Source organism: Arachis hypogaea, chromosome 14 (assembly GCF_003086295.3).
Source record: "Arachis hypogaea cultivar Tifrunner chromosome 14, arahy.Tifrunner.gnm2.J5K5, whole genome shotgun sequence".
NCBI lineage: Eukaryota > Viridiplantae > Streptophyta > Magnoliopsida > Fabales > Fabaceae > Arachis > Arachis hypogaea.
The window spans coordinates 112,666,784-112,810,962 of record NC_092049.1 but is presented as its reverse complement, the minus strand read 5'-3'; the positions used below and the strand labels follow the sequence as shown (position 1 = coordinate 112,810,962).

General features: G+C 34.2%; 3 protein-coding genes, 1 long non-coding RNA gene, 3 other non-coding genes and 1 pseudogene across 9 annotated transcripts; 5 read left to right on the top strand and 3 right to left on the bottom strand.

Annotated features, from left to right (window-relative positions):
• The first annotated feature begins 19,285 nt into the window (after nt 1-19,285).
• Nucleotides 19,286-19,393, top strand: LOC112745972 (small nucleolar RNA R71). The gene has a single exon (XR_003173875.1). It is a non-coding gene; the product is annotated as a small nucleolar RNA R71 (small nucleolar RNA).
• A 9,349-nt stretch (nt 19,394-28,742) lies between these two features.
• On the top strand, nt 28,743-28,850 carry LOC112745729 (small nucleolar RNA R71). The gene has a single exon (XR_003173642.1). It is a non-coding gene; the product is annotated as a small nucleolar RNA R71 (small nucleolar RNA).
• A 33,529-nt stretch (nt 28,851-62,379) lies between these two features.
• Nucleotides 62,380-66,294, top strand: LOC112743724 (uncharacterized). The gene is made up of 2 exons (XR_011871091.1): nt 62,380-62,580; nt 62,665-66,294. It is a non-coding gene; the product is annotated as an uncharacterized protein (transcript).
• Nucleotides 66,295-66,720: 426 nt separating this feature from the next.
• LOC112743723 (uncharacterized) lies at nt 66,721-92,664 on the bottom strand. The gene is made up of 4 exons (XR_003172235.2): nt 92,464-92,664; nt 92,130-92,379; nt 67,917-67,995; nt 66,721-67,620 (listed from the first exon to the last, which is right to left on the bottom strand). It is a non-coding gene; the product is annotated as an uncharacterized lncRNA (long non-coding RNA).
• On the top strand, nt 90,115-92,644 carry LOC112743722 (thermospermine synthase ACAULIS5-like). Its single transcript, XM_025793035.3, has 6 exons — nt 90,115-90,565; nt 91,046-91,112; nt 91,188-91,282; nt 91,365-91,467; nt 91,560-91,648; nt 91,788-92,644. The coding sequence occupies exons 1-6, from the start codon at nt 90,450-90,452 to the stop codon at nt 91,948-91,950; spliced, it is 633 nt and encodes a 210-aa protein (XP_025648820.1). The 5' UTR covers nt 90,115-90,449; the 3' UTR covers nt 91,951-92,644.
• A 14,839-nt stretch (nt 92,665-107,503) lies between the features above and the next one.
• Nucleotides 107,504-109,685, top strand: LOC112743721 (dehydration-responsive element-binding protein 2A-like). Of its 3 annotated transcripts, XM_025793034.3 has the most exons (3): nt 107,516-107,735; nt 107,992-108,695; nt 108,794-109,319. In XM_025793034.3, the coding sequence occupies exons 1-3, from the start codon at nt 107,713-107,715 to the stop codon at nt 108,811-108,813; spliced, it is 747 nt and encodes a 248-aa protein (XP_025648819.1). In that variant the 5' UTR covers nt 107,516-107,712; the 3' UTR covers nt 108,814-109,319. The 3 variants fall into 3 exon arrangements, with proteins under 3 accessions (XP_025648817.1, XP_025648818.1, XP_025648819.1); XM_025793032.3 differs by having other exon boundaries at nt 107,504-107,735; nt 107,992-109,685; XM_025793033.3 differs by having other exon boundaries at nt 107,509-107,735; nt 107,995-109,685.
• Nucleotides 109,686-109,755: 70 nt separating this feature from the next.
• Nucleotides 109,756-115,291, bottom strand: LOC112742946 (protein DETOXIFICATION 44, chloroplastic-like; annotated as a pseudogene).
• Nucleotides 115,292-116,498: 1,207 nt separating this feature from the next.
• On the bottom strand, nt 116,499-122,017 carry LOC112743720 (receptor protein kinase-like protein ZAR1). Its single transcript, XM_025793030.3, has 2 exons — nt 120,089-122,017; nt 116,499-117,679 (listed from the first exon to the last, which is right to left on the bottom strand). The coding sequence occupies exons 1-2, from the start codon at nt 121,611-121,613 to the stop codon at nt 117,045-117,047; spliced, it is 2,160 nt and encodes a 719-aa protein (XP_025648815.1). The 5' UTR covers nt 121,614-122,017; the 3' UTR covers nt 116,499-117,044.
• Between the last annotated feature and the right edge of the window lie 22,162 nt (nt 122,018-144,179).

Below are 144,179 nucleotides of genomic sequence, written 5' to 3'. Positions count from 1 at the left end.
TTCTAAGAAATAATTCATCCAAACAGGTAGAAATTGAGCAGATTTGGTTAACCAATCCACAATTACCCAAATTGCATCGAATCCTACCCACGTCCTTGGTACACCCGTTACAAAATCCATAATGATGCCTTCTCATTTTCACTGCGGGACTTCTATTGGTTGTAACATGCCAGATGGCTTTTAATGTTCAATTTTCACCTTCTGACATTTCAAACATTTAGCCACATGTGCTACTACATCATTCTTCATTCTGAGCCACCAAAATATCTTCTTCAAGTCGTGATACATCTTAATAACTCCAAGATGAATTGAGAATCCACTCTTATGAGCTTCAGATAGTACCTCACTTCGCAAATTTTCCACACTTGGGATGCAAATTCTTTCTTTATACCTCTAAATTTGGTTTCTCTTAACATTCTCATACCGTCTCTTTATATGAAAAGAAAATGATCCCTTATTGACATAAACTCTTATGCAATGTATGAAATTTACTTTAACTTTTTTAAATATTTTATTTGTCAGGAGTTTCAAAGCTTGGGGAGATAAAGAACAATGAACACAACTCAGATCAACTATGAACACATGAAAGAAAGGAGAATTGAAGAATCTAAAATAAGATAGATTATACATACATACACATATATATATATATATATATATATATATATATATATATATACACACACACACACATACACACAGACACACACTACAGAGAGAGTTTCTTAACACACACACATACCAGAGAAAGAGTGCTAAACACACTCTAAAAAATATAATAGAAATTAACTAACTAACTTTCACTCTTTTCTATTTCTCCTATATTTATTACACTATCTTTAACGACCTCCTCAAATTTAGTGATGATTTCGATCCTAATATAAGTTTGATTTTAAACTTATCAAAGAGGAGGACTGAGACGGGTTTAGTAAACAAATCTGCAGCTTGATCTAAGGCAGAAATGTGAACTATATACAACTACTTACTGTTAACAAGGTCACGAATAAAATGTAAGTCCATTTTCAAGTACTTACACCTGTTGTGTATAACTGGATTCGCAGTAAGCAGACACGTGATATTGTTATCACAATAGACTATCGGTGCTATGAATTGAGGAATTTCAAGTTCACCAAGTAATTGCTATATGTTCATTATTTTAGTTTGAGCAGAAGCAAGTTTTCTGTACTCTGCTTTCGTTGTGGAGCAACTAATTTTGGTTTGTTTGCTACACTTCCAAGCAACTAGTTTTGTTGTTTACCCAAAAGAGCCAGGTTTTGAGTTGAGATCTTTAAAACCAAGTCTGCCTTCTTGCTTAGGCCGAGTCATTTTATCTCAGCTAATTCTCATCATTCACCTTTCAGTATCTTGTTGTCTCCACCAGAACTGGATTATTACTATGAATTTTATTTAGCAAGTTGTCTAGAAATTTAAAATATAATAAGGTGTAGATTAGTATGACTTCACAAACTGCTCGGAGTAATACCTATCTTCTTCCATTACACAACAAATACCTTTTTTATCTTTATGTCCTTTTGAGAATCTTATTTTTGGTTAAGTTAAAGCTTTATATATTATTATTTATCAAATTAAATTTTGAGATAAATAATCTTATAATATAATATTAATATTTTAATGATTAAAATATTTAAAGTTTGATTTTTTTAAAAATTACAACATAATAATATTTTTTATTTTTATAAATCATTGACACATAAATCAAGTATTAGATGGAAAAAGAAAAATAAATAAATGAGATATAATAAATATTTTTTTATTATGTACACAAAAAAAAAAAAAAATATAAAAAGAGGCATGCAAAGTCATACATGACTGCTGTTCCGGTATCCCCGCTTTCTAAAAGAGGTAGAAATTCATAAAACTGTACGAAGAGAGAAAAAGACAAAATCTTAATTTTTAACTTGGTTGTTATTAAGTTATCATCACAAAACACTGAAACAAATCCAATGTATTATTCCTTTGATCTTGGATGTGTACTATTGTCTAGGAATACCACTTCTACTATTTATGATTAGTTGTCGGCATCTTCATAAACTATTTTTGTTTTTATTTTTGGTGACTGAAATAAATTAAACAAAGAAAAAAAAATAAACAAAACAAGGAACTGCCTAAATAGAGGGACAGTCCCGTTTAAGACTACTCTTAAACTCCTCCCAAGGTGAAAGAAGCTCCACATGTGAAAGTTGTAACTTCATCGCCATCTTTGCCATAGTATCTGTCACCGTGTTTGCATCTCTCATAATCAAACGAAAGTCAACCCGCCAATTCCAATGCATGATATCTCTTATTTTGAGCACCAGTGGATCAATAAACCCAAAACCATCTTGAGTAACAAGATTAAATGCTTCCACACAATCCGTCTCACAAATAACATCTCGTTGACCCACATCCCAAGCTAAGAGATATCCTCTCCAAATAGCAAACAATTCTCCTTGAAGAATACTATTACTCTCAATCATTCCCAAACACCCCCTTTGCCAGCTCCCATTACAATCTCTAATAACACAAGCAAAACCAACACTATCACCCGAATCAAAATAACTAGCATCACAATTAATCTTAAAAGTACCAATGGATGGGGATTCCAAAAACCATTTAGAGTAGAAGGAAGGGACATACGTTGTAATTCAAAGATATTCCTAAGCTCCTTTTCTGAAGTTAATGCCAGACAAATCACTTTTTTCGGAGGCCAAGTTTCATCGGGATTAAATTATTCCTTGCTCGCCATATCCACCAAAGTCCCGAAAAGAACTTGAACGGATGCTCTCTGCTATAATACAAGAACCAGTTCTTCAAATCCAAAGGATGACAAGAAATATCCAACCTATGCCAGACAAGCTGAGCTTTGGGACAATCCCGAATACAATGTAAAACCGATTCCTGGCTAGAAAGACATCTTGGACACTTATCCGATGACGACATCCCTCTTCTAAAGCGAAAACTTGCAGTAGGAAGAGCCTCCTTAAGACACAACCAAGCCAAAAATTTATGCTTTTCCGGAACAAGCTGGCGCCAAAGCCAAAGCCAATTCTCCCGCTCCTCCCAACCAAACAGCTGCTTACACAACCACAAGTAACCATTGCGAGAGTTATAGACTTTGGCATCAGACCCACTCCAATACCAACCCACTTCCGGACCTGCTTGTTCATCTGGATTGTAAGAAAGAATATTATCTTTCAGATTTTGAGATAAAGGAGAATAAAGAGTATCCAAATGCCACCTACCAACCGACCAAATATCCTGTATCCGGAGATTCGAATCAGAAATGTGAACATAATCGATCTCATTAGATAACCGTCCTTCTTTCTTCCAGCTAGAAAACCAAAAATTCTGGTTCAAATCTCCAATACACCAAGCAAACCCATCCTTCAACACTTCCCAAGCCTTGCAAAGACACCTCCAAATGGGAGAGTCCTTGTTCTTAGGATAACTAAAACAGTCATATAGAGATGATCGGTATTTGGCATCCAACAATTGGACCCATAGCTTGTTTGGCTGCTGGAAGAAAGTCCAAACTAGCTTCCCAAGAAGAGCAATATTTACACAATAAGGATCTCTAATCCCTAAACCTCCATATTTTTTTGGAGTAACCAGTACCTTCCAACTAACAAGATTCAATCCTCTTCCATAAACTTGTCCTTTCCAAAGAAAATTCCTCATCATAGACTCCAATTTACTAATGATTCCTTTGGGAAAAATAGAGACCTGCATCTGGTACGTGGGAATAGCAGCGACAACAGAATTAACTAAGCAAAGTCTACCAGCCCGATTGAGTAAACTTCCTTTCCAGCTTGCTAGCCTACTCCGAATCTTATCCAGGACACCATTGAAAGCTGAACGAGTCACCCTAGAATGGCTAAGGGTAACTCCAAGATACTTGCCCAAGTCCTGGACAAATCTGATAGAGGAGACCCCAGTGAAAACCTCTTTCCTTGTTGCAGAGACATTCTTGGAGCAAAGCGCTTTAGACTTCTCCACATTAATCTTCATCCCAGATGCTTTGCAAAAAGTCTCTAAAACCAACATCACATTTTGCACTTGTCTCTTTGTAGCTTTACAGAATAGAAGCAAGTCATCCGCAAACATTAAGTGGGATATTCTTGGTCCTTCTCTAGAAATAGCAACCGGTTCCCACAATCCCAAATCAACCTGATGACTAATAAAGCATGCCAATCGCTCCATACACAACACAAAAAGATAGGGTGACATAGGGTCTCCTTGTCTAAGACCTCGGCTAGGAGTAAAGCCATTCAGACGACTCCCATTCCAAAGAATAGATAAGGAAGAAGCAGTGACACAATTCATAATCAAATTAAGTGTAGGAATAGGAAAACCAAAGCTTTTAAGGGTATGAGCTAAAAACCTCCAGTCAACTCTGTCATAAGCTTTCTCCAGATCAATCTTAAATGCCAGTGTGCCTTTCTTTGATTTAGTCTTCTTCATAAAGTGGAGGACTTCTTGGGCAATAATGATGTTGTCAGGAGTTCCTTGTCCCGGAATAAATCCTCCTTGAAGCGGGCCAACAATCTCCGCAAGATGAGGACGAAGCCTATTAACAAGGACCTTCGTGATGATCTTGTAAACTACATTGCAGAGACTAATCGGCCTGAAATCTTTCATAGATACCGGTGATTCAACCTTTGGAATGAGAACTAGTAAAGTCTCCAACATTCTTGGATCAAGAGGAACACCGGAGAATGCCTGCTTAACCATCTTCCAAACATCAAGACCAATGATCTCCCAATATTCTTTGAAGAAGAAAGCTTGAAACCCATCAGGACCCGGAGCTTTAAAAGAGTTCATGTGAAAAACCGCTGCTTTGACTTCCTCCATAGTAACTGGTGCCGTAAGGTTATTGCAAGCTTCCTCATTTAGAGAAGGAAGAGGCACATCACCAAGGCAACCCAAATCAACATCATCCAAATGACAGAATAAGCTTTTATAGAAAGACTCTGCTTCTTGACTCAGAACCTCTGGATCAATTTCCCACACTCCATCCTTGAGAAAAAGGCCATGAATCTTATTATGCTTCCTTCGCGCAAGAGTTTGAATATGAAAGAATCTTGTATTCCTATCCCCGAACCTTACCCACTGCTCTCTGGACTTTTGGAACCATAGGAGCTCTTCTTGCACTAGGGTATTATTATAATCATCAAGCAACTGTTGCTCTTTCTGACGCAAATAAATACTATCCACCACTTCCAAACGCTTTTGTAAATAATTAATCTGCTGCTCTAATTCACATTTCTTAACAAAAATGTTACCAAATACCTTCGAGTTAAACTCTAGTGAATTCTTCTGTACTTCCGAAAGCTTGCCATGAATTCCTCTATTACCAGACCACCATGACTGGTTCACAATATCCCTATACCCAGGATGAGTAGCCCAAGCAGCAACAAATCGGAAAGGTCGATTCCCTTTAGGCTGAGGACGACCTTTACAACGCACCAGAATAGGGCAATGATCAGAATGAAGCCTATTTAAAACTTCTGCATAAGCCTCTGGAAAGATAGATAACCAACTATTATTTATACAGACTCGATCAAGCTTTTTTGCCACGTCAACATAATTTTTCACCCTCCTATACCAAGAAAACTGCCTCCCAATAGTCTTCAGATCAAACAAACCACTATCCCCTAATGAAGTAGCAAATATGTCTGCTCTTTGATGAGAAAACTGACAGCCCTTAGATTCATGAGAAAATTTGACTTCATTAAAATCACCAAGAACAATCCAAGGTCCTTGAAAAACCATGGATTGTGCAACAAGATAATCCCAAAGGAGAACCCTTTTATTAAATTGAGGACTGCCATAAATACCACTACACCTCCAAATTAAATTATCAAAGTGAACCTCAACAGTAACACCCTGATCAAAAGCATCAATGAACTTACAACAAACACCCTTCATAGAGGATAGAAACCAAATACCTCCCTTATGCCCCTCTGCTTCTACTATACCAACAGAGTGATACCCCAATCTTTCCCAGAATAATTTTAAATGCTGAAAAGGGGAGTGAGTTTCAACCACAATAAAGAAAACAGGTCTAAATTTCCTAACAAGTTCCTTGCAATGCACACGGGCTAACTTATTAGAAGCACCCCTAATATTCCAAACAATCATATTTAAACTATCCATAAATAATAGGGACAGAATAAATAAGAACATAAAACTCTAAACAGAATCACCAACCTCAATAGGTGGTTTGTCCTGCGGTACTGGCACACTCTGATCCTCAATTATTGCCACCTTCGGACCTCCTGACACTGCACCTGCCATGCTTCCATCTACTAAGGTTTCCTCCATTGTGCCACCATTTTTATCAACTGGCGAGTTCTGCAAGGAGGAAGGCCGAGGACGCTTCCGTAGAGAAATTCCACGACGTGCAGGAGTTCTGCGTGATGGAGATGGCGCAATTTCATGTTTTTCCCGCTTGTCCATCCTAATGCCAATTGATTTACCTCCATCACCATGCAAATTGGGTCTTGGAACCCTTCTCGAACCAAACTTGTGCTGCTTTCCATCTTGGTCCTTCAAACCTGATGACTGGCCCATTGTGAATTTTCCCTTACGGAGCACTTGTTGCCAGCCCTCTCCATCATCCATGCATGCCTCATTAACATGACCATCAGGCACGTGAGGATCCAATGATTTCGTAACCATATCTTTCCCTTTAACAACTTCTAATTTCTCACCCAAATTACGAGGATTCTCACCCAAAACACGAGCTTCTGATTCAGCCTCTTGTTGAATCTCATGATTGTTGTGTGGCACTAGTGTCGGGGCTTCATTATTTTTTTCATCACCAAAGGAATTCCCGTTTCCTTCCAAGGACTCCTTCTCCATGCACAACGATTTATCATGCCCATATCGTGCACAAGTAGCACAAATCAACGGTAAACTCTCGTACTCCACTTCATAAGTCACACCCTCCACTATAATATGTTTGATTACAAGCAACTCAAGATTAATTTGAACACAAGCTCGAGCATATTTTCCTCTTTCTGCAAGCTTAGTAGCCAAATCTACTTTCACCGGAATCCCTATTGCAGAAGCAATTCGCAGCATTGCTTGTTCCTGGTAGCACCAAATTGGAAGTCCCGAGACTCGAATCCATACCAGCGTTGATCCAAAGGATTTTTCGCATGGCCTAAAATCCACATCCCATGGCTTTACTGCAACATAGTGACCGTCTATCAACCACGGGCCACCAAGAATGACTTTCTCACGATCCGCAGCAATATCAAATTTAACCAAAAAATACCCAAACCCCACATCCAACAAATCAAACCCTCCTTTGATGCGCCATACTATCCGAAGCTTATGCATGAGAGCCGTGTAGCCATAATGCTTATCCAGCACCTTGATCACGATGGCTTCCTTATAAGGTTCAGCTAGACAACTCTTTGCCTCCTTAGTAAAATTGACACTTGGTGGACGAGAATCACCCTGCTTACCTGTCACCGTCGCGATACCATCCCCAGATAAAGACCCTACTAATGCAAAGGCCTTAGACTTTTCTGCACCAATGACTTTATCTCTAAAAGAGACCTTGGATGGCTTTTCTAACCCCTCTCAAGAAGAACCCTCCTTAACACCGGATACACACCCACCCACGCTCTCCCCCTTATCTCTTCCGATGGCATGGCCATCTTCCTCACTGTGTTTCACCCTCAACTGTTTGCCCCCGTTCTCTCCTCTCATTCTCCTTGAGTACGGAGTACGTACTCTTTCTCTACTAGGATTTTTGTTTTTATAAATATAAATTAAGTAATACAATTTGTGTTGGTACTTAATATTGAACCATTGATAATCCTCCCTCTTCTTCATCAATGTAAATTGATCAACATGAATGAGTAAATAAAAATGTTATTTGTATCTTAAAATTAATTACTATAATTAAATATTATATATTTATGTATAAATAATATTTTATTTAATTTATTTTTAATATGTATCTTTTATTCTAAAAAATATTTTATAATAATAATTAATTTTAATATATACCTAACATTATTATTGATGTGTATAATATGTACATAGTTTATGCAACTACCAGAATTTTATTTTTCAAATACATTTTTATAACAATAAAAATATTTTTAAAATATTATAAAATACGATAAAAATAATTAAAAAGAATATTATTTTTTTGAGTAGCAAACGGCAATTTTTATATTTACTAAACCACTTATACATTTGATTTAAAATTTCATAAGAATATTTGAATAATTATTTAAAAAATGTATACAAAAAATTGAATATAAATTTTATTTTTATATTTTTTATTTTTTAAAAGTAATTTTAGTCATTCACAATAAAAACTGCAAAACAAATCGACTTAACTAGAAATACCAAATTTTAAAGATAAAACTATCTCTTTTTTTTTATCTTATAAAAAAATCTCAAAAACCAATCTTCAAAACCTTTTAGAGAATATATATATCTAATGTTTGACATTTTTGTCATATTTTAAAATAATTTAAAGATATTTTTGTGATTAATAAAAATAAAAAATATTTTTATTAAAATTTTAAAAAATAAGAGGTGATTTTGATAATTTATCTATATTTATATATTTTCTCTTATAAATTTAAATATTTAAAACATAATTTTATGACATAGTACTAAAATTTTTATTACAAAAAAAATTCATGAGACCAAAAGACAATAGCGTATTTAAAATATAAATAATAATATTATCTTTTTTATTTTTACTAATAGTACTCCACAATTTTTTTTGGTATTTATGTTTGAATAAATCTATCATGGAAGAGTTGTATTCTTGACAATTAAAATGTAGTGCTTTGACATTAAAATTAAGTAATATGGACAAAAAAAATAATAATAAAAAATAATAATAAAGCCAATTTTTTTTAAGAAAAAAATAAATTAAAATAAAACATATTTATAGAAATTAAACATATACTTAAATCTTATTATTATGAAATGTGATATCTGACATCACATATGATGTAAATTAACTCTAAACAGTGAGCCTATTTAAAAAAAAATTATTTATTATATGTTGACATATAAAAGAGTTAGAATGAAAAAGAATGGTACAAAAATATTAATTAATTACACTTGAGTAACAGGTAAATTTATATCAGATATCGTTACCTTACAATATATTTGATAGAGCATATCTAATGTATTCTATTAATATATTATATGAAAATTTATGTCTTCAAAAGGAGTATATAATACAACAGTTTTTTTAAGCTAACATGACTTACTATTTTATAATTATTTAATTTATTTTAAATTATATATTTTAAATTATAAATTCTTAATGTTAAAATTTTAATTATAAATTTTAAAATAAAATTAAATAATTAAAAATATATTTTTTATATTTTTTTAAATATTTTTCAATCATTTTAAGTGAATAATCAAAACGATAATAATTGATATTATATATTTATTAAAATTAATTATTAAATTAATTATTATATATTTTATTTTTAAAATTTTAATATATATTTTATATTTTTAATATATATATATATATATATATGTAATTAGTTTGATAATTGAATTTTTTATATACTTAATATGGTTAAAAACTAACACCAATTTTGTTATTGTTATAAATGAAAAATTATTCAAGAGAAAACTTATAAACAGAAAAATAAATGAAATTTAGGAGTAGTTAGAATGCAATACAATGCAAGAAGCGGCTAGTACTAAAGAAGTACTGCTAGTACTTAGTAATGAAGTATTTTAAAGTGAAGAAAGGTCCTTAATCCATAAGTGACTACTGCAAGCACCTATTATTTGTTATACTATGATACTTATTATTACCATCTGTCTCTCGTTAAGTTAAAGATTTATAGATTGTTATTTATTAGATTAAATTTTAAGATAAATAATTTTATAATATAATATTAATATTTTAATGATTAAAATATTTAAAATTTGATTTTTTAAAAATTACAGTATAATAATATTTTTTACTTTTATAAATCATAGACACATAAATCAAGTATTAGATGGAAAAAGGAAAAAATAAATAAATGAGATATAATAAATATTTTTTTATTACATACACTAAAAGAAAAAAAAGGATAAATATAAAAGGAGGCATGTAAAATCATACATGACTGTTTTGATATTCCTGCTTTTTAAAAGAAGTTGAAATACATAAAAGTGTAGGATGAGAGAAAGAGACAAAATTTTAATTGTTAACTTGGTTGTTATCAAATTATCATAAAAAAAACACTGAAATTAATGCAATGTATTGTTTTTTGTATCTTAGATTTGTACTATTGTGTAAAAATACCACTTCTACTATTTCTTGTTAGTTGTCGGTATCTTTGTAAACTATTCTTGTTTTTATAAATATAAATTAAATAATACAATTTGTATTGGTACTTAATATTCAATCATTGATAATTCCCTCTTCCTCGTCAATGTAAATTGATCAATATAAATGATTAAACAAAAATATTATTTATATCTTAAAATCAATTACTATTATTATTTTAAGTAGCAAACGACGATTTTTATATTTACTAAACCACTTATATTTGATTTAAAATTTTATAAAAATATTTAAATAATTATTTAAAAAATATATACAAAAATTTGATTATAAATTTTATTTTTATATTTTTCATTTTTTAAAAGTAATTTTAGTCATTGACAATAAAAACTGCAAAACAAATCGGCCTAACTTGAAATACCAAACTTTAAAGAAAAAATTATCTTTTTTTTTTCTGATAAAAAATCTCAAAAATCAATCTTTAAAATATTTTTATAGAATATATATCTAATGTTTGACATTTTTGTCATATTTTAAAATGTTTTGAAGATATTTTGGTGATTAATAAAAGTGAAAAATATTTTTATTAACATTTTCAAAAATAGAGGTGATTTTGATAGTTTATCTTTATTTATATATTTTTTTTTATAAATTTAAATATTTAAAACATAATTTTATGACATAGTGTTAAAATTTTTATTACAAAAAAAATTCGTGAGTCCAGAAGACAATAGACAATAGCGTATTTAAAATATAAGTAAATAATATTATCATTTTTATTTTTAGTAATAGTACTCCACAATTTTTTGTATTTATGTTTGAATAAATCTATAATGGAAGAGTGGCATTCTTTGTAAAACCCGAGAAATTAATAAATAATTAGCCAACATTTTTTATAAAACGTACGTCAACGCATACGCATGGCCCGAGGGTTTTGCGTACGCAAACATGGTCATACGCGACCACGCGTTTTGACCTGGCACGCACGCGTATGCATGTAGGGAGTTCGTAAAGGGAAATGGTCCAAGGTGCACGCCTACGCGTATGCGTGATTTATGCGTACGCGTGACCCCTATTTTCAGCAAATGAGATTTTTGTGTTTTGAACATGATTTTAAACCTCTAATCCTCTACTTTCATTTCTTTGACCCTAGATCTTCTTAGTATGCCTAGTAATAGGAGGAAATTAGAAAATGATGGTAACTTGGAGATGAAGAAAGATTTTTAAAAAGGTAATATGGGGCTGGAGAGGGTGGTGTTTGATTGGATAAAGATGATGAAAGTGGTGTACGAGGCAATTAAGAGAGTAATGTATAATTGAGAATGATGTATGAGAGAATTGATGATGTTAGTTAATTGAGAATAACAAAGTGAGTCCCGCTAGGGAGACAATGAAATATGTATATGGTGCACAGAAATCGTGATCGTTCATTCCTTGGTAACGGCGTCAAAAACTTTATACGCACGTTCATAATCTTAATTCTTTGTCACAACTTCGCACAACTAACCAGCAAGTGCACTGGGTCGTCCAAGTAATAAACCTTACGTGAGTAAAGGTCGATCCCACGGAGATTGTCGGCTTGAAGCAAGCTATGGTCACCTTGTAAATCTCAGTCAGGCAGATTCATATGGTTATGGATATTTGATAATTAAAATATAATTAAAACATAAAATAAAGATAGAGATACTTATGTAATTCATTGGTGAGAATTTTAGATAAGCGTATGGAGATGCTTTTGTTCCTTCTGAACCTCTGCTTTCCTGCTGTCTTCATCCAATCATTCCTACTCCTTTCCATGGCAGGCTTTATGTAGGGCATCACCGTTGTCAATGGCTACTTCCCGTCCTCTCAGTGAAAATGGTCCAAGATGCGCTGTCACCGCACGGCTATTCATCTGTCGGTTCTCGATCATGCTGGAATAGGATTCAGTAATCCTTTTGCGTCTATCACTACGCCCAGCACTCACAAGTTTAAAGCTCGTCACAGCCATCCCTTCCCAGATCCAACTCAGAATACCACAGACAAGGTTTAGACTTTCCGGATCTCAAGAATGGCCGCCAATAATTCTAGCCTATACCACGAAGACTCTGATCTCATGGAATGGAAGGCTCGGTTGTCAAGCGAGGCAACCATGTGTCATGAACCAGGAGGCTAAGAGATATGCACTCAAGCTATTGCAAGTAGAATGGAAGTGGTTGTCAGGCACGCATTCATAGGTGAGAATGATGATGAGTGTCACGGATCATCACCTTCCTCAGGTTGAAGAACAAGTGTATATCTTAGATAAAAAATAGGCTTGAGTTGAATAGAAAAATAATAGTACTTTGCATTAATTCATGAGGAACAACAGAGCTCCACACCTTAATCTATGGTGTGTAGAAACTCTACCGTTGAAAATACATAAGAACAAGGTCCAGGCATGGCCGAATGGCCAGCCTCCATGATCTAAGACTAAACGTCTAAAGATGAACAAAGGATAATCCAAAGATATAAATACAATAGTAAAAAGTCCTATTTATACTAAACTAGTTACTAGGGTTTACAGAAATGAGTAAATGATACAGAAATTAGATTCCGGGGCCCACTTGGTGTGTGCTTGGGTTGAGCATTGAAGCTTTCACGTGTAGAGGTCTTTCTTGGAGTTAAACGCCAGTTTGTAACATGTTTCTGGCGTTTAACTTTGCTTTGCAACCTGTTTATGGCGTTTAACACTCCAGAATAGGGCAGAGAGCTGGCGTTGAATGCCAGTTTGCGTCATCTAAACTCAGGAAAAGTATGGACTATTATATATTTCTGGAAAGCCCTGGATGTCTACTTTCCAACGCAATTAAAGGCGCACCATTTGAACTCCTGTAGCTCCAGAAAATCCACTTTGAGTGCGGGAAGGTCAGAATCTAGCAGCATCTGCAGTCCTTCTTCAGCCTCTGAATCAGATTTTTGCTCAAGTCCCTCAATTTCAGCCAGAAAATAAATAAAATCACAGAAAAACACACAAACTCATAGTAAAGTCTAGAAATGTGAATTTTATTTAAAAACTAATAAAAATATACTAAAAACTAACTAAATCATACTAAAAACTATGTAAAAATAATGCCAAAAAGCGTATAAATTATCCGCTCATCACAACACCAAACTTAAATTGTTGCTTGTCCCCAAGTGGTGCACGAAATTGTGATCTCAGGCAACGGCGCCAAAAACTTTGTGCGCACGTCTTAATAAATTGTTTTTCATTCACAACATCGATACAACTAACCAGCAAGTGCACTGGGTCGTCCAAGTAATAAACCTTACGTGAGTAAGGGTCGATCCCACGGAGATTGTTGGTATGAAGCAAGCTATGGTCACCTTGTAGATCTCAGTCAGGCGGATATAAAATAGTTATGGAGTTTTCGAAAATAAATAATAAACTAAGGATAGAAATACTTATGTAAATCATTGGTGAGAATTTCAAATAAGCGCATAGAGATGCTTTCGTTCCTCTGAACCTCTGCTTTCCTGCTGTCTTCATCCAATCAGTCTTACTCCTTTCTATGGCTGGCTTTATGTAAGGACATCACCGTTGTCAATGGCTACTTTTTATCCTCTCTGGAAAATGGTCCGATGCGCTGTCACTGCATGGCTAATCGTCTGGAGGCATCACCCTTGTCAATGGCTGCATCCCATCCTCTTGTGAAAATGGTCCAAATGCTCTGTCACAGCACGGCTAATCATCTGAGGTTCTCGATCATACTGGAATAGGATTCACCCTCCTTTTGCGTCTGTCACTACGCCCAGCAATCGCGAGTTTGAAGTTCATCACAGTCATTCAATCCCAGAGTCCTACTCGGAATACCACAGACAAGGTTTAGACTTTTCGGACTCTCATGAATGCCGCCATCAATCTAGCTTATACCACGAAGATTCTGATTAAGAGATCCAAGAGATACTCATTCAATCTAAGGTAGAACGGAAGTAGTTGTCAGGCACGCGTTCATAGGGAATGATGATGATTGTCACGTTCATCACATTCAGGTTGAAGTGCGAATGAATATCTTAAAATCGGAATAAGTTGAATTGAGTAGAAAAACAGTAGTACGTTGCATTAATCTTTGAGGAACAGCAGAGCTCCACACCTTAATCTATGGAGTGTAGAAACTCTACCGTTAAAAATACATAAGTGAAAGGTCCAGGCATGGCCGAGAGGCCAGCCCCCATGATCTAAGAACCAGACGTCCCAAGATGTCTAATACAATAGTAAAAAGTCCTATTTATAATAAACTAGCTACTAGGGTTTACAGAAGTAAGTAATTGATGCATAAATCCACTTCTAGGGCCCACTTGGTGTGTGCTTGGGCTGAGCTTGAATGTTACACGTGCAGAGGCTCTTTCTGGAGTTGAACGCCATGTTGTAACGTATTTCTGGCGTTCAACTCTGGTTTGTGACTTGTTTGTGGCGTTTAACTCCAGACAGCAGCGTAGAACTGGCGTTCAACGCCCTTTTACGTCGTCTAAACTCGGCCAAAGTATGGACTATTATACATTGCTGGAAAGCCCTGAATGTCTACTTTCCAACGCAATTAAAATCGCGCCATTTTGAGTTCTGTAGCTCCATAAAATTCACTTTGAGTGCAGGGAGGTCAGAATCCAACAACATCAGCAGTCCTTCTTCAACCTCTGAATCTGATTTTTGCTCAAGTCCCTCAATTTCAGCCAGAAAATACCTGAAATCACAGAAAAACACACAAACTCATAGTAAAGTCCAGAAATGTGAATTTAACATAAAAACTAATGAAAACATCCCTAAAAGTAACTAGATTCTACTAAAAACATACTAAAAACAATGCCAAAAAGCGTATAAATTATCCGCTCATCACAACACCAAACTTAAATCGTTGCTTGTCCCCAAGCAACTGAAAATCAAATAGGATAAAAAGAAGAGAATATACTATAAATTCCAAACTATCAATGAAACATAGCTCCAATTAAATGAGCGGGACTTGTAGCTTTTTGCCTCTTGAATAGTTTTGGCATCTCACTTTATCCATTGAGGTTCAGAATGATTGGCATCTATAGGAACTCAGAGTTCAGATAGTGTTATTGATTCTCCTAGTTCAGTATGATGATTCTTGAACACAGCTATTTTATGAGTCTTGGTCGTGGCCCTAAGCACTTTGTTTTCCAGTATTACCACCGGATACATAAATGCCACAGACACATAATTGGGTGAACCTTTTCATATTGTGACTCAGCTTTGCTAAAGTCCCCAATTAGAGGTGTCCAGGGTTCTTAAGCACACTCTTTTTTTTTTGCTTTGCACCTTGACTTCAACCGCTCAGTCTCAAGTTTTCACTTGACACCTACACGCCACAAGCACATGGTTAGGGACAGCTTGGTTTAGCCGCTTAGGCCAGGATTTTATTCCTTTAGGCCCTCCTATCCACTGATGCTCAAAGCCTTGGGATCCTTTTTTATTTACCCTTGCCTTTTGGTTTTAAGGGTTATTGGCTTTTTGCTCTTGCCTCTTGGTTTTAAGAGCTTTTGGCTTTTTCTGCTTGCTTTTTCACTTTTTTTTTCTTTCTATTTTTTCGCTATTTTTTTCTGCAAGCTTTGTTCTTTGCTGCTTTTTCTTGCTTCAAGAATCATTTTTATGATTTTTCAGATTATCAAATAACATGTCTCCTTATCATCATTCTTTCAAGAGCCAACATATTTAACATTCTTAAACAACAACTTCAAAAGACATATGCACTGTTCAAGCATTCATTCAGAAAACAAGAAGCATTGTCACCACATCAATATAATTAAACTAAGTTCAAGGATAAATTCGAAACTCATGTACTTCTTGTTCTTTTGAATTAAAACAGTTTCCATTTAAGAGAGGTGATGGATTCATAGGACATTCATAACTTTAAGACAAAGTTACTAAATACTAATGATCATGTAATGAAGACACAAACATGGATAAGCACTTAACATAGAGAAAATGAAAAATAGAGAATAAGAACAAGGAATGAGTCCACCTTAGTGATGGTGGCGTTTCCTTCTTGAGGAACCAATGATGTCCTTGAGCTCTTCTATGTCTCTTCCTTGTCTTTGTTGCTCCTCCCTCATTGCTTTTTGATCTTCTCTTATTTCATGAAAGATGATGAAGTGCTCTTGATGTTCCACCCTTAGTTGTCCCATGTTGGAACTTAATTCTCCTAGGGAGGTGTTGATTTGCTCCCAAAAATTCTGTGGAGGAAAGTGCATCCCTTGAGGTATCTCAGGGGTTTCTTGATGATGAGCTTCTTCATGTGACTGTTGAGATCCATGAATGTGCTCTCTTGTTTGCTCCATCCTTTTCTTAGTGATGGGCTTGTGAGATGAATCTTTCCATCTCCCATGGCTCAGAGGTGGAAGCAATTGTCTTCCCTTTCCTCTTCTTGAGGTTTCTCTGGCCTTAGGTGTCATTAATGGTAATGGAAAAACAAAAAGCTTATGCTTTTACCACACCAAACTTAGAATATTGCTCGCCCTCGAGCAAGAGAAGAAAGAATAGATGAAGAAGAAGAAGATATGGAGGAGATGGAGGGATGTGTGTATTCGGTCATATGGGTGGGATTGGGTGGGAAAGAGATTTTGAATTTTTAAGGTAGGTGGGGTGTATGGATGTGAGTGGTAAAGTAGTGATAGGGAAGAGAGATTGAGGTGATTGGTGAAGAGTTTTGGGGAAGAGTGTTTATGGGATGGTGTGAAAGAGGGGGGTGAGAAGAAGTGAGTGGAGGTAGATGGGGATCCTGTGGGGTCCACAGATCTTGAGGTGATCCTGTGGGGTCCACAGATCCTGAGGTGTTCAAGGATTTACAACCTTGCACCAAATTAGGCATGCAAAATGCCCTTGCACACAACTCTGGGCGTTCAGCGCCCGATTGGTGCTTGTTCTGGGCGTTGAACGCCCATTTGTTGCCCATTTCTGGCGTTGAATGCCAGAACCATGCTTGTTCTGGGCGTTCAGCGCCAGCTCTTCTCCAGGGTGCAATTCTGGCGTTCAAACGCCCAGATGCTGCTCATTTTGGGCGTTCAGCGCCAGAACCATGCTCTGTTCTGGCATTGAACGCCAGCCAGATGCTTCTTACTGGCGTTTAAACGCCAGTAAGGTCTTCCTCCAGGGTGTGATTTTTCTTCTGCTGTTTTTGATTCCGTTTTCAATTTTTTTATTTATTTTGTGACTCCACATGATCATGTACCTACAAAGACATATAACTAATAAAAATATAATTAAATAAAAATTGGGTTGCCTCCCAACAAGCGCTTCTTTAATGTCAATAGCTTGACAGTGGGCTCTCATGGAGCCTCACAGATGTTCAGAGCATTGTTGAGACTTCCCAACACCAAACTTAGAGTTTGGATATGGAAGTTCAACACCAAACTTAGAGTTTGGTTGTGGCCTCCCAACACCAAACTTAGAGTTTGACTGTGGGGGCTCTGGTTGACTCTGTTTTGAGAGAAGCTTTTCATGCTTCCTTTCCATGTTTACAGAAGGATGTCCTTGAGTTTTAAACTCAAGGGAGTCCTCATTCAATTGAAGGACTAGTTCACCTCTGTCAACATCAATTACAGCTCTTGCTGTGGCTAGGAAGGGTCTTCCAAGGATGATGAATTCATCCTCATCCTTCCCGGTATCTAGGACTATGAAATCAGCAGGGATGTAAAGGCCTTCAACCTTTACTAACACGTCCTCTACTTGTCCATAAGCCTGTTTTCTTGAATTGTCTGCCATCTCTAATGAGATTTTAGCAGCTTGCACCCCATAGATTCTCAGTTTCTCTATTACAGAGAGGGGCATGAGGTTTATCCCTGAACCAAGGTCACACAGAGCTTTTTCAAAGATCATGGTGCCTATGGTACAAGGTATTATGAACTTTCTAGGATCCTGTTTCTTCTGAGGCAATCTCAGTTGATCCAGATCACTTAGTTCATTGGTGAACAAGGGAGGTTCATCTTCCCAAGTCTCAATACCAAATAAATTGGCATTCAGCTTCATGATTGCACCAAGAAACTTGGCAGCTTGCTCTTCAGTAACATCCTCATTCTCTTCAGAAGAGGAATACTCATCAGAGCTCATGAATGGCATAAGGAGGTTCAATGGAATCTCTATGGTCTCTAGATGAGTCTCAGATTCCTTTGGTTCCTCAGAGGGAGACTCCTTATTGATCACTGGACGTCCCAGGAGGTCTTCCTCCTTGGGATTCACGTCCTCTCCTTCCCTTACAGGTTCGGCCATGGTAATTAATTCAATGGCCTTGCACTCTCCTTTTGGATTCTCTTCTGTATTGCTTGGGAGAGTACTAGGAGGGATTTCAGTGATCCTTTTACTCAGCTGGCCCACTTGTGCCTCCAAATTTCTAATGGATAACTTTGTTTCATTCATGAAACTCACAGTGGCCTTAGATAGATCAAAGACTAAGTTTGCTAAATTAGAGGTATTTTGTTCAGAGTTCTCTGTCTGTTGCTGAGTGGATGATGGAAAAGGTTATTGTTAAACCTATTTCTTTCACCATTATTAAAGCCTTGTTGAGGCTTTTGTTGATCCTTCCATGAGAGATTTAGGTGATTTCTCCATGATGGATTATATGTGTTTCCATATGGTTCACCCATATAATTTACCTCTGCTATTACAGGGTTTTCAGGATCATAAGCTTCTTCTTCAGAAGATGCCTCTTGAGTACTGTTGGATGCAGCTTGCATTCCATTCAGACTCTGAGAAATCATATAGACTTGCTGAGTCAATATTTTATTCTGAGCCAGTATGGCATTCAGAGTATCAATTTCAAGAACTCCTTTCTTCATAGGCGTCCCATTACTCACAGGATTCCTCTCAGAAGTGTACATGAACTGGTTATTAGCAACCATGTCAATGAGTTCTTGAGCTTCTGCAGGCATTTTCTTTAGGTGAATGGATCCACCTGCAGAGGTGTCCAATGACATTTTAGCTAATTCAGACAGACCATCATAGAATATGTCCAGGATGGTCCATTCTGAAAGCATGTCAGAAGGACACTTTTTGGTCAGTTGCTTGTATCTTTCCCAAGCTTCATAGAGGGATTCACCTTCTTTCTGTCTGAAGGTTTGAACATCCACTCTAAGCTTGCTCAGCTTTTGAAGAGGAAAGAACTTGGCTAAGAAAGCCGTGACCAGCTTGTCCTAAGAGTTCAGGCTATCTCTTGGTTGAGAGTCCAACCACACTCTAGCTCTGTCTCTTACAGCAAAAGGGAAAAGCATGAGCCTGTAGACTTCAGGATCTACTCCATTAGTCTTAACAGTATCACATATCTGCAAGAATTCAGTTAAGAACTGAAAAGGATCTTCAGATGGAAGTCCATGAAACTTGCAGTTCTGTTGCATCAGAGAAACTAATTGAGGTTTCAGCTCAAAGTTGTTTGCTCCAATGACAGGAATGGAGATGCTTCTTCCATGTAAATTGGAATTTGGTGCAGTAAAGTCACCAAGCATTCTTCTTGCATTATTGTTGTTGGGTTCGGCTGCCATCTCCTTTACTTGTTCGAAATTTTCAATAAGGTTGTCTCTGGATTGTTGTAATTTAGCTTCTCTTAGTTTTCTCTTCAGAGTCCTTTCAGGTTCTGGATCAACTTCAACAAGAATGCCTTTTTCCTTGTTCTTGCTCATAAGAAAGAGAAGAGAACAAGAAAAGAAGAGGAATCCTCTATGTCACAGTAAAGAGGTTCCTTATTGTTAGTAGAAGAAGAAAAGGAATAGGGGTGAAGAAGAATGAAGAATCCAAACACAAGGGTAAGGATAGGAGCAGTGATGTGAGATAAAGAGAAGTGTTAGTAGATGAATAAATAATTAGAAGGAGATGAGGGAGAAGGATTTTCGAAAATTATTTTTGAAAAAGGGTTAGTGATTTTTGAAAATAGTTTTTGAAAAAGGTTAGTAATTTTCGAAATTTTAAAATCAAAAGTTAAAATAATTAGTTAATTTAAAAAGAAATTTTGAAAAAGAGGAGAGATATTTTCGAAAATTAGAGAGAGTTAGTTAGGTAGTTTTGAAAAAGATAAGAAATAAACAAAAAGTTAGTTAGTTAGTTGAAACAAATTTTGAAAAGATAAGAAGTTAGGAAGTTAGAAAAGATATTTTGAAATCAAATTTTTGAAAAAGATAAGATAAGAAGATATTTTTGAAAAGATATGATTGAGATTAGTTTTTGAAAAAGATTTGATTTTTTTTTTAAATCACAATTAATGACTTGATTCACAAGAAATCACAAGATATGATTCTAGAACTCAAAGTTTGAATCTTTCTTAACAAGCAAGTAACAAACTTGAAATTTTTGAATCAAAACATTAATTGATGATGTTATTTTCGAAAATTATGAGGTAAAGATAAGAAAAAGATTTTTGAAAAATATTTTTAAAATTTTCGAAAATAACTAAGAAAAATGAAAAAGATTTGATTTTTGAAAAATATTTTGAAAAAGATAGGATTTTTAAATTGAAAATTTTGATTTGACTCATAAAAACAACTAGATTTTAAAAAGTTTTGAAAAAGTCAACTCAAATTTTCGAAATTTATGAGTGAAAAAGGGAAAGATATTTTTTTTATTTTTGAATTTTTTATGATGAGAGAGAAAAACAACAAAATGATGCAATGCATGAAAATTTTTTAGATCAAAACAATGAATGCATGCAAGAATGCTATGAATGTTAAGATGAACACCAAGAACACTTTGAATGTCAAGATGAACACCAAGAACATATTTTGAAAATTTTTATATGCAAAGAAAACATGCAAGACACCAAACTTAGAAATCTTTCATGTTTAGACTCTATGGATGCAAGAATGCATATGAAAAACAAGAAAAGATGCAAAACAAGAAAACATCAAGATCAAACAAGAAGAATTACCAAGAACAACTTGAAGATCATGAAGAACACTATGAATGCATGAATTTTCGAAAAATGCAAGATGAATATGCAATTGACACCAAACTTATAACATGACACATGACTCAAACAAGAAACACAAAAAATATTTTTTTGATTTTTATGATTTTCTAAATTTTTTTTTTGAAAATTGATTGAAAAAGAAAAATAAGGATTCCAAAATTTTTAATATGAATTCCAGGAATCTTATGCTCTTTAGTCTAAAGCTCCAATCAAAGGGTCAAGCATGGCTTAATAGCCAGCCAAGCTTTAGCATGAATATGAGTGTAATTCATTCAATTTTAGGCCAAAACCTCAGTCCAAAAGAATTTAGACATGGCTTTATAGCCAACCATGCTTCATGAAACACTAGAATTCATTCTTAAAAATTCTGAAGAAAAATATATTTTTGAAAACACATTTTTTTTTAAATTTTTTTCGAAAAAGGAGAAAAATTTTTTTGAAAGATTTTTGAAAAATTTTTGAAAACAAAACAAAAAGAAAATCACCTAATCTGAGCAACAAGATGAACCGTCAGTTGTCCAAACTCGAACAATCCCCGGCAACGGCACCAAAAACTTGGTGCACGAAATTGTGATCTCAGGCAACGGCGCCAAAAACTTTGTGCGCACGTCTTAATAAATTGTTTTTCATTCACAACTTCGATACAACTAACCAGCAAGTGCACTGGGTCGTCCAAGTAATAAACCTTACGTGAGTAAGGGTCGATCCCACGGAGATTGTTAGTATGAAGCAAGCTATGGTCACCTTGTAGATCTCAGTCAGGCGGATATAAAATAGTTATGGAGTTTTCGAAAATAAATAATAAACTAAGGATAGAAATACTTATGTAAATCATTAGTGAGAATTTCAGATAAGCGCATAGAGATGCTTTCGTTCCTCTGAACCTCTGCTTTCTTGCTGTCTTCATCCAATCAGTCTTACTCCTTTCTATGGCTGGCTTTATGTAAGGACATCACCGTTGTCAATGGCTACTTTTTATCCTCTCTGGAAAATGGTCCGATGTGCTGTCACTGCATGGCTAATCGTCTGGAGGCATCACCCTTGTCAATGGCTGCATCCCATCCTCTTGTGAAAATGGTCCAAATGCTCTGTCACAGCACGGCTAATCATCTGAGGTTCTCGATCATACTGGAATAGGATTCACCCTCCTTTTGCGTCTGTCACTACGCGCAGCAATCGCGAGTTTGAAGTTCGTCACAGTCATTCAATCCCAGAGTCCTACTCGGAATACCACAGACAAGGTTTAGACTTTCCGGACTCTCATGAATGCCGCCATCAATCTAGCTTATACCACGAAGATTCTGATTAAGAGATCCAAGAGATACTCATTCAATCTAAGGTAGAACGGAAGTGGTTGTCAGGCACGCGTTCATAGGGAATGATGATGATTGTCACGTTCATCACATTCAGGTTGAAGTGCGAATGAATATCTTAAAATCGGAATAAGTTGAATTGAGTAGAAAAACAGTAGTACTTTGCATTAATCTTTGAGGAACAGCAGAGCTCCACACCTTAATCTATGGAGTGTAGAAACTCTACCGTTAAAAATACATAAGTGAAAGGTCCAGGCATGGCCGAGAGGCCAGCCCCCATGATCTAAGAACCAGACGTCCCAAGATGTCTAATACAATAGTAAAAAGTCCTATTTATAATAAACTAGCTACTAGGGTTTACAGAAGTAAGTAATTGATGCATAAATCCACTTCTAGGGCCCACTTGGTGTGTGCTTGGGCTATAAGGGTTGCAATGGGTAAGGTAGGGTAGGGTTTGGAGTCAACCCTAATCCTACCCGCGGGTTGAGATTTTTATATAAACTCAACCCTATCCTACCCGCGGGTTGAGAATATCTCAACCCTAACCCTACCCGCTCTTAACCCGCGGGTACCCGACCCTACCCGCGGGTTACAAAAAAAATGCAACGTTATTATATAATTTGATGATAATTTAAAATAGGACTGACTTTTATGTAAAAAAAAGTTTATTAAATTATCAATTAATGATCTTCTTTTAATGACTAAGGATCTTTTGTATTTAGTGGGAAGTCTTTAGTTCAATATCCACTTAAAATATATTTTTATATAAGTACATAACATATACATATATAGGGTGCGGGTTGGTCGGGTAGGGTTGAGGCTCAACCCGCATCCTACCCGACCCGCATGAAAACCCTACCCGCTGCGGATCGGGTTGGCAACCCTACTCGACCGGGTGGGGTCGGGTTGGATACCCGCGGGTAGGGTACATATTGCCACCCCTATTGGGCTGAGCTTGAATGTTACACGTGCAGAGGCTCTTTCTGGAGTTGAACGCCAGGTTGTAACGTATTTCTGGCATTCAACTCTGGTTTGTGACTTGTTTCTGGCGTTTAACTCTAGACAGCAGCGTAGAACTGGCGTTCAACGCCCTTTTATGTCGTCTAAACTCGGCCAAAGTATGGACTATTATACATTTCTGGAAAGCCCTGAATGTCTACTTTCCAACTCAATTGGAATCGCTCCATTTTGAGTTTTGTAGCTTCAGAAAATCCACTTTGAGTGCAGGGAGGTCAGAATCCAACAGCATCAGCAGTCCTTCTTCAACCTCTGAATCTGATTTTTGCTCAAGTCCCTCAATTTCAGTCAGAAAATACCTGAAATCACAGAAAAACACACAAACTCATAGTAAAGTCCAGAAATGTGAATTTAACATAAAAACTAATGAAAACATCCCTAAAAGTAACTAGATTCTACTAAAAACATACTAAAAACAATGCCAAAAAGCGTATAAATTATCCGCTCATCTCCAAGCAACTGAAAATCAAATAGGATAAAAAGAAGAGAATATACTATAAATTCCAAAATATCAATGAAACTTAGCTCCAATCAGATGAGCGGGACTAGTAGCTTTTTGCCTCTTGAATAGTTTTGGCATCTCACTTTATCCATTGAAGTTCAGAATGATTGGCATCTATAGGAACTTAGAATTTAGATAGTGTTATTGATTCTCCTAGTTCATTATGTTGATTCTTGAACACAGCTACTTTATGAGTCTTGGCCGTGGCCCTAAGCACTTTGTTTTCCAATATTACCACCGGATACATAAATGCCACAGACACATAACTGGGTGAACATTTTCTAATTGTGACTCAGCTTTGCTAGAGTCCCCAATTAGAGGTGTCCAGGGTTCTTAAGCACACTCTTTTTTTTGCTTTTGACCTTGACTTTAACCGCTCAGTCTCAAGTTTTCACTTGACACATTCACGTCACAAGCACATGGTTAGGGACAGCTTGGTTTAGCCGCTTAGGCCAGGATTTTATTCCTTTAGGACCTCCTATCCACTGATGCTCAAAGCCTTGGATCCTTTTTATTACCCTTGCCTTTTGGTTTTAAGAGCTTTTGGCTTTTTCTGCTTGCTTTTTCTTTCTCTTTCTCTTTTTTTCGCTATTTTTTTTTCTTTTCTTTTTTTTTCTGCAAGCTTTTGTATTCACTGCTTTTTCTTGCTTCAACAATCATTTTTATGATTTTTCAGATTATCAATAACATTCTCCTTTTTTCATCATTCTTTCAAGAGCCAACATATTTAACATTCATAAACCACAATATCAAAAGACATATGCACTCTTCAAGCATTCATTCAGAAAAACAAAAAGTATTGCCACCACATCAAAATAATTAAACTAGTTTCAAGGATGAATTCGAAATCATGTACTTCTTGTTCTTTTGTTTTTGGAACAGTTTTCATTTAAGAGAGGTGATGGATTCATAGGACATTCACAGCTTTAAGACATAGATATTTAGACACTAATGATCACATAGTAAAGACACAAACATAAATAAAACATAAAGTATAGTAAACAAAAAACAGGAAAATAAGAACAAGGAGATTAAGGAACAGGTCCACCTTAGTGAGGGTGGCGTCTTCCTCTTCTTGAAGAACCAATGGTGCTCTTGAGCTCCTCTATGTCTCTTCCTTGTCTTTGTTGCTCCTCCCTCATAGCTCTTTGATCTTCTCTAATCTCATGGAGGATGATGGAGTGCTCTTGGTGATTCATCCTTAGTTTTCCCATGTTGGAACTTAATTCTCCTAGGGAGGTGTTGATTTGCTCCCAATAGTTTTGTGGAGGGAAGTGCATCCCTTGAGGCATCTCAGGGATTTCATGGTGAGGAATTTCCTCATGCTCTTGTTGAGGTCCATGATCTTTTGTTTGCTCCATCTTTTTCTTAGTGATGGGCTTGTCCTCTTCAATGAGGATGTCTCCCTCTATGTCAATTCCAGCCGAATTGCAGAGGTGGCAAATGAGGTGGGAAAAGGCTAACCTTGCCAAAGTGGATGACTTGTTAGCCACCTTATAGAGTTCTTGAGGTATAATCTCATGAACTTCCACTTCCTCCCCAATCATGATACTATGGATCATGATGGCCCGGTCTATAGTAACTTCAGACCGGTTGCTAGTAGGAATAATTGAGCGTTGAATGAACTTCAACCATCCTCTAGCTACAGGCTTAAGGTCCAGTCTTCTCAATTGAACCGGCTTGCCTCTTGAGTCAACTTTCCGTTGAGCTCCTTCTACACATATGTCCATGAGGACTTGGTCTAACCTTTGATCAAAGTTGACCCTTCTAGTGTAGGGGCGTGCGTTTTCTTGCATCATTGGCAAGTTGAACGCCTGCCTTACATTTTCCGGACTAAAATCTAAGTATTTCCCCCGAATCATTGTAAGCCAATGCTTTAGATTCGGGTTCACACTTTGATCATGGTTCCTAGTGATCCATGCGTTTGCATAGAACTCTTGAACCATTAAGATTCCGACTTGTTGAATGGGGTTAGTGAGAACTTCTCAACCTCTTCTTTGGATCTCAAGTTGGATCTCCGGATACTCATTCTTTTTTAGCTTGAAAGGAACCTCAGGGATCACTTTCTTCTTGGCCACAACTTCATATAAGTGGTCTTGATGGACCTTTGAGATGAATCTCTCCATCTCTCATGGCTCAGAGGTGAAAACAATTAACTTCCCTTTCCTCTTTCTTGAGGTTTCTCAGGCCTTAGGTGCCATTAATGGTTATGGAAAAATAAAAAGCAATGCTTTTACCACACCAAACTTAAAATGTTTGCTCCTCCCCGAGAAAAAGAAGAAAGAAAGAAGGAGAAGAAGAAGAAAAATGGAGGAGAGGGAGAGATGTGTGTATTTGGCCAAGGGGAAGAAGAAAGGGTTATGTTGTGTGAAAATGAAGGAGTGATGAGGGGTTTATATAGGAGTGGGGGGAGGTTTAGGGTTCGGCCATTAGGGTTAGGTTTGGGAGGGAAAAGAATTTGAATTTTGGAGGTAGGTGAGGGTTATGGGGAAGAGTGGTTGAGGTGATTGGTGAAGGGTATTTGGGGAAGAGAGTTATGAAAAGGTGTGAAGGGGAGAGAAGAAGAGATGGGGATCCTGTGGGGTCCACAGATCCAGTGGGGTCAAGGACTTAACATCCCTGCTCCAATTAGGCGTGTAAAACGCCCTTAGCATGCATGTCTGGCGTTAAACGCCAGCTTGCTGCTTGTTTTGGCATTTAACGCCATCTCCATGCTCTGTTCTGGTGTTAAACGTCAGTATGGTGCTTGTTTCTAGCGTTTAACACCAGCTTGATGCTTCTTTCTGGCGTTAAATGCCAGTTTGATGCTTCTTACTGGCGTTTAAATGCCAATAAGTTCTTCCTCCAGGGTGAGCTGTTTTTAAAGCTATTTTTCATTCTGTTTTTGATTTTTCAGTAGTTTATGTGACTCTACATGATCATCAACCTAATAAAACACGAAATAACAATAAAAAAAATAGATATAATTAAATAACATTGGGTTGCCTCCCAACAAGCGCTTCTTTAAAGTCAATAGCTTGACAGTGAGCTCTCATGGAGCCTCACAGATAATCAAAGCATTATTGGGACGTCCCAACACCAAACTTAGAGTTTGATTGTGGCCTCCCAACACCAAACTTAGAGTTTGACTGTGGGGGCTTCGGTTGACTCTGCAGTGAGAGAAGCTTTTCATGCTTCCTCTCCATGGTTACAGAAGGAGATCCTTGAGTTTTAAATGCAAGGTTGTCCTCATTCAGTTGAAGGACCAACTCTCCTCTGTCCACATCAATCACAGCTTTTGTTGTGGCTAAGAAGGGTCTTCCAAGGATGATGGATTCATCCTCATCCTTCCCCGTGTCTAGGATTATAAAATCAGCAGGGATGTAAAGGCCTTCAACCTTTACTAACACGTCCTCTACTTGTCCATAAGCCTGTTTTCTTGAGTTGTCTGCCATCTCTAATGAGATTCTGCCAGCTTGCACCTCAAAGATTCCAAGTTTCTCCATTACAGAGAGTGTCATTAAGTTTATTCCTGACCCCAGGTCACACAGAGCCTTCTCAAAGGTCATGGTGCCTATGGTACAGGGTATTAGGAATTTACCAGGATCCTATTTCTTTTGAGGTAATTTCTGCCTATCCAATGCATTCAGTTCATTGGTGAGCAAGGGAGGTTCATCTTCCCAAGTCTCATTACCAAATAATTTGGCATTCAGCTTCATGATTGCACCAAGGTACTTAGCAACTTGCTCTTCAGTAGTGTCTTCATTCTCTTCAGAAGAAAAATACTCATCAGAGCTCATGAAGTGCAGAAGGAGGTTCAATGGAATCTCTATGGTCTCTGGATGAGCCTCAGATTCCTTTGGTTCCTCAAAGGAAAACTCCTTATTGGTCACTGAACGTCCCAGGAGGTCTTCCTCACTAGGATTCACATCCTTCTCCTCCTCTCTGGGTTCGGCCACACCATGTAGGGTTATGGCCTTGCACTCTCTTTTTGGATTCTCTTCTGTATTGCTTGGGAGAGTACTAGGAGGAGTTTCAGTGACTCTTTTACTCAGTTGGCCCACTTGTGCTTCCAAATTTCTAATGGAGGACCTTGTTTCATTCATGAAACTTAGAGTGGCCTTAGATAGATCAGAGACTATATTTGCTAAGCTAGATAGATTCTGCTTAGAATTCTCTGTCTATTGCTGAGTGGATGATGGAAAAGGCTTGCTATTGCTAAACTTATTTCTTCCACCATTATTAAAGCCTTGTTGAGGCTTTTGTTGATCTTTCCATGAGAAATTTGGATGATTTCTCCATGATGGATTATAGGTGTTTCCATAGGGTTCACCCATGTAATTCACCTCTGCTATTACAGGGTTCTCAGGATCATAAGCTTCTTCTTCAGAAGATGCCTCTTGAGTACTGTTGGATGCAGCTTGCAATCTATTCAGACTCTGAGAAATCATATTGACTTGCTGAGTCAATATTTTGTTCTGAGCCAATATGGCATTCAGAGCATCAATTTCAAGAACTCCCTTTCTCTGAGGCGTCCCATTACTCACAGGATTCCTTTCAGAAGTGTACATGAACTGGTTATTTACAACCATGTCAATAAGTTCCTGAGCTTCTGCAGGCGTTTTCTTTAGGTGAATGGATCCACCTGCAGAATGGTCCAATGATATTTTTGATAATTCAGACAGACCATCATAGAATATATCTAGGATGGTCCATTCTGAAAGCATGTCAGAAGGACACTTTTTGGTCAGTTGCTTGTATCTCTCCCAAGCTTCATAGAGGGATTCACCTTCTTTTTGTCTGAAGGTTTGAACATCCACTCTAAGCTTACTAAGCTTTTGAGGAGGAAAGAACTTGGCTAAGAAAGTCGTGACCAGCTTATCCCAAGAGTTCAGGCTATCTTTAGGTTGAGAGTCCAACCATATTCTAGCTCTGTCTCTTACAGCAAACGGGAAAAGCATAAGCCTGTAGACCTCGGGATCAACCCCATTGGTCTTAACAGTATCACAGATCTGCAAGAATTCAGTTAAGAACTGAAAAGGATCTTCTAATGGAAGTCCATGAAACTTGCAATTCTGTTGCATCAGAAAAACTAATTGAGGCTTTAGCTCAAAATTGTTTGCTCCAATGGCAGGGATTGAGATGCTTCTTCCATGTAAATTGGAATTTAATGCAGTAAAGTCACCAAGCATCTTCCTTGCATTTCCAGCATTGTTATTATTTTCGGCCATGTCTCCTTCTTTTTCGAAAATTTCTGTCAGATTTTCTCCAGAGAGTTGTGCTTTAGCTTCCCTTAGCTTCCTCTTCAGAGTCCTTTCAGGTTCAGGATCAGCTTCAACAAGAATGTTCTTATCCTTGTTCCTGCTCATATGAAAAAGAAGAAAACAAAAAAGAAGAGGAATCCTCTATGTCACAGTATAGATATTCCTTTATGTGAGTAGAAGAAGAAAAGAAATTCGAACACAGAAAGAGGGAGAGGGTTCGAATTTTTAAGAAGAAGAGAAATGTTAGTAGATAAATAAATAATTAGAAGGAGGTGAGAGAGAAGAATTTTCGAAAATAATTGAAAAGAAAAGAAAAATATTTTTGTTTTTATTTTAAATTAAAGTTAGAATTCGAAAATCAAGAGAAGAAATAAAATTAAAATTAAAATTTGAAACAATTAGTTAATTAAAAGAATTTTGAAAAAGAGGAAGGTGATTTTCGAAAATTAGAGAGAGAGAATTAGTTGGGTGGTTTTGAAAAAGATAAGAATCAAAACAAAAAGATAAGATTAATTGAAAAAGATTTGAAAATCAATTTTGAAAAGATAAGAAGTTAGAAAAGATTTTGAAAAAAATGTGATTGAAACTTATTTTGAAAAAGATTTGAAAAAAAAAATTAAAAAGATTTGATTTTGAAAATTAAAGTTGATTACTTGACTAACAAAAAACTAAAAGATATGATTTTGAAATTTAAAGATTGAACCTTTCTTACTAGGCAAGTAACAAACTTAAAATTTTTTAATCAATCACATTAATTGTTAGCATTAATTTCGAAAATATGAAATAGAAATAAGAAAAATATTTTGAAAATAAATTTTGAAAATTTCGAAATTATGAAAGAAAAAAATGAAAAAGATTCGATTTTTGAAAAAGATTTGAAAAAGATAGAATTTTTAAATTGAAAATTTGATTTGACTCATAAGAAACAACTAGATTTTAAAAAGTTTTGAAAAAGTCAACTCAATTTTCGAAAATTATGAGTGAAAAAGGAAAAGATATTTTTTTGATTTTTGAATTTTAATGATGAGAGAGAAAAACATCAAAAAGACTCAATGCATGAAAATTTTGGATCAAAACAAATTATGCATGCAAGAACACTATGAATGTCAAGATGAACACCAAGAACACTTTGAATGTCAAGATGAATGCCAATAACTTATTTTTGAAAATTTTTAGGAAAAGAGACACATGCAAGACACCAAACTTAAAAATTGACACAAGACTTAAACAAGAAACATCAAAATTTTTTTGGTTTTTATGATTTTACTAAATTTTTTTGGTATTTTTCGAAAATTAATTGGAAAAAGAAAAAAAAATAAGGATTTCAAAATTTTTAATGAGAATTCCAGGAATCATGCAATGTTAGTCTAAAGCTCCAGTCCAGGAATTTAGACATGGCATACTAGCCAGCGAAGCTTTCAGTGAAAGCTCCGGTCCAAAACACTAGACATGGCCAATGGCCAGCCAAGCTTTAGCAAATCATTACATACAATAGCTAAATTGTTGAGGAAGATAAAGAAGCTCTTCTCTTAAGGATAAGTGAAACCTCGGTCCAAAAGATTAGACATGGCTTAACAGCCAGCCAAAATTCAACATATCACAATGAAACTTTAGAATTTATTCTTAAAAATTCTGAAGTCATAGAATAATTTATTTTTTTGAAGAATTTTTTTTGTACTTTTCGAAAATAAGAAATAAAAAGCTTAAAATTAAAATAAAATTACCTAATCTGAGCAACAAGATGAACCGTCTGTTGTCCGAACTCGAACAATCCCCGGCAACGGCGCCAAAAACTTGGTGTGCAGAAATCGTGATCGTTCATTCCTTGGTAACGACGTCAAAAACTTTATATTCATGTTCATAATCTTAATTCTTTGTCACAACTTCGCACAACTAACCAGCAAGTGCACTGGGTCGTCCAAGTAATAAACCTTACGTGAGTAAGGGTCGATCCCACGGAGATTGTCGGCTTGAAGCAAGCTATGGTCACCTTGTAAATCTCAGTCAAGCAGATTCATATGATTATGGATATTTGATAATTAAAATATAATTAAAACATAAAATGAAGATAGAGATACTTATGTAATTCATTGGTGAGAATTTTAGATAAGCGTATGGAGATGCTTTTGTTCCTTCTGAACCTCTGCTTTCCTGCTGTCTTCATCCAATCATTCCTACTCCTTTCCATGGCAGGCTTTATGTAGGGCATCACCGTTGTCAATGGCTACTTCCCGTCCTCTCAGTGAAAATGGTCCAAGATGCGCTGTCACCGCACGGCTATTCATCTGTCGGTTCTCGATCATGCTGGAATAGGATTCAGTAATCCTTTTGCGTCTATCACTACGCCCAGCACTCACAAGTTTAAAGCTCATCACAGCCATCCCTTCCCAGATCCTACTCGGAATACCACAGATAAGGTTTAGACTTTTCGGATCTCAAGAATGGCCGCCAATAATTCTAGCCTATACCACGAAGACTCTGATATCATGGAATCGAAGGCTCGGTTGTCAGGCGAGGCAACCATGCGTCATGAACCAGGAGGCTAAGAGATATGCACTCAAGATATTGCAAGTAGAACGGAAGTGGTTGTCAGGCACGCGTTCATAGGTGAGAATGATGATGAGTGTCACGGATCATCACCTTCCTTAGGTTGAAGAACAAGTGTATATCTTGGATAAGAAATAGGCTTGAGTTTAATAGAAAAATAATAGTACTTTGCATTAATTCATGAGGAACAGCAGAGCTTCACACCTTAATCTATGGTGTGTAGAAACTCTACCGTTGAAAATACATAAGAACAAGGTCCAGGCATGGCCAAATGGCCAGCCTCCATGATCTAAGACTAAACGTCCAAAGATGAACAAAGGATAATCCAAAGATGTAAATACAATAGTAAAAAGTCCTATTTATACTAAACTAGTTACTAGGATTTACAAAAATGAGTAAATGATGCAGAAATCCACTTCCGGGGCCCACTTGGTGTGTGCTTGGGCTGAGCATTGAAGCTTTCATATGTAGAGGTCTTTCTTGGAGTTAAACGCCAGTTTGTAACATGTTTCTGGCGTTTAACTCTGCTTTGCAACCTGTTTCTGGCGTTTAACTCCAGAATAGGGCAGAGAGCTGGCGTTGAACGCCAGTTTGCGTCATCTAAACTCGGGCAAAGTATGGACTATTATATATTTTTGGAAAGCCCTGAATGTCTACTTTCTAACGCAATTGAGAGCACGCCATTTGAACTTCTGTAGCTCCAGAAAATCCACTTTGAGTGCAGGGAGGTCAGAATCCAACAGCATCTGCAATCCTTCTTCAGCCTCTGAATCAGATTTTTGCTCAAGTCCCTCAATTTCAGCCAGAAAATAACTGAAATCACAGAAAAACACACAAACTCATAGTAAAGTCCAGAAATGTGAATTTTATTTAAAAACTAATAAAAATATACTAAAAACTAACTAAATCATACTAAAAACTATGTAAAAACAATGCCAAAAAGCGTATAAATTATCCGCTCATCAGTATACAATGCCTACAATGGGCCCTTTATTAGGCCCAATTGAAATTAAAGGAGAAAATTAGCCCTAATCCTATTATGGCTGTTTACTTTAACACACCACTAAATTTTTGCTATTTCCACTTTTTTCCCAAATCCCCAATCCCTTTTGTTTCGCCGTTTCTCCTCTCCCCCACCGAAACCCTCCCAATTCGTTGCAGAGACCCGTGATGGTGCTAGAACCCTGAGCCCCACAACCTGCAACCGAGGAAGTTTGCAGGTGAATGCAAGCGACCTGTTCGTTGCCCTCAAGTACGGCGCCGTCGCTGAACATCCGGGCGTCGCTGCAACCGAGCCACTGGGCGAGACGCCGCCGACCAGAACTGCCGCAAGGGAGATCACACTGCCGAACCAAGCATCTACAGAGTACTCCGCATGCGGGCTCTGTTGTCTCCGAGCAGCGGAGCAGCCGACATTGAAGAAATAGCCACCTGCTAGTCAACGGTTCACCTGAAACACAACGAACATCATGACCGGAAGAATCCTAACCATCCAAGGCAAGTGGGTGAAGTTGTTCATTTTTCGATTGGTAATCACTGTTGCATGTTTGATTGTAGATAGTTTTTGTTGATCAAATGCGTGATTAACCATGGTGAAATAGCAGTAGGAGCCATTTTTGTAGTTAGTTTAGGTTGTTGCAGTTTATGATGATTTTATTATAGCGCGGGAAAGGTTGGAAAAGTTTGGGATCGTGTTTATATATGAGATGAATTTGAAAATTTTTTGTCTGTTCCCGTGTGGACCATGTGCATGCAACGTGACATATACTGGTTGACCATTGATGAACGAATTTTTGCTAGTAAAGAATTCACAATAAATTCTCGTTGCAAGTATAGTTTCTAAACTAACAATAATCCTTTCATACAAAAATTTGGTTGTCACTTAAGCAAACCCAATAAAAATAAACCGAAGTTTTTAAAGCTCGGGTCGTCTCTCAAGAAATTGCAGGGAAGTGTGTTATTATTGGTTATGGGTTTTTCAGAGAATTTTTAGAGTTGGAGAATGGGAAAATAAATGATTATAAATTAAAGCAATGAAAATAAACAAGAGATTTATGTAATTAAATTAAAAAGCCTTGACTAGGAGAAGATTAATTGGAAGTTCTATCCTTGTTGGATTTTTCAAGGTTAATAGTAAGAGGTTGTTGTCTCTACTTAGTTATCCTTTACTAAATAAAGGAAAGTTAAGTTGGGAGCCAACTTCTATTCACAAGTCCTAATCCTCTCCCTTGGGAAAGATTAGCATTGGTGGCTCTAGAGCCAATCACAAATTAACTCTTGAGTCTTCCAACTCAAGGCTCTCCAAATAATAATCAACTCCAAAGCCAAGTTGGAAAAATCTAACTTAAATTGAAAGCATCAATATTATAAATTGAAGAAAGCAATCATAAATCTGAAATACCTCAAATTGCATTAAATAGAAAATCAAATTAAACAAACTAAATTAGAAAAATAAATAAACTGGAGTACTAGAACAAATAAAAGTAGAAGAGCAACTAAATTAAAGGAACGTTGAACCTGGAAATTGAAAGAAGAAATCCTAAATCCTAAAACCTAAGAGAGAGGAGAGAGCCTCTGTCTCTAGAAACTACATCTAAAACCTAAAATTATGAATTATGAAAAGTATCTTGAGTCTCTACTGTCCCCTGGCTTTAGTCTGCATTTCTGGGCTGAAAACTGGGTCCAAACTCACCCCGAAATCGCCCCCAGCATTTTCTGTGATTTTTGCAGATCGCGTATGTCACGCATACGTGTCAATCATGCATACGCGTCACTGGCCATCTTCGCGTGTCACGCATACGTGTCAGGTACACGCACGCGTCGCTGTGCAAACTTGCTTCCACGCGTACGTGTTAGGTACGCGAACGCGTCACTGTGCAAAACTCCAATTCGCACGCACACGTGAGCCATGCGTGCGCGTCGCTTCTCGCTGGTTGTCTCCTTTATTTCTTGTGTTCCTTCCATTTTTGCAAGCTTCCTTTCCATCCTCTAAGCCATTCCTGCCATATAAAGCCTGAAAATACTGAACACACAGATCACAGCATCGAATGGTATAAAGGGGAATTAAAATACATGAATTAAAGGCTTAGGAAGCAAGTTTTCAATCATAAAACATAATTAGGAAGGAATTGTAAAATCATGCAAATAGTATGAATAAGTGAGTAAAGAGTTGATAAAAACCACTCAAATTAGCATAAGATAAACCATGAAATAGTGGTTTATCAAACTCCCCACACTTAAACATTAGCATGTCCTCATGCTAAGCTCAAGGAGACAAAAAAAATGAATAGGGGAAAGTAAGACTCATGTAATGCAATGCAATGCAACCTATGTATAAATGCAACTATATGCTAAGATGCTTCTGTCCACTTGGTTAAAAATAAACAAGTTCTCCAAGACAAATATAAATCAAATTCCATTAATTCAAATCATACAATAAAAGACAAGTAAACTTGTAAGAAGATAGCTCATGAAAGTAGGGAACATAGAATCAAGCATTGAACCCTCACTGGTAATGTATATTACTCTAACTCTCAAGTGTCTAGGGTTAATCGCTCTACTCTTCTCTAGCCATGCTTTCTAAACTTTATTCTTCATCTAACCAATCAACAAATATCTAGTATACCAATGCAAATATCATGAGGTCTTTTCAAGGTTGTGATGGGGCTAAGGTAAGGGTGAGGATATATGTATGGCCAAGTGAGCTGTAAATTGAATCTTTGAATAACCTAAGCTATCACCTAACATACATACACTCTATATAACTCTAGAATCATGCCTAGCTACCCAGTATTCCCACTTTTGTATCACATACTCATGTACCAAATTTTCTTTAATTTTATCACATATGCATTGATCTTAAATTTAACATTGGGGTAATTTTGTCCCCTTATTCACTTATTTACTTACTTATTTGAATATTTTTGGTTTTTCTCTTTTTTTTTTTAAAGTAAAAGTAAACATAACATATCAATACACATGGATTTTTTTTAATTTTTCTGGTCTCATATGAGTATGCACCCAAATTTCCAATATTTTGTCAATGAAACAGTACCATTTCATCAACCCAAGTTCTTACAGTTCCCCACACTTAATTTATACACAATCTCTAACTTAAGCTAACCAAAGATTCATTTGGGATAATTAATTATTTTTCCGCTTAAGGCTAGTGATGTGGTAAAATATAGAACAAACGGGGATTAAAAGACTCAAGGTGGCTAACAAAGGTGATTGAAAGGGTAGGCTATTTGGGATAAGTGAGCTACAACAAATGATGGCCTCAGTCATATGCAAGCATGTAAATACACTAAACAATGGACATATAGAATGGAACAAAGCAAAGATTGCAATCATAGAGAAGAGAACACACAAAATTAAAATATTATGGTTAAATAATGTAACCATCTGAATAAGCTCAAAATCTCACAGTTTGTGTGTTCTTTGCTATAATTCATGTTCCAATTTACAGTCTTCAAACAAATTAAACACAAAATTTTAATTCGAATTAGTGAATTTTTTTTTCAACCAAGTGGAACATGCATGCAAACACTTATTATTATGCAATCTATCCTATATGACAAAAGAAAAACTAGAAATTTTGGTGTTAAAAGCTAAAGAAGTTACCTCCGGAAGTCAAGGACTGACCTTCCCACACTTAAAGCTTGGCACCGTCCTCGGTGCCATCAGTCAGGACAAAGGGGGGCTGGTAACAGCATCTCCACAGTCGGGATCGTCATGGCTCCCGGTGCTGGTGGGTGAGGTGGAGTCCGGAGTGTCTGGATCTTCTTCCGGTGGGTGGTTGCCAGCAATCAGCTCCTTGAGGTATGTAAATCGGCACCTGTTACGCCGCTCCATTCGCTTTGCCTGCCGGTCTAGCCGGTCCAACCTCTGAAGTAACTGAGGGAGCAGCTGATTTGTTGAAGGTGCTTGTGCTTTTTGTTCCTCTCCTCGTCGGTGGCTTGTTAGAGGCTTTCTCTGTATCCTTCCTGGTGGCCATCCTGAAAAGGGAGAAGAGAAAGGGGCATAAATTCAAAGGGATAGAGCAAGGAAGAGGGCAGTACGAGTGATAATCATGTAAAGGTAAAGAACAATGTCGTTAACACATGGTCGCGACTCCATGCAATTAGGACATCAATGGAAATATAGCATGATAAATTGAGGCAATTAAATGCAAGATGTTTATTAGCATGCCGGCAAAGGCATGAGTAGCATAGATCAAGCATTAAAAGCCAAAATGTATTATCACTCGTAACAAACTAACAATAACGTTTGTATTGACAATTATATTTAATTAATAAAATATTGGAAGGATTTTGTGAAAAACAGGCATTAGAATAGAAGGATAGAATAATTAAGAATTCACAATGCCATACGGGCTTTTCACAAACACTTGGTATGCATGTAAAATATGTTAGGGAAGGCAGGAATTTCAACATGCATGCAATCCAAAAATTAATATTAATTGTCAAATCACTCTTGATGATATCCACAAGCTCAAGTATAATAATATAAGACCCAAATAAAGCTCCAACACTAACATAAAAATGCATGAAGAAAAAGAAAAGAATAAAAAAGAAACCATAAATAACTAAGCATGAAAGAGAAAAATTGTTGAAGAAAGAAAAGTAATTAAATGTAATAAGAAGAATGAAGGAAGAAAGGAGAAGGGGATGAAAATTTGGGATGCGACGCGCGCGCGCAAGGCACGCGTGCGCGTGAGAACTGTATTCACCATGCAATGCGTTCGCGTCGTCCACGCGTACGCGTGGGTGGTCTTGGAAGCAAAAGGACACGCACGCGTCAGGGACGCATACGCGTGGATGACCTTGTGCCTCTAGCACAGTTCCAGCGTGGGGGCAGCACAACTTTCTATCCAACATGGTATTTACGCCGATTTTACTATCCACGCGTGCGCGTGCTTGACGCGTACGCGTGGCTTTCCTTGTGGAAAATGACGCGCACCGTCGTAGACGCGTGCGCGTGGGTCAAATTGTACGCAGAGCACACCAGCCGTACGATTCCATCACAACTTTCTATTCGTTGAATGGGGGGCGAAGTTGCCATCGACGCCCACGCGTGGCCTGCGCGCACGCGTGGTTTGCCTTTTTTTTATGCAGTATGAAGAATGCAAAATGGAGATGCTAATGCAGACATTATGAATGAACACTAAGAAAAACAGAATAGAATAAAACTAAGAATAAAGCTAAGACTGAAAAAGAACGATCATACCATGGTGGGTTGTCTCCCACCCAGCACTTTTAGTTAAAGTCCTTAAGTTGGACATTTGGTGAGCTCCTTGTCATGGTGGCTTGTGCTTGAACTCATCCCGAAACTGCCACCAGCGCTTGGACTTCCAATAATCTTCTTCACCATTCTCAAGTGAATTTGCCAAGCCTTGAGGTAGTTCTTCACAAGCTTTGAGCTCCCAAAGTTGATTCTCATGTATGTCCAAATCCCAAATCTTGTATCTACACCTGTCTTGAAGTGGATCACCATTGTCTTAACTGGGTGGCAAGCAGTCTGAATTCTCTACGGAGTACCAAACTCTTCTTTTAGATCTAACCAAATTATCACCAGTTGAGCCCTTACATCTAGCTCTTGAAATATCAACCTTGATGAGCCTTGATTTGTAACTCCAACCACTAAACAGTCTTCTCTTACGCTTTATGCCACAAAGCTTTCTGAGTTGGATGTCCGTTTCAAGAATACCATACTCAAGTGGGATAGGAAGACGAACAGAGATAAGTTTTACCCACTCAAGTGAAGGAGTAGACGGAAATCTAGGTGGAGAGGTCTCCAACGACCTTAACAAAGCATTTCCAACTCCTGTCCAACCTTTCTGAAGGACTTCCAGTCCCACATCATTCTCAGATTCAATCGAAGAAGGATCTTCATATTCAGTGAGTTCATGTGGGGATGTGGGTTCATCACTAGGAAGACTTGGTTCATGATCATCTTCACCAAGGGGACTCGCTTCTTAATCTATTCCATCTAATTCTTCATAGGAAATACACCATGGAGGTTGTGCACTAGCCTCCTTGACATTAATTTCAATCTTCTTGGAGGAATACTCTACAATTCTTGATTCCCATGGAGGTTCAGCATCTCCTAAATCTTCAACCACTTCTTCCTCTGCAACTATTATGGCTTCCTCCACTTGTTCCAATACAAAGCCACGTTCCTCATTGTCTACCGTCTCCTTCATGCTACGCTCTTCTTTAGATTCTCCACATGTAGCCATGGGAGTACTTTGAGTATTCAAATGTTGGGAAGCTAATCGGTTTACTACCTCAGTCAAGGCAGCCGCGAACTCTAGTACTCCCCGTTCCATCGCTCTTTGCCCTTGAAGAAGAACACCAAGAGTGTCACGCATTGAAGATTGAAGTGGAAGTGAGGGCTCATTACTTGGGAGGAAAGGTTCATGATAAGAAGGTGGTTCATCATAATAAGGATGTGGTGGTTCAACACTCTCCATCTTTTCCGCTTGTTGCACAGCACACTTCAATTACTTGTTCTCAAGTTGAGATTCTTTAGCCATGAAAGCTTCGGGTGCTACTTGGTTTACCGCTCGGTCCAATTGACGCAGGGTTGCTTGAAATTGATCCACTATTTCCTTGAGATAATCCCTTGGCTCTTGTTTTGCTTAGATATCATAAGTAGGACCATAAGGCTCTTGGATTGATGGATATGGATGTGGTGTATATGGAGGTGGTGGTCCTTGGGAGTAACTAGGTTGGAATTAGGGTGGATCTATGTATGGCTCATATGGCTCATAGGGTGGTTGATATGGTGGATAAGGGTTAGGATTAGATAAGGGTGTTTGGTAGTAGGGGGCTTGTGAGTTTGGTGGTTCAAAGCTATGTTGAGAAGGGGGTCATAGGCATATGGTGGGGCTTGTTGGTAACTACAAGGGGTCCACCATATCTATCATCTTGGTACGCACCTCGGAATGGCTCTTGACCATAGTAATTTGGTGGAGGTTGGTTGTCACGAAAAGGTCCACCATAACTATTGTCTTGGTATGCATCATAAAATGGTTGTTAGTTAGAGCGCATTGGAGGGGTTGTTGCCAAGAGGGTTGATCAAATCCTTGTGGCTCCTCCCATCTTTGATTCTTCCAACCTTGATGCATGTTCTCATTATAGCTTCCATTCTTTACAACAACATTGGAACCAAACTTAAAGCCAGAGGGGTGAGAATTCATAGTAGCAGGTAAAAGCAAAAACTAATAAAAATTAATGAAAATAAACTCCTAAAACTAGAAACACTAACAAAAGAATGAAAAAAATAAATATTTACAATAACCAATAATAAGGCACACATTTGCAATTCCCCGACAACGGCGCCATTTTGACGAACGGATTTTTGCTAGTAAAGAATTCACAATAAATTCTCGTTGCAAGTATAGTTTCTAAACTAACAATAATCCTTTCATACAAAAATTTGGTTGTCACTTAAGCAAACCCAATAAAAATAAACCGAAGTATTTAAACCTCGGGTCGTCTCTCAAGAAATTGCAGGAAAGTGTGTTATTATTGGTTATGGGTTTTTCAGAGAATTTTTAGAGTTGGAGAATGGGAAAATAAATGATATAAATTAAAGCAATGAAAATAAACAAGAGGTTTTATGTAATTAAATTAAAAAGCCTTGGCTAGGAGAAGATTAATTGGAAGTTCTATCCTTGTTGGATTTCTCAAGGTTAATAGTAATAGGTTGTTGTCTCTACTTAGTTATCCTTTACTAAATAAAGGAAAGTTAAGTTGGGAGCCAACTTCTATTCACAAGTCCTAATCCTCTCCCTTGGGAAGGATTAGCATTGGTGGCTAGAGAGCCAATCACAAATTAACTCTTGAGTCTTCCAACTCAAGGGTCTCCAAATAATAATCAACTCCAAAGCCAAGTTGGAAAAATCTAACTTAAATTAAAAGCATCAATATTATAAATTGAAGAAAGCAATCATAAATCTGAAATACCTCAAATTCCATTAAATAGAAAATCAAATTAAATATGGAAATTCATAAACTAAATTAGGAAAATAAATAAACTGGAGTACTAGAACAAATAAAAGTAGAAGAGAAACTAAATTAAAGGAATATTGAACCTGGAAATTGAAAGAAGAAATCCTAAATCCTAAAACCTAAGAGAGAGGAGAGAGCCTCTCTCTCTAGAAACTACATCTAAAACCTAAAATTATGAATTATGAAAAGTATCTTGAGTCTCTGCTTGTCCCCTGGCTTTAGTCTGCATTTCTGGGCCGAAAACTGGGTCCAAACTCAGCCCGAAATCGCCTCCAGCGTTTTCTGTGATTTCTGTAGATTGCGCATGTCATGCGTACGCGTCAGTCACGCATACGCGTCGCTGGCCATCTTCGCGTGTCACGCGTATGCGTCAGGTACGCGCACGCATCGCTGTGCAAACTCGCTTCCACGTGTACGCGTCAGGTACTGGTGCGGAATTTATAGTCCACAAACTAACCGGCAAGTGCACTGAGTCGTACCAAGTAATACCTCAGGTGAGTGAGGGTCAATCCCACGAGGATTGATGGATCAAGCAACAATTATTGAGTGATAGGCTTAGTCAGGCAAACAGAAAATAATGTTTGAGTGTTCAAAGAGCATTAAACAATTGTTCAGAAATTAAAATCGTAAAGTAAATAAGTTGGGAATAAAATATGGAGAAAGCAGTTAAGGTTTCAGAGTTATCTATTTTTTTGGATTAACTTTTCTTACTAACTATTTTAATCATGCAGGATTTAATTTATGGCAAACTATATGTGACTAGACTCTAATTCCTTAGACCTTTCTAGTCTCCTCTAATTTTCATCAATTGCCAATTCCTTGGTCAATTAATTCCAATTAGAGGGTGAAGTTTAATTCCAGTAATTATGCCACAAAAACTCTAATTACCTAAATATAAAAGGATTATATGTCACGTATCCCGTTAAGTCCAGATAATTAGAAGTTTAGGAGAAATTGTTTTCAAGCTGTTGTTCAAGTAAAGAGCTTTTCCAAGTTATACAAGAACTCAAGTAGAAAGAGAGTCATACTTCCGTTCCACCCAAATTCATAAGATAAAGAGCGAAAACAATTCTTAAATTGTAAATCCATACATGAATTAAAATAGAAAAAGCAATAAAATCAATCCATACAAATAGATAGAGCTCCTAACCTTAACAATGGAGGATTAGTTTCTCATGGTGAAGAGAAGAAAATAAGGATTCTGATAAAATGTATTTTGGTAGTCTGGAATGGTATATCCTTAGGGAAGAAAAGTTTCTTCCTTTTATATCTAATCCTAATAAATTTAAAATCTAATTTCTAAAATTAAAAATAATATCTTTTCCTAAAAATCATATTTGAATTTAAATAAGAATTAATTAAATAATCTGCAAGTCTTCAGTTGATGGATGGGGACCACTTGTTTCGTCCATTCTGCAGCTTCTAATCTGTGTTTTCTGGGCTGGAAACTGGGTCAAAACAGCCCAGAAATCGCCCCCAGCATTTTTCTGCATTTTTTGCACGTGGCGCATGTCACACGTACGTGTCAGTCACGCGTACGCGTCGATGGTCTTCTTCGTGTGTCACGCGTACGCGTCAGGTACGCGCATGCGTTGCTGTGCAGCTTCGCTTTTCACACGTACACGTTAGTCACGCGCACGCGTCGCCATCGAAAGCTCCAAATCACGCGCACGCGTCAGGTACGTGTACGCGTTGCTCTTCGCTGGTCATCTCCTTTAATTCTTGTGCTGCAGAAACTCCATCAAATCCAGTTGAATGCTACCTAAAATAAACAGAATTGCACAAGACTCAAAGTAGCATCCATAGTGGCTAAAATATAATTAATTCTTGATTAAACTCAACAAATTAAATGCAAATTCACTAGGAAAAGATAGGAAAGATGCTCACGCATCACAACACCAAACTTGAATTGTTGCTTGTCCTCAAGCAACCAAAACTAATAGTTTTGGGTGTGAATTTGCATGAGAATGAGAGTTCAATTAAGCTCAGGTATCTTCTTATAGTGGGGTTTACAACTGCAATCCTGAATAGTTTTAGCATCTCACTCTCCTTTGAATCAAAAGGATGTCACTGTCATTCGGAATTGGAATCCGGATAATATTATGAATTCTCTTATCTTTTGTAACTACATTTAACCCTTGAACACATCAATTTTTCTTAGATTCTTTTTTTTCTTTGGTGCTTTGCACCTTGAGCCTAGCCGTGACTTTAAATGTTTTGTCTCAAGCTTCACTTGACACAGAAATACCACAAGTACTTAACTGGGGAACTCTCTTTAAGTTCTAAAATTTAAATTTTTTTTAAAGTTACTACCAGACAGTGGTGCTCAAAGTCTTTGGCGTACTTTGTTAAATGCAATTGATCTCGACTCTAAATGTTTTGTCTCAAGGACTACTTGACACAAGAATACCACAAGCATGTGACTAGGGAAACAACTCTTTGAGCTTTTAATCATGTCTGACCTCCCTAGTCATTGATGCTCAGAGCCTTGAACCTTGCTTTTATTTTTCTTTTACTGTTTCTTTTACTGTTTCTTTTGCTTCAAGGATTAAACTTTCATTAAATTCATAGAAATCATAATAGTTCTCTAAATTCCTATTTCTTATACATCAACATCCTTTTATTCAAATTCAACTATGCACTGTTCATATCATGCATTCAGAATTACAATTAATACCACCACATTTAAGTAAATAAGACTACTCTTAAAATTAAACTCAATTTCTCATGCACTACATCCCCTTTTCTTTTTTTTTCTTTTTGATTTCAAGCTTAGTGGGCAATACATGAGGCATCTTTCAGAATTAAAGCAATTAACTAAAAACTAAAATAGAACCTAGGAATCTAACTAATAAAGGATCATGCAATAAACAAAGCAAAATAGTAGAAAATCGAAACATAACATAGTAAAAGTGGGAAGGAATAAAAAATGAAAGGAACTCAACCACCTTAGTTATCCTAGCAGTCGTTTTATTCTTCAAGTTGTGCTCCTTCGTGAAGATGATTCGCCTCCCTTAGTGCCATAAAAATAAACAGAAAACCCATAAGCGAAGCGTCAACACCAAACTTAAAAGTTTGCTTGTCCTTAAGCAAAGAAGAACTGAAAACAAAAAGAAACAAATATTATGATGAAAAAAGAATAAAAGGAAAAAAGAATAAGAGAGAATTAGGATTTGGGATGTGGATGATTTGAAATCAGGCACTGATTTGGTTTAATTGGGCGTCGCATGCGACGCGTACGCGTAAGGCACGCGGATCGCGCGAATTTCAAGCGACGCGCGTACGCCTAGACGGCTAGGATGGGAAAACAACGCGCACGCGTGAGGGACGCATACGCATGATGGGGCTTGTGCGCCCAGCATAGTTCCAGCCCCACACCAGCATAACTCTCTGGCCAAACACCTTTTACGCTGATTTTACTCATCCACGCGTGCGCGTGCTTGACGCGTACGCCTGGAGTGCCAAAATCGCAAATGACGCGCACGCATCATGGACGCGTACACGTGTGCATGTTGTGCGCAAGACACACTTCCTGCGCCACTCCCGCGCAACTCTCTGTTCACTTTTATTTTTTTTCACGCACACACATATGACGTGTACGCGTCAGCGACGCTTGCGCGTCGTGTGCACTTTTTTTTTTTAAATTATCCGGTTCCTGTTCTAAAATAGCTGCATGATCAGAAAAATAGTAAAAACTCAATAACAATCAAATAAGTAAGAAAACTACTACTACAAAAAATAACTAAGGATACGAAATTATTGGGTTGCCTCCCGACAAGCGCTTCTTTATCGTCACTAGCTTGACGGTCAGCTCCTCTAAGGAGGAGGATCATAGGGGCTCAGCTCTTCACCCCTTACTTTGAACTTCTTTCTTATGTCTCCATAAATTAGCTCAATATGCTCCAGAGAGAGCATTATGTTTACTGTATAAGTCCATACTGGATTCTTAGTCAACACCACCTTCATTCATGGGGAGAAACCTTCAGTGGGGATCTTTTTGTTTCTCCATTCCCTGGGTATTTTCTTCTTTTTGGGAACTTCCTCCTTAGTGGATGATGCATTCTCAACACCAAACTTAGGTTTGATGTCAGGAGGAATTTTATTGATTTTCACCAAAGGAGGTTTGAGCTACAACTTTTGTTGTGCATCATCGGAGGGTTCTTGAAGGTTTGGATCAATAAGCTCAGTCTGTATGCACCTCTCTTCTTCACCTGTTGCATGTACATCTTTGAAGACATGAAAGACTAGTTGCTCATCATGCACTCTAAGCATTAATTCACCCACTTCTACATCAATCAGAGCTCTTCCAGTGGCTAGGAATGGTCTTCCTAGAATTATAGAGGCATTCTCATCCTCCCCTGTGTCAAGAATTACAAAATCTACTGGGAGGAACTTACCCACTTCGATCAAGATATTCTCTACTAATCCGTATGCAGGCTTCATAGATTTGTCTGCTATTTGTAATGCTATCTTTGTGGGTTGTGCCTCTTGGATTTTCAGCTGCTTCATCATAAATAAGGGCATTAGATTTATGCTTGCCCCCAGATCACATAGAGCTTTCTCAAAGGTTGTGCTCCCAATGGTGCATGGAATTTGAAAGCTCCCTGGATCTAGCATCTTCTTTGGTAAGTTATTCTGAATGATGGCACTGCATTCTTTAGTCAGGACCACTGTCTCATCCCCCTTTAAAGGCTTCTTCTTTGACAACAGCTCCTTCATAAACTTGACATAGATAGGCATTTGCTCCAAAACCTCAGCAAAAGGAATATTGATTTGCAACTTTCTGAAGACTTCCAAGAACTTTGAAAACTGCTTGTTCTTGGTCTCCTTTTCAAGTCTCTGAGGATATGGCATTTTAGGCTTGTACTCAAGAGTCTTTGGCAGTGTAGGATAAGTGTCAAGAGAGTCTGGGAATGGGTTGTCCGCACGCTTTGGAGGGGCGTGCTCTACTTCTTCTTTCTTCTCCTCTGGAGCTTCTTTTTCCACTAACTCTCCATTGACCTTGGTCTCAGAGCCAACTACTTTACCACTTCTCAATTGAATAACCTTGCAATCTTCTTTTTCAACTGGCTCCTCATTAATTTGTGCTTTAATACTTGCCACTTGTACATCTATCAAGGTGATAGCCTTGCATTCCTCTCTTGGATTTGGAATTGTTACCAGGAAGGCTATTAGTGGTCCTCTGATCAATTTCATTAACTCTTGTGGCTATTTGACCCATATGAATCTCCAAATTCTTGATTGATGCTCTGGTTTCCTGCACAAAACTTTTCATCATCTCCCAATTAGAATCTTCTTGGGATTTAGAGTTTGCCTGTGGAGGTGGTTGTTGTTGATGAGATTGAAATTGGTGGTTATTGCGATTGTTCTGTTGGAAGCCGCCCTGAGAGTTATTGTTGAAATTCTGAGGTCTCTGAGGTTGGTCTCTCCACCCAAAATTTGGGTGATTTCTCCACCCCAATAGGGATCATTATTGGGATATCTATGAGCACTCCCCATGTAATTGACCTATTCAGAAGAGGATTGAGCATAATCATAATTATCATTTTGCACAAAGTTACCTGCTATGTCATAGGAGACCTCTTGAGGTGGATTTTGGGTGTTGATAGCTGAGACTTGCATGCCACCCATCTATTGAGTAAGTAAATTTATTTGCTGAGACATAAGCTTGTTCTGAGCAAGAAGAGCATTAACAGCTTCTACTTCCAACACGCCTCTCTTATGAGAGGTCTTAGAGTTCACAGGATTCCTGTCAGATGAGTATAAATATTGGTTACTAGCAACCAATTCAATAAGCTCAATAGTCAACTTTGGTGTCTTCTTCTTGTGCAATGAACCGCCTGCAGAAGTATCTAAGCTCATCTTGGACATCTCACCCAAGCCTTCATAAAAGATATCTAGTTGGGTCCATTTGGAGAACATATCCGGAGGGCATTGCCTAGTCAGTAGCTTGTACCTCTCCCAAGCTTCATACAGAGTTTCACCATCCTTCTGCCTGAAGGTCTGAACCTCCAACCTAAGCTTAGTCAGCTTCTTTGGTGGGAAAAATTTACTAAGAAACTCAGTAACAATCTTTTCCCAAGTATCCAAACTCTCCTTGGGTTGGGAATCTAGCCATAGCTTTGCTTTGTCCCTCAGAGCAAACGGGAAGAGCATGAGTCTGTACACCTCAGAATTCACTCCATTTGTCTTCACAATATCACAGATCTGTAGAAAATTAGATATAAATTGATTTGGATCTTCATGAGCAAGACCATGATACTGGCAGTTTTGTTGCACTAGGGTGACTAATTGTGGCTTCAACTCAAAGTTGTTCGCAGCTATAGGAGGCACCACAATGCTCTTTCCATAAAGATCTGCAGTAGGGACAGGATAAGAGCCAAGCACTCTCCTTTGTTGCTCATCCCCATTCGGATTTGCCACATTGGCATTAACAGCATTATTATTATCCATAGTGGACTCTGCAGCCTTGTAAAGTTTTGCTTGTTGTAAACGTCACTTACAAGACCTTTCAGGTTCAGAATCAAAGTCTAACAGAGGTTCCTTGTCCCTGTTCCTGCTCATAAACAGACAGAAGACAAGAAAAGATGGGATTCTCTACGTCAGAGTGCAGAAAACTCCTAGTGAGGTAACCTATGTAAAATAATAAAAAATAAAAATACTAAATAAATAAATAAATCCAAAAATAATAACTGAAATTAGAAAAAAAAATTTGAAAATCAACAGGAAAAATAAACAGGAAAAATCTCGCTGGTTGTCTCCTTTATTTCTTGTGTTCCTTCCATTTTTGCAAGCTTCCTTTCCATCCTCTAATCCATTCCTGCCCTATAAAGCCTGAAAACACTAAATACACGGATCACGACATCGAATGGTATAAAGGGGAATTAAAATACATGAATTAAAGGCTTAGGAAGCAAGTTTTCAATCATAGAACATAATTAGGAAGGAATTGTAAAATCATGCAAATAGTATGAATAAGTGAGTAAAGAGTTAATAAAAACCACTCAAATTAGCACAAGATAAACCATGAAATAGTAGTCTATCAACCATCATTGAAAATTGGTTGATATTTGTTGGATGGTTACTTTAGTAGGATATTGGATGGTTAGTTTTGCAAATTTTCTCAAGTTTGAACAATTTCTAATTCCTGCTATGTTGCTCTTGTCACTACAGCCAAAGAATTACCTGAACTTGTTGTTATTGATTTGTAATAAATTTAAAATAATTTTCATCTCAGGCCAGGACCGTTAGGATTTTAAACCCAGACAGCAAAATTGCATTTAGGAAAAAAAATATTTGTGATGAATGATACAAATTGTCTCTATTGATTAGATGGTATTGCTTATGTCATTGGCCATATAAATGAATGTTAATGTGTGAGATTTTTATTAATTTTATTTTAGAGTACAAGTAAATTCTTAACTTATTACTTTTAAAATGAGTGTGATAGTGTTAAAATTCCGATATTAAAGTCCAAGAAGATGTGCAAATTTCCATTGGGAAGAAGGCCTTCCGGCTACTCAATTCTCCTCGGTGCAGGTCTGGGTTGCTGCGCTAGTGCGAAGACCCTGCAAACCACCTGGACGCAGTTCGAACGATAGGGCGGTGGGAAGAGAGGCAGACGACGGTCAGTTATCTTGCAGGGCTAAAGCGGCGAGTTTCTCCGATTAATCCAAAGAATGGAGGTCACGCCGTCTTGACGAAGGAAGTTCCTTTTTCTGATTCTATAACTGACGGGAATCCTAATTTGTTTCAAAATTCAAATTAGAAGGAAATCAAATTTAATTAATTACCTATAATTTAATTTTAATTTCAATTAAACCCCCATTGTATGTATTGTATAAGAAGGATATTGTCTCCTCATACTTTTCCTAACAAAATATATGATTAATGATTAAGTGATTATGATTTATTGAGGAAGCGCGGTAATGTTGCGAGTGTGCCAAAGATGCATATGTGAGCTAATGATTGAATATTATTGAGCTTGGGGTGTTGTCTCCCCCCATGTAGGCTTGGGATTCGTCCCATAGATAATATTGAGCTTGGGGTGGGATTCGTCCCATAGATAATATTGAGCTTGGGGTGTTGTTTCTCCCATGTCAACTTGGAATTCTTTCCATGGTTAATTTCTGAGATTGGGGCGGCACGTATAGAGGAACTGTCCACGGTTAGCTACTAGGACATGTCGGGCTGGCTACGTAACCGACAGTTGATATCAACAGCCATAGGACAATCATACATCATATTCATATTGTTTGAATTGCTTGCTTGTACATTAATTGGGATTTCCTAAGTGATTATAATATGCTATTTGTTATACTTGCTATTTGTATTACTTGTATTCTAAATGTGTTTGCCATTGTCTACTTGTTTGTCTTTGTCATTTCATTAGAGATGGAGGAACGGAGGAAAGATGGAAAGACTTAGGGTTCTAGTTAAGTTTTAGTTAGATTTAAGGAGTTGGTTAAGTTTATAAAGCTTTAGAAAACCACCCTGATTTTTGGTTTCTGTTTTAGTTCTTTAAGTTTTATAATTTGAGTGTCGGCATTCTAGGATTGCCTCTGCCATTCCCAGGACCTTATATCTTATGTGCGTGGCACCTTTACCATGCTGAGAACTCCCGGTTCTCATTCCATACTATGTTGTTGTTTTTTTCAGATGCAGGTCGAGAGGCACCTCGCTAGGCGTCTAGAGTTTTTGTAATGAAGTGGATACATTTTGGTGTTTTACTTTTGGTCCCTTGCTATATGTGTATAGACTCTCCTTATATATATACTTGTTTTATTTTGTAACTCCTAGAGTTTTATGGAGAACTAGGGTAGTATATATGTATTTTTGGATATCGGGTCATGTATATATATGTGTATAAATATTCTCCGGCCAACCTTAGTTTTATAGGCTGAGTTAGGAGCTTGTTAGTTTGTACCTTTTGGCTATCTATTCCTAGTTTCTGTTAACTTATGCTTGTTAACCTTAGTTTCTTCTTACGCAAGTAATCCTGTTTCTAGAGCATTGCGCTTTTTATTTTACGATTTTTGCTTTATCCATTTTTCAAGGCTCCTCGTATACTGTATGTTTTTCAATATTATTATATATATTTTTATTTTAGATGTCGTAATACCACGCTACCTCTGTTTTACATCCTAGGAGTAAAGCTCTATGTAATAGGGTGTTACATTATGGTATCAGAGCAGTTCGTTCCTATAGAGCCTGAAGGACGGACTGACTATGCTTCTGTGCATTCTCTGTGTATGTGTCTATGTGCTATTAGGATATCTAAGTGATATATGTGGTATAAACGTTCATCAGCATGCATTTGGGACTTGAAGCACTAGACTTGCGATATTGATATTGATTAACTTGATATCACTTGTTTAGTGTGTATAGGAACCAGATGTCGACTCGCGTACGTGGTCGTGGGCGATGCAGAGGTAGAATAGGCGATGCTATACCTGAACCGACAGGGAATAACCCTGTAGATTTAATGGCTGCCCTGGAAAACATGGTTGCGGCTATACAGGCGACAGCTGAAGCACTGGAAAACCAGATGAACAATGAAGAACAATGGGAATAATGGCGATGAGGGTCCAATGACGCTTGCTTCTTTCCTGAAGGTTCACCCTCTAACCTTCCAGGGAACCTCAAACTCCACTGAGGCAGATAATTAGATTCAGGCGATGGAGCGGGCACTACAGCTCAACAGGTTCCTGAGGAGCAATGGGTTGAATTTGAAACTTATCAGCTGCAAGGCAAGGCTCGATACTGGTGGCAGGGTACTCGACGTATCCTGCAGCCAAATAGTTTTGTAATCTCTTGGGAAGTGTTCCACACAGAATTTTACAAAAAGTATTTCTCCAGTTTGGTTAGAAACACCAAAGAACTTGAATTATTGCTTCAATTAAAATAAGGCCAGATGACTGTTACTGAGTATACTAATAAGTTTGAAGAGCTATGCCAATTCTCCTGCATCTGTCAAGGTGCTCCTGAAGATTTTGCTAAGTGGAAGTGTATCAATTATGAGGGAGGTCTTAGGAGCGATATTATGAGCTCTGTTGCGCCGATGGAGATCAGAGTATTTTCTAAACTTGTGAATAAGGGTAGGGTGACTGAGGAATGTGTGAGAAAGGCGGCATTATATAAGGGTGATCATAGAGCCTTTGCTACGGGAGATCAAGGAAGAACTTTTGCACCTAGAGGTCAAGAGTTCAAGCGAGGCAGTAATATTCCACAGCAACATCAAGGTCAGACTAGCTTCCGGAGGTTCAATAATAACAACAACCAAGGAAGAGGACAAGGAAAGCAAGCTCAGTTTCCGCAAGATGATTTGACTTGTAGGAGGTGTAAAAGATACCACCCGAACACTCCGTGTAGAGCCGGTTGGGATGTATGTTACTACTGTGGGGAAGCTGAGCATGTGTCCTGGAATTGTCCGGAGAAAAAGAGTCAAGAAGCTAGAAGGGCTCCGCAGGCGAGACACATGTACACCATGGCGGCGGATGGTACTGAGGCCACAAATGCTCCAATTAGAGGTACTTGTAAACTAATTGTTGAAGTTTTGAATGCCTTGCATGATAACGACATGTAGTACACATTTTAACGCATTACCAAATGTTGGGAAATTGTGAATTTCCAAGTAAACGATTGATTGATAGCTTCCGATGGGTGAGACAGAACGACGTTTGGTTGGCTTAGATGGAGTGACTAGGTTCTTGGAGAATAATAACTAAAGTTATGTAATAGAAGAGGATTGAAAAAGTAAGCATACAGCTTGAGTCATAGGTTAGGGACTGGGAATTTTAAGAGTGGCGCGACGATACTATTAGAATCGGTAGAACTTAGGGGTTTGAGGGAGTGTGAGATAGAAGACGGAATCCATTCAACCAAGTGTTCCCGGTAGGAAGCACCAGTTATGTCGAATGGAAAAGAAGATAACAACAGGATGAATTATACGTGAGGGAGTGCGTTAGCAAATCTCGGCGAGTCAACCTAGTTTTTCCTTTGGTGACTTACACTGGGAGTCCATCTTAAATTTCTTCTTGAGTAATGAACTGATCAACTTTCCAATCCTATTTTCCTACTCGCGTGAATCTTGTTTCTCTCGAAAGGAGCTTGAGGTTGTCTTGGAGTAATTGTGTAAATCCTTAAATCTTGGGGACTACTGTGAGTGGAATTGATCTATTTAGCGAACTTACATTCCGTTGACATCAGCTAAGATTTATTTAACTTGATGGACTTCATTCCCTCTCCATCAAGCTTGGACTTCAATCCTCTCTTTGGAGTGCACCTTAACTTCTCCTTATGCATTTTTACTAATCTCTAATGCTTGCTGCAACTACCACATAAGATATCCTTTTATCTTCTAATGAATACCGTTTGAGTAGTTCAACCACTTTTGGGCTTAATATCTTTTAAAAATCAACTTAAGTTTGGTTTAACATCATGTATGACTCCTAAGCATAACCATCAGGATGCCGATTCCTTGAAAGAAAAGAGTGACCTCTGTACCAAAATTCATGACACCTGAACCTAATGGAACTATTCGAAAATCCTACACATGCACTATCCAAGGGCCTAGAAGGTGAACGGATGCAACATCATGACAACGTGACAACACCTTAATGGAAGGACTCTGAAAAATGATCAAAAGATTTAATGTACAATAAGAAATAGTAAGGTTACACGGTACACTAATTACTTTAGTATTGAGATGACCCCGGAGGACTAGAGAGCCAAAACAACGGAAAGAGTAGATGAATTTGAGTTGAGACTCTAGCTGCGCAGAGCCAACTAAAGAGTTGTGCGGATAAGAGAAGAGAATACCTAAATCATTCAAGAAGGAGTTTATGCGTACTCAACAGTTACTTCAACAGATTGGGATTAGTAAGCAAGTAAGATTAAGGAATTACACCCGAGGTGTATTAGACCAATTGTAATAATAAGACGGATTATAATAATAGGGATGGAAGGACACACCTAAGAACTTGTACCCAACAGGAGGAACGACTACTACACCTATCTCAGATAACTGAACTTGAATTTTAGGGGCAAAATTCCTAATTAGGTGGCTAGGATGTAAAACCCAAGAAATTAATAAGTAATTAGCCAAAAAATTTTATAAAACGTATACCCACGCATACGCGTGACCCGAGGGTTTTGCGTACGCGAACATGGTCATACGCGACCATGCGTTTCGGCCTAGCGTGCGTGCATACGCATGTAGGGGGTTGCATACGCGAAATGGTCCAAGGTACACGTCCACGCGTAGGCGTGATTTATGCGTACGCGTGACCCCTGTTTTTAGCAAATGAGATTTTTGTGTTTTGAACATGATTTTAAACCTCTAAACCTCTACTTTCATTCCTTTGACCCTAGATCTTGTTAGTAAGCCTAGTAATAGGAGGAAATTAGAAAATGGTGGTAACTTAGAGATGAAGAAAGATTTTTACAAAGGTAATATGGGGTTGGAGAAGGTGGAGTTTGATTCGATAAAGATGATGAAAGTGGTGTACAAGGCAATTAAGAGAGTAATGTATAATTGAGAATGATGTATGAGAGAATTGATGATGTTAGTTAATTGAGAATAACAAAATATATGATTAATGATTAAGTGATTACGATTTATTGAGGAAGTGCGATAATGTTGCGAGTGTGTCGGAGATGCATATGTGAGCTAATGATTGAATATTATTGAACTTGGGGTGTTGTCTCTCCCATGTCAGCTTGGGATTCGTCTCATGGTTATCATTGAGCTTGGGTTGTTGTTTCCCCCATGTCAGCTTGGAATTCTTTCATTGGTTAATTTCTTAGATTGGGGTTATCATTATGTGCGTGGCACCTTTACCATGCTGAGAATCCCCGATTCTCATTCCATACTATGTTGTTATTTTTTTTTCAAATGCAGGTCGAGAGGCACCTCGTTAGGTGTCTGGAGTTTTCACAGCGAAGTGGATACATTTTGGGATTTTACTTTTGGTTCCTTACTATATGTGTGTAGACTCTCCTTATATATATACTTGTTTTATTTTGTACCTCCTAGAGGTTTATGGAGAACTAGGGTAGTATATATGTATTTTTGGATATCGGGTCATGTATATATATGTGTATAAATATTCTCCGGCCAACCTTAGCTTTGCAGGCTGAGTTAGGAGCTTGTTACTTTGTACCTTTTGGCTATCTATTCCTAGTTTCTGTTAACTTATGCTTGTTAACCTTAGTTTCTTCTTACGCAAGTAATCTTGTTTCCGGAGCATTGCACTCTTTATTTTACGATTTTTGCTTTATCCCTTTTTCAAGACTCCTCGTATAGGGTAACTTTTTCAATATTATTATATATATTTTTATTTTAGAGGTCGTAATACCACATCATCTCTATTTTACATCCTAGATGTAAAGCTCTGTGTGGTAGGGTGTTACATTCTTGACAATTAAAATGTGATGCTTTGACATTAAAATTAAGTAATATGGACAAAAAATTAATAATAAAAGAATAATAATAAAGCCAATTTTTTTTAAGAAAAACATAAATTGAAATGAAACATATTTATAGAAATTAAACACATACTTAAATTTTATTATTATATGAGATGTGATATCTGAATATCCATCGTATATGATGTAAATTAACTCTTAATAATGGGTCTATTTACAAAAAAATTATTTATTATATTTTGACATATAAAAGAGTTAGAATGAAAAAAAATGGTACAAAAACATTAATTAATTGCACTTGAGTACCTGATAAATTTATATCAGATATCGTTACCTTACAATATATTTGATAGAGCATAGCTAATGTATTCTATAAACATATTGTCATATTATATAAAAATTTATATATTCAAAAGGAGTATATAATACAACAGTTTTTTTTAAGCTAACATAACCTACTATTTTACAATTATTTAATTTATTTTAAATTATACATTTTAAATTATAAATTCTTAACGTTAGAATTTTAATTATAAATTTTAAAACAAAATTAAATAATTAAAAATTTTCAATCATTTTAAGTAAATAATCGAAACAAGAATAACTGATATTATATATTTATTAAAATTAATTATTAAATTAATTATTATATATTATTTTTAGAATTTTAATATATTTTTTATATTTTTAATATATATTATATATATATGTAATTAATTTGATTATTGAATTTTTAATATACTTAATATGGTTAAAAATTAACACTAATTTTGTTATTGTTATAAATGAAAAATTGTTCAAGAAAAAATTTATGAACAAAAAAATAAATAAAATTTAGTAGTAGTTGCAATGCAATACAATGCAAGAAGAGCAGTTAGTACTGAAAAAATACTGTTATTACTTAGTAATGAAATACTTTAAAATGAAGAAAGGTCCTGAACCCATAAATGATCATTGCAAGCACCTGTCATTTGTCACGCTATGAAATCTACTATTGTCATGTGTCTCCATCCACCTGACCAGTGACAAGTGAAACCTATTATTGCATGTGTCATAAACTGTTAAAATTAGTTACATAAATGACCTTATCCAAATCTTGACAGTATCTTTTGAGCCTTTGTCCTTCCCTCCTTTAAAAAATTAATTAGAATAATGTTTCATATGTTATATAAACTTGATCTGTTTTTACTTCTAAGATCCAGACATGAAAACAAAGATAATGATAAAAATATCTCAGTTTAAAAAATATAAAATAATATGTATCAAGACCAATTTTGTAAAAAATTATTTTATTTTTGTATTTATGTTTTGAATTTTGTTGTGAAACTAAATTTTAGTATTTTTAGTGTGTATTTTGATTAAAATTTATAAATAGAAGTTAGTATCAATTGATTTTACAAACTTAATTTATATTTAGAGTGAGTAAGTATTACTATTATTTATGTTTGATAATTTTATATTAAATTAAATTATAATAAAATAATTATTATTAGAATTATATTATATAAAATCATATTTAGATTAAAAAAATATAAATTTATATTACTTAAAATCATTTGTTAACTTTTTTTGCTATAACTTTTTTAAAAAGAACTTAAATTTATGCATTAGTATTTATTATATTTTTTGTCATAATTTTTTAATTTTTTTTACTCATTTTTTTAATTTGGTCTTCTCAGATTAAAAAATTTTATATCAATAATAAATATTAAAAAATAAAAAAAAGAAAAATATACATCATACAACATTTAAAAAAATTTTAAAATAACAACCATAATATAAATAGAAAAAATAAAAAAATTAGTAAAATGATATAAATAAAAAATAATTTTTTTGCTTGACACAGACATACAAAAAATCAAATATGAAAATTCTAATGATTGTTATATATATGTTCTTTTTTATAGCCTAGACTGAAAGATAAAGTTAGTAAAAAAAAGAAATTATAGATAAAAATCAATGTCTAGTTGTCTTTATGTGAAGTTAATAATTAAAATATTATTAATTTAGCTAAAACTTTTAAATTATCTAATAATTTTTAATTATCAATTTATATAAAGATAACTGCACGTAACTTAACAATTGAAGCAAAAATTATAATTTTTTTGTTTCAAGTGATTGAGAATTTATACATAAAATCACATATATATCTAGAAATAAAAAAATAAAGAAACAAAAATTTAAAGCATTAAAAATTGAATCTGCATTTTCAGACTCAGCTGTTAAACCAAACAAACTCTTAATCTAGTCACCAAAAAAAAAACAAACTCTTAATCTCTAAGTCACAAATGAAATTACTGATTACACCACGATTAAATCTAACAAACTCTTTAGTAGAGACTTTCAATATCAATAATACTAGTAGAGACTCTAAATTGTAAGAGAAAAAAATTAGGGCTGCACACGGATCGGATCGGATCAGATATAGCCTAAAATTCTATCCGATCCGCACTGAACTCATCGGATCGGATCGGATCGGATATCGGGTATATCTGTATAATTAAAAAAAATATTTTAAGATTCTATTTGACTATTTTTACAAAAATTTATTTTTCACCTGTTTGAGCCTATTTCCTCCTAAAATATTATCAATAAAAGTTCTCTTGAATAACAAAAAAAATAATAACACAAGATTTAACTTTAATTATTCTAAGTTGAAGTACAACCTAAAAAATTAAAAACAAGATATATCATAAAATTCATAAAACAACACACTAAAATTCATATCATATTAGGGTTTACTTTCTTAAACTATGCTATTTATATGAGACGTGCGGATATGCGGATTTGCTGATCGAATCCGCGGATATCACTGCTAAATCCGCAATCCGATCCTACCATAGTGCGGATTGGATCTGATCCGATCTGATGGCTCTGCGGATCAGATAATATCTGCATAATTCGGATCGGATGCGGATAATTACCGCGGATATGCTAATATTATCCGATCCATGTGCAGCCCAAAAAAATCATGAAAATTCAGAGTCCGGATATAGCTCTGGGTAGAATAGGAGGTGTTCTGATACTTTGCAATAGTTACAAAATTTGGGTGGTTACTTGTCTGAACACTTGAACAATATACTGTTTGCCCACATGAAAGTAGGTCATGATTATAGTTTCTTGAGTCTAGACTAAGACTTTAATCTATTAGAAGAGAATAAGTTATTTGATGTGTGCTTTTCACGTAGAAGGTCTAGTTCCCGATATTTGTTTTTCGTATTTCATAACGATAGGATTAATGCTTGATGTGCTTTTAGTTCCTTTTTTTTTTTATTTCGGTAGAGTTACTGCAGTATGTTGTTTTTGCCATTTATCATGTGTTTAGTTAAGTTAAAGGTTTATATATAGTTATTTATATTAAATTTTGAGATAAATAATCTTATAATATAATATTAATATTTTAATGATTAAAATATTTAAAGTTTGATTTTTTAAAATTACAGCTTAATAATATTTTTTACTTTTATAAATCAGCGACACATAAATCAAGTATTAGATAGAAAAAGAAAAATAAATAAATGAGATATAATAAATATTTTTTTATTATGTACAAAAAAAATATAAAAAGAGGCATGTAAAGTCATACATGACTGTCGATATCTATGCTTGCTTTTTGAAAGAGGTAGAAATACATAAAAGTATACGAAGAGAGAAAGAGACAAAATCTTAATGGTTAACTCGGTTGTTATCAAGATATCATCACAAAACACTGAAAGAAATGTAATGTATTATTCCTCCAATCTTAGATGTGTACTATTGTGTAGGAATACCACTTCTATTTGTTATTAGTTGTCGGCATCTTGTAAACTATTTTTATTTTCATAAATATAAATTAAGTAATACAATTTGTATTGGTATTTAATATTGAACCATTGATAATTCTTCCTCTTCTTGGTCAATGTAAATTGATCAATATGAATGAGTAAATAAAAATGTTATTTGTATATTAAAATCAATTACTATAATTAAATATTATATATTTATATATAAAAATATATTTTATTTAATTTATTTTTAATATATATCTTATATTTTAAAAAATATTTTATAATAATAATTAATTTTAATAATTAATTTTAATGTATACTTAACATTATTATTGATGTGTATAATATGTATATAGTTCATGCAACTACCAAAATTTTATTTTTTCTCACTAAAATACGTCTCATTTTTATAACAATAAAAATATTTTTAAAATATTATAAAATACGATAAAAATAACTAAAATGAATATTATTTTTTTAAGTAGCAAACGGAAATTTTTATATTTACTAAATCACTTATATATTTGATTTAAAAATTTATAAGAATATTTAAATAATTATTTAAAAAATATATACAAAAAATTTGAATATAAATTTTCTTTTTATATTTTTTATTTTTTATAAGTAATTTTAGTCATTGGTAATAAAAATTGCAAAACAAATCAACTTAACTTGAAATACCAAACTTTAAAGATAAAAATATCTTTTTTTTAATAAAAAAAATCCCAAAAACCAATCTTTAAAACACTTTTAGATAATATATATCTAATATTTGATATTTTTTGTCATATTTTAAAATATTTTGAAGATATTTTTGTGATTAATAAAAGTGAGAAATATTTTTATTAACATTTTAAAAAATTAGAGGTAATTTCGATAGTTTATCTTTATTTATATATTTTCTCTTATAAATTTAAATATTTAAAACATAATTTTATGCATAGTACTAAAATTTTTATTACAAAAAAAATTCATGAGTTCAACAGATAATAGCGTATTTAAAATATAAGTAATAATATTATCATTTTTATTTTTAGTAATAGTACTCCACAATTTTTTTTATAATTTTGTTTAAATAAATTTATAATGAAAGAGTGGCATTATTGACTATTAAAGTGTGGTACTTTGACATTAAAATTAAATAATATGGACAAAAAAATTAATAATAAGAGAATAATAATAACCCAAATTTTTTTTAAGAAAAACCTAAATTGAAATGAAATATATTTAAAGAAATTAAACACATATTTAAATCTTATTATTATGAAGTCACCAAAAAAAAATCTTATTATTATGAGATGTGATATCTGAATATCCATCACATACGATGTAAATTAACTCTTAATAATATGCTTATTTAAAAAAAAGTATTTGTTATATTTTAACATATAAAAGAGTTAGAATGAAAAAAAAAATGGTACAAAAACGATAATTTATTACATTTGACTATTTGAGTACCAGATAAATTTAAATTTATATCAGATATCGTTACCTTACAATATATTTGATAGAGCATACCTTATGTATTATTAACATAATATATAAAATTTTATGTATTCAAAAGGAGTATATTATTCAACAATTTTTTTAAAACTAATATGACTTATTATTTTATAATTATTTAATTTATTTTAAATTATACATTTTAAATTATAAATTCTTAATGTTTAAATTTTAATTATAAATTTTAAAACAAAATTAAATAATTATAAATATATTTTTTATATTTTTTAAATATTTTTCAATCATTTTAAGTAAATAATCGAAACCACAATAACTGATATTATATAGTTATTAAAATTAATTATTAAATTAATTATTATATATTATTTTTAAAATTTTAATATATTTTTTATATTTTTAATATATATTATATATATGTAATTAATTTGATAATTGAATTTTTTATATACTTAATATGGTTAAAAATTAACACCAACTTTGTCATGTTTATAAATGAAAAATTGTTCAAAAAAAAATTTATAGACAGAAATAAATAAAATCTAGGAGTAGCTGCAATGCAATACAATGTAAGAAGAGCAGCTAGTACTAAAAAAATACTGCTAGTACTTAGTAACGAACTACTTTAAAATAAAGAAAGGCCCTTAACTCATACGTGACCACTGTAAATACCTGTCATTTCTCACGCTATGAAACCTACTATTGCCATGTGTCTCCACCTGACCAGTAATAAAGTAAAATCTACTATTGCCATGTGTCATAGACTATTAAAATTAGTCACATAAATAGTCTTATCTAAATCTTGAGAGTATCTTTTGACCCTTTGTCCCTTCCCTTCTTTAAAAAATTAACCAGAATAATGTTTCATATGTTATATAAATTTAATCTGTTTTTACTTCTAAGACCGAGACATGAATACAAAGATAATAATAAAAATATCAGTTAAAAAAAAAACGATATGTATCAAGACAAATTTTGAAAAAAATTATTTTATTTTTGTATTTATGTTTTGATTTTTGTTGTGGAACGAGATTTTAGTGTTTTTTAGTGTGTATTCTAATTAAAATTTATAAATCGAAATTAATATCAATTAATTTTACAAACTTAATTTACAACTTAATTTACATTTAGAATGAGTGAGTATTACTATTATTTATGTTTGATAATTTTATATTAAACTAAATTATAATAAAATAATTATTATTTAGACTATATTATTTAAAATTATATTTAGATTAAAAAAAGATATAAATTTATATTACTTAAAATCATTTGTTAACTTTTTTTTCTATAACTTTTTTAAAAAGAACTTAAATTTATGTATTAGTATTTATTATATTTTTTGTCATAATTTTTTAATTTTTTTGTACTCTTTTTTTTAATTTGGTCTTCTTAGATTAAAAAATTTTATATCAATAATAAATATTAAAAAATTAAAGAAAAATAACAATATACATCATACAACATTTAAAAAAATAACAACCATAATATAAACAGGAAAAATAAAAAATTAGTAAAATAATATAAATAAAAAATAATTTTTTTGCTTGGCATAGGCATACGAAAAATCAAATATAAAAATTCTAATAATTGTTATATATAGTTCTTTTTATAGCCTAGACTGAAAGATAAAGTTAGTGCCAATGAGTTATAGTTCAAATGGTATAGTCTCTCCATATTCAATTAAGAAGTTGCGGATTCGAGTCTCCTATCTTTGATAAAAAAAAAAAAGAAAGATAAAGTTAATAAAAAAATAAATTATAGATAAAAATCGATGTCTAGTTGTTTTTATATGAAGTTAATAATTAAAAATATTATGAATTTAGCTAAAACTTTTAAATCATCAAATAATTTTTAATTATCAATTTATATAAAGATAACTGCACATAACTTAAGAATTGAAGCAAAAATTATATTTTTTTTTTGTTTCAAGTGAATGAAAATTTATACATAAAATCACACATACATCTAAAAATAAAAAAATAAAACAAACTCTTAATCTCCAAGTCACGAACGAGGTTGTTGATTACTCCATTGAATACCGAATGGCTAAATCAAACAAATTATTTAGTAGAGACTTTGAATATCAATAATACCAACAGAGACTCTAAATTGCAAGAGGAAAAAAAATTATGGAAATTCAGAGTCCGAATGTAGCTTTGGATAGAGTAGGAGATGTTCTAATTCTTCGCAACAGTTACAAAATTTGAGTAGTTACTTGTCTGAACACTTGAACAATATACCGTTTGTCTACATGAAAGTAGGTCATAATTATAGTTTCTTGAGTCCAAATTATGACTTTGGTCTATTGGAAGAGAAGAAATTATTTGATGTGTGCTTTTCAGGTAGAAGGTCTAGTTCCTGATATTTGTTTTCACTATTTCATAGTGATAGGGTTAATACTAATGTGCTTTTAGTTTTTTTTTTAGGTATTTATTTTAGTACCACGATAAATTTATACCTACTAGTACAATAAAAATATAGACAAATTAAAATACGACCTATAGATTATGTTTTTCACGTTAATAATTAATTTTTTTTTAAAATACATATCAATAATTTTACTAATCACCCTTATATTTTAATAAAAATAAAAATAAATTTTATTTAATTTTTACAAAAAAATTTAAATATTTATTTTTTTATATTGGACAAAAACAACCTTAATTCTTTAATTTAATCAAAATTCAATTAACTTTAGTTTTATAAGTTTATAACTAAATCAATTTAACAATTAAAATCAAAATAGCCAATGAATAATAACTCAAATGGCATAGTCTCCCCATATTCAATTAAAAAGTTGCGGTTCGAGTTTCCTATCTTTGGTAAAAAAAAAAAACCAAAATACATTTCATTATTTATATACACTAAATTATCATGAACCCTAAAATCCTAAATCCCCCCAATCCCATATTCCCACTCCTCTCCTGGGAACTGAAAAGTGAAAAAGGAACAAAGAACTCTAGCACCCCAGCCTCCCACAGCCACCGGAGTTCCCGCAGTCACCGCAGCTCCCGCAGTCCCACTTCGTTGTCATCGCGGAACTCTCCTCCACTGGGAAGCTCCGTCGCTAAGGTAATTAATTTATCACCAATTCCAATATGCATGCTTACCGTTATATAATGTTATTGTTGGTTAATTGATGATTATATGATGAAGCAACTATACGATGCCGGAGCAAGAAAAGTGTGGGTTCTGAGTACATTGTCATTGGGGTGCTTTACCAGGAGGTAGAACTGCAGCAGGAGGACCTTTAAGATTGTGTTCTGATATTGTCAATGGAAAAGTTCAATTATGTAATGGTCAATTAGCATCGACTGTTAGTTCTTTGCAAGCCACACTTTCTGGTTTTACCTTTAAATTCATTGATTTCTATGCTGCACTGCTCAAGATCATACAAAATCCTTTTAGTTCAGGTTAGTGTGACTCTCATGTGCTATTTAATTTGGAGGACAAAATGCATGACACTGCGCATGAGAAGAGTCCAAATGACAAAACCCTTTCAGATGTTGAAATGGAATATGAAAGCAAATTATCTGCTAAAGAGGAAGAAATTCTAAGTTTGAAAGCAAAGCTGTCTGAATCTCTTCCAGAAAGCACTTATTCAGAGACTGTGTCCAGACATATCAAGGAACCAGATCTTATGCGAGAAACCGAATTACTGAAAGAGAAAGTTCAAGAACTTGAGATGGACTGCAATGAACTGACAGAAGAGAACCTGGAGCTTTTATTCAAGCTTAAAGAAGCAAAGAAAAATCCTAAAGACGGAGGTCTCAAAGATCGATCTTTTGCTAGCTTTGAGTCTGAAAACAACTTATTTCGAATCTTCCCTTCAGAAAACATGCTCCAGGGGAAACACACCAAGAATATTAGTGTTGATGATAATGTTCCGACTAAAGAGGTTGAGGCTTTGAAACTTGATCCAGAAGTCAGAATATTGGATCTGAATATGGAAGTGATCAATAAAACATCCGAAATAGCAAATCTTGAGGCTACCTTATCTTCTAAAGAAAAAGAAATTGGGGTTCTGCAGAAGCACCTGACTGAGTTAGAAGGCAAGGTCAATGATCTTGAACGAGAAAATTTCAACTTCAGGAACAAATGGAGATCTTTACAAAAGAAAGTGATACGGACTCTAAATTCTTATATCATTTACAAAATGATTATGCAACTCTCAACAAGAATATAGAGTCCCATGTTTCTGCCAGTGAAACACTTACAAGAAAGTCGTTGGAGTTGGAAGAAGGAAAACATAAACTGGAGCTCCACATATCACAGATAGAACAACAAAATTAACAGTTGTTAAGGCAAATATCTGTATTGGAAGCTCATCTTGGAGATTTGACTAATGAAAAGGAGTCTTACTTATCAGAACTAGAGAGCTCTAAGTCTCAAGCTGCGAGGCTTCGGGAGGAGATGTTAAAGATGAAGTCTGAGATGGATTATTCAAAAGAAGATTCTAAACAAAGGGAACAGTATTGTTCCCTCATGGGAGTCAGGTTGCAGAAATCAGAACGAAAATTTGCTGATATCTGTGGAAAAGTGGTAATCTTAGAAAAGAAATTTTCTTCAATCCAGGAAGATATTGCATCAAAAGAGAAGCATCTTGCGTTGGAGTTAGATGGCTTTATTGATGAAAATAGAAAACATATGGAGCAGGGTCAAAGCTTGTTGAATCAGATGCAAACGGAGAAGATGGTAGAAATCCAGGGCCTTGAAAAGGAAATTGAGAACCTCAGCATGAAACTTGCAGCAACCTATGATGAAAAAGAATTGATAGCTTCCAAAGCTTTGCTTGAAGTATCCACTTTACGTGCTGATAAAGCTAAACTGGAATCTGCTTTTGAAGAAGTTCAATCTAAACGGAGTTTGTCCAAGACCGAAGTTAATGGGATGCATACTGAATATGAACAAAAGCTGAAAGACCTAACAACTGAACTTGTTGATCTGAAAATGGAAAAGCAAATGCTGATGAATGAACATGAAAAACTGTTGAAGGTGGTGGAGAATTCCAAATCAAGAGAGCTAAAACTGAAAAGCACTATAAAATGCCCTTGAGTTAAAACTTACAGTCACTCAATATGAAAGGCAAAAATTCATGGATGAGTCTAGAAATCTAAAGTTACAGTTGCAGCAGACAAGTCAATTTGAGAATGAGATTGTGGCTCTCAGGAATGAGCTCAACTCTGCCAATTATGAGAAAAAGAGATTGGAAACCTCATTGAGCCTAGCTTCTGAAGTATGCAAAGATTTGGAGGCAGAAAAGGCATCATTTAAAATAAAGATTTCTACCTTGGAGAAGGTTGTCTCTGAATTGGAGGACTGCAAGGGAACTAGATCATCACTTGAAGAAAGGCTTATGCAGTTGGAGAGTGACTTGAAGGTTAGAGAAGAAATGAGATGTGTTCAGGAATCTGAGCTCAGCCAAGTCAAAAGAATAAACAGGCAGCATCAACAAACCTTACAGTTGCTAGAGCAGGAAAAAGTTGAGCTCCAGAAAAAAGTCCAAGCTATTGAAGAAGAACTGAAACTGCTTGAGGAACAAAAGAGAAACCAAGCTTCTAAGTTAAACAGGAAAGTTTTGCCTCTTCATGAAGACATGAAGACCTCAAAAGTTAGTACTTTTTTATTTATTTATTCATTCATGGCATTGTTGCATTGTGATGAGATGACTATTAATTTGTTTTCATTTTTATTTCACAAAATTCTGCGGTGAAGAATACCACTCCATACCTCATTTTTATTTCTTCTTAATGTTTTACTTGTTAAGTGCAATTTATGCTGTAAATTAAGGCTTGGAGAGAGTAAGTAGGAATGACTTGGAGTTTGGACTGTGTGATTATCTGATATGAGATGCATTGCATTCCTTTTTATTAGTATGTAAGAACATAAGATCAATCATATACTCGTTATTGTTATATATGAAATTGTGTATTCACATCACTTGTGCAAGTAACGTGGCTGGGGATTTCAAGTGTTTGGTTCATAGAACAAGTCAAGTGATCCTTGCAGATCTGAAATAGTTTTAGTTGTTCTGTTTTTGGTTGGTTTTGTGTAGTGCAGTTCAAGCTTGAGGAAATTACTGCTATCATGAAATATAACTATTCATGTAATTCCAGTATTATATAATTCACATTCTACTATTCACTATTCACTATTATATAATTCAAGTATTTAAATTAGGAAATTACTGCTATCATGAAATTACCTTGTTTTCAATTTGGCTCATTTTCTTTTGAATTTGTGCACTTCTGCAATCCTGAATTTGTGCACTATGCATAAAAAATGCTTGATTACAAGTAAAGCAAGTTGATTCTGTCTAGTTGGGACAAAACATGCATCTTTTTTACCGTCATCAAGAACTTCTTTTGGGGATTTCATTAGAGGAAGGGGAGCAATGACAAATCTGGAGTGAGTGCTATCTGGCATCATCAAATTTGCACCAATAGGACTAACAAATATGCTCAATAATGGAGGTGTAATTCAAGAAGTGGAATATGCTCAAGGTTAAGGGTGATGGCCAAATTTTGGCTTACTCAAGTGAACCTCCAAAGAAGTTTCAAGTGAATGGTTCTGATATGGATTTTGAGTGGCTTCCCAATGGCAAATTGATGGTTAATCTTTCTTGGATTCAAGAGGATCATGGTGTTTATGATTTAGCAATTTTCTTCTAGTTTTTATTTTATAGGATTGTGGAGTGGAGTTTCTTATTTTGAAGTCCTAATTTTTCGTTTTTAGCTTAATGTTGAATTCTGGTTTTGCATAATAATCAATATTGTTCATAGTTTACTATTGGTGTTATATTAAAACCATTCTCTTATGTTGTTTTTATTTTTAATTGCTTAATATAAATTATACTTTATGTTTTCTTATCAGCTTATTTTCACATTATTTCTGCATTTGTTTCTTTCTTCACATGAATTGAACAGGAAAATTGAACTCAATTAAAACTGCATTGCTTGATTTAGAAATTCTTTTTTTCTAACAGTATATTTTAGTATCAAATTTTCAATTAAGGCGCACATACTTTTTCTTTTTATTTCCTCTTTATAATATCTCCTCCTTTAGTATCAAGTTTTTCTTCGCATTTCCTTCAGTTTTTTTTATGTTCAGTTTAAAAATTTCAAAAAATAAGTGTTGAAAATATATCATAATTATAACCCAAAAAAATTGACAATTTTTTCTATGGCACATTCAATTGGTCAAATACAATAATTGTAACAAAAAATCAACATCCTTAATTAAGTGATTGCTCATTCTGGTTAACCAAAAACATTACTTGTTCAGCTTACAATATAAAAGTGGTTCAAAGAATCAAAATGCTAGAGTGAAAATTAAGCTTCACCTATTGAAATAACGGGTCACTATCTGCCTTGGACAATAAATAGGCCAACGCAGCAAATGCATCACCGTCTTTCACTTTGCCACGTCTAGTCTTACTAATGTAGTTATGTAGGTCTTTGCTGGTAAAACCCACTTTATCGTATCCACCTTTTTGGGAAACCATGTAACCCATTATGTGACAAGTTTTAACACCACATGCTTGCAAGCTGTTTGTTTGTGTTTTATCGGCCTCATTAAGCCCACGATTCGCGGGAATAAGATGCCTGTACTTAGGTGGGCACAGTAGATGATTGTGTTCACTCTCAAACACACTGACTTTCCACTTAACCATTCTATAGTGACAAATGAAACAAATCCTCGCCCTGCAGTTGACACGAGTAATTGCCTTATGCTTCCCTTTGCCGATTATCCCTTTCAAGGTGTTTCCAATGTCTTTCTCCTCCTTTATTGCAAACCAATTGTCTTGTATTAATGTTGGCATTAGCATCCACCATCTTCAAGTCTTTTTGGGACACAAACCATAGCACTTGGCATATTTGACATAAAATTCACAAACTTGAGATTCTGTATCAAACACCAATCCCCATATGTCTTTGATGGTCAAATCAGTTATCAACTTTTCAAAACCATCAACATTAATTATATCTGCCTCTACTTCATCTACAGTTACATCCACCATATCATCACTTTCATCAGAATTGTACTCATATTCAACACTTAAATTCTCAGATTAATCACCATCTTACGACTCTTTGCCATCATTCTCCATGACTGAACTTAAAATTTTAACATGTTAGGTACTAATAACAAAAATAATAAATACATATTGTTAAACCTGCTAATTGTTAATCTAAAAATAATTTTAGTGAATTATTTTAATGAATATTTAAATATGATATGACTTATTATCTAAGAGCATCATCTTTATTTATATAGCTAGGAACATCATCTTTATTTATAAAAATGATATATAGGCATAATAAAGAAATAATGAACAGTATATTCTCATGGTTTTCAAAATATCATAATATCCATGAAAGTTCAACTTTAATGTACGTAATACTAACCTGCTGATAAGAAAGCGAGTGTGTATCACTGCTCCACTCAAAAGAAATAGTCAGAAATAATAAAATGTAAATCTTGCACCTGAGATGAACATTAAAAAAGAAAAACAAATTAGCATACAATGAAAAATATTGGGCTGTGCCAATATGGAAGAGTATAAGCATGATTGATTGTACATGAATAATTGATGAGTTTGGAAAACTCCAAATTAAATTAGTGATAATCAAACATTATTAATATGATTAATTGTAAAATTATTAGTTTAATTTCAATTTATAAATGTTGATTAAAATAATTTTGCTATGCATGTTTTTGATGGGCCGAAAAGAAAGGAAAAAATAGAACAAGCCCATTAAAATATTTTCAGCATTGATACAATGTTTATTGTGGCTGATTTGCTTTTTGGGACAGATTCAATCATTATTATTAGCCCAAATCAATGTTTCTACTAGAATTTAACTTGCTTGGTCCAAAACCAATTTTGAGAGAAAGCAAATGTTATGCTTCATGCTTCCAACGGATCTCCTTTTTTCACCATGTGATGGAATTCAAATTTTATAAAATAGAGTTAATGCAGTCCTTGGAACCATGAGAGATAAATTATAATTGATTAGATGGTTGGCCTTGATAAGGCACGCTACTCAGTAAAAAGGAAGCAAAAGCAACTCATTTTTAATTAATTTGTTCAAATTTATTTAATTGCTTTTCTTTCTACTCTCTCTTCTCTCTCATCTCTCTTCTCTATTCGGTCATATCACAGAGTAAACCATGGAAGCTATGGTAAGCTACCATAGAGAAGAAGAAGAAGCAAGCAACAAGACCATTGTAATGATGGCAAGAAAAAGAAAACAAAAAGTATGTTGTGGCTGAGATTTTCATCACATAAGGTAAGATTTGGTGAAGAGATCTCAGCTTCTCCATACCAAAAATGGATGAAGAAGATTTCGGTCAGAGAAAGAAGATCTCAGAGGGATGGCTCATCTCTACTTTTGTGTCCACTCATCACAGAAGGTAGCTAAGGTGGCTGCGTGAGGGAGGAAGCAAAAGTGGAGCAGGAGGAGCTGTCATGCATCAAGAAGCATCAAGGGCTAAAAATCCTACTTGGAGTGTAAGTCAAGTTGGATGGCTCAGATTGATGAAGATTGGTGTAAAGAGAAGACACAGGGGTCATTGCATGTTGGTTTTAGCATTCGGTTATCTCTCCTCTCTCTCTCTGGCCGAACCGGTTTTGCATGAAGAAGAAAAAGTTTAGCTTGGTTTATTTGGTTTCAACCGTGGAGGCTTCCCCCTATATATAAGGGAGAACAGCCAGGGCTTGAAGCAAGGAGTGAGAGTGCAAGGCACAGAGTTCTCAGAGCTACCTAAGCAAACAGAAGTTCTTCTCCTTCAATATTTTCTGTTTTGTATTTTTCTGTTTAATTTTGTCTGTCTTGAGTCTCATGGAAAAAGGCAAACAGTGAGGTTTGTAAGAAAAAGTCATAGAGCGAAAAAAGGCAGAGAGTGCAAAATTAAAAGAAAAAAGCCATAGATGTCCTTAGAGGTCCTTTGTACATTTGTGTTGTGTTTCATGATTCTGTGGGAATTCCCTTGCAAGTTGGGTTAATACTTAGCAGTTGAAAGTTTGGTAGTAACCAAGTCAAGTTCAGGATTGGGGTTTAAATTCTGGACTTGTCCCAAATAGGAAGGGTAGTTCCTAGGGAGAATTGGTGTTTGTAATCAAGGATGATTATAGTGAAATTCCATCATCACATCATTGTGATGGAGACACATCATTGTGATGGAGACTGGATGTAGGCTACACTGCACTTAGCAGCTGAACCAGGATATATCTGGGTGTAATTTTCTCTCTCTTCTACTTTATTTCTGTTTCTACTGCACGAAAGATAAAACTGAAAAATATCTCGTGTCAGGTCACGAGATAAAAAGAAAAAATCTTGTGGCTGGGTACGAGACAAAAATAAAAAAGTCTCCAGAAGTTGTTTCAAAGACCAGCAAGTGTTATTAAGTGAAAAAGGGGCTAAGATTCAACCCCTCCCCTTTCTCTTAGCCACTGAAAACCATCAGTTAGTATCAGAGCTTGGTCTCAAAGAGATCAAACTTTGCATCTTGGAGAAAAGATCCAGATGGCAGAGAACAGTGGCTCAACCCTGGTGTCCTACAATCTGACAAAAGGACAGTCAAGCAACAAACCTCCTCTTTTCAATGAAAAAACTACACCTATTGGAAGGAGAGAATGAAGATTTTTGTGCAAGCAATAGATTACAGACTATGGAAGATCATCCTTGAGGGTCCTCAATTTCCAACCATCACAAGTGCTGAAGGAATAATCTCTCTTAAACCAGAAGCCAGCTGGACCGAAGAAGACAGAAAGAAGGTGGAGCTCAATGCCAAGGCTGTCAACTTGCTCAACTGTGCCATCAGCTTCGAAGAATACCGACGATATCACGATGCACAACGGCAAAGAAAATCTGGGACAAACTTTAAATCACTCATGAAGGAACCACCATAGTAAAGAAGACAAGGATAGACATGTTGAACAGAGAATATGAAATGTTCTCAATGAAGGAAGGAGAATCAATAAATGAAATGTTTGAAAGATTCAACATCATCATTGTCGGCTTGGATGCTATGCGAATTACGTATCCTGATTCTGTGCTTGTGAGGAGAGTTCTAAGATGTCTTACTAAAGAGTGAGAAACAAAATCTTTAATCATATCTGAGAATAGTGGTCTAGATTCCATGACATGTGATGACTTGAGAGAAAACCTACTTGCTTTTGAAAACACTTATTTGAAAAAGGATTCAAAAAAGAAAGGAATTGCTTTTACATCTGTTACTAACCCCTCTGAAAATGAATTTGTGTTGTTTGCCAAAAAATTCAGAGAAATGGTGAAGTTCAAGGAGAGAAGCAAGGGAAGCAGCTCTAGGAAACAAAGGAAAGATCTCAGTAAGGTGATATGTTACAATTGCAAAGAAACTGGGCATTTCAAGTCAGATTACCCTAAGTTGAAGAAAGAAGAGAAGCCAAAGAAGGAAAAGAAGAAAGGTCTGATGGCCTCTTGGGAGGACTTGGAAAATGATTCTGACGATGATGAAGAATCCGAAACCAAGTCAAAACCATGTCTTATGGCAGACCACGTTGAACAGGTAGTCACTCATAACCCTGACACTGAAGCTCTTCATCTTATGATAGACCACCTTTCTGAAAAAATTAGATGCTTCTTGCTGGATAATCAAGAACTTGAATAACAAATCACCATTCTTAAAGCAGAAAATAGTTTTCTCAAAGAAAAACTAAGGGAGGCCGAAACTGTTGTTGATCTTGTTGAAGAAAACAAGCAATTAAAAGCCCAACTTAGGAGCTGTGAAAGTGATCATTCTATTGTTGCATATGTAAATTGTTTTAAAGAAAATGAAGAGTTGCTTAAAGAGGTCAAAAGGCTTAAAGAAGACTTAGCCAAGTTCACTCAAAGTCAAATCTTGACTAGTCAAAAACCTCTTTATGATAAAGCTGGCTTGGATTTTTTTAAATCTGTTGAGAAACCTCATTTTGAAAATATTGCCTCATCTTCTAATGATACAAGGTTTCAAAACCCAACAAGCTTTAACAAAACAGCAACTCCAAGATTTTGTAGACTATGTAACCGAAATGGACACTTTCCCATTCAATGCTTCTTTAGTGAAAGGATGATTGGTGATAAAGTTTACAAAATTGTTTTTGATTATAATGGATTGGGACATAAGAGATTGTTTAACGTGAAAGGATCCAAGAAGATTTGGATACCTAAGGTCACTTGAGCTTGTTTTGTAGGTATGCCTAGCATCCAAATGGAAGGACAATATGTGGTACATGGACAGCGGATGTTCTAGGCATATGACCGAAAAGACAACCTTCTTCATAAAGTTTGATGAGTATGATGGAAGATTTGTTACTTTCGATGATGATGGTAAAGGAAAGATAGTGGCCGTTGAAAAAGTTGGTAAAAGCTTTTCATCTTGTATAAATGATGTTCTTCTTGTAAATGGCTTGAAACATAATTTACTTAGTGTAAGCCAATTGTGTAATATAGGATATGAAATTATTTTTAGAAAGTTTATATGCTTAGTTGTTTGTGAAAAAACTGGAGATATTTTGTTTGAGGCTAAAAGGTGCAATAATGTGTATGGATTGACTCTTGAGGACTTGAAAGAACAAAATGTAACATGTTTCACTTCTCTTAAATCTGAAAAATGGCTATGGCATAGAAAGTTGGGTCATGCTAGCATGTACCAAATTTCTAAGCTAGTCAAGAAAAATTTGGTTAGAGAAATTCTAAATATCAAATTTGATAAGGATCTTACTTGTGATACTTGTCAATTAGGCAAACAAGTAAAATCCTCTTTTAAACCAAAAGATGGAATTTCAACCAAAAGGCCATTAGAGATGTTACACATTGATCTTTTTGGTCCAATAAGAACTCAAAGTTTAAGAGGTAAACACTATGGTCTAGTGGTGGTAGATGATTACTCTAGATTTGGTTGGGTACTTTTTCTTGCTCATAAAAATGATGCTTTCCATGCTTTCTCAACCCTTTGTAAAAAAATTCAGAATGAAAAGGACTTAAAAATTGCCCATTTGAGAAGTGATCACAAAAAAAAAGTTTGAAAACCAAGACTTTGAAAAATTCTATGATGATTTTAGAATTGCTCATAACTTTTCATGCCCTAGAACCCCTCAACAAAATGGGATGGTTGAGAGAAGGAATAGAAGCCTTCAAGAGATGACTAGGGCCATGCTTTGTGAGAATGAGATTCCAAAATTTCTATGGGCTAAAGCTGTAAATACAGCTTGTTACATTTTGAATAGGACAATTATTAAAAAAGGGTTGAAGAAAACTCCTTATGAGCTATGGAAAGGAACCCCTCCAAATCTTAAGTATTTCCATATTTTTGGATGCAAATGCTTTGTACTTAACAATAAAGAAAACCTTGGTAAATTTGATCCAAAATCCTATGAAGGGATGTTTGTTGGATACTCCACTACTAGCAATGCCTATAGAATTTATCTCAAAGAACATAGGACCATAGAGAAATCCATACATGTCTCCTTTTGTAATTCTAATTCAATCCCCAGTGCTGTGATAGAAGATAATACAGATTGTGAAGATGTTGTCAACAAGGAAACCAGTGAAGAAAATCCCAAGTCTGCTCAAAATGAAGAATCTGTCAGTCCAGTTTTGTCTCATCAGAATGGAGAAGACATTTCCATTTTGTCTCCTGAGCCAGCAAGAGAATCTGAAACAGTAAGACCCACTGAAGCTCATCAAAGCTCAACATCACTCCGGAAACCAAGAGAATGGAAGTCCATGAGGGGTTATCCTCATGACTTTATCATTGGTGATCCCTCTCAAGGTGTAACAACAAGATCCTCAACCAAAAGGCAATCCGAACCAAGCAATCTTGCCCTCTTGTCACAAATGGAACCCAACAATGTAAAACAAGCTCTTGAAAATCCATCATGGGTCAAAGCCATGCAAGAAGAGCTTGCTCAATTGGACAAGAATGAGGTTTGGACACTAGTACCTCATCCGGATGGTAAGAAGGTTACGGGTACTAAGTGGGTGTTTAAAAATAAATTAGTTGATGATGAAAAAGTTGTTCGTAACAAGGCTAGATTAGTGGCCCAAGATTACGATCAAGAAGAGGGTATAGATTTTGATGAGTCTTTTGCTCCGGTAGCAAGAATGGAAGCAATTAGTTTGCTTCTTGCCTATGCTACCCATAAGGGTTTTAAAATATTTCAAATGGATGTAAAATGTGCTTTTCTTAATGGATTTATTGATAGAGAAGTGTTTGTGGTACAACCCCCGGTTTTGAAGATAAAGAATTTTCAAACCATGTTTTCAAACTCTCAAAGGCTCTTTATGGCCTTAGACAAGCTCCAAGAGCTTGGTATGAAAGGCTTAGTGCCTTCTTGTTGGAAAATCAATTTCAAAGGATACCACCGACACTACTTTATTTATTAAAGCATCTAATGATGATATTCTTCTAGTTCAAGTTTATGTAGATGACGTTGTGTTTGGGTCGGCCAATGAGTCCTTGTGTGAGGAGTTTGGAAAACTCATGACTAGTGAGTTTGAAATGAGTTTAATGGGAGAGCTAACTTTCTTTCTTAGCCTCCAAATTAAACAAACTCCTAGTGGTACCTTTATTCACCAAGGAAAGTATGCACAAGAACTAATCAAGAAATTTGGCCTAGAAAATTCTAAACCAATGGGAACACCAATACATCCAAACACTAAACTTGAAAAGGATGATATTGGAAAAGATGTGGATGAAATACGGTATAGAGGAATGATAGAATCTCTCATGTACCTTACCTCCTCTAGACTGGATATTGTTCAAAGTGTGGGTGTATGTTCAAGATTTCAATCTCACCCAAAAGAATATCATCTTTCAGCCGTCAAGCGCATCATTAGATTCATGAAGGGAACTAGTGATTATGGCTTATCGTATCCAAAATCTGATGATTTTTGTGCAGTAGAGTTTTGTGATGCAGATGGGAGATAGGGTAGATAGAAGGAGCACATCCGGCACGTGTTGCTTTCTTGGAAGCTCACTCAACATGTGGTCAAGCAAAAAACAAGCCATAGTGGCTCTATCCACAGCCGAAGCTGAATATATTTCTGCATCTGCATGTTGTTCACAACTAATTTGGTTGAAAACGCAGTTGGAAGATTACAAATTAAAGATCAATAGTATACCCTTATTTTGTGATAATATGAGTGCTATAAATATTTCTAAAAATCCTGTTCTGCACTCAAGAACCAAGAACATTGAAATCAAATATCATTTTATTAGAGAACATGTGCAAAAGGGTACTATTGATATTCAATTTGTAAAATCTGAAGACCAACTTGCTGACATTTTTACAAAACCCCTCTGTGAAGACAAATTCTGCTCATTGAGAAAAAGTTTGGGAATGATAGATTTAAGCTATATTGATAACTTGTGAAATTTTGATTCTGTTCAGTTTTATCTCGCAGGAAAGCAGGAGACTAATTTCAGGATGTGTTGAAAAGGCCATGATATAGGGGGAGACTGCGCAAACATTAATTATCTTAGGACCCACCAAATTTCTTTGACCCCACTCTGACTAGTTTTGAGTTTCTCTTTGTGTTAATCACAATTCCTTTTTGTTGTCTTATCAAATCTTGTGGGAAGAAGTTATTATCAAATCAAATCTTTTCCCTCTTCTCATCCCTTGATTATAGGAATCAACCTTTCAGTTTTAATTTTAAATAAAAGAAACTTCCCTTGGTTAATAACCGCTCATTAATGGGTATTAACTCCCTCCATTTCTCTCTCCACTCAACATTTAATGCGTCCCTAACCTCCCACATCTCTCCACTCAATTCGGTTCTCTCTTCATCTTCTTCCTCTCTCCACTTCTCCATTTTTAGTATCATGAAAAAGAAAACTGCTCCAAGGAAAAGTGAACGAATCCTTTTCTCTAAAAAACCTTCCACACCTCAAACCCACACACATATACACATTCACTCCACATCTTCATCCTCTCCCTCACCATCATCCAAGCAAATGGACACCATGAGGACAAAGGTGATAGCAACAAAGACTTCCTCAAGAAAAAAGAAGGAACCCATAGTTGAAGAGGAAGAGGAGTCCCACACCTCACTGCCTCCATGACCGCCGCCATCACCGCCGAAGAAGACCACCCCTGGACACAGTTCACAAAAGAACAAAAGCTTTGTGTTACACAACACGAGGGAACCAACCAACTTGGAATCATTGGAATTCAAAAATAAGTACAACAAACTTCATTCACACTATGATCCCGCCAGATTCAATTCGTGTGCCTCCTATGAGTTCCACAAGGAAGTATTGGAGAAACGTCACATATGTGCCACATACCTAGTGAATCTGGACTCACTCACAGCCAAAGGAATCAATATTTCTCCTCTGTTTGAGAATCCGAAATGGACTTCTCTGCTCCATATTCAGAAACATGTTTACCCTGAATTTGTACGAGAATTTTATGCTAATATGAGACTGATCGATGGCACCATTCATTCCTACGTAAAGAGGGTATACATGACTCTGAACTCGGAGACCATCAGCATTGCCCTAGGCTAAACAGATGAGGGACCAAGAGCGTACATGACTGAAAAATGGGACTCTCAAATTGGGGTCACATACAAGCTAGTCCTGCAACAAATCTGTGAGAACTTGTCTGGCTTGGATGGCACCATCCCCACTCACAAGGCCCTCGGTCCCACTAACTCATTGCTGCACAGAATCATCACTCATATTCTAACTCCTCAAAGTGGTTCACATAACAGAGTAACTGTTTCTGACTCTCTTATACTTTTTGCTATTGTTACTTCCTCTCCTATCTCATTTGGATACCTTATGATAAGGCACATGTGGAAATCTGTTAAAAGTACCAAAAAGGCAAATCTAACTTATGGCATGTTTCTCACCAGTATTTTTGAATATTTTAAAGTTGATATAACAAATGAAGCTATAGAGAATAAGGTTTCAATGATTAAAGGAGGAGGAGTTATGAAGGGCACCAAAGGGAAGAGTTCAGTACCCTCGGACAGTGAGTTTGAGAGTCGACCACCTGAATCTTTCAAGACGATAGAATCGATCAAGAAAATTCTTACTGAATTCTCCAACATGTCCAAGCTAATGGTGCAATCATACAAGGCGGCCCGCAAGCAAGCTTTTGAAAACGAGCGAGCTTGGATGAAGTGCAAAGACAGGGTGGGTCTAATGTTGCAGAGTTTTGAAGAAGAGATGGGGGCTGCCAGTGATGATGATGTAGATGGCTCTGAGTACAATTTATCTGATGATTGATCTTTTTTTATGTTGATATCTGGCTTGGTTTGGCTCAATTTGGTACTGTTGTAGGCTGTTATGGATACTTTAGACTTGTGATACTTTAGATCTGTGATACTATGTTATTTTGCTACTGGTAATATTTTAGATATTTTGCATATCACTGTTATTTCTTTGCAGGTCTTCCTTGATGACAAAAGGGGAAAAAATGCTGAAAAATTGAAAGGTTGCTTTGCTTGAAAAGTAACTAGAACTAAAAACAGGGGCTGAAATCAAGTTGAAGTTGATTCATGATTACCCCTGAACATGGATTGTGTTGCTTTGTTGTGCTCTGTTTTGTTTTATGGTTATTTTTTTTCTAATTTTGCAGGTTATTGTTGTCATGATCTGTTTATTGTTGTGATAAGTTTGTTTAAGCTCTGGGTTATGACAAGTTTGTTTAAAGCTCTGATATTTTTTGTTTAATAATCTGCAAATCCTATTTTGGATGATAACCTGAAATAGTTTCATATTTTGTGAATTATTTGGCAAGAAATATTTTTACAAGAACTTGTTTTGAACCAAAGCATGTTGAGTTTTGAATATATGTTGAAAAGTACTCTGAAGGTACTCAAGCATGCTTTATTTTTTGTTTGTTTGGTTTGAGCAGAAAATCAATTTTATGATAACAAATGAGTTTTGTTTATCACTCTAATTCTGCTCATAAATCAAGCCATTCAACATCTTACATGTAATATGTTGAATAACATTGTTTCTTTAGGCTTGATAAAAATGTTACAGGTATAAAGCTTCCCTTGGTAGAATAGCATACATTAAGGGGGAGCCATGTAACAATTGGAAAGGAATGAATCCAAGTATTCACAAAGGGAGTTCTCTAATTTTTTATCCTTTTCCATTTTAATTTTTAATAATGTTTGTGATGAGCGGATAATTTATACCCTTTTTGGCATTGTTTACATAGTTTTTAGTATGTTTTAGTTAGTTTTTACTATATTTTTATTAGTATTTATTCGGACTTTACTATGAGTTTGTATTTTTTTCTGTGATTTCAGGTATTTTCTGACTGAAATTGAGGGACCTGAGCAAAAATCTGATTCAGAGGTTGAAAAATGACTGCAGATGCTGTTGGATGCTGACCCTGCTGCATTCGAAATGAATTTTCTGGAGCTACAAAAGCCCAATTGGCGCGCTCTCAATTGCTTTGGAAAGTAGACATCCTGGGCTTTCCAGAAATATATAATAGTCCATACTTTGCCCGAGATTTGATGGCCCAAATTGGTGTTCAAAGTCTGCCTAAAATATCTTGGCGTAAAATGCCCAAACTGGCACCAGAATTGGAGTTAAACGCCCAAACTGGCACCAAAGCTGGCGTTTAACTCCAAGAAAAGCGTAAGCACGAAAAAGCTTCAATGCTCAGCCCAATCACACACCAAGTGGGCCCCGGAAGTGAATTTCTGCGCTATCTGTACTTAGTTACTCATTTTCTGTAAACCCTAGTAACTAGTTTAGTATAAAAACTACTTTTAGTGATTTATTTTACATCAATCTTTGGACATTTAGTCCTGAGACTCTTAGAATTTTAATTTTGTACATGTTTGGAGGCTGACCTCACGGCCATGCCTAGACCTTTTTCACTTATGTATTTTCTACGGTGGAGTTTCTACACCCCATAGATTAAGGTGTGGAGCTCTGCTGTTATTCATGAATTAATGCAACTACTACTGTTTTTCTATTCAATTCACGCCTACTTCTTCTCCAAGATATACTCTTGTTCTTAATTCAGTTAAGTCAGAATGAAGGGGTGACCCGTGACAATCACCCAATTTTCGTTACTCGCTTAGCCAAGATCGCGTGCCTGACAACCACAAAGCGGTCTACATGATGTTCAACGTAGTCATTGGACGACAGCCGGAGTATATTCTCTTGGGTTTCTAATCAAAGATTCACATCGTCTCTCCTGACAACAGAGCATTTGAATCTGAGATTAACCTTCGTGGTATAGGCTAGAATAAATGCAACATTCCTGGGATCCGGAAAGTCTAAACCTTGTCTGTGGTATTCCGAGAAGGATACGGGATCCAAAAAGTTTAAACCTTGTCTGTGGTATTCCGAATAAGATCTGGGAAGGGATGACTGTAAAGAGCTTCAACCCTGCGAATGTGGGCGCAAGTGACAGTGTGCAAAAGGACAATGGTCCTATTCCGACGCTAGCGGGAATCGACAGATGATTAGCCGTGCGGTGACAGCGCATATGGATTTGTTTTCATCCGAGAGGATCTTACAGCTTGCCATGGAATGAGGTAACGCATGGTTGCAAGAAGGCAATAGAAAAACAGAAGTTCATAAGCAACAAAGCATCTCCATACGCTTATCTGAAATTCCCACCAATGAATTACATAAGTAATTTTATTTTATATTATACTTTATTTATATTTTAATTACCAAAACCTCTTAACCATTTGAATCCTCCTGACTGACATTTACAAGGATGACCATAGCTTACTTCAAGCCGACAATCTCTGTAGGATCGACCCTTACTCACGTAAGGCATTACTTGGACGACCCAGTGCACTTGCTGGTTAGTTGTGCGGAGTTGTGAAGAATAATTGAGATTACGATCGTGCGTACCAAGCTTTTGGGCGCCAGAGATCACAATTTCATGCACCAAGTTTTTTGCGCCTGCCGGGGATTGTTCGAGTTTAGACAACTGATGGTTCATCTTGATGCTCAGATTAGATAATTTTATTTTATTTTTAAGCTTTTTATTTTCGAAAAATTTAAAAAAAAAATAATACAATATTTTATTTTATTCTTCAAACTTTTTAAGAATGAATTCTAGAGTTTCATCATGATCTATTGAAGCCTGACTGGTTGTCAAGCCATGTCTAATCTTTTGGATCGAGGCTTCCACTTATCATGGCAAGAGCCTTTGGATTCCCATCTATTTGACTGTTGTATGTCTGATTTGTATGCTGAAGCTTGGCTGGCCATTTGGCCATGTCTAATCTTTTGGACCGTAGCTTTCTCATAAAGCTTGGCTGGCTATTAAGCCATGTCTAAATTTTTAGACCGAAGCTTTAGACTAACATTGCATGATTCCTGGAATTCCTATTAAAAATTTTGAATTTCTTTATTTTCTTTTCCTAAAGAATTTTTGAAAAAAAAAATCCAAAAAATTTTTAAAACTATAAAAACCAAAAATTTTATGTTTCTTGTTTGAGTGTAGTGTCAAATTTTAAGTTTGGTGTCAATTGCATATTTTTAATTTTCACAAAAATTTTTGAAAACTCATGCATGGTGTTCTTCATGATCTTCAAGTTGTTCTTGATGATTTTCCTTATTTGATCTTTGCATCTTCTTGTTTTGTGTCTTTTCTTATTTTTCATATGCATTTTCAATTTGTTAGTGTCTCAACATTAAAAAATTTTTAAGTTTGGTGTCTTGCATGTTTTTCTTTTCTTAAAAATTTTCAAAAATATGTTCTTGGTGTTCATCTTGACATTCAAAGTGTTCTTGGTGTTCATCTTGACATTCAAAAATTCAAAAATAAAAAATAAAAAATTTTCATGTTTTGTGTCATTTTCATGTTTTTCTCTCTCTTCATTAAAATTCAAAAATAAAAAATAAAATCTCTCCCTTATTCTTCTCATAAATTTCAAAAATTTTGAATTGATTTAGTCAAAAAATTTTAAAATTTAGTTGTTTCCTATTAGTCAAGTCAAAATTTTCAATTTAAAAATATTATCTTTTTAAAACTTTTTCAAAAATCAAATATTTTTCAATTTTCTTCTTAATATTTTCGAAAATTTTTAAATTTGATTTTCAAAATCTTTTTCTTATTTTTATTTCATATTTTCGAAATTCATTGCTAGCATTTAATATTCTGATTCAAAAATCTCAAATTGTTACTTGCCTATTAAGAAAGGTTCAAGCTTTAAATTCCAAAATCATAACTTTTAGTTTCTTGTTAGTCAAGTAATTAACTTTAATTTTCAAAATCAAATCTTTTTAAATTTTTTTTTTAAATCTTTTTCAAAATAAATTTCAATCATATCTTTTTCAAAACTTAATTTCAAAATCTTTTTCTAACTTCTTATCTTTTCAAAATTGATTTTCAAATCTTTTTCAATTAACTACTTGACTTCTTGTTTGTTTTACTAATTCTTATCTTTTTCAAAACCACCTAACTACTTTTCTCTCTCTAATTTTCGAAAACTCCTCACCACTTTTTCAAAATTCCTTTTAATTAACTAATTGTTTTAAATTTTAATTTTATTTCTTCTTTTTAATTTTCGAATACTAACCAATAATTAAAATAAAAATATTTTCCTTTTATTTTAATTTAAATTCGAATTCTCTCTCTCTCATCTCTTTCTATTTATTTATTTAATCACTAACACTTCTCTTCTTCTTATAATTCGAACCCTCTCTCCCTCTCCGTGTTCGAATTCTTCATCTTCTCTCCTCTTTGTTCTACTCTTCTATTCTTCTACTCACATAAAGAAATCTCTATACTGTGACATAGAGGATTCCTCTTCTTTTCTGTTCTCTTCTTTTTCATATGAGCAGGAGCAAAGATAAAAACATTCTTGTTTAAGCTGATCCGGAACCTGAAAGGTCTCTAAAGAGGAAGCTAAGAGAAGCTAAAGCACAACACTCTGGAGAGGACCTGATAGAATTTTTTGAAAAAGAAGAAGAGATGGCCAAATCCAACAACAATGGTGGAGATGCAAGGAAGATACTTGGTGACTTTATTGCACCCTCTTCTAACTTCTGTGGAAGAAGCATCTCAATTCCTGCAATTGGAGCAAACAACTTTGAGCTTAAGCCTCAATTAGTTTCTCTAATGCAGCAGAATTACAAGTTTCATGGACTTCCATTGGAAGATCCTCATCAGTTTTTAGCTGAATTCTTGCAAATTTATGACACTATTAAGACCAATGGGGTTAATCCTGAGGTCTACAGACTTATGCTTTTCCCTTTTGCTGTAAGAGACAGAGCTAGGACATGGTTGGACTCACAACCTAAAAATAGCCTGAACTCTTGGAAAAAGTAGGTCAATACTTTCTTGGCCAAATTCTTTCCACCTCAAAAATTGAGCAAACTTAGAGTGGAAGTCCAAACCTTCAGACAGAAGGAAGGTGAATCAACCTTCAGACAGAAGAAAGGTGAATCCCTCTATGAAGTTTGGGAAAGATACAAGCAATTGATCAGAAGGTATCCTTCTGACATGTTTTCAGAATGAAGCATCATATGTATATTCTATGATGGTATGTCTGAATTGTTCAAGATGTCATTGGACCATTCTGCTGGAGGATCTCTTCATCTGAAGAAGACACCTGCAGAAGCCCAGGAACTCATTGAAATGGTTGCAAATAACCAGTTCATGTACACTTTTGAAAGAAATCCTGTGAATAATGGGGTGACTCAGAAGAAAGGAGTTCTTGAGATTGATACTCTGAATGCCATATTGGCTCAGAACAAAATATTGACTCAGCAAATCAATATGATTTCTCAGAGTCTGACTGGAATGCAAGCTGCATCCGGCAGTACTAAAGAAGCTTCCTCTGAAGGAGAAGCTTATGATCCTGAGAATCCTGCAATAGAAGAGGTGAATTACATGGGAAAATTCTATGGAAACACCTACAATCCTTCATAGAGGAATTATCCTAATCTCTCATGGAAGGATCAACATAAGCCTCAACAAGGCTTCAATAATAATAATGGTGGGAGAACACGGTTTGGCAATAACAAACCTTTCCCATCATCTTCTCAGCAACAGACAGAGAATTCTAAGCAGAGCCTCTCTGACTTAGCAACCATAGTCTCTGATCTATATAAGACCACTCTAAGTTTCATGAATGAAACAAGGTCCTCCATTAGAAATTTGGAGGCACAAGTGGGTCAGCTGAGTAAAAGAGTTACTGAACTCCCTCCTAGTACTCTCCCAAGCAATACAGAAGAGAATCCAAAGAGAGAGTGCAAGGCCATCAATATATCCCATACGGCCGAATCTAAAGAGGAGGGAAAGGTAGTGATTTCCACTGAGAAAACCCTCAATGGACGTCCACTAGCCTCCAAGGAGTTCCCTAATGAGGAACCAAAGGAATCTGAGACTCATATAGAGACCATAGAGATTCCACTAGACTTACTGTTGCCATTCATGAGCTCTGATGAGTATTCTTCCTCTGAAGAGGATGAAGATATTATTGAAGAGCAAGTTGCTCAATATCTAGGAGCAATCATGAAGCTGAATGCCAAGTTATTTGGTAATGAGAGTTGGGAAGATGAACCCCCATTGCTCATCAATGAACTAAATGATCTGGTTCAACTGAAATTATCTCAGAAGAAATAGGATCCTGGAAAGTTCTTAATACCTTGTACCATAGGCACCATGACCTTTGAGAAGGCTTTATGTGACCTTGGTTCAAGTATAAACCTCATGCCCCTCTCTGTAATGGAGAAACTAGGGATCTTTGAGGTACAAGCTGCAAGAATCTCATTAGAGATGGCAGACAACTCAAGGAAACAGGCTTATGAACTTGTAGAGGATGTCTTAGTGAAGGTTGAAGGCTTTTACATCTCTGCTGACTTCATAATCCTGGAGACTGGGAAGGATGAAGATGATTTCATCATCCTTGGAAGACCCTTCCTAGCCACAGCAAGAGCTGTGATTGATGTGGACAGAGGAGAGCTAGTCCTTCAATTGAATGAGGACTACCTTGTGTTTAAGGCTCAAGGATCTTCTTCTGCAACCATGGAGAGGAAGCATGAAAAGCTTCTCTCAATACAGAGTCAAACAGAGCCCCCACACTCAACTTCTAACTTAGGTGTTGGAAGGCCACCACTAAGCTCTGAATCTCTGTGAAGCTCTCTAAGAGCTCACTGTCAAGCTATTGACATTAAAGAAGCGCTTGTTGGGAGGCAACCCAATGTTATTTAATTATATTTATTTATTTTCCATTGCTATTTTATGTTTTCTTTAGGTTGATAATTATGTGAAGTCACAAAAACAACAGAAAAAATAAAAAACAGAATGAAAAACAGCATTAAAAATAACACACCCTGGAGGACAAGCTTACTGGCATTTAAACGCCAGTAAGGATAACAGAATGGGCGTTTAACGCCCAGCCTGGCAGCATTCTGGGCGTTAAACGCCAGAATGGGCAGCACTCTGGGCGTTTAACGCCAGAAAGGGCTGTCTGCCATCTGGCTGGAGTTAAACGCCATAAATGGGCATCTGGCTGGCGTTTAACGCCAGAAATGGGCAACAGAGTGGCGTTTAATGCCAGAAAAGGTAGCAGAGCTGGCGTTAAACGCCAGATTTGGCACAAAATGGGCGTTTGAACGCCAGAATGGTGCAGGGACTCAGATTTCTTGACACCTCAGGATCTGTGGACCCTACAAAATCTCCATCTACCCCACTTCTTCTTCTCTCCTCTTCACACATTTCCATAACACTCTTCCCCATACACCCTTGACCAATCACCTAAATACCTCTTCCCCAAACACCCCTCACCTATTAAATCCTACCCTCTTCCCCACAACCTATTCACCACTCACATCCATCCATCATTAAACCCACCTACCTCACCCTTCATATTCAAACCATCTCCCTCCCAAACCCACCACACATGGCCGAATACCCTCTCTCCCTTACCCTATACATACCCCCTCCTTACCACCTTCATTTTCACACAACATACACACTACTACCCCCCTTGGCCGAACCATTCACCTCCCTCCATCTCCTCCATTTCTTCATCTTCTCCTCCCTTCTTTCTTCTTTTGATCGAGGACGAGCAAATATTTTAAGTTTAGTGTGGAATAAGCTCTGTTTTTTTGTTTTTTCATAACCATTAATGGCACCTAAGGCCGGAGAAACCTCTAGAAAGAGGAAAGGGAAGGCAATTGCTTCCACCTCTGAGTCATGGGAGATGGAGAGATTCATCTCAAAAGCCCATCACTAAGAAAAAGATGGAGAAAACAAGAGAGCCCACTCATGGACCTCAACAAGAGTATAAGAAAATTTCTCATAATGAAATCCCTGAGATACCCCAAGGGATGCACTTTCCTCCACAAAACTATTGGGAACAAATCAATACCTCCTTAGGAGAATTGAGTTCCAACATAGGACAATTAAGGATGGAGCACCAAGAGCACTCTATCCTTCTCCATGAAATTAGAGAGAACCAAAAGGCCATAAGAGAGGAACAACAAAGGCAAGGAAGAGACATTGAGGAGCTAAAGCACTCCATAAGATCTTCAAGAGGAAGAACTAGTCACCATTATTAAGGTGGACCCGTTCTTTAATTTTCTTTTTCTTTATTTTTCTGTTTTTCGTTTCCTATACTTTATGTTTTATTAATGTTTGTGTCTTTATTACATGATCATTAGTGTCTAGTGTCTTGCCTTAAAGCTATGAATGTCCTATGAATCAATCACCTTTCTTAAATGAAAAAAAAAATGTTTTAATTGCAAAAGAACAAGAAATGCATGGTTTCAAATTCTATCTTGAAATTAGCTTAATTATTTTGATGTGGTGACAATACTTTTTGTTTTCTGAATGAATACTTGAACAGTGCATATTTTTTATATTGTTGTTTATGAATGTTAAAATTATTAGCTCTTGAAAGAATAATGAAAAGGAGAAATGTTATTGATGATCTGAAAAATCATAAAATTGATTCTTGAAGCAAGAAAAAGCAGTAAAGAGCAAAAGCTTGCGAAAAAAAAGGAGAAAAAAAATGGCAAAAAAAATGAAAGAAAAAGAAAAAGTAAGCAGAAAAAGTCAATAGCTCTTTAAACCAAAAGGCAAGAGCAAAAAGTCAGTAACCCTTTAAACCAAAAGGCAAGGGTAAAAAGGATCCAAGGCTTTGAGCATTAATGGATAGGAGGGCCCAAAGGAATAAAATCCTGGCCTAAGTGGCTAAATCAAGCTGTCTCTAACCATGTGCTTGTGGCGTGAAGGTGTCAAGTGAAAGCTTGAGACTGAGCGGTTAAAGTCGTGGCCCAAAGCAAAAAGAGTGTGCTTAAGAACCCTGGACACCTCTAATTGGGGACTCCAGCAAAGCTGAGTCACAATCTGAAAAGGTTCACCCAGTTATGTGTCTGTGGCATTTATGTATCCGGTGGTAATACTGGAAAACAAAATGCTTAGGGCCACGGCCAAGACTCATAAAATAGTTGTGTTCAAGAATCAACATACTAAACTAGGAGAATCAATAACACTATCTGAATTCTGAGTTCCTATAGATGCCAATTATTCTGAACTTCAAAGGATAAAGTGAGATGCCAAAACTATTCAGAAGCAGAAAGCTTAAGTCCCGCTCATCTAATTGAGACTAATCTTCATTGATATTTTTGAAATTCATTGTATATTCTCTTCTTTTTATCCTATTTTGATTTTAGTTGCTTGAGGACAAGCAACAATTTAAGTTTAGTGTTGTGATGAGCGGATAATTTATACCCTTTTTGCCATTGTTTTTACATAATTTTTAGTATGTTTTAGTTAGTTTTTACTATATTTTTATTAGTATTTATTCAAAAATCACATTTTTGGACTTTACTATGAGTTTGTATATTTTTCTGTGATTTCAGGTATTTTCTGGCTGAAATTGAGGGATCTGAGCAAAAATCTGATTCAAAGGCTGAAAAAAGGACTGCAGATGCTGTTGGATTCTGACCCTGCTGCATTCGAAATGGATTTTCTAGAGCTACAGAAGCCCAATTGGCGCGCTCTTAATTGCGTTGGAAAGTAGACATTCTGGACTTTCCACCAATATATAATAGTCTATACTTTACCCGAGATTTGATGGCCCAAACTGGCGTTCAAAGTCTGCCTAAAACATCTTGGCGTAAAACGCCGAAACTGGCACCATAATTGGAGTTAAACGCACAAACTGGCACCAAAACTGGCGTTTAACTCCAGGAAAAGCCTAAGCACGAAAAAGCTTCAATGCTCAGCCCAAGCACATACCAAGTGGGCCCTGAAAGTGGATTTCTGCACTATCTGCACTTACTTACTCATTTTCTGTAAATCCTAGTAACTAGCTTAGTATAAAAACTACTTTTAGTGATTTATTTTACATCAATCTTTGGACATTTAGTCCTGAGACTCTTAGAATTTTGATTTTGTACACGTTTGGAGGCTGGCCTCACGGCCATGCTTAGACCTTTTTCATTTATGTATTTTCTACGGAGAGTTTCTACACCCCATAGATTAAGGTGTGGAGCTCTATTGTTCTTCATGAATTAATGCAACTACTACTGTTTTTCTATTCAATTCAGGCCTACTTCTTCTCCAAGATATACTCTTGTTCTTAATTCAGTTAAGTCAGAATGAAGGGGTGACCCGTGACAATCACCCAATCTTCGTTACTCGCTTAGCCAAGATCGCGTGCCTGACAACCACAAAGCGGTCTACATGATGTTCAACGTAGTCATTGGACGACAGCCGGAGTATATTCTCTTAGGTTTCTAATCAAAGATTCACATCGTCTCTCCTGACAACAGAGCATTTGAATCTAAGACTAACCTTCGTGGTATAGGCTAGAATAAATGCAGCATTCCTGGGATCTGAAAAGTCTAAACCTTGTCTGTGGTATTCCGAGTAGGATCCGGGATCCGGAAAGTCTAAACCTTGTCTGTGGTATTCCGAGTAGGATCTAGGAAGGGATGACAGTAAAGAGCTTCAAACCTGCGAATGTGGGGCGCAAGTGACAGTGTGCAAAAGGACAATGGTCCTATTCCGATGCTAGCAGGAACCGACAGATGATTAGCCGTGCGGTGACAGCGCATATGGATTTATTTTCATCCGAGAGGATCTTACAACTTGCCATGGAAGGAGGTAACGCATGGTTGGAAGAAGGCAATAGGAAAGCAGAAGTTCAGAAGCAACAAAGCATCTCCATACGCTTATCTGAAATTCCCACCAGTGAATTACATAAGTAACTTTATTTTATGTTATATTTTATTTATATTTTAATTACCAAAACCTCTTAACCATTTGAATCCTCCTGAATGAGATTTACAAGGATGACCATAGCTTGTTTCAAACCAACAATCTCCGTAGGATCGACCCTTACTCACGTAAGGTATTACTTGGACGACCCAGTGCACTTGCTGGTTAGTTGTGTGGAGTTGTGAAGAATAATTGAGATTACAATCGTGCGTACCAAGCTTTTGGGCACCAGAGATCACAATTTCGTGCACCAGTTTGTCATCAAGGGGGAGATTGATGAGTTTGGAAAACTCCAAATTAAATTAGTGATGATCAAACATTATTAATATAATTAATTGCAAAATTATTAGTTTAATTTCAATTTATAAATGTTTATTAAAATAATTTTGTTATGCAGGTTTTTTATGGGCCGGAAAGAAAGGAAAAAATAGAACAAGCCCAATAAAATATTTTCAGCATTGATACAATGTTTATTGTGGCTGATTTGCTTTTTGGGCCAGATTCAATCATTATTATTAGCCCAAATCAATGTTTCTATTAGAATTTAACTTGCTTGGTCCGAAACCAATTTTGAGAGAAAGCAAATGTTATGCTTCATGCTTCCAACGGATCTCTTTTTTTCATCATGTGATGGAATTCAAATTTTATAAAATAGAGTTAATGGAGTCCTTGGAACCATGAGAGAAAAATTATAATTGATTAGATGGTTGGCCTTAATGAGACACGCTACTCAGCAAAAAGGAAGCAAAAGCAACTCATTTTTAATTAATTTGTTCAAATTCATTTAATTACTTTTCTTTCTACTCGCTCTTCTCTCTTCTCTATTCGATTATATCACAGAGGAAACCATAGAAGCTATGGCAAGCTACCGTAGAGAAGAAGCAAGTAACAAGACCATTATAATGATGGCAAGAAAAAGAAAACAAAAAGTATGTTGTGGCTGAGATTTTTATCACATAAGGTAAGATTTGGTGAAGAGATCTCAACTTCTCCATACCAAAAATGGATGAAGAAGATTTCGATCAGAGAAAGAAGATCTCAGAGGGATGGCTCATCTCTACTTTTGTGTTCACTCATCACAGAAGGTAATTAGGGTGGCTGCGTGAGGGAGGAAGCAAAAGTGGTGCAGGAGGAGCTATCATGCATCAAGAAGCATCAAGGGCTAGAAATCCTACTTGGAGTGTAAGTCAAGTTGTTTGGCTCAGATTGATGAAGATTGGTGTAAAGAGAAGACACAGAGGTAATTGCATGTTGGTTTTAGCATTCGGTTATCTCTCCTCTCTCTCTGGCCGAACCGGTTTTGCATGAAGAAGAAGAAGTTTAGCTTGGTTTATTTGGTTTCAACCGTGGAGGCTTCCCCCTATATATAAGGGAGAACAGCCATGGCTTGAAGCAAGGAGTGAGAGTGCAAGGCACAGAGTTTTCAGAGCTACCTAAGCTAACAGAAATTCTTCTCCTTCAATGTTTTCTGTTTTGTATTTTTCTGTTTAATTTTGTCTGTCTTGAGTCTCATGGAAAAAGGCAAACAGTGAGGTTTGTAAGAAAAAGTCATAGAGCGAAAAAAGGCAGAGAGTGCAAAATTAAAAGAAAAAAGCCATAGATGTCCTTAGAGGTCCTTTGTACATCTGTGTTGTGTTTCATGATTCTGTGAGAATTCCCTTGCAAGTTGGGTTAGTACTTAGCAGTTGAAAGTTTGGCAGTAACCAAGTCAAGTTCAGGATTGGGGTTTAGATTCTGGACTTATCCCAAATAGGAAGGGTAGTTCCTAGGGAGAATTGGTGTTTGTAATCAAGGATGATTATAGTGAAATTTTATCATCATTGTGATGGAGACTGGATGTAGGTTGTACTGCACTTAGCAGTTAAACCAAGATATATTTGGGTGTAATTTTCTCTCCTACTCCATTTCTGTTTCTGCTGCACGGGAGATAAAACTGAAAAATATCTCGTGCCGGGTCACAAGATAAAAAGAAAAAGTTTCGTGGTTGGGTACGAGACAAAAATCAAAAAGTCTCCAGAAGTTGTTTCAAAGACCAGCATGTGTTATTAAGTGAAAAAGGGGCTAAGATTCAACCCCCTTCTCTTAGCCACTTAAAACCATCAATAATCAATTAGATGTTGTTTTAAATTTAAATTATTTAAATTTATAAATATAAGTTAGTTCAATTTTAAAATTTAATTAATTTAAAGAGATATATTTTGTCCAATATAAAGAAAAGGATATTTAGGTCTTTTTATAAAATTAAATAAAAAATATTTTTTAATTTTTATTTAATTAAAAGAGTGTTTTAGTAAAAATAGTAATATAATATATATTTAAAAAAAATTAAATACTGATGTGAAAAATAAATTCCACATGACTAGTTATTATTTGTTTATATTTTAAACATATCGGTATATATGAATTTATCATCGTACCGAAACAAATATAAAAAATTATTTAAATTTTTTTAGAGTTAAAATAATAGTTTACTCGTATATTCCGTAGCATCAACATCAAAAAACGACAAGATAGAGCTTATTTGTATTGTAGCTTTTACGAAACTCCAGGAGAATATTGTTCTTTTCAAGTATTGAATACATTGCCTCTACTTTGCTAGATTTTTTCCTCACATAATCATCATTCTCTCTTGTTCCTTTCGATTACGACCATCTTCACCTTCTATATATATATGTTCTCCACTACACTTCTCTTCTTTAGCTCTCTTTGATTTGTTAAAGCTTAGGGAGATATGGGTGAGGTAGCTCTCTCAAATGGGCAGAACCATTCTATGAATGGTTACAGGAAGAGTGGTTGGTATGAAGAAGAGATTGAAGACAACTTAAGATGGTGCTTTGCTCTTAATAGGTACATCTTTTTAACTACTCTTTTTTCTTCCCTGTTCTTAGCTAATCCAAAATCTCATATCACTAACTGTCAGATGAAATACCACATTAGCATTTTGGCCTTTTTCATGTTCATTTATGATTTACTATTATAACTTTTTCTTATTGACTTTAGAAGATTCATGAAAAGAATAAAGCCAGAGACAATATGGTGAGAGAAGTAAGAACTTCTTTGAGTCCAAATGAGACAAAAATAGAACAAGTGGAACAATCTTTGGTGATTGCAGCTTCTCATGCTAGGAAAAGTAAAGTGATCCTAAAAAATGATAAGCTTCTTTTGCCTATGGCTATGAAAAAGGCAGACATACATACATATACAAACAGTACATAATGAAAATAAGACATAGCAAATGTAGCTATATTTCAATTATCTTATTTGCTTTTATTATGAAGACACACTAATGTAAGAGTAATTTCATTTTCTTCTTTGGATCGGTTGTAGTATATTGCATACAGGAACTAGCCAATACCAAGACATTGCACTTTTGGACACTAAGCCCTTTGGAAAGGTAAGCATCTTCTTTATGCAAAAGAATTAAATCTACCTTTATGAAGAGGAAACTAAGTTTATGTGGCTGTTACAGGCATTGGTAATTGATGGGAAGCTTCAGAGTGCTGAGACAGATGAATTCATCTACCATGAATGTCTTGTTCATCCACCACTCCTTCACCATCCTAAGTAACTCCGTCCTATATGCTCTTTAAGAATCTAATTTCATTCCCAATCCCATGTGATTTACCTAGAACTTTTATTCATTCAGCCCAAAGAATGTTTTTATTATGGGGGGAGGAGAAGGATCCACTGCAAGGGAATTGCTCAGGCATAATACCATTGACAAAGTTATAATGTGTGATATAGATGAGGTAAATTAATTGTCTCCTAAGTTGGATAATATACATCCCATGGAGCTATACTATCAAAATTCATTTCTTCAAAGCTTTTATTTATTGATCAGGAGGTGGTAGACTTCTGCAAATCATACTTAGTGGTAAACAGGGAAGCATACCATGATCCGAGACTTAAGGTCATCATCAATGATGCCAGGTCTGTTAATCAAAATTATAACTTGTGATTCGTGAATTATAGTTCAATGGTCTTTGCCACCAATACCAAGTTCTAATAGGTATTAGCAATGAATGCAAAAATTGTGATAAATTTTACTGCAATGTATCATGATATGAAGGGCCGAGCTAGAAAGCAAAGAGAGGTATGATGTGATAACTGGAGACTTGGCAGACCCAATTGATGGAGGCCCTTGTTATAAACACTACACCAAGTCCTTCTATGAATGCACCGTCAAGCCTAGACTGAAGCAGGGTGGCATATTTGTAACACGGGTATTATAAGACCAGTGTCCATTACATGAATCAAACACTTATTAGAGGAAACAATAAAGAAACATTTCTACCACAACATCCATTTGCAACATTTCTAGACCCTAAAATGATTAATTAACTTAAAACATACATGATATGGTGATTATCAATTGCCACCAAATTAAATAGAACATGAGAGCCACACTAACCTGAACTAAAAGGATTTTGTATGATCTTGAGCAGTGCAGCATAGAAATCATGAATTGAAAGGTAGAACCAGAAAGTATGGCTTGCAAAGAACTAACCGGCGATGCTAATTGACCATTGAATAATTGAGCTTCTCTATTGACAATATCAGAACACAATCTTAAAGGTCCTCCTGCTGCAGTTCTACCTCCTGGTAAAGCACCCCAATGGCAATGTACTCAGAACCCACACTTTTCTTGCTCCGTATAGTTGCTTCATCATATAATCATCAATTAACCAACAATAACATTATATAACAGTAAGCATGCATGTTGGAATTGGTGATAAATTAATTACCTTCGCGACGGAGCTTCCCAGCGGAGGAGAGTTCCGCGATGACAACGAAGTGGGGCTGCAGGAGCTGCGGTGACTACGGGGGCTCCGGTGGCTGCGGGGCTGCGAGAGCCTGAGGGTGCTAGAGTTCTTTGTTCCTTTTTCATTTTTCAGTTTTCGAGAGGAGAAGAGTCTGGAGTGGGACAGGGGGATTTAAGATTTGGGGTTCATGATAAACAAAGCAATTTTTTTTAGTGTATATGAATAATGAAATATATTTTAGTTTTGATTTTTAAATTGATTTGGTTATAAAATTATAAAACTAAAATTAATTGAATTTTGATTAAATTAAAGAATTATAGTTGTTTTTGTCCAATACAAAAAAAGATATTTAAATTTTTTTGTAAAAATTAAATAAAATTTATTTTTATTTTTATTAAAGTATAAAGGTAATTTAGTAAAATCATTGATATAATATGTATTTAAAAAAAGAAAAATTAATTATTAATGTGGAAAATATAATCCACATGTCATGTTTTAATTTGTCCATATTTTTATTGTACTAGTAGATATAAATTTATGGTCTTATCGAAACAAACACTTTTTTTTAGGATAAAGTATATTTTTTGTCCCTAAAGTTTGACAAAAGTTTTAAAAATACCCCTAAGTTTTATTTTGTTTTAATTTTGTCCTAAAAGTTTTCGATTTGCATCAAATATACTCTGAACGGCTAATTTTTCAAAAAATTTAAGACCAATTCAACAACAATTTCATAAGAATAACCCTCAACACAAGCAAATCAAGCATAGTTTTCATGCATTATTGTTAGATTGGTCTTAATTTTTTTGAAAATTTAGCTGTTAAGGGTATATTTGATGCAAATCGAAAACTTTTAGGACAAAATTGAAACAAAATAAAACTTAAGGGTATTTTTTAAATTTTTGCTAAACTTCAGGGACAAAAAATATACGTTTTGTTAAGTTAAATCATATATTGTTATTTATCAGATTAAATTTTGAGATAAATAATTTTATAATATAATATTAATATTTTAATAATTAAAATATTTAAAATTTGATTTTTTAAAAATTACAGCATAATAATAATTTTTACTTTTATAAATTATTGACACATAAATCAAGTATTAGATAGAAAAAATAAATAAATAAATGAGATATAATAAATATTTTTTTATCATGTACCAAAAAAATATATAAAAAGAGGCATGTAAAGTCATACATGACTGTTCCGTATCCATGCTTGCTTCCTAAAAGAGGTAGAAATACATAAAAGTTTACCAAAAAAAAAAAAAAGAAAAAGACAAAATCTTAATGGTTAACTCGGTTGTTATCAAGATATCATCACAAAACACTGAAACAAATGTAATGTATTATTTCTTTAATCTTGGATGTGTACTATTGTGTTAGAATACCACTTCTATTTCTTATTTGTTGTTGGCATCTTCGTAAATTATTTTTTATTTCATAAATATAAATTAAGTAATACAATTTGTATTGATATTTAGTATGAACCATTGATAATTCTCCCTCTTCATGGTCAATATAAATTGATTAATATAAATGAATAAATAAAAATATTATTTATATATTAAAATTAATTACTATAATTAGATATTATATATTTATGTATAAATATATATTTTATTTAATTTATTTTTAATATGTATTTTATATTCTAAAAAATATTTTATAATAATAATTAATTTTAATATATACCTAACATTATTATTAATGTGTATGATATGTATATAGTTGATGCAACTACCAAAATTTTATTTTTTCTCATTAAAATATATATCATTCTTATAATAATAAAAATATTTTTAAAATATCATAAAATACGATAAAAATAACTAAAAAGAATATTATTTTTTTTAAGTAGCAAACGGTGATTTTTATATTTACCAAACCACTTATATATTTGATTTAAAATTTTATTAGAATATTTGAATAACTAATTAAAAAATATATAAAAAAATTGAATATAAATTTTATTTTTATATTTTTTATTTTTTAAAAGTAATTTTAGTTATTGGCAATAAAAATCGTAAAAACAAATCGACTTAACCTCAAGTACCAAACTTTAAAGATAAAAATATCTTTTTTTTTTTTTTCTTATAAAAAATCTCAAAAACCAATCTTTAAAACACTTTTAGATAATATATATCTAATCTTTGATATTTTTTTGTCATATTTTAAAATATTTTGAAGATATTTTTGTGATTAATAAAAGTGAAAAATATTTTTATTAATATTTTAAAAAATTAGAGGTGATTTTGACCGTTTATCTTTATTTATATATTTTTTCTTATAAATTTAAATATTTAAAACATAATTTTATGACATAGTACTAAAATTTTTATTACAAAAAATTTTATGAGTCTAAAAGACAATAACGTATTTAAAATATAATTAATAATATTATCATTTTTATTTTTAATAATAGTACTCCACAGTTTTGTTTTGTATTTATGTTTAAATAAAACTACAATGGAAGAGTGGTATTTTTGACCAGTACTTTGACATTAAAATTAAGTAATATGGACAAAAAAATTAATAATAAAAGAATAATAATATAGCCAAATTTTTTTTTAAGAAAAACATAAATTAAAATGAAACATATTTATAGAAATTAAACACATATTTAAATCTTATTATTATGAGATGTGATATCTAAATATCAATCACATATGATGTAAATTAATTTTTAATAATGGGCCTATTTAAAAAAATTATTTGTTATATTTTGACATATAAAAGAGTTAGAATAAAAAAGATGGTACAAAAAAAAGTTAATTAATTACACTTGAGTACCAAATAAATTTAAATTGATATCAGATATCATTACTTTATAATATATCTAATAGAGCATACTTTATGTATTCTATTAATATATTATATGAAAATTTATGTATTTAAAAGGAGTATATTATACAACAATTTTTTTTAAGTTAATATAACTTACTATTTTATAATGATTTAATTTATTTTAAATTATACATTTTAAATTATAAATTTTTAATGTTAAAATTTTAATTATAAATTTTAAAACAAAATTAAATAATTAAAAATATATTTTTTATATTTTTTTAAATATTTTTCAGTCATTTTAAGTAAATAATCGAAACCACAATAACCGATATTATATATTTATTAAAATTAATTATTATATATTATTTTTAAAATTTTAATATATTTTTATATTTTTAATATATATTATATATATGTAATTAGTTTGATAATTGAATTTTTTATATACTTAGTATGGTTAAAAATTAACACCAACTTTGTTATTGATATAAATGAAAAATTGTTCAAGAGAAAATTTATAGACAGAGAAATAAATGAAATTTAGAGTAGCTGCAATGCAATACAATGCAAGAAGAGCAGTTAGTACTAAAGAAATTACTGCTAGTATTTAGTAATAAAGTACTTTAAAGTAAAGAAAGGCCTTTAACCCATACGTGACCACTGCAAGCACCTGCCATTTGTCACGCTATGAAACCTACTATTGCCATGTGTTTCCACCTGACCAATGACAAGTGAAACCTACTATTGTCATGTGTCATAAACTGTTAAATTTAGTCACATAAATAAATGGTCTTATCCAAATCTTGAGAGTATCTTTTAAGCCTTTGCCTTTTTTTTCCTTTGAAGAATTAACCAGAATAACATTTCACATGTTATATAAACTTGATCTGTTTTTATTTTTAAGACCGAAACGTGAATACAAAGATAACGATAAAAATATCTCAATTTAAAAAAAATATAAAATAATATGTATCAAGACAAATTTTGTAAAAAATTATTTTATTTTTGTATTTATGTTTTGATTTTTGTTGTGGAACCAAATTTTAGTGTTTTTTAGTGTGTATTTTGATTAAAATTTATAAATAGAAGTTAGTATTAATTGATTTTACAAACTTAATTTATATTGAGAGTGAGGGACTATTACTATTATTTATGTTTGATAATTTTATATTAAACTAAATTATAATAAAATAATTATTATTTGGATTATATTATTTAAAATTATATTTAGATTAAAAAAAGATATAAAATTTATATTACTTAAAATCATTTGTTAACTTTTTTTTGCTATAACTTTTTTAAAAAAACTTAAATTTATGTATTAGTATTTATTATATTTTTTGTCATAATTTTTTTATTTTTTTTGGTACTCGTTTTTTTTTTAATTTGGTCTTCTTAGATTAAAAAATTTTATATCGATAATGAATATTAAAAAATAAAAAAAATAACAATACACATCATACAACATTTAAAAAAATTTTAAAAAAATAACAACAACCATAATATAAACAAGAAAAATAAAAAAAATTAGTAAAATGATATAAATAAAAAAATAATTTTTTTGCTTGGCGTAGGCATACAAAAAATTAAATATGAAAATTCTAATGATTGTTATATATATATATTTTTATAGTCTAGACTAAAAGATAAAGTTAGTAAAAAAATAAATTATAAATAAAAATCGATGTCTAATTATCTTTATGTGAAGTTAATAGTTAAAAATATTATTAATTTAGTTAAAACTTTTAAATCATCTAATAATTTTTAATTATTAATTTATATAAAGATAACTGCACCTAACTTAACAGTTGAAGCAAAATTTTTTTTGGTCTCAAGTGAATGAGAATTTATACATAAAATCACATATATGTCTAGAGATAAAAAAATAAAAAAACAAAAATTTGAAGCGTTAAAAATTGAACCTGCATTTTTAGACTCAATTGTTAAACTAAACAAACTCTTAATCTCCAAGTCACGAATGAGGTTGCTGATTACAGTATTACACCACTCAGTACAGAATGGCTAAATCAAACAAACTCTTTAGTAGAGATTTTGAATATCAATAATATTAGCAGAGACTTTAAATTGCAAGAGAAAAAAAATCATGGAAATTCAGAATCGGGATGTAGCTCTGATAGAGTAGGAGGTGTTCTGATACTTCGCAACAGTTGCAAAATTTGGGTGGTTACTTTGGTCTATTGAAAGAGAAGAAGTTATTTGATGTGTGCTTTTCACGTAGAAGGTCTAGTTCCTCATATTGTTTTCCGTATTTCATAGTGATAGGATTAATGCGTGATGTACTTTTAGTTTTTTTTTTTTTTTCATTTCCTTGGGGTTAATGCAGTATGTTATTTTTGTCATTTGTCCCGCTATGAGATCTACTATTACCATGTGTTTAGTTAAATTAATGGTTTATATATTGTTATTTATCAGATTAAATTTTGAGATAAATAATTTTATATAATATTAATATTTTAATAATTAAAATATTTAAAGTTTGATTTTTTAAAAATTACAGCATAATAATATTTTTTACTTTTTTTTTTGAACCAAGGAAGCTCAACACATTAAAGTGGAGCATGTACGAAAAATAAACAAAAATCACAAGAGAATAAACACCATACAGCAGCCAGCAAGGTTTAATCCGTTGTCATCTCCGGCATTGCCATCAACAACCGAACAGATCAACACCACACCATTCTCTATAGCTCAAAAACGACCTATTCTTAATTTCATCAACACCTGCGTCACAGCTCCGGAAAATTCTACTGTTCCGTTCTATCCAGATATTCCAGATCACCGCAAAGAACCCTATCAGCCACTTCTTTTGCTGCAAGCTACGACCAGGCGCTTCAATCCAACTCTCAAACAGCTCTTTGACAGTTTCCGGAATAGTCCAAGCTCTATCAGCCCTTGTCAGCCAAGCACACCATACCTGCCATGTAAACTCACAGCCAAGAAAGAGATGATGCACAAATTCTATTTCTTTTTTGCACAGAACACAAATATTATCACCATGATGTATAATTCCTAGTCTATTGAGTTTCTCTTTAGTGTTGACTCTGCCTACTAGGACAAACCAAGCAAATATTTCAACTCTTGGAGGAACCAATCCTCTCCATATGGTACTGGTGAAACTGTAGCTCGTGATGTCCTCCGAGAGAGTCTCTTTCTGTAGCACCTACACAAAAGAGTTAGTAGAATAAACACCTGTTCTGTCAAATTTTCATATGACTGTATCCTCTCTATCAGATGATGGTCTAGCCAGCCTAAGCCGCTCATGAAGTTGATTAAGCAGTTCCAACTCCCATTGGAATAATTCTCTCCTCCATTGAAAGTTTCATACCCACTCAAACCCATCCCAAAACCCACAGTCCCCTATGACAGATCCTTGTTGATTTGACACTGAGAAGAGTCTCGGAAAACTATCTTTTAAAGAGCCACTTTGTAACCAATCGTCCTCCCAAAATCGAATACGTGTGCCATTTCCCACCTCCATAGACAAACCACTGATCATCATATCTCTTACATGTTGCTCTTTAATATTAAGCTGGCAAATGTCTTTCCAAGGGCCACCTCTTGACGGTAATGGCTGTTTTGACAACATTAAAGTTGGGTCCAGATGGTTACAAGAACATACAATCTTCCTTCGAAAAGCGCCACCACCATTTGAACAGAAGCGCTGCATTTCTGATTAAAGCATCCCCTACACCTAAACCACCTAGCTTTTTCGGAGCTTGCACCATATCCCATCTCACAAGTGGTATACCGTTACTTCCATCTTCTTTATCCAAAAAAACCTTCTATGTAGCTCAATTATCTTTTCTGCAACCGCCTTCGGCATCTTATACAAGCTCAAGTAGTACAGTGGCAAGCTATTAAGAACAGATTTTATGAGGACCAACTTACCAGCTTTGTTGAGTGATTTCGCTTTTCATAAGCTGAGCTTATCCTCCACCTTGTCTAAGATTGGTTTTCAGGTCTTCACTAGTCTAGGGTTTGCACCTAGAGAAATTTCCAAGTACCTAACAGGTAGAGTAGCTTCTGCACATCCCAACAAATCACACATATTCTTCACCCAGTCTTGGTCACAATTAACTAGATCAAGCTTGACTTATCAAAGTTAATGCTCAGGCCCAACATCAACTCAAAACAAAGCAAAAGTCTCTTATAATTCACTAGTGTCTCTGTTTTCTGTGGGCAAAATAAGATTGTGTCGTATGCAAATTGGAGATGCGACAACTCTACGCTGTCTCTCCCCACCAACAGTGGAGAAATACGCCCATTCCTGACTGCCTCACCCACCATCCTGTGCAGGACGTCAACAACAAGAACAAACAGAAAAGGAGAGAGATGATCTCCTTATCTTAAACCTCTCTCCATCCTGAATGGCTTGGATGGCGACCCATTAATCAACACCGACATAGACACTGTAGTCACACATTCCTTCACCCATGTCCTCCATCTAAGACTGAAACCCATCTTCTGTAGCACAATATCCACAAAGCTCTATCTCATCCTGTCGTATGCTTTCTGGAAGTCCAATTTGATAATTGCCGCCTGCTTCTTGCGCACCTTCAGCCATTGGACCGTCTCACATGCAATGAGAGCACCATCGTGTATTTTCCGACCCTTTACAAACGCAGACTGAGTCTCTCCCACTAAACCTGGCATCACTGAACACATCCTTCTCACCAATACTTTGGATATCACCTTATAGATACAACCAACCATGCTAATAGGCCTTAGGTCTTTGATTTCCTTAGCTCCCACAAATTTAGGGGCTAGTGTCACCCATGTTACATTTGCATCAGTTGGTAGCTTCGTACTTTGGAAGAAGTCTAGAACAGCTTTAGTAAATTCCTGTCCAATCTCACCCCAGCATTTCTTTATAAAATTCATGTTGTACCCATCGTTACCTGGCGCTTTGCTGGACTCACAATCCCAAACTACCTCTCGTATCTCCTCTGGCAATGACATTACCTCTAACACTGCTGCCTCCTCTTCATTAATCTGCTTAACCAACCCATCGCGGATACCAGTCGTTGGAGCCAATTCCTGCCGATACAAATCTTTATAAAAACCTGTAATTGCAACCTTTATTCTAGCCTGGTTCTTCACCAATCTGCCATTGATTACCAGAGAATCGATCATGTTGTTCCTCCTTCTAGCCGACACTAGGTTATGGAAGTATCTAGTGTTCTTGTCCATATCTCTGGCATGTTGGGACCGAGACATCTGCTTCCAATGAATCTCCTTTCTGGCATACCACTTTGCACAACACGTCACAAGAGCCTTCCGTCTAGCCTCTATTGTTCCATCATAACTACCAGCACTAACCATATCATCAATTTTCTTAATCTCTTCCTCAAAATTTTTTATCCTACTATCCATGTCCCCAAAATTGTCCTTATGCCATCTCCTCAGTGGTATCGTTAAGGCCTTCAGCTTATTAGTGAATTGACCCTCCCCCAGATTCCTCCACTCATCCTTCACTATTCTCAGAAACCCTTCATGTATAAACCAGGAATCCAGACTTCGAAAAGGTCTTGGACCCACATTAAGTCTTGTATCTTCTAAAATCAGCAGGCAATGATCTGATAGACCTCTAGGACCCCCTTTCAGCCGAGTATCTGGAAACTCCTCAAGCCACTCCACACTAACTAGAATCCTATCAATCCTGCTACAGGATCGACCTCTAAACCATGTGAACTTCCGATCAGTTAACAGTAAGTCTACTAGCTGTAAGTCTTGCACCCATTCCTTAAAGTCTTCCGCAGATGCCGGTAAACTAATGGTACCTTTCCTTTCCTCCAACTTTAGTATCACATTAAAGTCACCCATGAAACAAAATGGAACTTGACATAAACCCACTATGTAGCTTAGCTCCTCCCACATTACCAATTTTGTACTCCGCATATGTGCTCCATACACCAAGCAGAATGCACAGTTAAAATTATTTCTTGTCAAAAAACCTTCAACGCATAGCCAACCCTCCCCTTTATAGCACTTCGACCGTTTAAACAACAAGTCATCCCATATTAACAATAAACCACCAGACACACCTACTGATTCCACACAATCCCAGCCCACCGTGTCACAACCCCACAATCGTGTTACATCAAACTTAGTGACTACCTCCCTCTTAGTTTCAATCAATCCTAGCATATTCAACCTATGCTTCTTCTTCAACTCTTTTATCATACTCAACTTTCCATCTCCTCTTAGTCCTCTAATATTCCAGCAACTATAAATCATTTTATAAATTTTTTACACACCTTGTTATGTTGTTTGGGCCTGCTTCTCCTAGCTTTCTCCTGTTTTGCCATCTTTTTTGCTGCAATAGCTTCATTCTGACTTTGTAGTATCGCCATAATGTCTTCTTCTTCTTCATCATAGAAAACCGCACCAGACTCCACTGCTAGCTTCCATGTTTCCTTGCTTTCAGTTAACTGTTCTTCATGCGTGGCTCTCCTAATAGCATTTTGATTTGTATCTTCTGATTCTATTTCGGACCCATCATCTTCTGTAATCCTTTCTTTAAGTTCATCTTCGCCTACTACTTCTACCACGTTGTTCTTCATTTCTTCCAACTGCGTCCTTCCACCCCTTTGGTTTTCTGGGTCCGTTGTTCTTTTCATTACCCCCTCCACTTCTGGCCTTTGGTAACACCCATTCATATTTTCCGGCGCTGCTACACTATCAACTACAACGCTGCATGAGCCCCGTACTTGGCTTCCATCCGTCACTTCCAGACCTTGACCTCCTAAAATCCGTGTTCGTGGCGCAATGGAGTAGGGGCCGCACACCTTGGCACTAGCGCAATCAAACATTTGATGTAAGAGGAGCTCTCCATCCAGCCCAGCCTTGCCTTCACTACCCAAAGGAGAGCCCAACTGCCCCAAGCCATGTCCTGTGCTACGTTCATCACACGGCCCAATTTTCTTGGCCTCAAGTCCCTGGCCCAGCCCAGTTTTCGTAGCGTCCTGGAGTTGCAGCTGCTCGCCATCCGCACTTCTCCCTTGGTGGACAGGTTGCGCAGGCCCACATGATGCTTGGCCCAGTAGGAGCTGATTATTGTTGTTGTGTTTTTTGTGGGTCTTCCTACTTTTTAAATCCAGCCCTGCTTCATTCTTCCGTTGGATCCCTTCAAATTTTTTGGACCCACTTCCTTCATCAAAGCAAATCTGTGTAACTGTTCTTTCCGATCCATCTCCGCACAATCACCAAATCCCTCAGAATCAGCATTTCCATTAGTATCATTAAGTTTGAAAGAATCCGTTATCCGTGGCAATTGAAACACATTTAAATGCTCTTGATTGAGTTCATTCAAAAAAATTTCCGGAGTTACCATTCTACCTTTGTGTTCATCACCGTTCTTAGCCTGGGTCGTGATAAGCTCAGCAGCCGGATCCCACACCGCCACCATCTTCACCATCTCGCCGTCATGTGAACTAGAGCTTTCACTTGTTGGCCTTATGGTTTCATCCTCCATCAAGCATGTTTCTCCATATATCTCGCGTCCCACCTCTTTTACGAAAACATCAAAGCCACTCATACCTACTGTGATATGCACCCATTCCTTTATGACGTCAAAAACACAAGTATCAATAAACACTCGGACGGCACTGAAGGATGTGGCGGATTTTTTCATTTTATCGCACTTGACTACATCTCCCCATAGACTGCCTATTATATTGAATGCCTCCTCCGACCAAACATGTAAAGGCACTCCATAACATTCTAACCAAATTCTTCTAGTCTCACTACGTTCTGATTCCTCCCATATCCATACCTTATGAAAAAATTGTAGGAAACTGTTCATTTTGAACGTAAACGCTTCCTCTGCATTCTTCACCGAATCGAAAACTAATAAGGCTTTATACGCTCCAAGTTCTCTGACTTCTACAACCTGAGAAAAATTCTTGATGATCGCTCTCTGTAGCGATTTAAAGTTTATGGCCCTCGTCGTTCCTCCTACTAAGCTCCTCAACAACCAATTGAAATTCTCTTTTGCTATTGGGACTTCAACCTTCTTCGTCCAACCGTTCTCATGCGGGACCTTGGTAGATGTAACCTTTCTAGTTTCTTCCAGTCTTATAGGACTTTTGTCTTTCCGAGGTTGTCTGTTCTCTACAGCAGATCTCACGATGTCTCTTCTACATATCGCGGTGTTCTTCTCCTCCATTGGTCTTCTATACTTGGCCTCACATACCGAGATTATTTTTCCCCTTATACTCGTGTGATGCATTTCTGCTATAGCCTTCATCGCCCCTCCTTTCGTCGTATAGCAGACAAATGCAAACAAGTAAATATTACCATTTTTCAGTTTCCGAGCTAGATAGATGTCATTAATTCGTCCCGTCCAATTGAACAAGTGAAATAATTCCTTCTTCGAAATATCCTGTGGTAGATTGGTGACAAAAACAGAAAAAGAATCGTTTTTTAAGCGTTGATACTCTTCTCGATTCCAAACCCTAGGATCCTTTATCTGTTTATCCCTAATTCTAACCCACACAGTGTTTCCCTACTTTTATAAATCATTGACAAATAAATCAAGTATTAGATAGGAAAAGAAAAATAAATAAATGAGATATAATAATTTTTTTATTATGTACAAAAAAATTATATAAAAAGAGGCATGACATGACTGTTCCGATATCCATGTTTACTTCCTAAAGGAGTAGAAATACATAAAAGTATACTAAAAGAGAAAGAGACAAAATCTTAATTATTATCAAGATATCATTACAAAATACTGAAACAAATGTAATGTATGATTCCTTCAATCTTAGATGTGTACTATTGTGTAAGAATACCACTTCTATTTCTTATCAGTTGTCAGCATCTTCGTAAACTATTTTTGTTTTTATAAATATAAATTAAGTAATACAATTTGTATTGGCATTTAGTATTATTGAACCATTCATAATTCCCCCTCTTCTTGGTCAATGTAAATTGATCAATATGAATGAGTAAACAAAAATATTATTTGTATATTAAAATTAATTACTATAATTAGATATTATATATTATGTATAAATATATATTTTATTTAATTTATTTTTAATATGTATCTTATATTTTAAAAAATATTTTATAATAATAATTAATTTTAATAATTGATTTTAATGTATACCTAATATTATTATTGATGTGTATAATATGTATATAGTTCATGCAACTACTAAAATTTTATTTTTTCTCATTAAAATACGTCTCATTTTTATAACAATAAAAATATTTTTAAAATTTTATAAAATACGATAAAAATAACTAAAAAGAATATTATTTTTTTTAAGTAGCAAACGGCGATTTTTATATTTACCAAATCACTTATATATTTGATATAAAATTTTATAAGAATATTTAAATAATTATTTAAAAAATATATACAAAACTTTGAATATAAATTTTATTTTCATATTTTTTATTGTTTTAAAGTAATTTTAATTATTGGCAACAAAAATCGCAAAACAAATCGACTTAACCTGAAATACCAAACTCTAAAGATAAAAATATTTTTTTTCTTCTAAAAAAAAATCTCAAAAACCAATCTTTAAAACACTTTTAGATAATATATATCTAATGTTTGATATTTTTTTGTCATATTTTAAAATATTTTTAAAATATTTTTGTGATTAATAAAAGTTAGAAATATTTTTACTAATATTTTTAAAAATTAGAGGTGATTTTGATAGTTTACCTTTATTTATATATTTTCTCTTATAAATTTAAATATTTAAAACATAATTTTATGACATAGTACTAAAATTTTTATTACAAATTTTATGAGTCCAAAAGACAATAGCATATTTAAAATAGAAATAATAATATTATCATGTTTATTTTTAGTAACAGTACTCCACAATTTTTTTTTTGTATTTATGTTTGAATAAATTTATAATAGAAGAGTGACATTCTTGACCATTAAAGTGTGGTACTTTGACATTAAAATTAAGTAATATGGACAAAAAAAATAAAAAATATTTATAGAAATTAAACATAAATACAAAAAAAAATTGTGAGAAAAAATTAAGTAATATGGCCAAAATTTTTGTAAGAAAAACATAAACTGAAATGAAATATATTTATAGAAATTAAACACATATTTAAATCTTATTATTATGAGATATGATATAAATTAACTCTTAATAATGGATCTATTTAAAAAAATTATTTGTCATATTTTGACGTATAAAAGACTTAGAATAAAAAAGGATGGTATAAAAACGTTAATTAATTGCACTTGAGTATTAGATAAATTTAAATTTATATCAGATATCGTTACCTTACAATATATCTGATAGAGCATACCTAATTATATGAAAATTTATGTATTTAAAGGGAGTATATTATACAACAGTTTTTTTTTTTTTATGTATTCAGAGGGAGTATATTATACAACAGTTTTTTTTTTTAAACTAAGATGACTTACTATTTTATAATTATTTAATTTATTTTAAATTATATATTTTAAATTATAAATTCTTAATGTTAAAATTTTAATTATAAATTTTAATACAAAATTAAATAATTAAAAATATATTTTTTATATTTTTATTTAAAAATATTTTTTAATCATTTTAAGTAAATAATCGAAACGACAATAACTGATATTATATATTTATTAAAATTAATTATTATATATTATTTTTAAAATTTAACATATGTTTCATATTTTTAATATATATTATATATATGTAATTAGTTTGATAATTGAAATTTTTTTATATACTTAATATGGTTAAAAACTAACACCAACTTTATTATTGTTATAAATGAAAAATTGTTCAAGAGAAAACTTATAGACAAAGAAACAAATGAAATTTAGAAGCAGCTGCAATGCAATACAATACAAGAAGAGTAGTTAGTACTAAAGAAGTATTGCTAATTCTTAGTAATAAAGTACTTTAAAGTGAAGAAAGACCTTTAATCCATACGTGACCACTATAAGTACTTGTCATTTGTCACGCTATGAGATCTACTATTGTCATGTGTCTCTCCACATGACAAGTGACAAGATCAAAATCTACGTCATAGATTATTAAAATTAGTCACATAAATAACATTATCCAAATTTTGAAAATATCTTTTGAGCCTTTGCCCCTTCCCTTCTTTGAAGGATTAACTAGAATAAAGTTTTATATGTTATATAAAATTGATCTGTTTTTACTTCTAAACATAAATACAAAGATAATAATAAAAATATCTCAGTTTAAAAAAAATATAAAATAATATGTATCAAGACAAATTTTGTAAAAAATTATTTTATTTTTGTATTTATATTTTGATTTTTGTTGTGAAACCAAATTTTTGTGTTTTTTAGTGTGTATTTTGATTAAAATTTATAAATAGAAGTTAGTATCAATTAATTTTACAAATTTAATTTATATTGAGAATGAATAAGTATTACTATTATTTATATTTGATAATTTTATATTAAATTAAATTATAATAAAATAAATATTTTTTAGATTATATTATTTAAAATTATATTTAGATTAAAAAATATAAATTTATATTACTTAAAATCATTTGTTAACTCTTTTTTGCTATAACTTTTTTAAAAAGAACTTAAATCTATGTATTAGTATTTATTATACTTTTTATCATAATTTTTAAATATTTTTTTGGTACTCTTTTTTTTTTAATTTGGTCTTCTTAGATTAAAAATTTTTATATCAATAATGAATATTAAAAATTAAAAAAATAACAATATACATCATACAACATTTAAAAAAATTTTAAAAAAATAACAACCATAATATAAACAGAAAAAATAAAAAAATTAATAAAATGATATAAATAAAAAAATATTTTTTTGCTTGGATAGGCATAAAAAAATTAAATATAAAAATTCTAATGATTGTTATATATATTTCTTTTTTTTAGATGAGACTAAAAGATAAAGTTAAGTAAAAAAATAAATTATAGATGAAAATTAATGTCCAGTTGTAATAGAGTTAATAGTTAAAAATATTATCGATTTAACTAAAACTTTTAAATCATTTAATAATTTTTAATTATCAATTTATATAAAGATAACTGCACGTTACTTAACAATTGAAGCAAAAATTATAATTTTCAGAGATAAAAAAAAACAAAGAAACAAAAATCTTTAAAAATTGAACCTGTATTTTCAGACTCAATTGTTAAACTAAACAAATTCTTAATCTCCAAGTCACGAATGATGTTACTGATTACACCATTGAATATCGAATGGCTAAATCAAACAAACTCTTTAGTCTCCTCAACAATACAAACCTTACAAACCCCTGCGTATATACAAACCGACTACATACAAACCGACTACATACAGATACAATACAAATACTCAAAACCTCTCAAAAACCCTTACACACTATTACATCGGAATGTCACGCATCATCACCACCAAAAAAATCTTGAACTACATATTTCAGTAGCAATTTCAAAGCACATGAAGACTGAAACTATTCCTAGGTCAGTAGTTTTTTCTGATTTTTCAATGTTTTCATTACACTTTAACTAGTTTCTTCTCTGTTGAATTATTTTAGCTGTGGTCTTTGTTCCATCGTTTCTTTTATCTTCTTAGTAGTTTTCAATTAATGTTTCATTGTGGTTGGAGAATTTCCTTTTTATAATTCTTACATGTTTCTATATATGAATTCTTATGCTTTATTAACAAACTATTTTAAGGAGTTGAACGAAGTTGACAGAATTTTGGTTTTGTTTGCAGTAGAAATAGGAGATCGCGCAGGAGACGCAGTGGAGGAAGTGACTCAGTAGAGAGTACTCTTGAGAAGTGGAAGGAGTACAATAAACAGCAACAACAACTAATCAGTGAAGGAGATGAGGTTGAAGTGATTCACAAGGTTCCTGCAAAGGGATCGAAAAAAGGATGTATGAAAGGCAAAGGTGGACCACAGAATTATGATTGCAAGTTCAGGGGTGTGAGGCAGAGGATTTGGGGCAAATGGGTTGCAGAAATCCGCAAACCTATCCATAGCAAGCGTGTTGGTGAAGAATCAAACAGGCTTTGGCTTGGAACCTTTTCTACTGCACTTGAAGCTGCTCTTGCTTATGATGAAGCAGCAAGGACCATGTATGGCCCTAGCGCTCGTTTGAACTTCCCTCACCATCATGGCATAGAATTAGTAAGTTCTAATGGATCATCTAGTAGTACAGGATTTGATCAGAAATCACCAAGTGGAACCTATATAGATACTTTGAATGGTGGTGATGCTGCAAAAGTTGACGGGTTGGAGGGGAATCTTGATATGGGTCTCGAAGAACAACTCAAGTTTTCTGAGGTAAATGAATTATTGGAGATGGAATGTGAGGAAGGAATTCTTCAAGGGCCTTTTAAGTATGTAAAGGATGAAGTTGCTGGAGGAAGTGAAGGACTGGAAGGAGAGTTAGAGAAGGTTTTGAAGAACTCTGGTATAGTTGAAGAGTGTAATAATTACATGCTTGAGGATTCTATGTGCATGGCTGTAAATATAGGAGCTGATTATAACTCTTGTGATGCTACTGAACAGGGGATTATGGGGAAGAGTGAAGTGGAAAATTACAAATCCTGCAATGAGTTGAGCTGCACAAACCATTGCTTTGGATACTTGCATAATATGATTCCAAACAGTAATCCTATGATACCAAACAGTAATCCAAAGTATGAGCAGTTCAGCAATCTCAAATCTGAGGCATCTATTCCGACAAAAGATATGGAGGAAGTACTTGCAGAAATTCTACAGTTTTGCAAGCAAGTGCTCCAAGGTAAGTAATGTTCAGTCACAAATTGGTCAATTCACATAAGTAATATGATGTTAGTGATTGCAAGAATGAAGCAACCAATATAATTAGGAGATTCAAAAAATCATTCTATGCAGAGAAGTAATCATTTAGTTACGAGTGATACTTTTGGATCAATTGTAAAAGTGTCAGAAAATGAGACTTTGAATATCAATAATACTAGAGACTCTAAATTGCAAGAGAAAAAAAAATCATGGAAATTCAGAGTCTGGGTGTAGCTCTGAATAGAGTAAGAGGTGTTCTGATATTTCACAACATCTGCAAAATCCATCTGGGTGGTTACTTGTCTGAACACCTGTACAATATACTGTTTGCCGACATGGAAGTAGATCATGATTATAGTTTCTTGTGTGCTTTTCACATAGGGGGTCTAGCTCCCAATATTTGTTTTCCGTATTTCATAATGATAGAGTTAATGCGTAATGTACTTTTAGTTCTCTTTTTTTTTTTTCATTTCGGTAGGGTTAATGCGTGATGTTGTTTTTGTCCCCCATTATAATTATTCAAATAAGGCCTAGTTTGTATCTTTTTGCACATCTCAATTACTATATATAGTTATATACTGTGTAAGAACTATGCATTAAGCTATAAATGTTGAACTAGTGCCATTTTATGTGAAAATTAGATCTCTCGTGTTAATTGAGGATTTGAACATGTATGTACTTCAACTTCAAACATAAAATACGTAAAATTGCAAACCACTTCTTTCTTCTATATTTCCAGAATTGATTGTTTAGTAATGTGAAAATTATTGACTTGAACAATACAAAGGACTGTATTCCACTTAGAAGAATCATATATCAAAAGAAAAAGAATGCATAAATTGTCACAAATATGCAAGGTTGCCTTTCCCTACGAATACTAAACAAAAGACTCTGCAATCTCCTAAAAAATACAAATTTCTTCTATGACTTGTTCTCTCCCTCTGTGTACTTCTTTGGAAACTGTATAAATTCTATCTAGTTGTATCAGCAACATTCCAATAACTTGCTCTAGTCCTACACAGTTATGTATTATATCCAATTGCAAGGGTATGGAAATCAGGCCTATTTTTCACAACATAGAGCTCTTGATCATGCTCTGGCCATTCAAAAATTGGCCTTTTCACCTGATTATGGAAGTTGAAAACTTTGAATACTGGATGACTTCAAAATAATTTCAGTCAGTCTCCACCGCCATCTTTATACCAGACCATACTCCACGGGCCATTTTTGCTGCTCAACCTATCAAAACATGTGTTTAAATTATTTATGTTTAAATCATTTTCCATAATTCCCTCTAAAGTTTTCTCAAGTCTGCTTATAGCTCTAGCTATAAGAGTAGGACTATGAAAAAGATTAACTCTAAAAAAAAAGTTGCAAGACATTTTCATACATGTGACAGCATGCCATATCACACGTGTTCCCTCTAAAGCATGCTGGGATTCTTTTTGGTGCAAGGGTGCCAATATGGGGGGTATAGTGAGTCATAACAACCAACAAAAAGTGTCCCAACTGTCACCATAATAATGAATTAGATGTGTCAGTGGCAAATATCTACCTCCATGTTCCAGCGAGAACACGCATAGTCATGAAGAGAAACAACCCTGCCCAGACTCCAGGAAGTCCAAGTTCTGGAGCAGCTACCAGCAAGAACATTGAAGAAACTAGTCCAACCAGCATCTACCCCATAACGAAACCCAAGAAACAAAATGTAAGGATAGAGGAGGGAACAAACAACGAGAAAAATATATAAAGCAAAATTAGTCATGAGACTTTTAAGTATTTGTAATCATCAGGTTTTACAATTACCGTTGAGTACGCAGCGTAACCATAGTCTGATACCCCATGGTAAAGCCCATCAATGACAAATGCCAAAGCATTCACTGGTTGAGTTCCAGCCAGAAACTGCACAGTATGATTAAATTTCAGATATTTCAAACATTACTGATACATACATGCATCCACAGACAGAAAGGAAGATCATGCATAATATAATAGCTGAGTAGACATTTAATAGCCACGCTGAAACTTAGCCCAGCTAAAAATAAGATATTATATTTCAATCAGTCCAAGAAGCTTTTGTCATGCAAGGTATGATTCATCAATACTAGAGTCGCGATAGTCTGATGTTACAAATATATAACCATACAACAAAATGAACCTTCAGTTATTAGCCAACCAACAATAAACCATTTGCTTATTTAAGTGGAGCTCAACACTTCACAACAATTTATACTGGTCAGTTAATGTCAAGTCTAACCTCCCAAAAAGAAAAAAGAAAAAGAAAATCCTGAAGATAATCTAGCTAAGATATAAGATTATACATTCATCATCACTAAGTAACCTTAAAAGATAAATTGTTTGTGATGCTCCATTATTTGGGAGGAAAAGAAGGGAAACAAAAAAGAGTTGATTCTTATGCTTTGCATGAAAATGGATGTCGCTAGAAAAAGATGCTCTCCAATTAATATCTTGAACTGGATTACAATTTTTACTTGGTGTTAAGGACCTGACTTAGACACAGACTTCAACTTCTGCAGACTCGTTGCTTTGACTTTTAAATCAATCCAAGTCAACAAGAATTGTTATTTCTTACCAATATGCCTGACCGAGCAACACCCAGAACTTCCAAGTCTGTGGTAAATAAGCTAGAAAATGATCCAAACCCAAAGAATAAGATCACGGACAAAGTAATTCCTGTTCCTAAACCAATCTGCTTGACACATAAAAGAGAGTAGGTGAAACGAATTCTGGATGGATCTGTGTACAAGTTCCAATATCATTTAACTAAGCAAGTAAGAACAAAGTAAGTTACTGGTGGCAATAATCAATCGCCTGTAATACTCTATATGTAATGAGGCGTGCTTGCTCGTAATTTCCCTGCGAGTAACTGCTGGCAAGAAGTGTCTGTAAAATAAATGCCATATTACACAATAACAGGACATCATTTTGAGCCCCGCTTAGAAGTTTGAAAAGACTTTGGCTTATGAGAAAAAAGTCTTAAAACTTGACCATACCCAACCTGCTTGTTTACTTGGTCAGGGAATGCCCCCAAATGTCCATGAAATAAACAAATGCAGTTCATAATTATAAAATAAAACTTTATTCGACTGGATTCATTTGTGTCTTGGAAACTGAATATGATAAACTAATGAGAGATATGTTTTGATCATGTATAGGGCCCTGCTTAGCTGCCATAGAGGTTGACAGTGTCAAAGTCAGAAACACAGCCACAGTCCTGCCGATAAGAAGACCACCTACAATACAAAATGCAACAGTCAAAGTAAAACTAACTGCCTAATTAGCTCGGTTATGTCTTCGATCCAGTTAGAGTTAAGAAAACAAAAACCATATTTCGTGACTAAAAGTACAAAATACACATTATAATGTGTGAACAGACACAAAAGCCCTGTTAAAATTATAAATTCAATCAAATTCCCCTTTCAAGAACAATGCGATCATAATATTCTTGAAAAATGAACTCTATGGGATCGTAATTTTCAAATCAGTCAATCATATCTGATCCTATCAGCAAATCCTTCCAGTTTCTCGAAATTCTCGTTCCAGTTTACTAGTCATTAAAATGCTCAATCCAACTTGAAGCTACATGTAAAATCTATAGCCAACAGTAACAAGAAATACAAAACCACAAATAGAATACACTATCCATTCAAAGCATGAAAGCAAGAAAAACTGAAACTATTGATCCCTGAACTCATGTTAAGCTGATTAGTTATAAAGCTAATAATCATGCAAATTTGAAGTTCATCTTGAAATTTTCGATGCATTTGTACAGAAAGAACTAGTAACATTTTTTTCAATCCACTCTGATAATTTTATTATCATTACCGAAACAAAAAAAATTCCTCTGTATATGGACAGACTTACCAACAATATGACTTAGTTTAGAAAGAGGTACCAGATTTCAGATAGCTGAAAATTTTTCTCCCATCAAAGTGAAAAGGCATTAGGAGCACATTGCCGGTCAATTTCCATAGAAGAATAAAAGCAATTAAGTATCTGGTGAGCAAAAGAAAAATTGCGTCAAATGCAGAAGATTACATAAATTCAGGGGCGTGTGCAAAATGCACAGATAAAACTAAGTTTACCACATTGTTGACGTACTCAGAGATCACTGTAGCAGCTGCAGCACCACTAATGCCAAGACCAAAAAAGAATATTAATATTGGATCCAATATTGCATTAAGAACGTTGCCAGCACCTGAAAATTCAAGCGAAGCAATCTCCATCAATACATCCAGCAAAATTTTCACATCAACAAGACTAAAGTGCAGACCTAAGTTTACAGAACAAAATATACTCAAAGAAATAATTTGAGAATCTGCTTGTGCTTCTTCTATGCAGCAAAGAGTCGAGAAATGAAAATGAGAACAGATATTCCATAGAAGCTATTTGCTTTGTCATTCATTTATTAGCCTGTGTTGTAAGATTCCATTCTTCCTGCATTGAGTATAATAGAAAAACACAGCCTTTACTAAGAGTGCAAACTGTTGAAAAGAGGAGGAAAACAGGGACTTTACGAAAAGAAAAGAAACCATGGAGTTAAAAAGGATGGAGTAAACCACAGAAAATGCCATGGGAAGAGGATGGAAATCTAGTATCACACGTGGGGCGGGGGTAATATTTTTAATTTTCAAACAAATTTGAGTGAGAAAAGATGAAGTTATATAAGAAACTGATGTAATACTTGCCAACAGCATATCGAGGCGTCTTTGTATCCTTAAATCCACGAAAAGTGCCTCGAGCAGCTAATGAATCACAATTGGTGGAGCGCCAAAGGCCCTTAGCATAAGAAAGTTCTCAGCAGGTCCACGCATAGGGGAATCCTGTACAGAAAATAAATGGATTATGGAGTAGATGATATTAATAAGATTTTTATCAAGTCTAAGGAGACAGAAGTAAGGTTCAATTATAGATAACAAAATGTTCCGTGAAATGGTTTTCCAAAAATGCAATGTTTATTTCTATTAAGCTCAGACCAACTAAAAGGGGAAAAGAAATACAGGGACATAGAAAAATCTCTTGTTATGCATATAATGACTGATGACAGGGAATTTGAAGCAAGAAAAAGTAAGTTTACATTGATTGACTAATTGTCAATATATTTCTTGAAGTGGATGGCAACATAATTAATTAACTGAAAGGTAACTAGTACATAATGATATTGGTGTTATAATAAGGTTCTCACCCTTAAATTTAAGAATTAGTAACAAGAACTATCAAATGTCTATTAGAATTGAACATGGATTTGGAAATGAAATTCAGTTCCTTTTATTATTGTGCAATATTGACGTTAATTCATCAAAAAAGTTATGCACCACTATATAGAATAAAAAGAATGGCTTAAAAGAAAAATGCAATGACTGCTTTTTAAAATAGATTAAGAAAACAAAAGTAATGAATCTGCAACTGTGTAACAGAGAACAAGCCTATGAGAAGCAAATTGAACTTTCATGATTCAACCTAAAGTAAGATTGCTTCCAACTGAGATTTTACTCAATAGTTCTACAGAGAAGTTGTAAAAAAGCATTCCCTGATTTATATTACATGGAAAAAAAATCCATTCTTCCACCCAATTACGCATAAACTAAGAAACACACTTTTAAGCCCCAATTACGCATAAACTAAGCCCAAAAAAAAATAGAAAAAAGAAAAGGAAAAAAATCCAGCTCTGATAGTAACTCAATTGAAGCAGTACCCGAATCGACGAAGAAAAGCAAAGGAATCATCCGAGGAAGACGAATTGCGAGAAGATTCATCTTCAAGGGAGCTAGTTTCAAAGGAATCATTGGTGGTGGTGGTGGTGGTGGCACAGTTGTTCTTCGAAGAAGCTTTTGGTGTGATTCGGATTCGAATGCGAGAAAAGCAATGATAAGGCTTTGGGATTAAAGTAGGAGATTTGAATGGTGGATGATAGCAATGGTGAGGTTTAAGTTGCAGAGAGTGAATGCAAAGAAAGCGGTGACATTGAGAAGATGCCTTGAAGCACCTGCACTACACAGTATGAAGAACCAAATGTGACGGAAATGTAATGCAGTGAATAACGGGTATATAACAATATATTTATTTTCATTTTCATTTTATTTTTTCATTTTAATGGACACGTAATTTTATTCTGTCGCAAAAAATAAATAAAAGCAATAATAAATATGTATTTGGTGGGGCCATGTACTGCTTGGGCCTCAAATGATTGTTAAGTGTCAACTTGTTAATGGGTTCCGCCATCTATTATGTATTGAAATAAATAATTTTAAAAATTATTACAAAAATACGTCATGCACTCTTATTTAGTTTAAGCGGTGGTCACTAAAAAAAAAGTTTAAGCGGTAAATAAGATAAGTAAATTATATCTTGTAAATCATTTTATTTACTATATATTTATAAATATAAAAAATTAGATTAAATTCTTAAAAATATATTTTTAAAAATAATAAAAATATTAATAATTTAAATTAGACTAAACTCTTAAAAATAAAATATTTCAAATAATAGAAAATATTGATAGTTTTATATAACAAAAAAGATAGACGGTTTTAAAAATAACAATAACTCTTATTGAAAGTTATCATCAATAGTTGTGGTAAAATGATGGTTAAAGATTGTGGCGGCGGCAGCAATAGTGGTGGCAGTAATGATAGATGTGATGAGAATTAGATGGAAAAAAATTTAGGTGATAACAATTAAAAAAAGTTAGAAATTTAAGATAGGATAAGTTAATTTAGGAGAATAATTTAAAAATTTTGAATATATTTTAGGTTTTAAGTAGTTTTGTCAATTAAAATTTATTTTTTATAAATATAAAATTATTCTTATTTTTTTATAAATAAATTTATTAACATTCTAAATATTAGTGAGTAAAAATAATTTGTTCGAATACAAAATATTCAATTAGAAACTGGTTCAACCTTTTCGATCAGTTTTTTCGCCCTAGTCATGCGCAGCTTTTTCCATTGTGATTAGGGACTGTTTGATTACTTTTTTTTTTTTGGTCAAGTGTTTGATTACTTTTAAGTCTTGTTTCTGAAGAACTCAACATATTTGTATCGATAAATTGGTTAAGCTTGGACATCTTTGGATCCACATCCAACACAATTAAATTGTCATTTTTAAATTGAAGTTTCCAAACTTTTTTGGCAAGAAAAAAAACATAAATAGAGGAGATAAGATAAGAAATGTAAATATCTTTTTTTTTCGGTCGTGGGAAATGTAAATGTCTAAAACTAAGTGTTCAACGAGGTTAATGTAGAACTTTCCGACATCTTTTTGTTTTTAACAAGGGAAATAACGGACCGGACCCTACATGGTTACATATATGGCCCAAAGTCTAATCTATATTTATATTCAATTTATCTCCAACAATTAAAAAAGTTAAATTCAGTATAGGAATTAATGCAGATTATCTTTGTTATATTAACTGTTTCGAGAGGGAAAAAGAAAAAGGAATTATGTTATTCATATCATATAGTGTAAAATTTATATTCTCTATATTACCACATCCGAATTAGCCAATCCAAGTAATGACAGGTAATGCTAGGTAGACAAAAAAAACAGCCAGAACTTACCTTATTTAGCATTAATTAATTATCGCAACAATTAATGAATGCTAAATAAGGCAAGTTATGGCTGTTTTTGGCTGATTTTCTTTGGTTACCAAACATTTCCGTTATAGCTATCCTTCTAACAACTTCCTTGATCTTTTACCAAAAAGAATAAGTTGAGGGGAGACAGAGACTAGCGATACTGACACCTCTTAAACAAATGCTTCACTTCAAAACCAAAAAGGTAAGACCATGAGGGCATAGTCCAAGAGACTGAAGGGTAGCAGCACAATCTTGATGCCCCAACAAGAAAATCCTCCGAATGCAATCACAAAAGTCCATCATGGGACTGAATTGAATTGAATCTTCATTGTGTGTATAAATTGGAAATTCCAATCTCGGTCTCACATCATAGCTTTCAGCTGATAAACACTAGAACACTATGATCCAATCTTTTCTAGATTCTCAGACACAGTTTTCATTCTAGGCCTGACTTCAGGGTCTCCCTCAGTGCATGACAATGCTACATGAAACACAGCCAGTACCTCCTTTTTGGCATGCACTTCTTGAAGCAAAGGAGGATCAACCATTTCGGATAGCGGACTTTCTTGTTCAAACCCTTTCCTCACCCACCTCACCATATCAGGAACTTCCATAGAAGTTGATGGGGCAGGAGTAGAATCAGGGGACTTCCCAGTAAGCAATTCGAGCAACACGACTCCAAATGAATATACATCCCATTTCTGGGTTGGTCTGCTGCCTGGAACTTTGGCCTCAGGGGCCTTGTAGTTGTTAGTATGTTCTGTTTGTGATGGCTTAAAGTAAGGAAGAGCTCCTCCCATAAAGCCACCATTGGAGGGGTTATTGCCAGTGATGCTGATCAACCGGTTAAGGCCGAAATCAGAAATTCGGGGTTGGAAGTCCCCATCAAGGAGAATGTTGGAGGGCTTGATGTCACCATGAACAAATTTTCTAGGACTGCATTCATGGAGATAGGCCAAACCCCTGGCTGCTCCTTTGGCAATTCTCAGCCTGGTTGACCATGGAAGGTTCATAGTTGGTTGACCATTTCTCCCTACATGAAGAAATATGATTATTTGTAGCTGAAAATTCAATCTATTTACAGAATGCAAATGGAGATTGAGTTATCTTGATAGTTTATTTCCCTAATTGCAATTGAAAATTTATGCTGTTGGGTACAAAGAGAGAATTTCATACAAACGGTCTTTATAGAATGAATCTTGAGGTGTAAGTTATCAATAACAGGTTGTTATTGTTGTATCTTAAATCATACATCAGACATCATTGTTGTAAAGTGTAAACAGAAAGTTAGAAGAGTCGAAGCAATGAGTAGGAAAACAATCTTGTAGAAGCCAAAATGATTAATAATTTAACAAGAAAAAGCATTTTTTTTTCGGTGAGTCAACAGAGTTGGAGGTTCAACTGTGCCATTAGACCAAATACTAGGAAATCCCATTATAAAATAATGGCATAAAAGCGGCACAAACTTGTAAGTTCATTTTCAAACTACAGAAACAAAGCACTTTAAATAAACTTACTGTGAAAGATACTGTATTGTGTGTATGAAAAACTAAAAATATACGCATGAAAAAGAGATCCAAAGTCCTCACTCCTAACCAACCACGAAACTTTAAAGTCAACAGACACAAGGCTTGAGAAAGATAAGGTGCACTATCCAATGTAAAAAACATATAAACCATCATCTAGACTACTACAGCTATCTTTTTAATTAATAAATATATTATAAAGCCACTGACATTTAATTTTAAAAAACCAGATGTGGTCCTCAAGTTTCATCAGTATCACTGCTGCTTGAAAAATGGTTTTGACGTGTGAAACTGCCTGCTTTCAACCAGTTTTGGTTTGCCTAAATGGCCTCATGTGCTGAGAATGACATAAAGGTCTTGATGTTCAAAAAATAGTTGCATGATTTTAAAGCGTATTTAATGTATGCTTAAAAATAATGAAATATCTATAATTATTCGCTTTCATTAATAATGTTTTAAGATTATATTAAGTATATATTTGTAAAATGCATATTCAATATAGACAAGATGTATGCAATAAAGCAAATACTAGTTCTTAGAAATCTAGAAGTTCATGGTCCCAAACATGAATACCAGTACCATCCCATTTCCCAAACAAACACATGCTGAATGTCTTACTTTATCGTCGAGGCAGGTCATTTAAATTGGCATTGTTGTCTCACCAAACATTTTCTTGGATCCAACGCTCATTGCCAATAATAAATACCAATAATCCAACTAAATTGCTCACCTAGACGCACTCACTGACTCACCTCAAATTAATTTAAAAAAAAAAAGTAATACTCGTCAATAATATGCTCGCCTTTGCAGAAAGACAAATTGTTAATTTCCAATTTGTTTATTTCTATCAAAGACAAATTGAAATTTAAAATTGCTCGTTTGCACTAGTCAATAAACCATTTTGGTCAATTGTCCCCACAATGAAACAGACAAAACTCTGATACGTAGTGTCTGTAGTTATCTGCATGGAAGTATTTTTCCGATTTTATAATTATTTTGAAACACACTAAATTTAGTACTTAGTTCTAACAATCCTTTATAGAGAAGGCAAAAGTTAATGGGAATTATTAAACATATGAAATTTAAAAAGCAAAAAAATCCTTCTCTAAACACAAGTTACAGAATATGTAGAATGTCAAAGAGAAAAATAAATCTCAAATAATTTCTGGTTAATTTCAAAGACAACAACTAAAATAAACTACAAGGTTTATAAAATAAAATTTAAAAAAGGTACTTACCAGGATAATATTATTAAAATAACAATAAGGATTATATCTAAGGAAGATTTTTATATTACACCACCTAATCAGATCCAAATTTCATTTCAGGAAAGTACCTATCATTAGCTATCATTGTCATTCTGTTGACAATATCATTATCGTTACCACTCTATTGCCTACAACACTTTCCGCACTCTTTACCGCAAAGTCAGCTACTTCATTATAGAAGGCAAGAGTAAAAATGAAGGTCAAACCCTGTTCTACTTCTACCACAAGAGATAAAGAAAGGGAATTGTACTTATTTCCGTTATTTTTTTTTGGTGACTACTTATTTCCGTTATTTGACATTGGACATCTCATTACTAAATGAGATCTTAGGTGGTATTTAAAATTTGTATGAGGACACAAATCTAGAGAGTTCCGAGACAGCGACACTGACAAATTCTTTTTTATATATAGTTTACTTTTATTTTCTCCCATTTTTAAAATAAAATCACATCAAATAAGAGATACTAATAATTATAATAGCATCTTTTACCAACTATGGTTCCAACCAAATATTAAGTAGAAATAACAGAATTCTACTCCTAAATGCAGCATATTATTGAAATCAATAACCCAAAATGAAGCTAAGAAAGTAACACATGAACCAAAAAAACAAAGCGCTAAAAAAGTGAAAGTAAGTAAGTAACCAACCTCTAAGAGCGGTGGTCAAATTGCCATTAGAGATGAAATCACTGATCAAGAGCTTCTCATCAGGTGCCCAATAATAAGCCCTTAGCTTCACAACATTAGGGTGCTTGACCTTCCCAATAGCCTGAACCTCAGCAGCAAACTCCTTATACCTCTGTTCACCACCCTCCCCAAGCCTCCTCACAGCCACAGGAACCCCATTCCCAAGCACAACCTTATACACTATCCCCAACCCACTCTTCCCAAGAACATAAGCTGAAGCCCTCAACAACTCATCAAGCTCAAAGTTAAATCCCTTATCAATCGCCACCAATTCCCCTTCCCCTCTTCCACCCTCCCCTTTCTCACCTTCCTCCAATTCAGAATCATCACTCTTCAGCACCCCAACGTTCATGCATGGCAAAGAACAGCAAAAACGCGTTTTCCCGTTTTCGCCACCGCCAAACTTGGCCTTACCGGTACAACTACACCCGTTGCAACCGTCTTTCTTTTTCCAATAAACGTAAACAATTATGAGTCCAATTAGAGCAACGCCAGCGGCATCAGCTACTGAGATTAGAACAATTAAACCGGGGCTTAGCCCTTTATTAGACCGTGAGCCGGACCGTTCCCTTTTTGGACCGGGGCTTGATCCCGGTTCGCTCCGTGCCGAACCGGAACACGGTTTTTGAAGCGGGAAACCGCAGAGGTTAGGGTTGTTGAGGAACGCCGTGGGGCCTTGGTTTGAAAACGATCCTGTTTGGGGAATCTCGCCGGAGAGATTGTTGTTTCGCAAATCGAAGCTAACCGTCACCGGAAGTTTCCCGAGAGATTCTGGAACGTTGCCGGAGAGGTGATTGAACGAGAGGTTTAAGGTTCCGGTGAGGGATTGAAGCTCTCCGATCTGGTCCGGGATTGGACCTTCTAGGAGGTTCGCGGAGAGGTCGAGCTGAATGAGTTCTCGGAGCTCCGGCCACGGCGTCGCCGGAATCTTGCCGGAGAATTTGTTCCTGGCGAGGACAAGGCGCTGGAGCTGTGAGCAGTTGCGGAGAGAGTTTGGAATTGAGCCGGAGAGGGAGTTATCGGAGAGGTCGAGGTTCTGGAGGCGGCGGAGGGAGAAGAGGGAGGGAGGGAGGTCGCCGGAGAGGTTGTTGGAGTGGAGGTAGAGGGATCGGAGCGCGGTGGCGTTAAAGAGCTGGGAGGGGATGGAGCCGCGGAAGGCGTTGGAGTGGAGATTGAGGCGGCGGAGGTAGAGAAGTGTGCCGAGCTCTGATGGGAGGTAGCCGCGGAGGCCCCTTCCGGCGAGGGAGACACCGACAACGCGGGGGTCAGGGTCGCCGGAGATGTTACTACAGCTGACCCCGGACCATCCGCACGGAGTGGCGTCTCCGTCGTTCCAATTGGCAAGCGCAGCGGCTCCGGCGGGGTCCACGGCGGATTTTAGAGTGAGAAGTGCAACGCCGTCGGGGGAGAGAGAAAAAACGGTTTGTATTGAAAAGATGAAGAAGAACGAGAAAGAGAAGAAACAGAGAAAGAGATTAACGCTCATTTAGAAAATAAGTGATACGACACCGTTTTGGATGAATAATGTGGAGTATTTCTTTCGTTATGTTTATGGAATGGTATAGTGAAGGTTGAGTTTGAGGCGGAAGAAGAGATGGAGGTAGTTAGTATTTATGAGAGAAAAGAGAAAAATCAATAAATTGGGGGAAAGATGAGATTTTAATTTGGTGGGGTCCAATTCCCGCCAAAAAGGTTCAGAGAAAGAAGGCCAGAAGGGGCAGAGAAAAAAGAAGTGAATGTTTGATAACAGAAGTGAAGTGAAAGAGAAGCAAGAGGGATGATGAAGAAGAAGAATCTTAGTTTGGTTGCCACTAAAAAATTGGATAATTAGATTTGGAATTTGGTGACCCTTACCAATATTTTAAAATAAAACATTGTGGGCTATTGAGCTGAAAATGTGTTTTTGTTTTGCCTTGTGGACTTTGGTTGTGAAGCATCATTTTCTCTAAGGAAAAAAAAAAAGAAGAAGAAAATTATAGTCACTTCTATTGAAATTAGGGAATATATTAATTCTGTAAAATTTGAATATCATAGTTTTATAGAGATAAAAGTAAGTATTATTTATAGCCAACCCAAAAAAAAACTATCATCTTGACAATTATATATTGATCCACTTATAAATTATATAATATTTAATAGAGTATGAGAAGGTTGAAAAACTGAGAATAGAGTATGAATGTGAAGATAAAAAAAGGAAATTTTGAAAAAAATGATGGCTGACGTTGTCTCTTACTAAAATGTTGATTTTCAAGTCGACTCTTTTAAAAATTATTTTGATTCAAATTTTAAAATTTTTCAGAATGTTTTCGCTATTTTATCTTTCAAAAACATTTTGTGAATATTTAAATTTTTAATAACATGTTAATGAGTGCTGGTGGTTTACTCTTTTTTCTATTACATTTAAATTAAAAAAAAAAAAAAACACGTTGTTTTTCTCTCTTTCTCCCCCAGTCCCCCGGATCTCTTTTAACAGGGTCAAGTTGTTAATCCACATGGAACATGCAAAGGAAATAAAAATTATTAAATGATGAAATGTTCTACATGTAACATGAATAAATTCTTGATGCATGTGAGAAATTAATGCTGGAATGTTCTTGCTCGTGTCTAGTGAGTTTGTTTGTGCAACATGGTTAAAGAAAATGCATTCTGTATTCCACAACTCTGAATATTGTATATTTTCTTCATGTCAATTTGTCAGATTTACTTCTCATAAGCTCGGAATCTTAGCTAACATTTATGCTAGAGAGACTAAATTAATAGGCTTTTGCACCCGGTTGTTTACTCACTGAAATTTCAGAGAATATTAAAGTGAATCTTTTCATTAGATTTTGAGTTAATATTTATTTTATTCTTAAAATAATCTTGTCATTATATTTTGATTTAATATCTATTTTGCTCGTAAAATTTATATTCGACCTTATTTTCAATCTTTAAATTTTAATTTATCTAATTGAGATTTTTAAATATTAAATTATAATTTATATTTATCTTTGGAATTATCTTGTTAACAGAAATCTAATATGATATATTAATTTGTCACGTAAAAATATTTAAAATGACATTGTTTGCTGTACAGGTCCAATTTTCACTCAATGTGACATTGTTTTATAATTTAGGTGGGTTAAAAAAATTTGGCCTATACAATAATAATCACAAAAACTTAACTTGACCTCACTTTTTTTTTTCTCGCATGGTCTATGACAATGGAGAATTAAAAGTGCAAGCAAGTAGCATTTCTCGTCTCGGAGAGATTACTGAAGAACGAGCACCAGCATTGCAAGAAAGCCAGAAGAACAAGTTCGAAAGTGAAATTACTTTTTACTTTTTTGATACTCTGTTCCAGATTTATATTTTGGTTTGTGTTTTGCATTGTGTTTTGTTCTATAATTTGATCTCTAGATTTATGATATCATAACTTTCTGCATTTGAATGCTAATAGAGTTTGTTTTTTTTTTTTTTTGGTTGCTGAAGAAAAAATAATCTTTGTTGTTTTTATGTCTTTGTTAAAAATGTTATTTTTGTATGTTTATGTTGTTATTTTTATTAAAAAAATTGTAGTTAAAAAATAATAATGCTCTCTTTAGTGGTTAATTGAGTTAAGAGTCTATTCTCTGTATTTTAAAATCATCATTGATTTTTTTTTTAAATTTTACATTGTAGATGGATGAAGAAATAACAATTGTCTTCTATCATAGATAAAATTTTAAGACGAAAGAAGATGAAAAAATTATGTATGTTAGAGACCACATTGATTAGTTGATGGGGTTAGAGAAAAATACAACGGATATATTCTCAATAAGGAATTATTACAAGGTTTTTGGATATAAGAAGTTGAAGGAGAGCTGGTGGCTAGCTCCTTGGAGGCCAGTAAAAATTAGATTAAGAGCACTCTCACATATTAAGGAACCGATGGAGGTGTACTTTCATGCAAAGAATAATCAAAGTGTTGTGCTTATCTACCATAAGGATGAAGTTTCTAAAGTTGTAGCTCATGAGGTCCCACAGCTAATAGAGATGAATCCCCTCCCAATCTAGAAGAATCTATATCTGATACCACCTTAAGCCTATCTGATACCACCATTTTAAGAATCCTTTCAAACCATGTTTTTCTAAAGAAAAATTCAATAATGCTAAGAAAAACGCTGATCCGGTAATCGAAAAAACTTTAGTGATGGCAGCAGAGAGCTTTGATAGCGTTTTCCTCATTTTCTTCCAATCCAAAACTCTTTTCATCACCGTTCATTCATCATCAACTATGAGAGCTTCAATGACTTTCCTCCTTTAATTTTCTTTCAATCTAAAATCCTTTTTGTACCTTTCTAAAACGGTATTATTCCATAGAATCCATGATTGCTTGCTCCCCCAAGGAAATGTCTTCCATAAGATCGACAAACCCTGGTTGTTGTGGTTGGTAGAAGTGATAGTGGCACCATTATTGTTGTTATTGTTGTTGTTATAGATGTAGTTTTTGCGAGTTTTGTGGTTTAAGAAGATGAATCAGTGGCTTGTGCAAATTTTCTATTGTTCATCCATGGTGTGGTGTTGAAGGTGCTTGTTATCACAGCAGTGGTGGTGGTACCGCTGGTGATGGCAAATGTGTAAGAGAAAGAACGAAAAAGGAAGAAAACCTTTCATGATTGTTTGATAAGGAAGGTAATAAAGAAGAAAGTAAAGGATGTGATTTGGGAAAATTAGGGTTTAGGGTTCTCTTTCAGCAGTTTTGGTTGCTAGGTTAGTATTTTTCGTTCAGTATGACGTCATGCTTTTACGTATGAGTATTTTTGTCAAATTTTAAAATTTTTTGGAAATTATTTTGTCTTTCGCATTTTTTAAGATTTTTTTTGTCAATATCAAAATCTTTTGAATACCATTTTAGTATATATATATATATAATTTTATTTTTTTATTAAAATAAATAATAAAATGTCATAAAAATAAAAGATATATGTATAATGAGATATAAAAATAATATAAATATAATTTCTCTATCCTACACCTAGGACAACTATATTACATTCCATCATTATCACTTCTAGCCACTTGTCCACTTTAATTTTAATGTCTTAATAATTTAGCGTAGTGCTTTTATTCAATACAAACATACTTATAATAGCAGAACACAGGTTAATTATATTTGGTTAGTTATAAATCAAAAAATAAGGATACTAGTAATAAAAATATGTTTATAAAAGAGGACGAAGATTTAAAAAATATTTAAAATTATCTCTGTCCAATAACATTTTTCAAGATATTTCATATTTTTAAAATGGATAATACAAAAAATATTTCAAAAACGGTTTTTACACGTATACTAAATATAAAATACATATTAAAAATAAATTAATAGAATAAATATTATTTTATTCTTTAAAATTTAGGGTCAAAATTAAAATCATCTTTAACTTTTTTTTATTCAAAATAGTCCTTAACATTATATTTCGAATTAAAATCATCTTTTTAAAATTTTTGAGACAAAAATATTATTATTTTTATTCAGACTTTAATCTCATAATCTACCACCACTGTTACCATTACTACTCCCTTTTACTCCCATTAAATACTAACATTCAAATTTAAAAATATAGTATTCAAGAACAACAATATAGTATTTAAATTTAAATAATTATCCATTTCATCCATCATAAAAAGTAACATAGTTTTCTTTTTTTTTTTTTGAAAGAAAAGAAAAAAGAAAAATTAGAACAGAGATAGAGTGACGGGGGAGAAAAAAAAAAGAAAGAAGTAGAAAGTTAAAGAAGAAAAAAGGAGAGTTGAACAGAGTGACGGTGAGAGAATTTGTTGCCACTGTCGTTAGTTGGATCACTAAAAAGAAAAATTGAGAAGTGAGGGAAAATGTGGGAGAGAGAAAGAAAGAGAGATCATTAGAAAGGAGAAGAAGAAATCTAAAATCAACGTAGTTGTTGCTCCTGTTCTCTAAAATTACTGTCGAAAAAAGAAAAAATAGAAAATCTGAAGTTGTCACTATTATTGCTCTTACTCGCTCTTTCTCTTTGCTGCGTCGATTGCGACGGCAGCACTCAATTCTACCGGCAGCGTCTTCTTCTTCTTCCTCCTCATTCACTCTCTTTGTTTCTCTCTTCTTTTCTTTTCTTTTCTTCTGAATGTGTATGTGAGAATGAGAGTGAGAAAAAGAATATTAGAATAGAAGAATAAAGAACGAGTGATTTAATGGAGATGGTAATAGTTAGTGAAGTGAAGGTAAAGAAGTCAAAAAGATGATTTTAAAAATAATTTAAATATTGAGGATCATTTTGAATTAAAAAAAAATAAAAAATGATTTTAATTTTGACATTAAATTTTAAAAATTAAAATAATACTTATTCCTAAATTAAATAATATATATTTATATATAAATATATAATAACTGATTTGATAATTAATTTTTAATATACATATAATATTTTTATAATTTGTACTCCATTCAAAATAAAATACAAACTTAAAAACTTGAATTTTCCTCATCCAATTATAATAAGATGGATTCTAACATGCATATATTATGGTAATTACATGATTATTATATAAGTATTAATAAAATTAAAATTATATTTTTTTATATTTTAATAATATTTTTATAAATATTTTTAAAAAATATTATTTAATAATAAAAAATATTATTTTAATTTTAATAATATTTTTAAAATACTATAATCATTATAATCTAAGTATATAACATATTCGTATTAAAATGATCCTTGTAATAATTGTCCCTTGTTTGTTCCTTCACTTATTAGTTGGGTACTACAGAGACACCTGGTTTCTTTTTGTAATTATCTATTCATTGAATAGAATCAATCATACGTGATCATTAATTATATGCAATTCTCAATCATTCTAAACAAACTTAGAAGCTAACAAAAACCAAAGCCACACGAGCTATGACTCTATTAATTCAATTTTGTTTCAAGTATTTATGGGGCGTATAATTTCAGTGATGATTTGTATGAGAAAAAAAAAAAAATACTCCTAAAAGGACTTTATGCATGCCTTAATTATATCTTTCTAAAGAAGACAGCTTAATCCATCCTTGGAAATAATTGGAATGAATGCACTTTGGGCTAGAAAACAAAGTAATAATCTAATAATACGCTTTGCTTTGTAGTGAAGGGATATAGTTGGTACCAGATGAATTCCAATTTTCCAACCATAAAAAACATTAGTTTTAATATATTAATAGTATAAAATATTTTTATATAATTATCTAATTACATCATGAATGAATATTCACTCGATTAATATAAAAAATAATTATTTTTATTCAAGTAATGCTATATTATTAAATACGTATATAAAATTACTTTTTAACTGTATTAAAATTAAATAAAAAATATTAAGAAGAATTACAACTAATAGATCATGAATATGAGTTCATCCCTAAAATAAGTAATAATAATAATAAAAATAAAAATGGATGGCACGTATTCGTGAGCAGTGAACTATTATTAATACTTGGAGTAGTAATCGATCCAATTAATTATCTAAGAACTTCACCTTTTAAAGCTAATAACAACTTCTACAATTAACATACTATTAAAATTAAGTGCTTCCATGAGAACATGATTGAAGTTTAAAAGTGAACTTCTTTATTAAAAGGATACGGGCCTATATCTAAATTTAAAGGAGTAGCGAGTTATAAAAGCCTTTTTGTTTATTAATAGGATTTACCTAAAAGGTATTATAAAAACATTGGTTAAGAAAATTAAAATAAAAAAATTTTGAACTTTTAACTTTTAATTCTAGATTTGAGAGCACTCTGTTAACAAGATACTTGTTAATAACAGTTATACTAAAGAAATAATAATCTAAAATTATCTTATTTAACGTATATTAATATTTATAATTATATATATAATATTTATAATTATATATTTATTATATCTAATATTATTCAGTTATTTCAACAGTTATTAAAAAAGATAAAATAAAGTAAATGATAATTAAAAAAATATAAAATAATGTAATTTTAGACGGTTTTGTATTGATTTTTTATTCATTCTGCAATATTTTTATATTAATAAGTCAAATTCAAATGTGCTAACTTAAAGCATTAGTGAGTAGTGACGCTGGAAGTGTTATAAATGTATTACTGCGAACGGAGATATAGAGAGTAAGCTAAGGGGTTGTTTTGTCTCTCTGCATATTATTACTATCATAGCCATAATCAATCTTTGCTTTAGTGCATTAATTAATTAATGTGTTATGATTTATGAGAGGTCAACGAAGTGCTTATTGTGTATCGGTACGGTGGGTGAGCTATTAACACTCCACATGCATTCATCATAGACAATCTCTTATGTCAGTATCAGTTGTAATTTATAAAAGAATACTTGGCATTTAGACTGGAGTAGAATGTAGATGCTTCCAATATGAAAATAGTGATTTTTTTTAGTGGATCATCTCAAGTGAAAAAAAAATTAGATGGTGTTCAGTATAAAATCTCATTCTTTATTATTCTCTCTCTTATTTAATTTTAATCTCATTTATAGAATTAAAAGTGAGAGATTACACTTTATTCTCTCAAATGTTAAAAAAGATGGAGATGATCTATTTTCTAATTTTTTTTATTACTAATGGACAAAGTAGATCCCATCATAAGTAAAATTGTGACATGGGAGTAAAATTTTATATTCACAAAAGAATTCATTTATCATTTTATAACAATTATGTTAGCTTTACACTAAAATTAACTACTAAAATTAATTATTAGAATATATAAAATATATATTTAAAATATATTAAACTATATATATATATTTATATATAAATATATAGTGATTGATTTTGATAGTTAATTTTGATATATAAATAATTTATTTATTTATATAAATAAATACAGGTGTGTATCTTTAAAAGGTTGATGAAACTAGCTTTTTTATTATTATGATTATTTTGAACATGTAAATATAAGATGTAAGAGTAGTGTCTATTTATATATCAAGGAACAGAATGATGGATATTCTTTTTCTTTCACATTTTAGTTTCATAGGAGAAAGTTACAGCATAATAATACTTCCTGGCTCCTGCACCCGAATTCACTAAATTTTCTGATCTGGATAGGGGACCACAATCAATGAAGCTTCATTATTTCGGCCCAAAGAACAAGAGAGAAATACTGTCAATTACAATTCATTCATTATAGCAAGTTTAATTTTGATCCTCGTTATTACGCATATAGGTAATAGGTTGGAGCTTGCTGCTATATATGGGCCTATGATCCTTTTCTCAAAGGAGTAGTTCAAGTTAAATGTTTCGGCAAATGTTTCAGTGTTCGACTATATAGATGAGCTTAATTGCTATGTACTATGTAATTTCTTAATCGTTTATCTTTTATATTTCTTATGAAAATGTAAATTCTCAAAATAAAGCGAAGAATGCAGAGAAATAACTCGTTACAAGTTAAAACCATTCATAACATGCATTTGCAACAGCTGAAGGTGTCAAATAAGCGAGGGAACGAGTTCGAGCGGATTGGTTACAAATGGCGAGTCAAAATTAAGAAAACGAGTTGGTTTCTATTCTAAACGAGTAAAAAATATGTCAACCTAAGAGTTAATTTCTTAGAGTGAACGAATTAAAGAGTCAACTTATTCATACATTTTTATTATAAATTATCTAAAGTCTAAAAAATTGGTTAAAAAAAAAATTGTATATAAAAAAAGATTTTATATACTAAAAAAGTCAGACGAACCAACTTGTGTCCACTCAATTCGATCCTATTTAACTGACAAATTATTCCCAAGCTAAATTGACCCACTTCTAAATAAATTTTAATTTTATTGACTCAACTTGCTATGTTTACTAGCTATCCAAGCCGATTTGCAAGTCACGACTTGTTTCGATAGCTCTAGTAAGTAGTAACCCCCCAAAACATAGACAAACCCCCTCAGAAAATAATAAATAAGCAAATAATCAGTAGCTTATTCACGAGGAGTGAGTGCTAGGGGTTAGTAAGTTTTATGATTTGTAACTATTAATTAATTATCATTGATATTTTTAATGACGTGAAATTTATTAAATGGTGTAGAATTATTCACTTTTCTTTTGTTGGTTAAGTACTTGCATGATTTTAATAAAAATGCTGCCTTTTTAGACTTTCTCTTTATCCATAACTTTTTTATCTACGATGTTTGAATGACTATCAAACAATGAAAAATCAAATTTAGCTAAGATAATAAAAAAAATAGAGTTAAAAAAAGAGAAATATTTGAGAATCACAAGAAATTATTATCTTTTGCAATTATTTTTAGTCATTCATCCAGATTCAATCCTTTTAATCTAGTAATCCAATAACATACTTTAACCAACATTTTAAAACATGAATAGCTAATTAATTACCAAAAATAATAAATTTTGATAACTTCTAACATTTCTACAAAAAAAAAAAAATTATGCATGCTCAACTATTTTACCTACCAACAAAATAAGAGCATCTGAGCAAAAACACTTTGTTTGCTACACTGATTGGCAACTTTATCATTAAGTTCATACTGCAGAACTGATTTGATATCTAACGAACTCTCTTTATGACTAAGGAGAAAATAAACAAAAAGAAGTTCAACCGTAATTGCTTTAGATAGATATCTTCAATGCAAAGACACACTAACCCCACCATGAATATGCCATAACGTCTATGACTATGATATCTCCACTAGATCCAGATTTCAAGTCATGTATGTATATCAAAAAAGGTGAATGAAATAACTTTTACTAACAGAAACCTAAAACAAAAGTTAATCAATTCAGCCATCATATATGTAGCATCTAGATCCTCTCTAGTGATGTTTCATCTTGCAAGGGTTACCATTTACCAAATATGAAGAATCGCATTTTCTTAAGTTACTGTTAAAACAGATAATAAACAAAGATTATTCTCTGTTCAAGGATTACCATTTACCATAGCATAAGCTCGAATGAAATTCCATGTTTTCCACTAACTAATGCCATCAAAAGAATTTTAATTGATCACAAATCATTAGGTTTTAGTGTTTTAGCATATATGCCCCGACCAAGTATGAAGGAATTGTATGAATAGGTAAATCGAAAATATGAAACAAACAAGCTAGATAGTACACTACCAAAAATGAGAATTAAGTTACTCTCAGACCTTGATTGAATGTATGAATTGGGTGATTCCGAGATGGATTTCACATCATCAGACACTGGAAAAAAGGGTGGAACGTGCATATATCCGAGCTTTCTTTGAGAGTATCGACAACAATCCAATGTTTATTCTTGAGAGAGTCAAAGGACTAAATGGATCCAGTCGAGCCTAACATAAATGGCAACCTCAAAATGAATTCCACCATTCCTGCTACTTGCTCATTTTCTCTCCCCAACCTGCAATGGCCAAATCATATATGAATTCCACAAGAAGTAGAAATTGTCATCCAACAATAATATTGAATATCTAGGTACATTGACACAAGCGTGGTACATATCAACAGTTCACCAATTGTGAGCTTGCAAGTTGCAACTTCCTAGAGCCTATGATTAACCCAATATACCATTCTGCACCCAAAGTCTGATCCTTCTCCCCCAATTCCAACCACCAAAGTGCAAATTCCAACCCAGTGCAACCGAATCGCCTAAAACAGAACGGGTCAGGTTAGACCCGATCATGCATGCAAAGCCAGAAACTCTCGACCACTTGGAAGACTTCGGTCGAATCAAGTTAAAATTAAGACATCAAGTTAACAAATTTTTTGTCTAATAAGTAACAAGCTATTCACTTTTTGGACTAATTTTTAGTACTCCTCACACTTGCTACTCGATAATCTCCCCTTGTGAGACACCTCACATCAACTCCCCTTTTTCTAGTTTTTCAACCACGTTTGAGTATTCTTCCATCATCCCGTTGCGCCACTCTATGGAACATGCTGCCCGGACCACCCCATAGTTCATATTGCTCACGCTTGCTACCCACCCAGTACTTCATATTCCTCTGTTTAGCATTAATGTATTATGACATATATTTCGCACTGAATAATGCTAAACATCTAAATCTTTTTGTTAACTAAGTCTAATCAAGTTGGTCTAACATAACAAAAGTTAGTTATGACTAATTGAATAGTATTATTCCAAATCTTATTATTTAACTTGATGGTTTCAATGGCTAAGAGAAGGGGGTTGAATCTTAGCCCCCTTTTTGCTTGATAACACTTGCTGACTTATGAGACCAATTCAGGAAACTTTGTCTTTTTATCTCGTCACTGGACACGAGACTTTTTCTTTTATCTCGTCCCTAGCCACGAAACTTTTCTTTTTGTCTCGTCACTTGACACGAGATATTTTTTGGTTTTTGCCCCTGTGCAGTAGAAACAGAGATGGAGTAGGGAAGAGAGAAGAATTACACCTAGATATATCCTGGTTCAGGTGCTAAGTCCAATGCAGCCTACATCCAGTCTCCATCACAAAAATGATGGAATTTCACTATAATCATCTTGATTACAATCTGTAAAGTGCTAACCCAACTTACAAGGGGATTCCCACAGAATCATGAAACACAACATAGACGTACAAAGGAACTCTAAGACATCTATGGCTTTTTCTTTTAATTTTGCACTCTCTGCCTTTTTTCGCTCTATGGCTTTTTCATATAAATCTCACTGTTTGCCTTTTCCATGAGACTCAAGACATGACAAAATTAAACAGAAAAATACTAAACAGAATACATTGAAGGAGAAGAAAATTTGTAAGCTTAGGTAGCTCTGAGAATCCTGTGCCTTGCACTCTCACTGCTTACTTCTAACTCCCTTTTTTCAAACCGTGACTGTTCACTCTTTTTATAGAAGAGAGAAGCCTTCACACTTGAAGCCAACACCCAAGCCAACTTCTTCTTCCTTCAAGAAACAGAACCGGTTCGGCCAGAGAGAGAGAAGAAATAATCCATGCTATAACCAACATGCAATTACCTCTAGTCCTTCTTTGGTCATCACTCTTCATCAATCCGAGCTCTCCATCCTTGGCTTGCTCTCCAAGATGGATTTCTGGCCCTTGATGCTTCATGATGTTGATGACTTCATCTGCTTCAATCTCTGCCTCTACCATCACTTCGCCACTCTAGCTACTTCCTGTGGTGGTTGAGCAGAATCAAAGACAAGTCATGCCTCCAAGAGTCTTCTCCTTGCTGGCCGAATCTTCTTCCTTCTTTTTGAGCATGAAGAGCTCGAGATTTTCTCACCAAATCTAACCATATTTGGTGAAAATCTCAGCTACATCATACTTTTATTTTGGTATCTTTTCTTGCCATCATTGTGATGGTCTTTAGGCGTGCTCTTCCTTCATTTCGGTAGCTCAGTTTTGCTTCCATGGCATCCATTGTTTTCTGGTTAATGACCGAAAGAGAGAAAGAGATGAGAGAGAAGAAACAATCTTGGAAGAAAAGCAATTTAATGAGATAAACAAAATTAATTGAAAGAAGGTTGCTTTTACTTCCCTTTAGGTGGTGTAGCGTGAATCATAATGATTCCCATCAAATCAAAGTCAAGTTCTCTCTCATGTTCCCAATGCTAGTAAATTAAATTTGAAATCCTTCCAAAGAGTGAAATGGAGTCCGTTGGAAGCATTGAAGCTTTGTTTTCTTTGCTTCATGGTTTCGGACAAATCATGAGGAACTCTCATCTCAAATGAAATTGGACTTAGTTGCAATAATCATTTAATCTGGCCAAATTAATAACATTTGCTTTCCTGATGTATAGTTTTCGGATCATGCATTGAGCAAATAGAAAAGCATTCATTTGGGTTAGTAGTAATAATAACTCAATCTGGCCCAACTAATATAATAATCAAATCAGCCAAGCTTATTTATCAAACCAAGGCTGAATGTAATTGGGCTTGCATCAGAATTTTGTTTTCGGCCCAATTTAAAATCTGCATCACAAAATTATTAATTAACATATGTTAAATGAAAATCAAATTAATAATTTTGTAATTAAATATTTAATAATGTTTAGTCATCACAAATATTAATTTAGAGTTTTCCAAACTTATCATAACTTGGTTAAACTTAGTTTATAAAAAGACTTAGATGTGTAGCATTACTCATTGGGCGCTGAGCCACTGACACAAAGTTGTTGCATTTGGAATCAAATACAAAGTTCTGCAAATTGTTGCTTTTCAAGTATTGGTGAAGAGAATGCTATCTTTTTTTTTTTGGTCAATAAGAGAATGCTATCTTAAATGCTTTCTTTCTTATGCACTATGATTTTATGGGTTTTGGCATTGCGTGATTTTTTTTTTTTTATATTTATTTTGGTCTAGATATTCTAGAGCAGATTGAGCAGGCATTCTTTTTCCTTTTAATGTCTTAAATGTTATATAGAAACCAGAGAAATTTTGACCATCATTCTTGGAATTTAGTGAATTTTTGTAATGTATTGTTGACGTGTTGCTGCTAATTTTTATCTAATTTGTTGTTGCTGATGTTATTGAATATTAATGCTAATTTCTATAAACCTGTACTTCCGCTATAGTGTTTTTGAATTTGTGCAAAGCTTGGAACACCTCATTTGAAGTCTTTTGTCAATAGTACCCCGTTTGTTCCATAATTCTTGCTTTTTATTGTTGATAAGTTGTGAGTTTCATCGTGACACCGTTGATGGCTCGAAGGTAATAGCTTCCTTAGTTCCTTCTACATTCTATAGTTATCTAATCTAATCGTTAGGATTTACTCTATTTAACTCTCTCAGTTTGTTCAGCTCTAAAATCTACATAAATTAAATAACACTTCTCTCTTAAAATTCCAAATTAATTATTGATTTCAAGATGATATATATAAATATGATTAACTTAACAAAATGATGATGTATGCACTGTTCCTGCCTGGTTAAGTTGCTTGCCACTTAAAAAAATGATTTGATTGAGGCCAAACATGCATGAACAGCTTTGCTTAATGGTTGCAAGCATAGTTGAAAAAAACCGGACTGACCCGGGAGATCAGACCGAAAAACCGGTGACCTTGGCTGATTCGGGTTGAGAATTGGACTGCACAAAGAACAAAATCGATGAGAAGTTGAGAACCGATTGGACTCGGTCGGATTTTGTAAAAATCAGTGAACCAACAGATTTGAAAACTCGAACCGGTTCGTTTTTTTTTTTTTTAAATCTCCACCCTAAACAATGTCGTTTGACGTTTTCTTAAAAAAAAAAAAAAAATCTTAGTTGAACAAAGTCCCACCGCGACCGCATCCTAGCTCTCTCACTCACTCACACTCTCTACTAGTCTCTAAATGGCACACCATAGACAAAGAGATAGAGCTAGGAGTTCACCGCCACCGCATGCTCGATGCCGTCGTTGCTCTCTCGCTGGATCTTCCGTGTCGTGTGTTCGGGTCTGGCCTCTCTCCTGAGGTCGGCTGCTCGCGCCTTCTCGCCTCCACGTATGTTCGAGCGGTGTTTCCTGGTCGTGTCATTGTTAGGAAATTATTTGATTTCCTAACTTATTTGTGGGCAATACATATATTAATTATAATCACAAATTATGCTATTTCAAATTAAATGACTTATATAATGGTGATCTCATTTATTGTTATAAATGCTAAATTGAATAAGTCATTATTACTTTTGATTTGGAATTAAATGAGAATAAAACCGGATATTATCTTTTGTTCCTTAGATAATTATCTTTTTGGATTTTAGATATATTATCTTTTGGGCTTTAGATACTATTTTATTTGGGCTTAAGGGTTTAATGGGTGCCATGCTCAAATATAAATAGACCTTCAGGGTTTCGGTCCGCAGTATATGCCAAAGCCGCCTTTATTACTCTTTCCCCATCAAAAGAGTTGCAGTTCAGCCTCCTAGGAATACAGAAGGCTTTGGTTGAGGAAGATTGAAAGAACCACAAGATCCAAACTCTTCCGATCGTATGATTTATGTTTATAAATTCAAATACGCTTCTGCATTATGATATGATATATTTTTGATGATTCAATATGAATGATCTGGGTTATTGAAATTAATTTATTCCAACAAGTGATATAAGAGCCATCCATAATTCAATCATTGAAAATATTCAATTTTTTATATTATTGAATCAATATATATATATACATATGCGTGTTTATATTATGTATTAAATTATTGCGCGCTTGATAAAATTGTTCCCATTATGTGTCTGCATCAATACGTATATATACGCATTATATATATATAAAACGTATTCCAGTATACTATTTTGGTTCGCTATATATATATATATATATATGTTACGCATATGTATATTATTGGATGATATATACAACTTTCATGGTATATAACATGTAATTATTATTATTATTATTATTATTATTATTATTATTATTATTATTATTATTATTATTATTTACGTTAATGTTGTCTCGGTTACATATATATATACGGTCAAATAGATATTTTTTTATCATATGTTTTTCATATATTTTTGTAACTGTATATAATTGGCATTTAGTTGTGTGCCATTAATTTGGTACAAAATTAATTGATTATTTTTTTAGGATATAAGGATTAATATGTATATGTTACTTATGCGAATATTAATCGATCTAAAAGGAGATTTATATTTGGCCAAGTTATGTATATATATTAATAATATTTGAATAATAGAAAATATTATTTTGTTATTACATAAGGAAATTGGTAACAATTTGGATTAGTATACCCATCTATTTTATAAAGATTTGGTTTTAAAATAAATTGATTGAACATTATGCTGCCAAAGTAGCATCTTTTGTGAAAATTGATTTATTTAAAACATTAGGAATATGGTGTTATGTAATTCATGCGAATATTGGTCGGCCCAAAGGAAGGTCTATATTTGGCCGAATTACATACACATATTGAAAATAAATACATGTTTGGGTAACTAATTAAGAATAAAGTAATGTTTATTATTTATGCAAACAATAATCGGCCCAAAGGAAGTTTATTGTTTGGCCAAATAATAAGCATTGCACACTTTTGTTTATTTTCTATTAATTATGCGGTCAATAACTGGCCCAAAGGAAGGTTATTGTTTGGCCAATTAATAGAAAATATATGCGGTAATAAATAGGTTGCGAAGTTTAAGTTTCCATGTGCGCATTAAGTCGGTCCAAAGAAAGGCTTAATGTGTGACATGAATTTTGACAATATTTGATTACTGCAATGAGAGTATCACTTACAGTTAATTTTTCTATCCAAAGATGGAAAATTAACGTTGTTCTAGATATCTCAATATGGATTTTTTCCATTATTTAACTAATGTTTACTGCATGTTTTTTTTTTGTTCTAATCCAGAAAGGCAGAAACTATGGCTTTAGCTACCAATGTTTCTACACAAATTAGTAGTATTCCTATGCTGAATGGTTCAAACTTTAAAGTTTAGAAAGATGCCGTGGAGATTGTCCTCGGTTGTATGGATCTAGATATAGCTCTTCGAGAGGAGAAACCCACTTCCACTCCGGAAAACCTCAATGAGGTTAAAATAGAGAAGTGGGAGAGATCCAATCGAATGAGCATTATAATCATGAAACGCTCAATTCCTGAGGCGTTTCGGGGCTCAATTACTAAGGAAAAAGATGCCAAACAGTTCATAAAGGATGTTGAAAAATTCTTTACTAAGAATGAAAAGGCGGAGGCAAGTAGCCTTTTAAGTAAACTTGTCTCCATGAGGTATAAAGGTAAAGGGAACATAAGGGAGTACATTATGGAAATGTCTCATCTTGCTTCAAAATTGAAAGCACTAAAGTTAGAGTTGTCTGAAGATTTACTCGTGCATTTCATTTTAATTTTCCTTCCTGCACACTTTGGGCAATTCAAAGTGAGTTATAACACTCTGAAGGACACTTGGTCCTTAAATGAGCTTATATCTCACTGTGTGCAAGAAGAAGAGAGGCTACAGCAAGATAAGACTGAAAGTGCTCACATGGCTTCATTTTCTCAATATAAAAGAAAGCGTGATACTACTGCGGATGTGCCTTCTCAGCAGAAAAAGGCTAAGAAACAAGATCAAGTTTCAACTTGTTTCTTCTGTAAGAAGGTGGGACACATGAAGAAGGATTGTACCAAATATGCCACATGGCGTGTAAAGAAGGGTATAATTCTTACTTTTGTTTGTTTTGAGGCTAGTTTAAGTTATGCACCTGTTGATACTTGGTGGGTAGATTCTGCTGCTACTACTCATGTAGGTGTTACTATGCAGGGTTGCCTGTGGAGCCGACTGCCAAGTGATGCTGAAAGATACATCTATGTGGCAGACAACAATATAGTTGCAGTCGAAGCTATAGGAACCTTTAGATTATGTTCCACGAGTGGATTTTACTTGGATTTATTAGAGACATTTTATGTACCGCCATTTAGACGGAATTTAGTTTTTGTTTCTCGTTTGGACAAATCAGGTTATTTTTGTTCATTCGGAGACAATAAAGTCAGTCTCTTCTATAATTCGAATAATATTTGCTCTGGTCATTTGGTGGATAATTTATATAGGCTTGTCTTAAATTCCTATAATAATGAAATACTGCAAACGGGTACAAAACAAAAACTAAATGAGAATTCGGCATCATTATGGCACAAACGCCTAGGTCACATCTCTAAACAGAGAATTCAGAGGCTCGTGTCGGATGAAATTCTTGGACCCCTAAATTTGGTAGACTTTGAAGTCTGCATTGAGTGCATAAAGGGGAAAAGGACAAACAAAAGGAAATTAGGTTCCGAGAGAGCTAAAGATGTCTTAGAACTAATACATACCGATATATGTGGCCCATTCCCTACTGTCTCTTGGAATGGACAACGGTACTTTATTACGTTCATAGATGATTACTCTCGTTACGGGTATCTATATTTAATTCATGAAAAGTCCCAAGCCTTGGATGTTTTCAAGTCTTTCAAAGTTGAAGTTGAACTTCAACTTGGAAAGAAAATTAAAGCTGTCAAATCTGATTGTGGTGGTGAATACTACGGAAGATATGACGGTTCAGGTGAGCAACGTCCTGGGCCTTTTGCTCTTTTCCTAGAGGAGTGTAGTATTGTTCCACAATACATTATGCCAGGCAAACCTAGCATGAATGGTGTTGCAGAGCGAAGGAACCGAACTCTTAAGGACATGGTGAGAAGTATGATTAGTCATTCTTCCTTGCCTGAATCACTCTGGGGAGAAGCCTTAAAGACCACAGTGTACATCCTTAATAGGGTGCCAAGCAAAGCAGTTAACAAAATCCCATATGAAATTTGGACTGGGAAAAGGCCTAGTATAAAGCATTTGCATATTTGGGGATGTCCAGCTGAGGCGCGACCTTATAGGCCGCATGAAAGAAAATTGGACTCAAGGACAATTAGTTGCTACTTTGTTGGTTACGCTGAGCGTTCACGGGGTACAAGTTTTACAATCCTGCATCAAGGTCTATTTTTGAGACGGAAAATGCGAGATTTCTTGAGGATGTTGAGTTTGGGGGGGAAGGAAATATTAGGAATGTTGCTTTTGATGAAGATTCTATAACTGACAATGATCAGGACCTTGTGCCTATTATTGTTCAAGATACAGTTATAGTACAAAAGCACAATGAGAATCCTGTTGTAAATCCAACTACAATACAAGAGTATAATGAGAATCCTCCTCAATCCCAATCTATACAGCAAGCTCAACAACCTTAAGAAGTGTCGTTAAGGAGATCCAACAGAGAAAGGAGAAAATCCATCTATGATCTCAAACAAGTTTCCCGTCAATGGTATCACAAGTTTAAGGCATTACCTCATAGGCTTGTTGCATGAAACTAAGAAATTTCTATCGAACAAATTCGAAATTAAAGATCTTGGTGATGCCTCTTTTGTATTAGGAATCGAGATACTAAGAGATCATTCTCAAGGTATTCTTGGATTATCACAAAAGAACTATATCGAAAAGATTTTAAGTAGATATGGAATAGAAAGTTATAGACCAATGGACACACCCATAACTAAAGGAGACAAGTTCAGTCTCAAGTAATGCCCTAAAGATGATCGAGAGGACAGCAATGCATGATAAACCTTATGCATCAGCACCAGGGAGCTTAATGTATACTCAAGTCTACATACGTCCCGATATATCATTTATAGTGGGAGTGTTGGGTAAATACTTGAGCAATCCAGGCATGAATCATTGGATAGCTGCTTAACGCATAATGCGTTATTTAAAGAGAACAAAGGATTACATGCTTACTAATCGGGGATCAGAAAATTTGGAGATCATTAGGTACTCTGATTCCGATTTCATGGCATATGATTACGAAACTTTGTCACTGAGCTTCATATAGTAGATGACATTGAAAGGCCGTTAAAGATATTCTGTGATAATAAGTCAGCAGTTTTATACTCCAACAACAATAAGAGCTTGACAAAATCGAAGCATATAGACATCAAGTTCTTAGTTGTCAAGGAGAAAATTCAAGAAAAATAGATTTCCATAGAATATATAGGAACAGAATATATGCTAGCAGATCCATTAACCAAGGAATTGATCCCTAAAGTCTTTCATGAGCACACTGCTCGAATGGGTGTCAATGTTTGTGATGCCTTGGTTTAGTGGGAGTTTATTTTATGCTATATGTCCTATGACAGATATTGAGTTATTTTCTGCAGAATTAAGTTGATGGTTTATTTCATGTTATGTGAAATGTTCATTTTGCAATATTTGTATTGTGTTTGATCTCAATAAAGTTGGACCGGCTGGAAATAGACATGCATGAGATCACTTGGCATGTAATTTCCATATTACTCATCCAAATTTGATCTATGTCGTTGAGTATATTAGGATGGTGATTGGCGTGGTTTAGTCACGGCATTTAATGTAATAAAAGCTGCGGTAGTTCCATATCTAATGTATGAGACGGACCAGATTGTTAAAGTAATGAGAGAAATAGCATTCAGATGCGCGCATAAAGTTTATAAAGATGTGATTATGTCAAGAAATAATATATGTATAGCCCAAGTGGGAGATTGTTAGGAAATTATTTGATTTTCTAACTTATTTGTGGGCAATACATATATTAATTATAATCACAAATTATGCTATTTCAAATTAAATGACTTATATCATGGTGATCTCATTTATTGTTATAAATGCTAAATTGAATAAGTCATTATTACTTTTGATTTGAAATTAAATGAGAATAAAACCGGATATTATCTTTTGTTCCTTAGATAATTATCTTTTTGGATTTTAGATATATTATCTTTTGGGCTTTAGATACTATTTTATTTGGGCTTATGGGCTTAAGGGTTTAATGGGTGCCATGCTCAAATATAAATAGACCTTCAGGGTTTCGGTCCCCCAATATATGCCAAAGCCGCCTTTGTTACTCTTTCCCCATCAAAAGAGTTGCAGTTCAGCCTCCTAGGAATACAAAAGGCTTTGGTTGAGGAAGATCGAAAGAACCACAAGATCCAAACTCTTCCGATCGTATGATTCATGTTTATGAATTCAGGTACGCTTCCGCATTATGATATGATATATTTTTGATGATTCAATATGGATGATCTGGGTTATTGAAATTAATTTATTCCAACAGTCGTCACTGCGCCTCCCTCGCCTCTCTCCCTCCTTACGTCTGTACTCGAACTTTATCGTCTCTCGCGTGCTCGTCGCCGGCAATCTTGCTCCTTATCCCTCATATTCTGCTAGTTCTTCCTGTTGTAAACATAAGGAGGAGGACTGCCGCAATGCCGTTAGCTTATCCGCGTCACATTCTTGCTCCTTCTCTTTCATGCTCTACTCGTTGAAAGACCACCGAAGGCAACTTAAATTTCTTTACTTATTTTTTTTTCGTTTTAAATTTGTTGTTTATAAAAAATGTGATTTGGCTAATTTAGTTTTTAATGTGTTTAAAATGTTTTAGTTAAAAACAATCAACCCCGCTACGTTACCAACAACATTTCTGCCAACTTCTGCCAACTCTTATTTATAACTGTATTTAATAGAAGTGTCTTTGTGGATGTGTCTAACAAAAATGTCTTTTTTATGGCTGCGTTTAATAGAAGTGTCTTTATAGATATATTTTTTGGATGTGTCTCTTTATATATATGTTTAAAATATAATAATTAATTATTATTGGTAATAAGTTGGCAGATAATACGTTGGTACCCTATACTTTTCTAAAAATAATTAGTTAATTTTCTGAGTTTGTGAGTTCTGATCTCTTATGTATGTATGTAATTATGTAATTGACTAATTATTTTATTATGAATGCATGACGAGACTTGAATTTGTTTTTTTTTTAATGATATTTTCTGACACTTACCTAGGTGGATTAGTGAGCTAACTACTAGATCAATTCAATTTAGTTGAATTTTTCAATTTGTTGAAAGGGAGACTTGAATTTGTTGAATAAAAAGTTTACTAATTACTAATTTAGTTATCTTGCTGGTATCTGATTTTGTATTGGTTTACTAATTTTGAATTTGGAAAGAAAATGTTTGGAGATTGTTATTTAGTTATTTAGTTCTATTTTGTGGTTATGATATTATGATTCCACTAATAAAAATAGTAAGGATGCATCTTATTTTCAATTTTAATTTTGAGGATCCTGAATTATTATTGTTAGAATTGATTGTTAATTATTAATAGGTTTTGTTGCTACAATATGATTGTTAATTGCCTAATTAGAATTAATTGTTAATTTTCTAATTGATTGTCAATGTGATAGTGTGATTAGAATTAGATCATAGGCTCTGTTACAGTTGATTTTTAATTGCTAATAGACTATTAAAAATGATTGTTAATTGTCTAATTGATTAATTGTCAATTATTAATAAGCTTTGTTATTGTAGTGTAATTGTTAATTGTTTAATTGGAATTGATTGCTAATTGTCTAATTGATTAGTTGTTAATTGTTAATAGGCTTTGTTATTGTAGTGTAATTGTTAACAGTTATGCTACACATAGAAATTTTTTTGACTTACAAGTCCTACAAGTTGGGCCAAGTCCAACAAAAACTAGTCTCATCCGACTCAAGCGTGTTAAACACGTGCATTACTCAACTGTTTCTAAAGCGCGCTACCCACCGTTATGAACGACTCTTTTTCTTCTTCCTCAATCAATACCGCAACCGTCGAGATTCAAGGCACATTCGAAAACTCTGAAGAAACTTTCAAACTCCTCGCCAACAGTCGACAAAATCAACAAGCAAACATCAAAATCTCCATAAAAAAACACCTAAAAAAAGAAGAAACATTATTCAAGGTACTGTTTCACTAATCTTCTAGGTTTTTTAGATTTCTCTTTCTTATTTTGAAAATGAAGTATTTTATCATCGTATTTCTCTTTTATTAAGTAGATTCATTATATGTTCTTGAATTTACGTAGATATTAAGGTTCTGGTGAAACTGTTCAAGTCGGTTATACTGTTTTACATATTTTTAGTGAATGGTTTAACATGCTTTTTCATCTGTTTTTGTACATGTTTAGAAGTGAGTTTGTATACATATAAACTTTGTACTATATTTCAAGTGAACTCATATTTGGGCGTATATCGACAACTTTTGGGTGTATATTATCGAATTCAAACGTGACTGGTGCTTCTAGTGAAATTTTGAATTTAAATATCATTTTGAACTCATATAATGTTATGCAATTAAAAAAAAATACAGGTGTATGTGTCTGGTATATATATCAAGAGTATTCAAGTGTAATTGGTGCTGTTGTACTTGTGCTTGAGCTTGTAGTGTCATTGTATGCATGTTTAGTTGACTTGAATATCATTTTGAACTCATTTTTGCTAATGATTGTTTGCGCTCTCCAGAATGGTATCCAGCAAAAGAAAACAAATTTTGGTGGATTCCACTTCAAAAAGTAAAAGTGAATCTGATGATAAGTAAGATTCTGAATTTGTCATTACATTGCTTTCTTTTCTATTTATTATCAAAATTTGATGTATTAACAGAGTGTTTCTCATTTAATTTCAGAAGTAAAGAATCACCAATAATAAAACAAAAATCAAAGAAAAAAAATTTAGACTCAACCAAAAAAGCATGCAATGCTTTCGAGAGTATTTTATCATCAATTTTATTGTATTTGTCTGATTCATAGTTTTTTGATTTCCAG

Excerpts from the sequence above, each read along its gene's own strand:
- LOC112743722 (XM_025793035.3), top strand. The coding sequence starts at position 90,450 with ATGGGTGAGGTAGCTCTCTCAAATGGGCAGAACCATTCTATGAATGGT. Across the intron at positions 90,566-91,045 it reads TGGTGCTTTGCTCTTAATAG|TATATTGCATACAGGAACTA; the intron begins GTACATCTTTTT and ends GATCGGTTGTAG. Across the intron at positions 91,649-91,787 it reads GTCATCATCAATGATGCCAG|GGCCGAGCTAGAAAGCAAAG; the intron begins GTCTGTTAATCA and ends CATGATATGAAG.
- LOC112743721 (XM_025793032.3), top strand. The coding sequence starts at position 107,713 with ATGAAGACTGAAACTATTCCTAG. Across the intron at positions 107,736-107,991 it reads AAGACTGAAACTATTCCTAG|TAGAAATAGGAGATCGCGCA; the intron begins GTCAGTAGTTTT and ends TTTTGTTTGCAG.
- LOC112743720 (XM_025793030.3), bottom strand. The coding sequence starts at position 121,613 with ATGAGCGTTAATCTCTTTCTCTGTTTCTTCTCTTTCTCGTTCTTCTTC. Across the intron at positions 117,680-120,088 it reads TTTGACCACCGCTCTTAGAG|GGAGAAATGGTCAACCAACT; the intron begins GTTGGTTACTTA and ends TTCTTCATGTAG.